The sequence below is a fragment of the Chenopodium album genome, chromosome 25, assembly GCF_948465745.1.
Source record: "Chenopodium album chromosome 25, dcCheAlbu1.1, whole genome shotgun sequence".
Classification (NCBI taxonomy): Eukaryota; Viridiplantae; Streptophyta; class Magnoliopsida; order Caryophyllales; family Amaranthaceae; genus Chenopodium; species Chenopodium album.
Window position 1 is genome coordinate 26324986 of NC_137858.1, and position 144179 is coordinate 26469164.

A 144179-nucleotide genomic window follows, 5' to 3' on the forward strand; every position below is an offset into this window, starting at 1 on the left:
TGTCGCGCCACGTCAGATCGATATTGCCACAACGCGGCAATTTTGTTGTTGCGCGGCAATTCCAATTTTTTACTCGTTTTTAAAATTATCATAACTTTTGATCCGTAACTCGAAATAGGCATATAATATATAATTGGAAAGATTATCAAGTCTTATTTCTAACCCAATTAGAATCAGGTCAAAATCATTTGTAGATTTTAAGATATTACCGTTTTAGTGAAAGGGTGTCGGTTTTGGGCCGATTTTAGTGTTTTGCTCATATCTTCTTCGTTTTAAATCGGAATTGGGCTTATGATATATTGTTGGAAAGCTTATTGAAATTCCTATCCAACAAATAATAATTGGATCAAAATTATAAGGCCATGATATCAGGTTCTCTCGGTTTTGTGATGTGGATACGAAAAGTGGGAAATAGGTTATGGTTTAGGGAAATGGACTAACAATTGGATTGGTTTATGACATGTATTAAATGGGATATGGATTTAAGAACTCCAAAGGTTAAATACTCAACCCGACCAATAATGGCGGTAAAAGGTTGTTCATCATCGGGTTTGGTGACAAGGTAATAATTGCGTCGTCAAACAACTACTCCTAAGTCAAATACAATTTATAACACTCGACTCAACCTAATACGAGTATAGGGCAAGTAGAGGGGTCGAACCACAGAGAGAAATGCATAAACACCGCATTCATTACTTAGAGTCTAAGTTATCTCGAAACAAGAAATGTGAATAACTAGGAGATCAAACTAAGAACGAAATGGATTAAAATCAATATAACTAAGCACCAAGGGAAATGGGTAGATGTAGATGCCGCTTGATCATGCAATAACACAGAAGCAAATCAATGGTAAACTAAACATGCATGCATATCGAATTAAGGCCCAATCTAACCGCCTTCCGGAGTTAATCGGTTTCTCCTAACATAGCCTCTATGTTTCCACATTAGAACCATATATTAGAAGGTGCAATCAAAGAACTATCGATAGTAATGAATCTCAACTAAGTCAACTTCCGTTCCTTGTTAGCAAAGATTCACCTTTAATCAACTAACAATGTGCACTTGCAAGAAGATCAAAGAATATCAAGCATGCAAAGACTTTAATCACCATTAACATAACCCCAACATTATAAGCATGAACAATTAGCAACTACACCATCCCCATACCCTTGGCTAGGAGACTACTCACAAATCATATTGAAGACAATATCAATCATCAAATCAATAAGCCTCAACATGATCAATAAGCAAAGAAGGAAAATCAAAGCAAATAAACAAAATCAAAAATAAAGGTAAAGAGAAAGAGTAAGAGATTGCTCATTAATTGAAGATGAAGGTCTACAAAGGACTGAACAAACTCCTTCTTCAAAATCCAAGTTCATCAATGAAGAAACCACACTTTCTCTCTCTACCAATGAAGACTAATAGTGTTTCTCTCTCAAGATTAAGCTAAAAATGTTAATAAGATAGATGATAATACAAACTTAAAATAGGAGGCTATATATATGCATCATAAAAGACGGAAATAAAACACCTAGGAGAGCCCTCTAGCGAGCAGTCGCGCCCTCTCCAGCCTGGGTACGGGGTTGCTTAACCCAGCAACCCGAACCCGCGGCTCTGCTCCCGCGACCGCGGCCAAAGAAAAGAGATGTCCTCTCCTGCTGAGGAGAGGCCGCGACAGATCATCAGGGGAAGTCAGCCTCGAAGAGCTGTGGGCGCGGCACTGCCCGCGGCTCCAGGTGCCTCGCACGCGGGCCACAGAGGAGAGCCCTCTCCCGAGGTGCGGCGTGGCATCTACAGAAAGTTTGAGTTGCTTGCATTTTTAGGAACCCGCGCCCACGACTCTGTTCTTTGCTATAGTGCCTTCCTTGTGCACCAAATTTCCTCTCCATGGTTCGTCATGCATCCAAGGGTTCATCTAAAAGGGCCAAAAACCTACAAAACAACGGAGAGATGTTAGAAAAACCGACAAAAAGGGAAAAAGAAAGGAAACACGAGAAAAGAAAAGAAAAAGCAAAACTAAGGTAAAAACGCTTAAAGAGGCTCAAACAAGTGCAAATGAGGGGAGAATCCTTAGAGAAAAGGGATGGAAAAGTGGCATAAATTCCACTTATCAAATCCCCCACACTTGCCTCTTGCTTGTCCTCAAGCAAGGAAAACTAAAACAAAGAACAAACACAACAAACATGACATGACAAGTATTTAAGAAAACCAATCAAACCTCAAGGTAGGAAATACTCTAATTGGACTCAAATGTAGAGACATGCATCAAAGAATACTTACCTTTCTCAATTCAAGAGGGAAAACACATTCCAAGATGCTTATGGTTGCAGGAGACAAACCTAAGCTAAGCATAGAGAACTAATGATTTCATCCTCTGCCCTAGCCCCAACCAAGACGGTCCACGTTCTCTCCACTAGTTTCCATTCATCCCCTAGTTAGCTCCTCATGATTCCTCGAGCGGAAAAGATATTTCTATGTGGAACAATGAGTTTATCCCGACATCTCGACTATGCACACTCTCTCCATAGGGTTGAAATCCATCTCCCTCCACCGTTCTTTGACCGCGCTCCTCCAAGTCCAAGGGTCTTAACTCAGGTTGTAATGTCATGGCTAGGGGTTAAGGTTGGGAATCAATTTGAAAATTTTGGCGGCAAATCCTAAGTGAAGCAAAAGAGTGGCCATCTCTCAAGAACAACCTAGGAATTGAACCTAAATTCAAATTACAACCTTCAATACAAATTTCACAACATTACTTCATTTCTCTCATCATCTTTTTTTCATTTCTTTCACTTTTTTTTTTCTTCTTTTTTTTTTCTTTTTTTTTTCAATTTTTTTCTTGTGGTTTTCATACGTTGCATCCTTCTTCAAAAACTTTTTGCATATATTTTCTTTCATGAACAACTTTCAAAATCTCACTTGAACCAATATTCACAACTTTCTTGCCCCAAAACCAACACTCTCAAACTCGAACCTCAGATCACAAGCCAATGCTTCACTAACTACAAGGGTTGGTAGAACATAGGCCTACAGGTTTGTAATATGGCTAGATTAAGAAAGGGGAATAAGGCCCAAATTGGTTAGCAACTGGGTGGATGTAAAAATGAAAACCAAATTTGTAACAAAACACAAAGAAAACAAAGAAAAATGAGAAGAAATGTCCTCTTCTTCCTTTAAAGTTGTTTGGTCACGATCTCGGGAGCTAGATACCAACACAAAGATTAAGACATGCATAGTTAAGGATCCAAGACGCCGCTCACAAGAATGATGAAGGCTAGAACAAATGACGCTCACTCGGGATAAGAAACAAGCAAATACCAACCAAGGGAATCTTATCCACTATAGAAAGCAACACCATCTTACCACTTTCCCGAGAACTAGGGGTTCAAACGTCCTCAAGAGTTCTAAACCGGGCTACCTTAGCTTATAATGTGTCTAATTCAACCCTAAGCACTCTCAAACCGTGTAAACCCTCATCAACTAAAAAGGTAAGCATTCGAAGACATGTCATCAAAAAGGCACACAAATCCTCAAATCCAAATGAATGAGCAAATCCACATCAAAAATATTTCAACTTGTCATAGTCATGTTTGTTACACAAAAGGGAATAAAAAAACACACAAGAAAGAGGAAGAAATTAAAAAGGTTCATAATCGAGGCATGTAAATCAAATAAGTCTCAATCGTCATACAAGTGATCGTTGATAACAACATCAACGATCCCAGGTTCCTTAGAACAAAAATCAATCAACCTCAAACCATTCAACTCTTCCTAAACTAAACCTAAACTAAGCACTCAAAGAAAAAAAAAAGGAAAGAGGGGAAAGGAAAGATCTCACCCAAATGTCTCTTAAAGAAAGATAGAGCAACCAAACCATTTACCAAGGCTCGAAAGCTTCAAAAGTTGCTTCCATCGGTCTTCAAAGATACAAAAGAGAGAGAAAAGAAAACAAAAGCAAACACTAGACAAAGAAAAAGAGTTAGTGGAACGGGGAAGAAAAACAAAAAGCTACAAACTTGGCCCATGGAAAAAACTAACTACCAAAACCATCATTAAGAACATCATCATCATCATCTCATCATCATTATCATCATCATCAAAAGCAATACCACACAACAACAAACTAGAACCATAAAGAAGCTAGACAACCCGACGCTTAACAACAAAATTACCCAACAAAAGCTTTTCAAACCTTCCCACGAGTCCTTGATGCCTTCCCCCACACTGACTCGAAACTACTCCCTTTTGATTCAAACACCCCCCCATACTAAATAAGAGCATCGTTCTTGATGCTTCACATGCAAATGAAAAGACAAGGGAGGGACCAAAAGGGGGGGAAACATGCATACCAAAGGGGAACTAGTGGCCACTAGGGCCGGCACCATCATCCCTAGAGGGGTGGGAGGGGGCCCATAAGGGTCCCATCCTTTGGTATAACCGGGGGGAAACCCGTAGTGACCTTTGAAAAGGTCAAGCTGGGATGGGGTCAACTAGTCAAAGGGCTCGGGTTGCACACAAGGTGCGGGGTGATCGGGGTGAACATAGTGGTAGCCAGGGTCACCTCTATAATCACTCCCACCTGAGACTCGGTAATCATAATGACCGGACTCGTCGGGGAAGTTATGCCTAGGCACTTCGGGGTTTTCAACACCCTGTCAAAAGGGGTACGTAGGGAGGCTGTCACCATTCCATGAAGCCACGAGCCCTTGTTGGGCCGGTGTGTATGGATAGTTGACCGGAGGGGTGACCTCTTCCCTACGCACACTCAAGTCATATAAGGCGTTTGTTTGAAAAGAATTGTTTTGGTAAGAAGCGTACATACCTTGCATGCAAAGTTGCATGTTCTCCATTTGAGCTCTCATGCTCGCCATATCTTGTTAGAAGTCGGGTTGTTGTTGATGTTGTTGTTGTTGTGGCCTTCTTCTTCTCCCTTGTTGTTGTTGTTGTTGAAGTTGTTGTTGTTGTTGTTGCTCCGCTACCTCATCCTCCTCTTCTCCTTTCATTCCTATCACATCATCCTTCTCAAACACCTCCTCCAAATCCACTTGCACATTGTTGGGGAGGACACCCAAGTCCTTCCTCACCCACCAAGGGTGTTGAACTCCCTCTCTTGTATGGGAGGTGTACTCCGGCCTCGGGAGGAAGCAACGGTGTTGGCGAGATACAAGGAGACTCTAAACTCCCTCAACCCCTTTGATACCCCGGATGAATTGCATTATCTTGAGTTGTTTCTCATCAAGCAAAATATCACTCCCATCCTCTTTCCCTACTATGGTGCATGACCTCAACTTCTCCTCATGGCCACACTTTATGGCCAACCTAGTCACCATAGCTCCACAATGGATCTCCCCATTCTTGTTTCCTAAGACAATGGCTTCGATACATTGAGTAAAGATGAACCCCAAGTTAACTCTATGACCCAAATCCGGCCTTGATGCAAGCCAAAGGATCCTAATTTCCTCCAAAGTTATCTTCCCCAAGTCTTGCTTGTTGAAGATCATGTATCCAAGTATACGGTGTAGCAACCTCAAGGCGGGGTGCATGATTTCACTGGCCAAAGAATACTTTGCATCAAAGTTGTTGTTTCGGGAGATATGCTTCCACCAACGGCAGGGGTTATAGTCCGGTAGTTGGGCATATTCGGGTAAGAGGATGTCGGCATTGGGGTTGAGGTCAAGGCATTCATTGAATTTGTGGAGGGGCATTGTTTCTTCTTGTTAAAGAGTTGTAAGGAAACGAAGATGTTATTGTTCCCCGAGGTATGTTTCTCAAAAGAGGCGAGAAACTTTAGGGTGGGTTCGCGGTAAGTGTTGTGTGGCTTTGCGGCGAAATCAGTTAACCCAAGGTTGTTGAAAAAGAACCAACATTGTTCGTCAATGCCAAGCTTGGTTGTTATGGTTTGATTGTAGTGTTTGGTGGGAAGGAGTTTTCGTGGTTAGAGGGCATCGAAGTTGGCTTTGTGGTTTCGATTAGAGAATTTTGTTGGAGGCAGAGGTGGTGGGGGTTCCACATTTTGAGGTGGTTGTGAAGATGAACCTCGTGGCTCCTTTCCACTATTCCTCTTCTTTGAGCTAGTTCCAACCTCCATTTTTTTTCTTTTTCTCTTTTTTTTTTCTTCAAGAAAACAACACCAATACCTTACTCCAAATCAACTAGTAGCTTCAAGCACCAATCAACCACCACAAGAACAACCAAGCAACCACCACAAGCAAATATACTTCACAAGGCAACACTAATTAACCAAGAACACAACAATAATTCCAACAAACAACGCACAAAACAACTCAACCAAAAATTAGAACAAAACTAACAACAAAATTCACCAAATCACTACATGAACAATTTACCAACAAAAATCACAAAAAAGTTGTCATAAAATTCATTCAAAATTGCAAAATAGTTCAATAAAAACTAGAAAGGAAGGGATTATACCAACAATGAAGCAAGGAATCACCTCCAACTAGCCCCCAAGAACTTTGAACTCCAAGATGCTTGAAGGAGCAACAATGGTAGAAAATCAAATTTTTTTTTTAAGATTTTTGATGGTGGAAAATGAAAATTGTTGATGAATTTGATGTTTTGAGAAGGAAATTTGTGAGATTTGGGATGAATTTGATGGATTTTGTAGTAGTTAGGGTTGGGGTTTTGGGGTTTTTAGAGAGAGAGTGAGAAGATGTCGAAAATAAAGTGAGAAGTGCACGGCTGCTGCTGCCTTTCGAAGAAAAAGGGGTCGAAAACCCAGCGGGCCGCGCCCGCGGGTCTTAAAGGGGCCGCACCCGCGGGTCTGTAAGCCGCGCCCGCAGGGTCTCGAGCCGCGCCTTCTCCAGGGGCGCGGCTAGGCATCTACCGAGGGGGGGGAGTTCCACTTCTCCTCCTTGAGCCGCGCCCTCTCCTCCTTTAGCCGCGCCCGCGGGTTCCTGGAGAGGGCTCTCCTTGGGCGCGGCTTCACACCTTCTTGTAAATATTGAATTTCTTTTCTCATTCCTCTCTTAGCCCAAACTTAGCTCAATAAACATCATCATATGACCTCCATAACCCAACCATACATGCACCATTGGGCAAGTACCTACAAATATATAGCAAACAAAAGGCGAAACAACCAAAACTGCCAAAAATAAGAAAAATAGAGAAGAAAAGAGTGTAGAATCCAGGTTGCCTCCCGGAAGCGCTTTTGGTTAACGTCATTAGCTTGACGTTCCTTGAGTTGATCAAGGAGGGTCAAATTGACGATGCACATCAAGTAGAGTCACAGAAATCGGTTCATCACTTGGAAATCCTTCATAATAGGGCTTGAGACGACAACTGTTGATTTTGAAAGGAGAGTGGTCGTCTTGGGAGATTTCGTAGGCTCCATATGGGAACACTTCCATGATAATGTACGGCCCACTCCACCTTGATCGGAGTTTGCCCGGAAAGTGTTTCAATCGCGAGTTGAAGAGGAGCACCTTTTGCCCCTTGACAAAATCTTTCTTGATGATTTGGGCATCGTGTCAAGCTTTGGTTCTCGCTTTGTACATACTTGCACTCTCGTAGGCATTCATCCTCAACTCCTCTAACTCGTGCAAATCTAAAATCCTTCGCTCTCCCGCACTATGGAGATCCAAGTTGACTTGCTTGATTGCCCAATGAGCACGATGCTCCATTTCCACAGGCAAATGACAATTCTTTCCATAGACGAGCTTGTAGGGGGTGGTCCCTATCGGAGTCTTAAAGGCGGTCCTATAAGCCCATAGAGAATCAATGAGTTTGGAGGACCAATCTTTTCTCGTCCTAGCAACCGTCTTCTCCAAAATCACCTTAAGCTCTCTATTGGTGATCTCCGCTTGACCACTCGTTTGAGGGTGGTAAGCAAGCCCTCGCTTGTGAGACACCCCATACTTATCAAGAAGTCGAATGAAGGTGTGGTGCTTGAAATGCGACCCCCCATCACTAATTATTGCTCTTGGAACACCAAATCTTCGGAAGATCACTTTCTTGAAAAGATTGACCACCACCTTAGAGTCATTCATTGGAGTGGCTACGGCCTCCGCCCACTTGGACACGTAGTCAACGACAACCAAAATATACTTGTTCCCATGTGAAGAAATAAAAGGGCCCATGAAGTCTATAGCCCACACATCAAAAACTTTGACAAGGGGTGAACTAGGTCATTGGACTAATCCTCCCTAAGCCAAACAAAATTTATAAACACTCAACTAACCTAAATACAAGTATAGAGGTAAGTCAAGGGTTGAACCCAAAGGAACGGTAATGTCTAAGTGCTTTCAATTATATGCCTAAGCTAGGTCGAAGTCTAAGGATAGGAGAAGACACTAACAACTACTAAGAGTAAGAAACCAAACAAATAAAGTGCTAGGGATTAGGATCCGCAAATAATAGAAACAAACATAGCAAATTGGGATAGGAAAGTCGACTAAGTCAAGCAATGTAAGGGAAGATCAATCATGCAACCAAAAGAGCATATCAAGCTATTCTCCTAGAGGTCTAACTAGTGTCAACTACGATAAACTCTAGCTAGGAAACATCACAAGACACCTCAATCATGTAAATGCAAGCCACAAATTAATGGTCCGTATCAATGTGAAATTACAATGCAATCTAGTGCAATAATCAAAGTTAGCTACTCTTTAATTAATCACACACATGCACATGATCATCAACCAAATTTAATCACATCATCAACTCCATCAATTTTCCCTAATTTACATCAATCCATTACATCATATAAGCTTCACCATATCCCTAACCAAACAACTACTCTAACAACATCATCAAATCAACAAACAACTAAAGAAATCAACAATCAACAATCTAAGAAGAACAATTACACTAATCAAATATCAATCATCAAATTCCAATCAAAATCAAACAATCCAAACATGAATACTAAACAAAACAATAAATGAGATAGAGTTTAGAAATGCACATTGATAATAGAGAAGATCTCCAATACAATTGTCACCATTGAATCTTCAATCTCTCAATCACCATTGAAATTCCTCACTTTCTCTCTCTAAATTCTACTCCTAAAACTAACCCTAAATCTAGAGAGAGAAGCTCTCAACTAAGCTAAGAATATGATCAAAATGTAATATGAAACTTGCTTGCAAAAATCGGGTTCCAAAAGATGTATATAGAGGTGCGAAATCACCAAAAACCGAGCGTAAAGAACCCACGGAGGCGCGCCCGGGCAGCAGGGGAGGTGCGCCCGCACCACCCTGGTGCGCGGCCGCACCTAGCTGGGTTCCTTCGATTTCTCGTGGCTTCATGCGTTCGCTATGGATGAATGACTTATGATGGTGATGAACACTAGGAGTGGTAGTAGCTAAGGCTTTAGATTGGTGGGTACACCACCCTTTAGTGGTAGCACCGCATGCGAGCGCAAGAGCCAAGACTTGGAACTTCCACTTCCTTGCATCTTGAGCTTCCCGAATGCCATGAGCTTGTTCCAAAAGCTTCCTCCACCTTAGTGGATCACCAAAATCAAGACCCGAACCTCGTACAATACCTACAGCCACGAAAAGAAAGCAAATATAGGAGAAAAGGCTAGAAAACAAACGAAATACACGAAAACTACAAAATAAGAGAGGAAAGGTAAAACTAAGCAACAAAGCATAAAACTAAGCATTTATTAAGCATGAAATCCATAAAGGAAGGAGAAAACAACCTAAATGCTCATCAAATGGGTGCCATAAATGACACCCATCAAACTTCAAGCTTAAGGATGGGGTTTTGCGGCATTTTATCCCTTCTAGAAATATTCCCCATCCGTTGACATCTATCACAAGTCTTGACAAATATCCAAGCATCCTTAAATAGTGAAGGCTAAAAGAGCATAGATTGAAGAACCCTTGAGGCGGTCTTTTGAGCACTCATATGACCACCACAAGGAGAAGAGTGGCACATATGGAGAACACTTTGAACCTCGTCGTTGGGGACACATCTCCTCAACAAACCATCGACCCCTCTTTTCAACAATATTAGATCATCCCAAATGTATCTCTTTTCCTCATGCTTGAGCTTTCGACGTTGTTGTGAAGTGAAATCCGGAGGTATGGCACCACAAGCCAAATAATTCACAATATCCGCATACCATGGCGCCGACTTCACCTCAAGAACATATAGCACATCATCCCTTAGAGCATCCTCTATTAGCAAACCATCATCCTTGAACCTTGCACCGCCCAACCTTGAAAGGTGATCCGCCACCACATTCTCGGCCCCCTTCTTGTCTCTCATCTCATAGTCAAAGTCTTGGAGAACTAAAATCCATCTCAACAACCTCGGTTTAGCTTCCTTCTTTCCTATCAAATATTAGAGAGCCGAGTGGTCGGTATACACAATTTTCCTTGAACCAATGAGGTAAGTTCTAAACTTCTCAAATGAGTAAATAACCGCTAGGAACTCCTTCTCGGTAGTAGTGTAGTTTCGTTGGGCATCATTGAGAGTTTTAGACAAATAATGTATGACATGAAGTTTTCCATCTTTTCGTTGCCCAAGAATCGAACCAATAGCCTCGTCTCTTGCATCGCACATGTGCTCAAATGGAAGAGACCAATCCGGACCTTGGACAATAGGGGCGGTGTAAAGGGCTTCTTTCAACCTATAAAAAGACTCTTGACAAGCATCATCAAATACAAACTCTTTATCTTGTTGCAATAGGGATGTGAGAGGCTTAGCAATCAATGAAAAATCTTTAATAAAACGCCGATAGAACCCGGCATGGCCAAGAAAGGATCTCACTTCCCTCACGTTGGTGGGGGGAGGGAGTTTCTCAATGACCTCTACCTTGGCTCTATCTACCTCAATGCCGGCATGGGAAATTTTGTGCCCAAGAATAATCCCACTTTCTACCATAAAATGGCACTTTTCCCGATTCAACACGAGGTTAGCCCTCTCACATCTCTCTAAGCAACGATATAAATTAGGTAGACAATCTTCATAGGTGGCTCCTCCAACGGAGAAGTCGTCCATGAAGACCTCTATCTCATCCTCAATCATATCACTAAAAATGGACATCATGTAACGTTGGAATGTTGCGGGAGCATTACAAAGCCCGAAAGGCATCTTACGATACGTATAAGTACCGTAGGGGCTGTAGGAATTTATAGGTACTACGGAGCGGAAATAACATATATGAATCATATTCAATAAAGTACCTAATCTAAGGATCGCATGCATAACACACAAGACACATAATCATACCTTTGAAGCGTGAATTCCACGAAGCTATTCGACAGGCAAATCAGGGAGAGAATAGAGCCCCAAGTGTTGCTCCTCTACTTAGTCCACGAGATTCAAACGAGCCGTCCACCAATACTAGATTGGTCGAGTGATAGAGGAAAACCGCGATCACCACCTTTTCGGACAACCGACCACCGCACGAACCACCACCACCACGAGACACCACTGTGCGCCGGGAGGAGGAGAGTGACGTGAGAGAGGGGAGTATGAGAAAGGTTGGTTTCGTGTTTGCTAATTCGGGTTTGATCTAAAATGATCAGTGAATTTCATACATGCAAACCTAGGCACCTAGTCTATTTATAATCTCATTATAATTAGACTAGGGCACGAAGTCCAATAGCCTCTTAAAGACCCATATGGCCGGCCACCTAGAGTTATGAGGCCCATGATGGGCCTCGTCCTCTAATGCTCGATTTGGCCTTTTGTGTGACCTTATAGGATCCGTCCAATTGGGCTTTGGCCTATTTTACTAGTCCAAAGATCGTAAGTACCTCTAGCTATGGAAAAACGACGACCCAAATATCCGGACTTGATTATCTCCATAATTTGATCCAATTATATATCTAGTTATTGCACACGACGAAGACATAACTCCTTCAATCTCCCACTTGTCTGAGACAAGGGTGCAATATTCAAATTCCTTAAGTCAATGTATATGTCGATTTGATAATATGATTGCATCACATGTCGAGATCATATTAATCTACAAATTATTTCTTGAAATCTGAGTTAGAATTACAAAACCAAATGATTACTAAGTAATGCATTTGAACGCGGCCACGTATTTTCTGAATTCTCCCTCTTCAAGCGGCCATGACACATTTCCTAATTTAATAGGTAGACTCTATCCAATCTTGTGGCAACAAGCCTCCCACTCAACTTCTGAAATGACCGGGAAACACCCTTTATAATCTCCAGTTACGGGCAGACGTTTGAGTGTACCACAGCCATAACATCCATTGAATGAAATCAATGTTCCACTCATGTCAAAGGAATCCACTAATATATACGGAAGCTCTATACTTGAACTTCAAAGTAGGTCAATAGTTCGATCATGCATCATTCATGCATATCCAAGTGATTGACCGAGCATCACTATGCCCCTATAACCCATGAAACTGCGCTATCCAATCAATCTTACATGCTAGTCCATTCATTGAAATCATTTATGTCCACTTTAATGATCTCGAACTAGGAACTTAAATAATATATGAATTTTGTTCACCTGTGGGGTTTCATTCAAAAGGTCATCAACCTAGTGAGCCCATCAATTCATAATTATTTTGGACATTTTATTTAATTTCAAAACCATAATTAAATAAGAGAAATAACAATTTCTATTTTAAACATAATTCTGCAAATTGATGTATTTTCTTATGTAATATGTTTTCACAAACATACACAACTTAAATGTACATAATTTGCTTCAATCCAACACTTTAATATGACTTTCATACCTTTGTCTATGGAAGGGGTTTAATGATTTCTCACTCATAATAAAATTAAACTTTGCAGAACTTGACCTCCCGCTGGTCAATGATCTCATAACTGAGGTGATATCTCATATCCTTTCGTTTGGATTTGTGATGTGGCACTGGCTCCTTTGTTCTTGGGCAAAGGTGACCGTTTAGTCACATGACATTTTAATCCGAACTTCCTCTAAAACTATCCGACTATAGCTTAATACACATATTCTGACATTGAGCATGCAATAGTGCTCTGCTTTGAAGTTTTCAAGCTCACTGTACTTCTCCATACTGACAAAATTGTGCATCTAGATCAAAATCTAGAGTCATCTTGCCTGTTTGGAAAAACTTGCATTTGTAAAACCTTTTGACAACTTGTTTATCTTTAATACCATAAACTAGAAAAATTCCTTTAGCGCTTCTCAAGTACTCAAGGATTTGTTCTTGGTAACTTTCCGTATGCTTATTCTGTATTTACTTGAAACTTGCTACACATGCACAAGTCATATGTAACAACTTGCTTTGTACATTTCATGGCACATGTAATGGCCCCTTTTGCAAAAGCATAAGGTACATTACCTTTACAACTCAACTCTACTAGCTTTTAAGGCACTGAGTTTTACTGAGTGTAAAACCATGAGACATGGGAAGAGATCTTCTCTTAGAATCTTGCATCTTGAACTTGTCAAGAACCTTATCAACATAAGTCTCTTGATTAGGTCCAGTCATTCTTCAAGATTCACTTTGTGGATTTTGATTCCCAATATGTACTCAACATCTCCTAAGTCTCCCATATATAAACAATCTTTCTAACCATTGCTTGACTTATTCAAGCATTGATATATCATTTCATATGAAATGTATGTCAACTACATACTAGACTAAGAAGACCAATTGCTCCCACTGAACTTCTTGTCTCTACAAGATTCCTTTTCATTCTTCCAAGGTTATCAAACTGTTTGATTTCCTAATGAATGTTCCAACTCCCTGATGCTTGCTTCAATCCATAAATGAATTTCTGAAGTTTGCAAAACTTTCTAGGAATTTCTGGATTTCATTGCCATCCATCAAGAACATTTCATGAAGGTGATTTTGATCTCCATAACTAGAAATAATCCGAATAGGCTTACATGACTAATAGGTTTGACCCTATTTGTAAGACTATCATGGACTAGCACATCTTTACAGACATGGAGTCCATTCTGGATTTCTTGGCTTTAAGCCACTTCATGAGTTGGCACTTGTTCAAAGCTTGCTTGTAGGTATGGATTCCAACCATTCCAATAGGAAAATTTTAGAATCCACCTTTTACTAGAATTCCAACAAACTGGTTGTTTTAATCCAAAGTAACCTACGATAGGTATGAGCGACAATAGAATTATTCTCTTCAACTCTTTGAAGCCTTTCATTCTAGTAGGACGATAGAAGTCTCGCTACTTGAATTAGCTTGCTTCGACACATGTTTTATCAAATTAGCTGATTTCATGCGCATTCGTCTCTAATGTAGTGTTATCTACATCCCTTTGTTGCTCGTCTCGAATCTCATCGAGATCTAACTTTACTCCCACTTGGCTTTGTAGGAAGACATTTCTTTCTATAAAGACACTATCGCGAACAACAAACATTTTGTTTCTACCCGATTGTAGGAATAATACCTCATTTAGGGTTTATTATGTCATCTTTGTAAACATTTTACATAGATTTCATACTCCCTCAATCCTGTTTAGAAAAGATTACTTTGGAACATTTTCAGTCTATAACTCTTATGACATCTTTTCTACTGCTTTGGTTAAGTTTCTGTTTAGTATATTCGCAATTGTTGTTGTTCTATGCATATCCTCAAAACGATATTTGTAAATCATTAAATCTTAGATCGAACCATGGCAAGCAAAGTTTGATTCCTGTTTTATACATACATTTTAATTGTAATGTTCCTGGATTGTGAACTAATTCAACAATTCCTTTAGATGATCTTTTGTTTTGAGTTAAATATTTATCACAACAATCATATTGTAGTGGTAAATTGTTTATCTCAAACTTGATTTTACATTTCAGTTTGGAATTTTGAACATTTCAATGATTCCAGCTTTTATTTCATTAAGTAATTATCGTTATATTTACTTAAATCGTTAATAAGAGCAATGAAATAGTTAAATCCTTTTGCTAAATCTCATATGTTTGTGTTCCAAAAGGTCATTTTAGCTCTTTTACCCTTTCAACTAAAAGGTAACTTGGTCATTTTACCTTGTCAAGCATGACTTCTAATTCTTAAGTGATTGATAATCATATAAGAGTAAGAGTCCATCCATAACTTTGGATGTGCAAATAGTTTATGTGACCTAACCTTACTTTGTTTATAAGTAAGTTTACTTTGAATCATCTAAATTTACTTTTGTGATCTACTTATATCAATGTCATAAATAAAATTAACTCATATCTAGCAAAAATGAAAACAATTTATTACCTTTGGTCATGGATCAACATTTGTCCAAGCCAAGTAAAACCAAATCAGTATTCAAAACAAGAAAACCGAAATATTGTCTCATCAAAAACTGGAAATAGTTCTAAATGTCATGATAAACTAATCAGAAAATAAAACTATGAAGCTATCTCTGGCCACTCAAAACTTCTAGTGCACCTTCAAGCTCCATATCCATGCTAGCTTCACTTGTTTGCAGTTCCTGCACAACATCATAATGTTAAGCTCTGCAGCTTGGTATCACATACCTTAGTGAAAGTTAAAATGTTTATAACATAATACCTGAGGTTGATGCTCCATTCTTCTTCTTAAGGAAATCAAGGTATTTCTGGCAATTGCGTTTCCAATGCCCCTTCTTCTTGCAGTAAAAGCATTCACTCTCACTTGCAGCTTTGGGTTTTGGGTTCGTCTTAGGCTTTTCAGGAGCCTTGGCAACTTGCTTGCCCTTGCTCTTGGCACTAGCCTTTTGCCCCTTCTTCTTGAACCCCTTTCCCTTTTGAATCATAAGAACTTCCTTCTTGAGTTCCTTAGGGATTTGTTTCTCAGCACTAACCAGCATTGCATGCAATTGATTCATAGTCTTTGCATTCGCAATCATGTTAAAGTTCATGATAAACTGGTTGAAACTTTCTGGAAGTGAGTGGAGAATGATGTCTGTTGCCAAATCATCACTAATTAGGTACCCCAGTTTTTCCATACTTTGAATTAGGCCGATCATTTTGAAAACATGATCATGAACTGTGGCACCCTTCTCCATCCTACAATCCAGAATCTCACGATGAAGCTCATACCTTTCAACTCTAGCTTGTTTCTTAAACAAAGCTTTGAGCTCTTCCATGATTGAGTAGGCATCCTGGTCCTCAAAACGCTTTTGAAGACTAGGTTCCATGGTAGCAATCATTAAGCAAGTGATAGGCATAGCTCTATCATGAGCTTCCTTGTGCTTCTTGAGCTCTGCCGCAGTTGGATTTTCTGGCAGAGGTCCTGGTAATGGGGTATCAATGACATCCTCCTTACCTTCAGATTTCAGAACAAGCCTTAGCATTCTTTCCCAGTTGGAAAAGTTTTCCCCTGTCAACCTATCCTTCTCAAGGAATGGTCGCAAATTGTAAACGTTGCTGTCATTGTTATTACGGCTACCCATCTATGTCAAAATAAGGCAAAGTTTAATAATTATGTTTAAATAAATTAAAGTACCACAAAAACACATTCATTTGGTAACTTTAAAACACTTTATTCAATAATTAAATGATCCCAATTGAATTTTAAGTGATTCCAAGACCCTTTATTCGTGCAATAATTAACCGGACTTTGGCCCTGCCATCAACCATTACATTTTCAAGGTGAGTAAACTCTTTAATGATTATAACTCTTGTAACTCTTGGTTGAATAATTAACCATCACATGTTTAATTATTACCCTTAGCTTCAAGGTTCTAAACTTTATCTTTAGGTAACCTTGTTGAGTATAACCAATTAAAAGTGTAGAATTTGTCCTACCCCCACTCCCCAATGAAAAATATGATGCCCAGCTTTGGCATGACCCATCATAAATGTCAAAGGTTTCATCGGGTTTTGAATTGGAAAAGCTGCCTCAATATTACTGGGATCTAGATTTATTATGTTGTGATTATTTAGTGAACTCTAGTGCATCATCAATCAACATAAATAAACCTAAACATGCATAATCAACTAATGCAATAAAATAAACATGACGTAGTATGGCCCCTTAGTCCTAAGAAAACTAGAAATGAAAAATGCTCCCACTTGAATCATCATGGATCTTCATCTACCTTGCTCCTTTGGGCCTTCACTTCATGGGCTTCTTTTGGGCTAACACCATTTAAACAACTATTCTATTTACATTAAATAAAAGTTATAAAATACTTAACGGTACGCAGACCGTATTTAGATTACAAAAATACATCACGATACGCAGTTCGTATTTAAGAATCTATGGGCCATACTAGTCTATATATAGCAACATAATATCATATATTAGAAAAGTGCCATATAATAAATCACTCAACATGCTTGTCTAAACTACAACATCGAATGTTCATAATAAAGTCAACGCATTTCCTAAAATATCTTTTATTTTAATCATAATTAGATAATATCATATATTATTCATGACGATTCATAAAATATCATATATTTAATTTAGTCATGAGATAGAATCAAATCATATTTTAATCTAGAAAGATAAATCATATTTAATCTTCCATGATTATCCTAACTAATTTAGGAGATTCTATCCTAATTACTAGCCAATCAAATAATTTTAAAATCAATTACATCCTAATCTAATTATGGGATAATCACATTATTTAAATCAATTATTATCCTTTTGGAATACGCTCAGAATATCCTAATCAATCTTATCCATAATTAGCCACTTTAATTTAGGATAATTACCAATTTAACAACTTAAATATGGATAATATCAAATATAACAACTTTTGAATATTTGATTTTATCCTAAAAATAAAAGATTTTATCCAAATAAAACCAACTTTATCTTTTAAAATAAAATATCATATTTTGAAAATATTTTAACTTATCCAAAATAAAACCGATTTTATCCCAAAATAATTCGTAATTATCCTGAAATAATTTTTCAAAAACAAATTTTTTTTTTTTTTTTGAAAATACCGCAACCACCAACGCCGGCCATCGTGGTTGGCTAGCCGAAGCTAGCCACGGTGGCTGGCTGCCGTGACAGCAGCCACTTCCACAAGGGCAGCAGCGTGGCAGCTTCTACTGCCGGGCTGCAGGCCACCGTGCGTGGCCAGCCGAGGCTAACCACGGTGGCTGGCTGCCTTGCAGCAGCCACTGCCGCGCAAGGCAGCAACACCCCCGAGCTGGAAGCCGCGGTAGCAGCCGTGCAACGGTTGCACGCTGCTGCCCACAGCCACCATAGACCGCCGCCCTCCCTTCCCCTCCCTCTTGGACCGCCACCTGGTCGGCAGCCGCCGTGGCTGCGCCACCTAGCCGCGGTTGCCGACCTTAAATAATTTTTTTTTTGTGTTTTAATTTAATTAAAATAGCACTTATCCTAATTAAATTAAATTAGTCCATAAGATTAAAATTAAATCACATTCAACTCTAAAATTAGGGTTCATCATAAAATTAATCCCAATTTAATTCTAACTTTTAAAATTAAATATATGATCATACATAAAACATTTTTATGCATAAATCAATTCAATTAAAATTATGAAACATAAAACAATTCGAATTAAATCTAAATCAAGCACAAAAATCATATTTTAGGGCTATAAATTTCGAAATTATTCGAAAATTAAGGTTAGGGGTTCAAAAAATTCGAACATATTAGGGCTTAATTCGATCCTCTTCATGGCTATTTGAGCATAATTAAATCGCATTTAATCGATTCCAAAAGTTTAATCACATTAAATATAATAATCGAACCATAATTAAATTAATTTCTCCCTCTTAATTGATTATAAAATTAACGTGGACATCAAATAATCGTATTATTATGATCTAGCGCATTCATGCAAGAGGCTAACTGATACCACTGTAGGAATTTATAGGTACTACGCAACGGAAATAACATATATGAATCATATTCAATAAAGTACCTAATCCAAGGATCGCATGCATAACACACAAGACACATAATCATACCTTTGAAGTGTGAATTCCACGAAGCTATTCGACAGGCAAATCAGGGAGAGAATAGAGCCCCAAGTGTTGCTCCTCTACTTAGTCCACGAGATTCGAACGAGCCGTCCACCAATACTAGATTGGTCGAGTGATTGAGGAAAACCGCGATCACCACCTTTTCGGACAACCGACCACCGCACGAACCACCACCACCACGAGACACCACCGTGCGCCGGGAGGAGGAGAGTGACGTGAGATAGGGGAGTATGAGAGGGGTTGGTTTCGTGTTTTCTAATTCGGGTTTGATCTAAAATGATCAGTGAATTTCATACATGCAAACCTAGGCACCTAGTCTATTTATAATCTCATTATAATTAGACTAGGGCACGAAGCCCAATAGCCTCTTAAAGCCCCATATGGCCGGCCACCTAGAGTGATAAGGCCCATGATGGGCCTCGTCCTCTAATGCTCGATCTAGCCCCTTTGTGTGACCTTATAGGATCCGTCCAATTGGGCTTTGGCCTATTTTACTAGTCCAAAGATCGTAAGTACCTCTAGCTATGGCAAAACGACGACCCAAATGTCCGGACTTGATTATCTCCATAATTTGATCCAATTATATATCTAGTAATTGCACACGACGAAGACATAACTCCTTCAGGGCATGTGAAAAGCGTCTTCTCTTGATCCTTGGGGTCAATCGGGATTTGGAAGAATCCCAAATAACCATCAAGGAAACAATAAGAGGAATGCTTTGTAAGCCTTTCCAACATTTGATCAATGAACGGTAGTGGAAAATGTTCTTTATATGTACTTGTGTTAAGTTGGCGATAGTCAATACACATGCGCCAACCGGTGACAAGCCTAATGGGAACTAGTTGATCATGATCATTTTTCACTATCGTCATGCCCCCTTTCTTAGGCACAACCTGTATGGGAGATACCCAATCACTATGAGCAATTGGGTATATGATTCCCGCATCAAGAAGCTTAGCCACTTCCTTCCGCACAACCTCTTGCATGGAAGGGTTAAGCTTCCTTTGCCTTTGTCTAACGGGTTTGTTATCTCCCTCTAGATCAATTTTGTGCATTCATAAAGAAGGGCTTATACCTTTGATATCATCAATGGTATAACCCAAAGCTTTCTTGTGTTTTCTCAAAACATTGATCAAGAGGGAGGTTTGCTCCTCTGTTAGGTTAGAATTGACAATCACGGGAAAGATTCATCGGAACCAAGAAATGCATACCTCAAGCCCAAAGGTAGAGGTTTCAAGTCTACCTTTGGTGCTCCCTTACCGTTGGGGCTTTCTTCTCTTTCTTCAACTTGAAAGAGATCATGGATGTAAAAAGCCTCTTCCTCCATGCTTGCATCCTTGCACTTACTCTTGCTTTCCTCAAGCAAATCCTTATAAAATTATATGTCTTCCTTGTGAGTACCTATCTTGGATTAATTTAACAACACACTATCAAGAGGATCATTAGTAGCATGTAAGTGAGAGCAAGAAAATTCATTAAGCACGGTATCAAGAATATCTACTCTAAAACATTCATCACTTGAGGGGGGTTGTTGCATGACATTATTCAAATCAAATTCAATGGAATCATTGTCAATTTTCAAGGATATCTTACCCTCCTTTACATCGATGATAGCTCTTGAAGTAGCTGGAAATGGCCTACCCAAAATTATAGGAATCCTCTCATCCTCATCCATCTCTAGCACATAGAAATCCACGGGGAATGTGAACTTTCCTACCCTAAGGGGAATGTCCTCAACCTTACCCATGGGGAACTTAATGGAACAGTCCGCTAGTTGGAGAGTAATGTTAGTGGGGGAAAGGGTTCCTACACTAAGATTTTAGTAGACGGAATAGGGCATGAGACTCACACTTGCTCCTAAATTGCACAAAGCCTTATCAAATTCAATGTCATTAACAGAACAAGGGATGGAAAAACTACCCGGATCCTTCAATTTGGTAGGGAGTTTGTTGGAAAGAATTGCACTACAATTGGCGGTCAAGATCACTGTTTCACACTCCCTTCTCCCACTCAAGAGGTCTTTCAAAAACTTGGAGTAATGGGGCATTTGTTTCATGGCATCAACAAAAGGAAGGGAAACATGCAAATTCTTAATCACGTCCAAAAACTTCCCAAATTGGGCATCAAGCTTAGCTCTCACAAATCGTTGTGGAAAAGGTAGTCTCTCCTCTCTAGGTTAGAGATTTAGGGGCAAGGGGGTGGCTTCTTTCTCCTTTAGCACATCAACATCTTTCTCCTTCTCAACACTCAAAGGTTCATTGGTTCTCTCATCCCCTCTTTCTAACTCTACCTCCTCTTGGGGTTCCTCCTCAACCAAAGGGTCACTCCCTACTACCTTCCCACTTCTTGCTGTCACGGCATACAAAAGTTATGGGTTGACTCCTTAGCTTGGGATAGTAGAAGAAGAAGAAGATGAATTAGATGCAAGTTGAGCAATTTGGGTTTCAAGCATTTTCATATGAGCATTGGTTCGCTTTTTATCCTCCTCATGCATTTTCATTAGAGCATCTAGCTTAGCCATCACGGGATCATTCAGAGGGGCTTCAAGTTGAAGAGGTTGTTGAGGTGGAGGAAGTTGGGGTTGATGGAAACCCGGAAGCCTATTGGTTAGGGCATAATTAGAAACATATTGACCCCTATTGCCTCCGGTGCCTTGGTTGGGAACATTGCTTTGTTGATTGTTTCCCATGTTACCTTGATCACCAAAATTTTGATTTTGATGGTCATGGTATCGGGAATTAGGTTGTTGGTTTTGATTACCATTTCCCCTTTGGTTAGAGTAGCCTCTTCCATTGAAATTGGAAGGGCCTCCCCCACCATGGTATTGGTTATCATAACCACCACCACTTTGGTTCCAACCACGGTTTCCACCTTGATTCCAATTCCCCATTTGATTGGAGTTTGGCCTCAAGTTCCCTACATTCCCCATTCTATGAGCAAAATTCATAGCATTAACATATTCCACATTATCATCATGTTCATGGGGAGGGGGTTGAACATCACAAGCATATACACAATGAGAGGTATCATGATCATAGGTTTCACAATTAGAGCAAAACATGCATCCTTGAGGCATTTTATTATAAGAAGAGGGGGAAGAAGTGGTCATACCATTGCCTCCCTTGGTTGAAGGGGAGGTATTAACATGAGGGTTGCACTTTTCTTTCATCAATTCGTCCATTTACTTGGCCATCTTGGAGATTTGGGTAGAGAGGTAGTTGATTGCGTTGGCTTGATCCAATGCATCGACACCCTTATTAGAAGTAACTTCCCTTTCTCCTTCGTACCAATCGTCATAATTCTTTACGGCCTCCTCTATAATACACTCCACTTCCTCTCCTTTGTTCATGATCGGATCGCTGGCCGCGGCGTCTAGGCTTGTTCTCCCTTGAGGTGTGAGACCTCCATAGAAAGTGTGAATGAGTTGATACTTAGGTATCCCATGGTGTGGGAATTAACGTTGAAGCTCCTTGTATCGGTCCCATGCCTAACTTAGAGTCTACCACTCTTTTGACGAAAACCTTGGATCAAAGACCGAGCCTCGGCGGTCTTCCTATGGTTGTAAAATCTCCTCAAGAAAGCCGTAGTAACTTGATCCCATGTTGTGAGAGAGTTAGGGGGCACCTCCTTCTCTAGCCATTCTAGACCTCTCCCAATTAGAGAAAATGGAAACATTTTAAGGCGAATATATTCTTGAGTCACTCCATTGGCTTTGATTGTGTCACAATATTTCTCAAACTCTTTCAAATGTTCATGAGGCCTCTCAAACTTTCCACCCGAGAATTGTTTCCTCTCTATCAAAGCAATCAAATTGGGCTTGATTTCGAAATTGTTGGCTTGAGTGGTAGGAGTTAGGATCCCACTTTGTGCTCTAAAGGCTTTGGGAGCCCCAAGACGACTCAAAGGTGTATTCTCTCCCATTTTAGAACCTTCTTCACTTTCAGACTTAAAGGTCGAGAAAGGATTGATTTCCGGGCTTGATGGTGAATTAGGACTATCTAACTCTTCACTTGAGGGTGAAAATGGTGGAGTATCTTCCAATTCTCTTACTCCTTTCGTCGGGGTGTGAGAATTTCTACTCCTTGCTCTCGCTTCTCTTCAAAGTAGGGACAAAGATCTCTCTAGCTCCTGATCGATGGGAATCAAAGACCTTCAGCGGGTTCGTCCTTTGTTCATACAACAAAGCTAAGGAGAACGTAAGCACTGACAAGTAACAAAAAGTAGTAATACTAACAGATAAGAAGTGAGATAGACTCAAATAAAGTAATGAAATAGCAATGAAAGCCGTCTCCCCGGCAACGGCGCCAATTTGACAAGGTAATAATTGCGTCGTCAAACAACTACTCCTAAGTCAAATACAATTTATAACACTCGACTCAACCTATTACGAGTATAGGGAAAGTAGAGGGGTCGAACCACAGGGAGAAATGCATAAACACCGCATTCATTACTTAGAGTCTAAGCTATCTCGAAACAAGAAATGTGAATAACTAGGTGATCAAACTAAGAACGAAATGGATTAAAATCAATATAACTAAGCACCAAGGGAAATGGGTAGATGTAGATGCCGCTTGATCATGCAATAACACAAAAGCAAATCAATGGTAAACTAAACATGCATGAATATCGAAGTAAGGCCCAATCTAACCGCCTTCCAGGGTTAATCAGTTTCTCCTAACATAGCCTCTATGTTTCCACATTAGAACCATATATTAGAAGGTGCAATCAAAGAACTATTAATAGTAATGAATCTCAACTAAGTCAGCTTCCGTTCCTTGTTAGCAAAGATTCACCTTTAATCAACTAACAATGTGCACTTGCAAGAAGATCAAAGAATATCAAGCTTGCAAAGACTTTAATCACCATTAACATAACCCCAACATTATAAGCATGAACAATTAGCAACTACACCATCCCCACACCCTTGGCTAGGAGACTACTCACAAATCATATTGAAGACAATATCAATCATCAAATCAATAAGCCTCAATATGATCAATAAGCAAAGAAGGAAAATTAAAGCAAATAAACAAAATCAAAAATAAAGGTAAAGAGAAAGAGTAAGAGATTGCTCATTAATTGAAGATGAAGGTCTACAAAGGATTGAACAAACTCCTTCTTCAAAATCCAAGTTCATCAATGAAGAAACCACACTTTCTCTCTCTACCAATGAAGACTAATAGTGTTTCTCTCTCTAGATTAAGCTAAAAATGTTAATAAGATAGATGATAATACAAACTTGAAATAGGAGGCTATATATATGCATCATAAAAGACGGAAATAAAACACCTATGAGAGCCCTCTAGCACGCCGCCGCGCCCTCCCCAGCCTGGGTACGGGGTTGCTTAACCTAGCAACCCGCGCTCGCGGCTCTGCTCCCGTGCCAGCGGCCAAAGAAAAGAGATGTCCTCTCCTGCAGAGGAGAGGCCGCGGCAGATCATCAGGGGAAGTTAGCCTCAAAGAGCTGCGACAGCGGCTCCAGGTGCCGCGCCCGCGGACCACAGAGGAAAGCCCTCTCCCGAGGCGCGGCGCAGCATCTACTGAAAGTTTGAGCTGCTTGCATCTTTAGGAACCCGCGCCCGCGGCCTAAAGCTCCGCGCCCGCGGCTATGTTCTTTACTATAGTGCCTTCCTTGAGCACAAAATTTCCTCTCCATGGTTCGTCATGCATCAAAGGGTTCATCCAAAAGGGCCAAAAACCTATAAAACAACGGAGAGACGCTAGAAAAACCGACAAAAAGGGAAAAAGAAAGGAAACACGAGAAAAGAAAGAAAAAGGCAAAACTAAGGTAAAAACGCTTAAAGAGGCTCAAACAAGTGCAAATGAGGGGAGAATCCTTAGAGAAAAAGGATGAAAAATTGGCATAAATGCCACTCATTATTTGGTTTTGGGGAGACATTTTTAGGAATCTACACATAGGAATGTGAATTAAGTTTGTAATTTCTTATTGCCACTTTGATTATTTATCTCTAATTGCTAAACTAATGAGGGATCTAAGTTTAGAAGTTTGCGTTGTATTCCTAATTGCATGGGGTTGGTCTTACATGTAGTCTTTACTATCTCTTATCTTTATTTGCTCCTAATATGCTTGTTTACCATTGTTGAGTGGAACCTGTTTCAGGGATTTTGTGATTTCCTAAAGGGGGGTATGGATTCCCTCGGGAGACAGATCTGGAACACTACACTCGTACGGTCTGAAAACTTGCAAATAACGGATCTCCGGTTTAGCAGAGATTCGCCTCCGACGATCAAGTTAGTGATCGGAAAACGGAATATTAGAGAGAGAAAGTAGAGAGAAGTGAGAGCATATTTTTGGGAATTGTGCGTTTTCCTTTTCCGTCATGAAATGATGGGGTATTTTATAGGGAAGTGGGAGTTCATGATCCTAGGGCTTCATAACCTAGGAAGATCAGCTGCCCTATACGTGGTTGACACGTGTATTAGGGCTTCCTTCATGCTAGGCATGTTTCCTTAATGGGCTTTGAGCCCTTCATTTTCTGATATCTCTCTCTAAGCCACGTGTTATGCTTATATTGGCCTATATTAGCTGAGTAGGAGGCCACGTGTCAGCTTATAATTGGGCCATTTGTTGGCTCATATTTGTTTGTTAAAGAGGGTAAAAATACCCTTAAATAGAATCCATTCCCTAGTGCTTTCAATTACTTGATTTAGAAACAATAGCTTGTTTGTCTAATTGATGAATCCCAATCAACCAAAGTCTTCGAACTAGCGGTAATAGAGAATTTAAGTGGGGACCCGCAGAAAAAGAGGCTTTCGAAGGAATTAAGGAGCATTTGACCAAGCTCTCAACCATGATCAGCCCGAAGCTGAGTGAAAAGCTACAGCTGTACATCTCCGGATCAATCCAAACAATCGTATCCGTCCTCCTAGTGGAAAGGCAAAAGCAGCAGAGGCTAATATACTTTGTGAGCCATTTCCTGACCGAGGCCAAGCAAAGATACCCACTAGTGGAGAAATTGGCCTTTGCCGTGGTGACAACAGCAAGGAAGCTGAAACCTTACTTCGACGCGCACACAATTCAAATCCTCACAAATCACCCATTGGAAAAGGCATTGCAAAAAATGGATGCTTCTGGTAAACTCCTAAAATGGGCCATTTAGCTCTCTGAGTATGAGTTTGAGGTGAAGCCTAGGGCAGCCATCAAAGCGCAAGCCTTAGCAGACTTCATTGTAGAAGCCTCTTACGAGGAGAAAGAAGATGACATTGGAATCAGGAATGTGGAAGTGGATGGATCATCAGCCCAAATAGGAAGCGGAGCAGGAATCATAATAACATCTCCAGAGGGAAATGTATTTGAGTATGCCATTAAGTTCAAATTCAAGGCATCAAACAACGAGGCAGAGTACAAGGCAGCTTTAGCAGGCCTGCGTATGAGCATCGCAGCTGGGGCCAAGAAAGTCCATCTGCAGACTGACTCTCAGCTTGTCGCCAATCAGCTGAGGGGGGAATATAAGACTAGGGAATCCACAATGCTGAAATATGTGACCAAGGTAAAGGATTTGGCAGCTCAGCTAGTACACTTCCAGATAGACTTGGTCCTTAGAGCGGGAGAAGGAGCAGGTGAACTGCATCGGGCAGCAACGAGCATGGTTCACAGACATACTAACGTAAAAAATTCATGGCTCGATGCCGGACGATGAGGTGCAAGCTAAGAAAGTTAAGAAGTACGCCAACTGGTACGTGGTAATGAATGGGGAGCTCAACAAGAAGGGCTTCTCAAAACCACTGCTAAGGTGCATCCCAGAGTGGGATCAGGAAAGAATTATCGAAGAAGCACATTCAGGATTATGCGCCAACCACATCGGTGGAAAGGCCTTGGGAGTAGAAGTAATCAAAAGGGGTGCATACTGGCCAACTCTAACGCAAGATGCAGTGGCATATGTGAAAAAGTGTGACAAGTGTCAAAAATACTCCCCAATTATAAACCAGCCAACAAATGATCTGACCCCAATCCTCAGCCCGATCCCGTTCGCTCATTGGGGAATGGACATATTAGGACCCTTCACCACTGGGTCAGCAGGCAGGAAGTACCTCATAGTGGCAGTAGACTATTTTACCAAGTAGATAAAGGCCGAGCCTACTAAGTATAAAAAGGCATTCTAAGTGAGGACATTCATATGGAAAAACATTATCACAAGGTTCGGGGTGTCGCAGTGCATAGTCTTTGACCACGGGTGCCAGTTTGACTATGACACCATCAAGGATTACCTGGAGGAAATGGCACCAAGTATGCAAATGCCTTAGTCTGTCACCCGTAGAGTAATGGTCAAGCTGAAGCAGCAAACAAGCTGATCCAAACAGCCCTGCAGAGGAAGCTGGAAAAGCACAATGGCTTATGGGCTGACCTAGTCCCAGAGGTGTTATGGGCAAATAAAACCACCGAGAAAGAATCTACTGGGAATAGCCCTTTCACTCTAGCCTACAGGGCTGATGCAGTCGTCCTAGTGGAAGTGCTTTTTCCCAGCCTGAGGATACAACACTATGAGCAGCAAGGAAATGAAAAGCGCATGCTGGAAGAGCTAGACTTCCTGCCGGAAGTAAGGCTAAAAGCAGCTCTCAAGCTGGCAATGCAGAAGAGCAGGATTTCCAAAGCCTTCAACAAAAGAGTCAGGCACCGAGAGCTCCTGCCAGGAGACTTAGTCCTTAGAAGGACAGCAGCAGTGGGAAGAGGAAACCAGCATAGAAAGTTGTCAGCCAATTGGGAAGGCCCCGTCATCATTCACGAGAAGGTAGGACCTGACGCGTTCCTCCTTACATATCAAGAAGGTCGGGTCTTAAGGAATAGTTGCAATGTTGATATGTTAAAGAAATATTTTGTTTAAAAAGGCAGGAAGTTAAGTAGACCTTGAGACAATTAATTCGATTTTGAAAAAGCTTTGTTTAGTTCATATTATGTCAATTAAGACATTTAAGCCATTTTTATTCAATGAAATACGAGCCTCTACGTGAGGAGTATATTGCATAAACTTGTTTAAATATGTTATGCTTTAGCATCATGCACTAACATCCAGAAGAAAAAAAAAAATCATGCAAGTGCTGAAAGCAGAAAGCACCCTAACATGGCACAGCAAAACAACAATTAGACGACAAAGAGTATCCCTCCCTTAAAGTTCACCTTACCTGCTGAAAGTAAAACAGGGCACCACCTCGGGGACACCTAAGGGGGAGGCCTGACACGTTCAACTTGAGCAGGGAAGGGCAATAAAAATGACGAAAGATGAGCTGCGCGGGCAACAGTAAGGTCCTCTTAGTGCCACCTAGCTCACCTTTTTGAGGGGGAGAGGAGGAGATAGGCAAATGATGAGCCCTTAGAAAGAGAAGTAAGAGGCATAAACTAATAAGTCGCAGCATAAACAAGCTGAACGACACAAACAAGTCACAGTGAAATAAGCTGAATGACATAAAATGAGCAACCAAAAGCTGATTGACACGGATAAGTCTCAGCAGAGCAGACTGAATAACGCCAAACAGGCAGCAATTGAAGATACAAATCAATATGTAAGCAAGTCTCTACAAAAATTAAGTAGGGTACATAATGCACAAGTATACAGCGCAAATAGGGCAGAAAGAGCAAAAGCTCACCGAAGTTCCTACTAAATACAGTAGAGAACAAGAAAATAAGAAAGCCCTCAGCAACCAAATCAGGAAAACAGGGAGGCCCAACCTACGAGGCTTCACTGAGCACAACAAAGGGGTTGCTGTGCTAAGCTCTAGGTACTACTACACCTTAGCCCAACAGCAGGTCCAGACAAGCGCGTAGGCTATAAAATAATCAACGGACGAAATAGTAGAAAGATCACCAAATACATACAACACAAAGCTGAACCCCTTCCTACCAAGGCAGAGTAAACATTCAGCAGGTAAAGTTATAATATCTGTAAAGCTAAACCCCTGCCCACCAAGGCAGAGTAAACATTCAGCACAGGTTGTTAATAAAACATAAATTCAAGTCAAGCTGGACAGGCCCAGCAGTGAAAAGATAAAGTTTTATGAGAAGACACAGTAAAAACATAATCTTTGGCAGCTATATACCCCAAAGATAGTAATAAAAACTACCTAGTTACCATATATTTGGGTGAGGGAAACTCAGAGGAACAACTGGAGTAGGAAGGTGACAGTCACCAAAACCTTTATTGCCCACCAACCAGGGTCTCCACTCCAATAGCCGCAGCAACGTCAGGGCACAAGGGAACCTCCAAGTTCAACACGGCATAATCAGGAACCTTGCAATTGATGACACGGGGGAGGGGATAGGAGCACTGCCCTCAGTAGGACGAGTACTGCCTGACCTAGACGCAACAGTAGGAGTCGCGGCAGTACCCGTGCTGCTCGCAGGAGGGGGACAATCAAAGGGCATAACCATTTGCAAAGGAATAGGGGAAGAAGGATGAGAAGTAGGGGGAGTGTGCGCAGGGCGCTTACCTAGAGGAGATGATCGAGAAGGGGAATCTGACTTAGTGGCTACTTGAGGCTCACTTATATTCTAACTGTCAGAAGCGTCTAACATTATGAAATCTACAAATACAAAAAGCTCACGAAGAAGAAGGAGAAAACGGGGCACCGAAAATTGAAAATCAGTTTATGAAACAAGGGCAATGGGAAAGTAAAGAGAAAGAATTAAGAGTACATATACAACAACATAAAGGGCGAAATTGGACAATGGTAATTGAAAAGAACCAAATGACGCAACTTTATGAAGGATAATGCAAAAAGAAGCAAAATTGGGTAAGTACATACAACAAAAGGTACAAAGTTAGTACCTTTTGAACAAAAGTTGCAGAAGCAACAGAGAATAATGACAATGGCGATCCGAGAAATCGAACAGGGGGCGAAATTTCGAACTGTAACCAAAAAAGAAGAGCAATTTAGTGAAGGGAAAAGACAAAGAAAAGAAAAGTGAACATAACAAGAAATTGAAGCAAGAACAAAAGTAAAGAAAGCAAGAACTTACCACAACAATGGAGGAAAAACGCGCGTCTGAAGCAGGAAATGAAGAGGAAAAAAATTTTAAATGAAAAAAGGGAGATAGGGAAGAAGAAAAATGAAGAAGGTAAAAGTAAATAAAAAAGATACACTGAATTAATTACGGAGTAAATAGGCGGTTGGGCATGAAGTAAAGCCAAACCCCCATGTCACTTCAGTAAAATCAAAACTGACGGCTCGGATGATTGACACGTGTCCCACTCATGCAAACACTGTTCCAACCTAAAAATAAAACGCAGTTCAGCAGGAGTAATCGAAATTCCTCTTCGCAAAATCGTCATTTCTCAGACTTTAGCAGGAGTGATCGAAATTTCTCTTCGCAAAATCGTTATTTTTCAGACTTTAGCGGGAGTGATCGAAATTCCTCTTCTCAACATTGTCATTTATCAGACTTCAGCGGGAGTGATCGAAATTCCTCTTCGCAAAAACGTCATTTCTCAGACTTCAACGAGATTGATCAAAATTCCTCTTCGCAAAATCGTCATTTCTCATACTTCAGCGGGAGTGATCGAAATTCGTCTTTGCAAAATCGTCATTTCTCAGACTTCAGCGGGAGTGATCGAAATTCCTCTTCGCAAAATCGTCATTTCTCAAACTTCAGCGAGAGTGATCAAAATCTCTCCCTGCAGTCTTGGTAAGCCACGACCAGATGTGCACTCAGCAGGCAGAAACAGAGCCATCATAAAAACCCAATAGTACGACCGCATCATCACCAAGATTACAACCTGACCTTCCAAGTCTCCGGATCGCATCACCAACCTAAAGACTTGAGGGGCTAGGAGTGTGCAAGTTAATTTGGCCAGACGGCCCGTCGAGCCACGACCGATAAAGCTACATGCTCAGAATAGCTGGCATGAATGACCTCATACCATCTCTTGAGGGGCTAGATGGAGGGGATAGCTCCTGCTGAGCTATTCCTTCCAGCTGGGCTCAGTTAGGAAGACTCCACCATGTAAATAAGAGTCGGCATGAGTGACCTCATACCACCTCTTGAGGGGCTAGTTGTATAGGATAGCACCCGCTGAACTATCGCCCAACTCCCAGGATGCGCACTCATTGCCGAGAGAACAACTAAGAAGGGCTAACCAGCCCGATGAAGTCAGCTTGCAGAGCTAACCAGGATGAACTCTACACAAAGGAGATCGTACACCTATAAATAGAGGACAAGGTACAACGGAAAAGAGGTTAGACACGCAAGTTACTACACTCTCTACATCTCTCTAAGTACACTTTCTCTCTCTAAACACTCTCTAACTTAGGCATCAGAGGGGGGTTCGTCTAGCTACCCCAGAGGGCAGTTTACGTGTGTTGCCTTGTGTAGGTTGTCAACGAGACCCAACTCACCCAGTAGAACCCTTGGATCCATACTTGGAACAGTCATATTGAGGAAATGAGAAACATGCCATTTTTTTTTACAAAGCAAACAAAAATCAAATAAAAGAAAAGTATATACAAATACCTAGACTCAAGCAATCAAAAACACTCAAACATAGACACCGTTACCCGACAACGGCACCATTTTAATGAGGGAAAAGACTAGGTCGTTGACTAATCCTCCCTGAGCCAAATAAAATTTATAATCACTTAACAAACCTAAATACAAGTATAGAGGTAAGTCAAGGGTCGAACCACTAGGAACGATTATGCTCAAGTGTTCTCGATCAATGCCTAAGCTAGGTCAAAGTCTAAGGATAAAAGGTATACACTAACCAACTACCAAAACGAAGAACCAAAATAAATAAAGTACTAGGGAATGGGGATCAACGAGTAATCATGACAATTGTAGCAACTCGGGAACAACATACAACTCAATGGTTGCAAAGACTAATGGTAAGAGCAATCAAAAGAGCTCGTCAAGCTATCTCCTAGAGGTCTAGCTAGCGCCAACTACTAGAGACTCTAGCTAGGAACGTCACTAACCAAGCTCAATCGACAATTGCAATTCCTAACTCAATGGTCCGTATCATTAGAAACTACAATACAATCTAGCATAATTCTCAAGGCCTAATCGAATTACACACATGAAAACTTACATTAATCACTTTAATCTCAACAATTAATCAACATAATCCCCAAATTACGCACAATTAATCATACATACAAGTTTCACCCTATCCCTAGAAAAACAACTACTCTAACATCATCATCTAATCAACTAACAACTAAGAAAATCAAAATTCAATAATATATGAAGAACAATTGCACTAATCAAAGATGAAATCATCAAAATCAAATCAAACAAACATGAATATTAAGCAAAGTAATAAAATGAGATAGAGTTAGAAATGGTCATTGATAATAGAGAAGATCTTCAACACAATTGTCACCATTGAATCTTCAATCTCTCAATCACCATTGAAATTCCTCACTTTCTCTCTCTAAAATCTACTCTTAAACTAACCCTAAAACTAGAGAGAGAAACTCTCAACTAAGCTAAAATTATGATCAAAAATATGAATTAAACTTGCTTCTAATTCCGGGTTACAAATAGGAATTTATAGGAGGCGCGAACCAAAGACGAGCAAAACAAAGACCAGGGGAGGCGCGCCTGCGCTAGCAGGTGGCGCGCCCACTCCCGTGGGTTGCGCGCTTCCCTAGGTTTCTTCGGTTCATCTCGCGGCTTCGTGCGTTTGCTAAGGGCTTCGAATGAGCGCGCAATATGTTGATGATGAACACTAAGAGTGGCAACTCTAAAAGCACTTGATAGTTGGTTCAACACCACTCCTTCATGAGAGCACGACTTGAGAGCGTAAGAGCTAGAACTTGGAGATCCCACTTTCTTGCACCTTGAGCTTTCCCAATGCTACGAGCTTGCTCCAAAAGCATCTTCCACCTTATAAAACCATCAACATCAAGACCCGAATCTCGTACAATACCTACAACCATGAAATGAGAGCAAATAAAAGAGAAAAGACTAGAAAAACCATCAAAATGCACAAAACCACAAAATAAGAAAGGAAAGGTAAAACAAAGAGGAAAAGCATAAAACTAAGCATTTATTAAGAAGCAAACCTATGAAAAGGAGGTAAAAGCAACCTAAATACTCATCAAATTGGTTCCATTTATGACACCAATCAATCACCAACGTTATCCCATTATCATTAACAAAATCAATCCAGCCACCTTGTGAGACAGTCATCCAACCATCTCTGTCCTCTTCGTGTGCCATAGTAGCTTCCCAAATTCTAGAATGACCATGCACTTTCAAATCAACCCCTTTGGAACCATCGTATAAGATGTACTTAAATTCATCAGGAACACGCTGTAGATTAACACACATTAGCAAAATACCACCCCAATATATTAAATCAGCAGCAAGAAAACAAATTCAAAATAGCAATTAGTCTCACCAAACCACATAACTACAACAACTCTCTTAACAAACATAACAGAAGTAACGAATCAAAAATTATATATCTATACCAGCCTATCTTCATGATGATCCTCATAACGGATAGTAAACGTCATTGCATAATTAGCCATTCAATTTTCTAAACAAATTACTAAGATACATGCCTACACTAAGCTTATAATCACAGTTCAATTGCTGATTATTAATTGATATCAAACACTGCTATATATAGAAGAAAACTATTGCAAGAAATTTATATCATCTTGAATGCAATAAAATATAACTTTGACAAGAAAAGACTTGAACAAGATTCTGTTTTCAGAAACTGATAGATACAAAACTTAATTTTAATATTCTTTTCCAATAGTCATAACAACCATTATGACAAGTCAAGTAGGTTCAAAAGAGGCATAATGATCTACACAAATACCACATTAACTTATATTCCTCTTCATACACTATTGTTACCTTCCAATATAGCAACCATTTTTATTGAACATCTTCATTCATGAATATAATCTAATATGTATACATATCACAAAACAACAAACAATGTCACTACTTATTAATCTAAAATATACCACGCAAAACTATAAGTATAATAACAACTGTCAGTTTCTCAAAACTTTGCTGTTAGTTAGTCTTTAAACTTCTTTAAACGATGAACACTAGCCATTCATGGTCATTACATATATTTTAGACAATATGCTCACATAAAATAAGCACTAATTATACTTCATTCGTCCTCACTTTATTTTATTAATAAATATCGTACAAATGCTAAAGTAATACAGTAAGATATACATACAGTATTCCTTCTAAAACAACAAAATAGAGATTTACTTACAAATTCTTGTTCTATATTCAATGACATTTGTGATAATAGGTAAATCAAGTTAAGACATATAAATCATGCATCACTTAAAATTTGTTACAATAATTCCTGTTATATATCTAAGTCTATAGTACGTGTTGAAAACTATGCAATAATAATTATATAAATTGTTGACTTATTTGGACACATACTAATATATGATTTAAAAATATGCATACAAGAGAAAACAAATTGAAACATAATTAAATTAAAAATGACTAAATTTTTCATGGTCATTCAAATGATTTAAATTACATACCACTATAAACTAAATAAAAAAAATTAATATCCAACATAAATATGTTTATTTGATACTTAACTATTGACATCCTAATTAGCTTCTACAACGTGGTGCGCGCGCATCGCGTGTAGAAAAACTAGTTTCTTGAAACAATGAAGCAACTTCAGATCACTTTTCAATTCCTTCCAAGCCATTGACTTTCTCGGCACATGAGTCCAATGATAACACAAGAAGATGACAAAGTAGCAAAATCTCTACATTATCATTTTAAATAGTGAATAGCCCGGACGTTGTCCAGGTTGCTACTTTTGTACTTGTGCAACTGCTAATTTTTAAAGGCATTTAATACTTTGTATGTATTTTTCATACTTTTAGTATAATATTAATTTATTGTGTACAAGATTAGAGCATAAGTGACTATGGGTGTTCGCGGTGCGATTTGGATCCTAAACCGCACCAAATCGCAAAATTACGGTTTGTATTTTTTTCAAATCGCACCAACCCGAACTTCTAAAAACACCGCACCAAACCGCTCCGAAAAATGCAATTTGGTGCGGTGGGGTTTGCGGTTTAACAATAATTTATTAATTGTTTTTTTTCTAACACAAAACATTTATTTAATTGTGTAATTTTTAATTTATAATTCAAATATTAAACTCCTTTCTTAACCTTTAATTAACTACTAGTCAAAGATTAGCTCATATATTTTAGTTCATTTATATTTTTTATAATAAAAATATAGTATAGAAACTACAAACCGTATTAAAGTGCAGTTTGCAGTGCAGTTTGGTCTAAATATTTTTGGAAACCGCAAACCGCAGTTTGATCATTTTCAAAAACTGTACCGCAATTTTCAAACCGCACTCTGTACAACCCTATAAATGACAATTAGCCTAGATGGTCAAACAATGATCATACTTCTAAAAGGTTGAGTGTTTGAACCTTCTCATCCATATTGTTTTTTTAAAAAAAAAAAAAAATTAGTTGAAACAACATAGAGTATTGTTGCTTGCATGGGTGACAGGCTAAAGTTGTATCACCTAATCAAAAGTAATTCCTAAAACCATTAACTAAAATAGATAGGGAAGTAGGGTCGAATCTACAGGGTTCTTTTATTTCTAATAAATTATTATAATCTAAAAAGTAGGAGGAAATCAATGAATAAAAGACCTAGGGCATAGGTTCGCCAATAAAAAATATTCCAGAGTAAAACATAATAATCAATCATCAATGTATAATTAATCAGATCATAAAGGGCTTTCGCTACGTATTACAATCACAGAATTAATATACCGATATTAAATCTCATCTCTCGAATCTCGACTTAACCATTTATAAATTAACCTGTCTATTGAAACTAAGCCTAAACATCAATTCTTATATCTCGAATCTCGAATCAATATTGCTAAACTCATACATAAAAGACCAGTGCTAATCTAGTTGCAGAGCATTAAATCAATCAATAGGAAATTAATCTAGCATTGACAATTAACAATATTAAATTACCCCTTCATATTATTTATGGATCCCCACAAACCCTAGAAAGAAAACTACTCATACATAACTAATATAAACTAATCAAAGCAAATAAACAAGATATGATTAAAATCAAGAATAACGAAAGCAATAATAAAACAATAAAATTAAACTAAAGTTAACACAAGATAAAACATAACAAAAGTAAAAGAACGAAAATCGGAATTGAGAAAACAACGTAAGTGGAAATAGCAAAACCAAAACAAAGTCTGACAAAAATTGGAAAAGTAATCTCAGAACCTAGTAAAACTAAAACTAAAAAGCTATTGTCAAAACTAACTAATGAAAAGCTAATAACTAAAAAGCTGCGGAAAGACTAGCTAAAATTAAAACAATAAAACTCTAAAAAAAAATCTAACCTCCCCAAGTCAGCCTCCTAATAGGCTTTTTATACTACATATCTAACCCACAAAAAAAAACGGAGTAACCGACAAACTATTCAGCAACAAACTCGCCCGTTCGGGCCAGGCCTTGCCCGATCGGGCCCGGTCAACTGAAGTTAGGCTGCTTTGCTTCTCCTTGGACTTGGGCTTTCTTGACTTGAGTCCAAGTTCTCTATAATGCTTGGTCCATTAATCCATAATAATAACATAGACCACTCTCTTCTCTAATCGAGCCCCTATTCACCGAACTAAATTTAATTAGCTCGACCTTAGGCTTAAAATATACGGTCATACAATACGCTATGTCTCTAATATCTTCGTAGTGGTTTAATAAGCTTGGGAATTATTATAATTCTGCAAATTCCTACAAACTAATATCAACTCTACAAAAACACTAGAAAATATATATTAGTAATAAAAATAGCTCCGTAGAGCTCAAATAAGCACAAATATGACCGTGGGACGGGGAATAACATATATAAAAAATAGACTCATCAGTGGGTGATGTGGCATATTGAGGAATGGTGATGTGGCATATTGAGGAATTGAGTGGGTGATATGGCATATTGAGGAATTGAGTGGGTGACGAAGGACGAGGAAGTAAAAAGTACATGGAAGAGAGAGAAAGGAGGAGAGAGATAGGTAAGTGAGATCATTTTTTGATATACCACTGAAAACTTATATAATATCATTGTTTATTTAGTGATACTATTTCTACCTATAGTTAGTACCACTGAATGCATATATAGTACCACTGCATACATATATTGTACCACTTAATGTTCAATGGTACTCTTTGATCATCCAATGGTAGTATTAACCACCAAGTGGTACTACTTTAAATTCATAATATGCATTTACGTGTAATTACACCTTTGACCCTTGTCTGCATTTCTCTATGCATAACGAAACTCCATTAGGACAAGCTCGACGTGAGACTGGTGTATAGAGCAATTGAGTATGTGATGTGGCGTAATGAGGAATCTACGTGGCACATAGATGTTGTTAGGAACGCTTTTTAACTTAGCATATACTCCATCTGTCCCTTAATTTTTGCTCCACTTTCCTATTTGGGGTGTTCCTTTTAATTTGCTCCATTCCATTCCATTCATAGCTATAGGGACCACTATTTTCCTCTCACAAAAAATGTTTTGGACCCACCATTATTCTCTCTCATCAACTTTGCACAACTAAAAATTAATAAAGTGATCGAATGTATACCTATGGGGTAAAAATATGGGGACGGAGGGAGTCACAATTAACTTAATAGTAATGAGGTGATTCACCATAGTAGAAAAATAAGAGAGTGACTTGTAATAGTGACTCGAGATAGTGAAATGTGATATGAATGAGAAAATTATTTGTAATTGGAACTTTACAAGGGGCCGTTTGGTTCATTAGGAAAATGTAAATTCCCATTAAATTCCAATTTGTGGGAAATAAATTCCATCATCAAAATCATGGGAATTTAACAAATTTAATTTGTTTGATTGAAAATGGAGGAAGTAAATTTCTGTGGGAATTCCAACTTACCAAGGGGAGGGGGGGGGGGGGGGTAAGGTAAGTGAATTCCATGTTTTGTGGGAAGTCAAAATTCCCATGAATTCTCATTGCCCCCATTTTCACTTTTTTGTGTCAACGAAACAAAAAGGCGAAAATGAAATCATGGAAATTTTGACTTGCCACAAAATATTTTGCCAACCAAACAAGACCTAAGTTACCTCCACCAATGTAGATGCCCTAGAACAAATATTAATTATATTGTAAAAGTTGTGCATTATCATGTGTACTATTTAAATTATTACGATTATTATGAAATAAATAGAATATTTTTTTTTTTCGTATGATCTAATTTATTCTAAAATAAGTAAAATTAATCTAAACTAAACATAGCCTAAAATTTTTAGAAGAAATAGATTAGAGAATTCCAGAAAGAGTACTAAATGTAAGAACCATGTGCAAATTGTTGTGGTTCATTCCTTTTTACGGACCACAATTGATAATTACATGTGCAAATTGTTGTGTTTATGTATTCCTTTCAAATCATTGTCCTCATCCAAAGTTCCAATATAAATGAAAGTAGAAAGGACATTTGATTCACAAAATTCATAACACGTATAAGAATTATTGTTCATCTGTGACTATTGTTGCCATTTACGAGACGAACTGAGTCAATCTAAAGTGATTGCAGTTGTTACGTCGTGTACTTTTGGGCCATCCCCGATATTTGGCTTTTTTTAAAAAAAAAATTTTTGAAAGAGATATTTGGCTTCTTGATCACGTACTCCCGATATTTTTTTTCCTTCTAATTGAACGTTTAGACTTTTTGTGCTATCTATTACTTTTACTAGTGTTGTGATTTTATATGCTCATTTAACAATAATTAAATCTAGGGAAATTCTCAATGGTAGCCTCATGTTTTTGCTTTTTCTCAATGGTAGCCAACTTATTTTTCGATTCTCAATGGTAGCACTCAACTTTTTAAAAGTTGCAACCGCAACCTTATTAACTAAAAAAGGCTAAATAATTGTTAAATGTAACTAGAGTTAAAGCATTTAACCATGTTTCTTAAAATAAAAAACAAAAAAAAAAAAAAAAAAATTTAACCATTGTAGACACCTAAAAATGTCTCCCCAAAACCAAACCCGATGATGAACAACCTTTCACCGCCATTATTGGTCGGGTTGAGTATTTAACCTTGGAGTGCTTAAATCCATATTCCCAATACATTTCATAAACCAACCCAATTCCTAACCCATTTTTCCAAACCATAACTTATTTTTCTCTTTTCGTGTCCTTTAAAATCATTCATTTCGTGTCCTTTTTATAAAAACGTTTAGACCACTTTATTTTGGTCCATAATCTGGGTCCAATTGTTAAATGGTTGGATGGGGTTGAAAAGATCTTTCCAACGATATATTATAAGCCCAAATCCGAGTTATAACAAATAAGTTATGGCCAAAATACTAAACTTAGTCCAAACCGAACTTAAGCCCACCTTACATACGACCCAATGATCATGTGGAGGGTCCAAAGGATTTAATATCATTCCTAAGCCAATTAGGATTAATTGGAAGATTGTATAAGCTTCTAAAAGATCTTAATTATCCTTTTTCAAAAGATAAGATAAAAGAGTTTGAAATTGAATAAAACTTCTCTTTTTGAAAGTCCTAATTCTATTCGAATTGAAACACGTTCAAAGATTGTCAGATATTATTTTCGTGCTTCATAGTTTTTATCTAATTCTTATATGGTTTGATAGCTCTTGAAATTATCTTTCCAATGCTATATTATAATATTAATTCCGAGATATAACGAAAAAGATATAAAAGAAATACAAAACTCTATCCAAAACTGACACCGTCCCACTATTTCGGCCATATATTTTATTCTACAAAATATTTTAATCTGATTCTAATTGGGTTAGAAATTATACTTCAAGAGCTTTCCAACGATATCTTATTCATCTTATTCCGATTTCTGGATCAAAATATATGATAAAAACAAAAACCGTAAAAACTGCTGTTCGTTTATCGCAAGAGTTTTATCCGATTCGAATTCTTATCTTTTCTTGATTCGACCCCTCTTTTTTCCTTATAAATAGAGGTCATATCTCCCCTTTTTCAATCATCAACAAGCTTGATCACCAAATCATTCTCTCTTCCTCTCTTCTACACCAAAAATTATTCTCTCTCCCTACACTAAAAATCATTCTCTTGCTCTAGCCTAAATTCTAGCCACCCTATTCTCTCATTTTATATTCCTTAAGCACTCTAAGGAGTCCATACTTAACCCGAGGTTCCATCCTTAAACCAAGGCGTGAAAGGTACAAATAACTGAGGGTTTGGACCAAATCAACTCTACTTTTATTTAATTTAATTATTTCGATTTGATTTATTTTTATTGAAGTTACTAACAATTTATTCATGATGTAGCAATTTAAAGGAACGCGCGGAATGTGAGTAATTAATTAATTTATTACTTATTATTATTTTATATTGCTAATATCATGATTATTATTATTATTTGATTTGACTAACGTTATTATTGTTATATTGCTTCCAATATTCATGTTTATTCTATTATTATTTTTTATCACCATATTGCATGTTAAAGGGAATATGTAATTGAATCACGCCTAATAAGATAATTTGGACAACCGGTTTAGGTTCCTTTTTAATCTTGTTGTTTAATCCAGTTATCACTAATATTTTAGAATTATATGTTGCATTAATATTCAACCAATTTAGCTTAATAATAGTTTGGAGCAAATTGAATATTTGTTTGTATGCCTTTGAGATCACAGGAATACTTTCAATATAAGAATCGAGTAGAGGCCAATACGGGCGAATGTGACTCCATGACTCACTTCGTACCATCATCCCCAATCCTCCTTTCGTGGTTCCGAACCATATGGAGTTAGTAATCTCATGGATTATGAATGGGGTGTAACCTTCACGGGTCAATCGTTGTTGCCTTTCGTTGTCCCTTTTCGTGGTTGCCTTAAATGATCTGTGAACGGTTTACAAGTTCCTTAGAAACTTATTGGCGGCTCCCTACTTTCCTTGTCCCTAATCGTGTCCCTAATCGTTATGTCAATTCCCACTTCCTATGAGTGCAAAGCATATTCACCACTGTGCTTTACGTAGGCGCACTTCGAGCAACGCTTACAACCATGTTTAATTTTTTTTCTCACTCCTTTCCTTCATGGCTGTCACGATCTGATCCCCCAAATACCCACCATCCCAGCCACACTTTCCCCCTCCTTCTCACTGTATCTCCTTTGAGGAGATGGCCATGGCAGCCACATGCCACACCCAGACAATTCTCTTCCTCCAAACCCCTTTCTACCATAGGAAACTCACCAACAGACCCATTTCCATCCTTCAACTTCGAGATCTGCAACCCCATTTCTAAGGTTAGCTATACACCGCCGCTCGCCCGCCACAAAATCTTCGGCAACTTCGAGATCAACGAACCCGTTTCTCGCTCACTCCTTCCCTTCATGGCTGCCAGCCTGCCACCCATCATTTCCCCAATCATGAGCATCGACGGGCTCAACCCCCTTCCCTCTTCACCCACAACAAGTCGCGCCCTCAATTATTTTGAAAATGAAAAAGGATTGTGAATTCAAATTTGGATGAGGAAGAGAAAAATGTTGTTCAATTTCTCGAATTTAAGGCTCTCTCCCAAGTTTTTGATCAATTTTTAGGGAAATAGGAGGGACAGTTCAGGTTTTGGGGATGGGGGTGGAAGGGATGGGTGGGGTCTCGAGGTAGTGGTTGTTGTGGTGTTGGGACAGAATTTCTGGTGAGGGTTGGCCAGGCGCTAGCGGGCTAGGTTTGGCCAGTCACCGGCATACGGTAGTGGAGGGGGAGACGGTGGTGTGAGGAGGAGTGGTTTTTATTATTATTATTATATATTTTTTTAAAATGTTAACCTTGGTTTATAATAAAGTTAGTTTATCAGAAATTTAATGGAAAAACATGATTAAGGTTACGGTTGCAACTTTTAAATAGTTGGAGGTTACCATTGAGAATCCAAAAAAAAAGTTGGCTACCATTGAGAAAAAGCAAAAACATGAGGCTACCATTGAGAATTTCCCTTAAATATATCAAGATAAAAATAACTTTTCCCTTCCTTTTCTTTTCTTTATTAATGACATATTAAATAATAGATTCCTCACTTTTTCCTTTATTTACTAAATATCAAATCAAATATTAGATGATATAACTAGTATAGTACCCGTTCAATTGCACGGTATAATAATAAGTTTATTGCACGATTTGACATAAAGTAGAGAGGGAAAATGTCTAATCGTTGCAAATAATATGTAACGGAGGTAGTATTAAAGATGGTTATTGGGTAGGGTATCCCAATGATAATAGGCTCAGGGCAAGCTTAAAGAGCTTAATAGACATGTCTTTAACGGATAGAGCTCTTATTGAGTATGGTCAATATAAGGCCAAAATGTTTTTCCTTTTTCATTTTTTTTTTGAACGGGAAGAGTAATATCATTAATTAATAGCCATACGACATCTACAATAATGATAAAGATCTGTAAACCACATATTTAGAGAAAATATCATATCTTTTACAATCAAAATCATAACTAATTTGCATATTTGGCATAGCTCATACTCCACCGCTTCAGACTTGACGCGAGCAATGATTTTCGATGTCTTTGCATCTTTCCAAGTTGAGACCTTCGCAATCTGCGCTGATGTTTTGATCGACCGGTTGATGACAAATCCTAGACCCATAGGAATTCAAATCACCTTCCCAATTATTATAAGAACCCTAAAAATAAAATTTTTCATCCATGGATGAGAATCAAAATCCCAGAAAATTGAGGAACACCTAGAAAATTGGGACAGACAAAGCAAATAACTAAAACAAAACAAACAAACCAAAACGTAAAACAAAGCAAATAACTAAATTGAATTAAAGAAAAAGGGTCGGAAATAAGTCTAATTTCCAACGAAATTAGACTATTTCCGGCCTAAACTTCCAAGAAAACTAAAACAAATTAAATAATGTAAAAGTATATACTTAATAATGACTTTGTTTAATATATATTTTTTTAATTGATATTTTATTGGATCGTCCATTATGACCCACTATTAATCTGCGACCTGCATTGGCCCGACCTGCTATTAACTTAATAAAATGTGACCCTTTTTGACCCGACCCGCAATCGACCCACACTGACCCTAACCCGACCCGCCAAATAACCAGGTCTAGTTTATATGTATAATTTTCTTGTCAAAGCAATTTCTTAATAATGATGAAGTGGAAATAAAAAGTTACGCTCTAACTTATATAACGCCTAGAAATATCATAGCATGATTTAATGCTATAATATACATAATTATTGTAATATTATTTTACTTATTAAATTATTTATAGGCAGGTGTAAAATTATAAGTCCCGCATATCACCCGTCATAGTGGGAGCGGGTATGGGTCCAACTTTGACGGGTAAATAGGCGTGTATGGGTACAAAAGTCATACCCACCGTGGGTAGTGAATAAACGGTGAATTTGATGTCATATCCGCCTATTACCCGCCTATTCGCTAGTTACCCGCCTACCTACCCAAGCAACCTGTTGTCAACTTAAAACTACCACTAATTTTTTACTTAATTCTTTTTGTATTTGTAACAATGAAGGACTGCTTTACAAATTGACTACTTATTTATATAATATATTATTAAAGTATGTATTTACAACAATTTAAAAATAGCATAATGACATGTTGTTCTATAGGAAATTTTTCAAACAAATTTTGTTAGGTTAGCGGATAATAGATGGGTAATGGATATCAAAATTTTACCCATTGCAGGTGCCAGGTAGGTCACATGGTAAAAAAAATTTGACAGATGCGGATACAGGGGTTGGGGTACCCGCACAACCCAATTGTCATCCCTACTATTGGGTAAATATTTTAATAGTATTTGTTTTAAACTATCTCTGTACTTTTTTTTTTTTTGTTATATTCACTTACGTTTGTGATGAAATCTCCAACGTTAATATTTCACCAAATATTTTAAACATGTATGAATGTATGTAAATATGTAAATTTGATATTGTGATCTCTGGATAATACTGAGTATATATTGAAATGATTATAGTAAGCTTGTACATGAAAATTTTATTTGTATATCAATAGCAAACGATGGCCATATTTTTTAGTTTGACCCCATAAATAAAACGATGGCCATAAGTGTACAAGTTTATATTATACTTCGTATTATCTTTTTCATTAATATCTAAATTGGAAAAAAATTATATATGATCAATAATCATTATTCTAGTATATATATTCTAATATCAAAATTGTATTCAAGTTATAATAATTAACTTTTTTGTGTAATGATATTTAATTTAGACAAATTTATTTGATATGATGGTTTTTTATTTTAATGAACTATTATGTACATATATATACAAGTTAAACTATTAGACAACAATTGTATCACATTAGATGAATAAAAGTTATATTTTTTTGTCAATATATTCTATAAGATCAATTTACTGTATAATACTATCGTGATTATTGATAACTTTAGACCAAAAAACCTTTGAAGGAAAAAAAAATGTATGTGGAGAAGGAAAATATTTTAAATGTTAGGAAATAATTAGCTAGATTTGGTATCTTTTTTTTTTTTTTTTTTTTATTAAGGGAAAGATTTGGTATCTATTATCATACTCTACACATATAAATTATTCTTTATCAATATTTTTGAGATAATCAATTTGATTATGCAAATATTTTGTTAGCTAATGTTATTTTATATTATCTTTTCTCACTATTTTGTCAAAGATATTATTTTATCAGATATATTTCATTCTTTATTATATATAGTGGAAATATATTGTGAAATTTTCTACTTTAAAGGTTAATGAAAATATTTCAATATTATTTTAGTATATATATAAACTGATATGTTTTTATAGTGTGTGTAATATTTAAAGGAAAAAGAAGATCTTAGATTATAAAGTGAATGATTGCTTTAATTAAGATAACGGAAAAGGACGGTAAAATTTTGCTTGGGAAAGTGACACGTAGAGCTAGGTTTTTGAGTGCCCTCTGTTTTAGTATAGTTATAGACTAATGTTCGGCCCGGGTGTTGCTCTGGGTATTACTTTGAGTATTTTTATCATTAATATTATTAAAGAGCTTGAAAGAATTTTTTTATTTTCTAAAATTATAATATTATAATAACAATAACAAATAGTTTTGAATAATTTTTGCTTTTATTTCTAATATGTATTTATATATTTATGTGGATAGATAAAACTACATTAGCTTATAGCTTGGATTGTAATAAGTTGGTCTTCATTCAATGAGGTCTTGTATTCAAACCTTATTGTATACATTTTTTGTTAACCATGACATGAAATAAAAATATGCTAGAAGTACACGTGGCATATCAAATGATGATGTGGCATTATGCTAGTGCAAGAATGAAATACACGTGGCACATTGACACTTTTAGAAACGCTTTTTAATATATAACTAGTGTGTAGCTCGGGCGATGCTCCGGGTTATATTTTTAACACTAGTAATGAATAGATAGGTTAATGCTTTATTATTTATTTATTCAATAATTGTTTATAATTTATAATAGTTTCCCATTAAACCTTTGATTAAATTATTTATGAAACAACTATTGACTAATTATACAAACATGTTCTTGTAAAAAAATTTATAAAGACATGTCCTTTGTATATAATTTATAAAATGATGATAATAAAGACATACAGGTAATTAATATCAAAATAATTAAATAACTAAAATTTATAACGATAGCTAATTTTTCTTACATGTATGTATTATCTCGATGATCCTAATTAGCAAATAATAGGATCGATTCTTTTTTTTTTAGGAATTGCAGTTATTAAATGTTCGGATCTCCAACCAATCCATATACTTATATATTTATATTTATTAGTCGAGTATTGAAAACATGATTAATATATGGATGAGATGATAAGATATCTAATGCATATTTTTGTGGTTGTGAGTTCGAATCTCATGATAAACATTTTTATTAGATAATGCTCATAGTTGAAAGATGACATGGCGAGGGTGCCACGTGGCACATAAACGTTTTTAGGACCGCTTTTTAATATATAAGTATAGACTAGATGAAAGCCCGTGCGATGCACGGTTCTAGTAAAAATATTTTACAATTTAAGATTTTGTATATTTATGAAGACCATTTATTAGATGTTTTGATAAAATTTCTAATATCATAAGATAATTTTTTTTTTTTTTAATTTTAACACTTAAGTTATCTTTCGTGGTTTTATTTATTTTATGTGGCACTTGAATTTAAAATCACAAACCTAGCTTATTCATTAATTTTGCTTAGGTGACAATTTAAATTTTGCTTATGACATCTTTTTTTTTTATTGGTAAAAATAAGTCCTTTGCATATGCGTTTGTTTTATTTTCACGTTTTGTTCCAAAACGTTAGTCTCATTTAGAATCTTTTAACCATTAAAAAATAGGAGGCATCTTCTAAATTTTTCTCTCTCTATATAATGACAAACATAGTCATATGAGATTTAGTTTATTATTTTATTTCGATAAGTACATTTATTAATATCTAGTTTTTATAATATTTACTAGGATTAAAGATATTTGCGATCAGAGATTTGCATCAAGAAATGTAAAAAAGATAATTATTAGTTTTTTAAATAATTTAAAATTTAATTATTCACTATTCGCTTGCAAAATTCTTAAATTTTATTCATCACTTTTCCTTCGCTGGTGAGTTTAATTTTAAATTAAATTATTAACCTAATTTTTCATTGGTCAAAATAATACCTTTTTCTTATGTGGCATGCCGAATGCTCTCAAAAAATGCATAGTACTTTATTTATATACTTGTTTTGTGCCCGGGAGATGCCCAGGTGGTTGATAAAATTTAGGATATTTTTTTAGATTGAATGTTAAATACGGCCATATAATCCCTTCTGTAGGATATCTAGACATACTGAAATGAAATTATATTTTATTTAATTGAGACTATTTTTACCGGACTAAAAGTATTTTACCGAAACTAAAATTATTTTTCCTAATTAAAACTGTTTTTCACTGATTCTCTATTATTTTTTTAAATAAATTAAATATATCATAAATGGATCTTATTTTAAAGAACTTTTTAAAATGAATGTTATAATGGAAATATTACCGAGTTATAAAATATTTATTAAAAGTGATAATTAAGTTTGTATATATGAAATATAGAAGTATATCAATAATAAAACTTTGTACAAAATTTTTATCTTTAAAAATTTATCCAAACTTCGCTTACTTAGCATCATACGTGTTACAACAATATCTATTTGTTGCCTGTATGGCGTGACACCTGGCGAAAAACTGGAATGTTAAGTGTTGTTGTCTCGTGGTCTGGCTGAGAGACCAGCTTTATAGATTATTGATGGTATGATATGATATGATATGATATATATATATATATATATATATATATATATATATATATATATATATATATATATATATATATATATATATATATACATTTTAAATTGGGTGGTTTTTTACAACCTTTTTTTAAAGAAAATTGATTTTACACAAAAACAATATTTAAAAGATGGTTTTTGACAAATTTTCCTATTCCTTATTGTTTATTTAGGATTTTCCTCAAAAAAAAAAATAATAATAAATTTGCGTATTTAGGATTTTCCCTATAAATTTTTATTTAGGATTCGTGTCACCCCTATATTAATGAGATTTTAAAAAAATAAAGTTAATTAGAGAATACCAAATCTTACATAATACTTGTATTTCTTTAGTTCCCAAAAGATTGCCTCAAACTCCAATTCATCACTTTTTTAGGAAACAAGGAAAGATTTTTGCATAGGGTTGGGCATAACTATTAATGAGAAGAGATATATAGAAAGTAATAAGCAGAGTAGCATGCAATTGAGCAAAAAAATATCATGCATGGAACTGATCATTAATATATGTTGTAATTTATGATTAAATTTTCTTGTAATTAAATTTGTTGTTCCTATTATCATTTCGTACATATTAATATTTTGAATTCAAAAGATTATATAAAAAATCACATAGCTTAGGGCCTGTTCTCTTACGTTGAAATTCAGTTCAGTTCAGTTCAGTTCAGTTCAGCTGAGTTCAGTTCAGTTCAGTTCAGTTCAGCTCAATTCAGTTCAGTTCAGTTCAGCTCCTAATTTCCTTCTCTTATAAAATATTCATTTCAGTTCAGTTCAGTTCAGCTGAGTTCAGTTCAGTTCAGCTGAGTTCAGTTCAGCTGAGTTCAGTCAATGAGAACAGGCCCTTAGTGGTAAAACACTTAGTTTTAAAATTAGAGGTTGTGATTTCAAATCTTGTGGTGAACATTTTTCTTTTATTATAAGTGAATGACATATAATAAAGACAAATGGATGGAAGAGCCACGTGGCGTAGTGAGGGGAGCTTACGTGACACGTGGACATTGTTTGAAACGCCTTTTAATATTAGTATAGACTAGTCTTTTGGCCCATACAATGTACGGGCTTATTTTAAGGATATTTTTCCAGCCGATGATATTGTTCTCTTTGCATATGTATCTATTGAAAGATTTTCAAACAAACCCACCTTATTGAAAGATTTTCACATATATGCATATGTACACCTTTTTCTTGAAGATTTGTATCAAGAGTTTTCCAAAACCATAGTGATGCCAAACGAACCCTAAATTATTTATTTTGTTAAAAGATTTTCAAACCTTTAATTGAAGCAAATATCAGATTAATTGAAGCTTAAACCAAATAACAGATTAATAAGCCAAAGAACTTTACCTATGAGAACCACCTTCAATTTGCATCAACCTTACTACAAAAGCATACAACAATTTCCGAATTTTGTTAACAGGGGATTTTAAGTAACAATAACTCATCTGTGTTTATATTTTATTCCAATTGAACTAAAAATTAAATTAAAACATAAAATGTAAAAAAAAAATATGATAAAGAAAGAAAAAGATAATAGTCACTCACCAAATCTGCATGCAAATGTGACGGAGGTGGAGCTATGTTAATTATAGGTAATATTGCGTTGAGTGAGGTTAGTGAATTGTGAATAAATACAAAAAAAGTCAAAAACTCATTATCATCATTATTATCGGCGGACTTTTTAACCGATAAGTCGATTAAAGAAATTAATTTGTGGGAATTGAAGAGGGGATCGGAGATGAAGATAAAGAGTGTGTGGGATCAATTATTGTAAGTTTGCTGATGAAGGTGAAGAGGCCATGGATGGTGGATTTACTATTAAAATATATAGTAATATACATATAAATATGTAATAATTAATATATAATTACTACGTATGTAGAGTTATAAACAATTAATTATAAATTATAAAATTTTAATTAAATAATTACATTTCCTTAGAATTATTAAGATAATAGTACACATATGGCACATAGATTAAAATTGTGAACATGTGACACATTGGATTGGAATAGTGAACACTTGGCTATTCAACGCAACTTCTAAGCCTCTAGCTACTAGAGACAATGAAAGCTCTAGTAAGGGCGTAATAGACATTACCCACTATGTCATGACATTACATACATGGATATGGTAGTAAGGGTATTATTGGAATGTGAAATAATTTTAAAAAAAGAAATGAAGAAATAGGTGAGAGAAACTAAAGGCATGGTTTTGGGTCTGAAGGTCCAAAAACAAGAGAGAGAAAGTGTCTTTCTTCCCGGCGCAGGTCTTTCATCTCCAAATTTCATGACCGTGGAGGAGTATGATGGAGGATGCAGAGACGATCAGCGTTAAGCGTGCACTGAATTTTGTAAGTTGTTCATTATCGAACAATTAGTAGTATCGTTGTTGAATGTTGTTCATTGTTATGCAAATTAATATGAAAATGGTAAATGTAGTTGATTTATGTGTAATGTATGTTCTAGAATTGTTTATATTTTCGATATTTATGTGTTGTTGTTGTATGGAAATGGTTTTGTTGTTTAAATTATGTCATTGTTGATGCGGAAATTGGAAATGCAAATGAATATAGGAATGGGCCACTAACTTTTTTGGAGAATATTGGTTTCAAATTTTCCCGATTAAAATTGTGTTGGTGAAGAAGGTTGTGTCGCATGTTCTACATGGGTGTGAATTTGGAATGTGTTTTTTTGGTTTGTATTAATTATATGTTTTTTGATATATGTTTATGTTATTAGTGTAGTTGGTATCAAAGCAGTGATCGTTGGTATATATTTTATTTTGTTGATGTAGAACAATGATGTTGGGGTTAATTTAGATGGGGATAGTAATTGTTGTGTTGATGATAATGATGATGATGAGGTTATTGTTGATGAGGGTGATGTGTTTGAGGATATAGATGTGGAGGATGATGAGGATGAGGTTGAGGATGATGTTGAGGATGATGATTGTGTGGTCATCGGAGTTAAAGAAAGGTCGAATGTGGCAGAGGGACATGATGAGGTAGTGAAGAATCGTGGTGCAGAAAATTCTGGAGAAAATGCTAGAGAAAATACTAGTGGTGTGAAGGTAGTTGATGCGCCTTATGTGGGAATGGTTTTTTGTTCCTAGGAGGAAGTCAATCAGTACTACAGGACCTATGGCAAACAACAAGGATTTGGTGTTGTATGCGTAGGAGGCCGAAAGCCCTTAAAAACTGGGGAAGCGAGAACTGTCCGGAATTATGTGTGGAAGTGTGAGTGTTATGGGTTGACACACTATAGGAGAGTTGTTAATGGGAAAAGGGTAGTTGTGAATGTAGAGCCTTTGGTGAAAAAGAAGTCTAAAAAGTGCAACTGCCCTATTTTTTTGTATGCAGCTATGAATGAATTAGGTGAATGGGTAGTGATGAAGGTTGTAAATGAGCACAAGGGGCACAGTCCGAAACCTAGTGACTCTAATCATATTTCTATGTTTAAAAAAGAAAAAAAATTACAAAGACGGTTGAGGCAAGAATTGATAATGATTATGGGGCAGGATCTACCATTTCTCAAATTTATAATAACTTAGCTCACCAAAGAAATGGGTACGAGAATATGGGATTTTGTAAAAAGATATGTATAGCATTGTTAATAGAAAGACAAGGCTAAAGTTAAGGTACGGAGATGCTATGGCAATGTTGGAATATTTCCATAAGATGACTGAAGATAATCAAATTTTTTTCCATATGCATCGAGTAGATGGAGCTGGGAGGTTGAAGGACGTAATGTGGGTTGATGCTCGTAGTAGGGTTGCATATGAGTATTTTGGGGATGTGGTATGCTTTGATTCAACGTATATGACAAATAAGTATCGCATGACTTTTTCAAATTTTGTAAGAGTAAATCATCATGGACAAAGTGTGTTGTTGGGATGTGCTTTGTTGTCTCACGAAGATGCGGAGACGTTACTTTAATTTAGTTGTTTAAAACATGGCTTGCGTGTATGGGAGGCAAAGCCCCGGCTGCCATCATGACCGATCAGGACCAAGTTATGAGGAAGGCTATTACAGAAGTATTTCCAAGGCCGGGTACCTACCACCGTTGGTGCATGTGGCACATAATGCAAAAGTTTGGACATAAGCTTGGTGCATTGTCGAAGTATAAAGAAATAAAGGTGGTCCTTAAACACGCTATTTATAATAGTTTGATAGGGGGCAGTTTGTGGAATCTTGGCTTGCTGCTCTCTTAACAAATCTTTCACTTACAACCACACATAACAAATCCCAATTATATTTAGTCACACTAATTGCTAACTACACCAGGACATTACCTGATTCTACCATGAAGAAGACCAATTACCTCAATTATACACATCCTTAACACACATTTCTACACAAACAATATACTAGTTGTACCAATCACTACCATCAACATATATACCAACTACAGTGTAATTTATCCCAACTTATAGATGATCGTGGAACATTCTTTACAATAATTAACTAACCACATTTTACAAAACCTAATTCAAACTCTTACATTTTCAAATATCCCAACCCAATAAAACAACCGCTTATACTCATCAATTAACACCATATTATAGGGTTTAGAAGAAAATATAACACCACAAGATCAATGAAATTGAAATTGAAATTCTGGGGTACAAAACACTTATAAACAACATTCATCAACAAATTCTTCGTTTTAAACAATAATTAAGCACCATATCGTATAATTTCCTAATTACAAGCATGGAGGACCAGCAAATCCCACGTGTTTCCCACTAAATCACAAACCAATGAACAGAATTCAACACCATTTAACAAATTCTAGGGTTTTATCGTACTTAATCAACAATTCACGCAATAACTTGTGGGTTTTAAAACTCAATTCAAGACCGCCATTGTTGCGAAAACACAATAACTAGACAACATCCATACCAAATGAAAAAAAAACTAGGGTTCCAATGTTGCGAAAAACAAACCTGATTCTGCTACGCAAGACCGACGACTACTTTGCAACACCACCGACGAATTTCGCTCCACTGTCGTTAGCAACCCCTGATGACTTCTGAGTAATCTCGTAAACCCTTAGAGGAGAGAGAGAAAGAGAGAGAGAGAGAGAGAGAGAGAGAGAGAGAGAGAGAGAGAGAGAGACTAGAAGAGAGAGTGTGTGGAGTTTGAAATGCAGTCAATGTGGAGTTTCAAAAGTCGCAACTACCAACTGTACCGCTCACGTGCCCCTTCAACACAAAGCTTCTGCAACAAGCCTTACATTAATTTACTTTCATGCCCTTACTAAATGGATGATGTTGCGGCATGTTATGTCCTAAAATATTGCCTATTTATAACTTTAGCCTTACTAGAGATTTCCCTGTCTCTAGTAGCTAGAGGCTGAGAAGTTCTCGCAATTCAATTAGAAAAGATAGTATAGGATGGAGACATGTGTGCATCTTGGTTTGAGTTTTTAAATACTAAGTATAGATAATAAATATAATAATATAATAATAAGTATAGAAAAATAGATTTCTTTCCTTTCTCATCTGTTTCTTTCTTTTCCCTTCCATTCCTTTCCCTTTCTTTCCTTTATTGATATTGAACCAAACAAAGTCTGACAGAAAAGAATTTCACCTGTTTACAAAAATTCTACCCCACAACCTACAAGATCATAAGATGTAAACAAGTCTTTCTACTGATAGTTCTTACATTGAAAGTAAACTTACTATGATAGCATTAAGTCCTTTGTTGGTCCCTTCAAAAAAAAAAAAGTCCTTTGTTGGTGGAGCGAATTGGATGATTGGGTTGAATCTCGTCGCCTCTTCTCCTCACTCTCCTTTACCTAATAATATATGAACCTTGAGTAATCAAAGCTTATCTGACTTAGGCAGGCCGGGTTGTGGTTGCTCTATGCGACTAGTGATTTGAACATGTTTGGTTTGTGTATTTTTTTTTTATTTTTGTTGAAAAGAGATTCGGTTAAATCATTATCGTTGTCGAATGTTTGGTTAAAAGATTTGGTAACAATTACCTTTACCTAATGGTAAGGAGTTCCACCCATTTGTTATCACTCTATATGACTAAAACCTTAGGTAACATATACTATTACCCTCTAACAAATACTCATACCCTCCTCAAATACAAAGAGATTCCTTTCCACAGTAGAACCAAACATTCGGTAATAGTTACATGATTCTTTCCCCCCTCTTATTTGTTTCTTTCCACTTCGTTTCCATATATTGTTCTAATCAAACGCTCTCTTAAACGGTAGTTTCTACCTTTTTAGAGTCTGGGAAAGGAGCTGGGAAAAATCTATATTTGTATGATTTAATTAAAAGCTTAGTAGTATTATATTTAAGCAAATTTGCAAATTAAAATAAATTATTACCCGATCAGATCAAATCGAGAAAATCATGATATATTTACATTTTGAATATGATTTATGGCCGATATAAGTGTGACCCTAAAATAATGGTAAACCAAAATAAATTCTTTTTTATTTTCTTGACAATCAAAATAAATTCTAAGCGGATAACTAAATCCCAATTAGCATATTTAAATCTGAATTAGGGTATGTTCACTTCAGCTTAATTTCAGTTCAGTTCATTTCCTAATTTTCTTCTCTAAATTAATAGTATAGAAATTGGTCAATTAGTTTTATCTAATCATGTATAACGTATCAGGATCAAACCATAACCTCTTTATTCTATTTAAGACCCGTCACTTAATTTTGTTCATTGTCTTAAATGAATTTTTATTTTCTATTTTTTATTTTTATTATTTTTATTTTTTTTAGAGAGCCACAAGGGCAAGGGCGGAGGTGAGAATCGATCCTAAGATCTCTTGAAACTGGGAGGGAAGCTCTAACCACTTGAGCTCCCTCACTCTCTCTTAAACGAAATTGTAAAATACGAGTTTGCAACACACAAAAAAATAAATTCTAAATTATGATACGTGCTTCCTAAAACGTTACGTTCTTGTGGCCTGGTTTGCTTTCATCCGAGAATTTGACTATAAATATGGACAGCAACCTGATTTTTTAATATGCTAAAAAAGTACTAAACCAAAAAAGAAAAAAAAAGGTAAGGATCAAGAGCATTGAAAGAGACCATGGGAGGAGAGACGGTTTGTGTGACTGGAGCCAGCGGGTTCATAGGCTCGTGGCTAGTTCAGCTCCTACTTAACCGCGGCTACACCGTTCATGCAACTGTCCAAGATCTTGGTAACACTCTCTTTGATTATTTTCCTTCCATACATCAACACTTCAACAGTTTTACAAAAAAAAAAAAAAAAACAGTTTTACAAATTACAATTAAACTACATATTCCTTGATCTATTGATTATTGTGATGATGGACAAAGTAATATGGAGTACAAAGTATATGAATTATGATTAATGAGGAAGGGTATTGAGTAAAAACGTATTGTTTACCTTTTTACCAAAAAAAAAAAATAAATAAATAAAAATTATGTAAAAATATACGTATTATTTCAAAAAAAAATTTACTTGATTAGTTGCGTACTTTTGTATTATTTTCATATTATACTCAGACCATTTTATGTGATTTTACGGCTAAACATTTTTAAAAAAGTTTACCACCATTGAATTCATACTTGTATATGATTATGATGACATGAATAAAATTACTAAATTATAGATCAACGATATCTTATTCTGCCAATTCAATAGTCAAGTTGGAGTTGGTAGAGTAAGCTAAAAAAATTGACAACTAAAAACACTATAAAGGTAGGCCGGATTTCCTAAAAACTACCAAAATAACCAAAGTATCAAAATATTTTAGTTTTAAATAAGTTGAGAACAATTTTCATTGCATAAAAATTGTACTCCGCACTCCATTGCTTTAGTCCAAAAAAAAAAAAAAAAAAAAAGGGTACTCTAGTTGTTTCGAACTAATCACATATATAATAGGTTTGACTTAAAATCAAATAACAGGATTGTATGACATAAAGTAAAATTAGAGGTGGCATAATACATACAAGTATATCCAAATTTTGGTCTTTATATGACTTTAAATGAATGAAAGGATTATTAAAATGATAGCAAATCATTGTAAAAAGCTAAGTATATTGCAATTAAAGTAAAACAATTTTGTAAAAAATAAAAGCGTTGCAATTAATATATAACGTTTGCTTTCGATAGATGACAAGAAGGAAACAGAGCATCTATTAGCACTTGAAGGAGCAAATGAAAAAAATCTAAAGCTATTTCAAATGGATCTACTTGATTATGAGTCGATTGTTGCAGCTGTGAAGGGCACTGCTGGCGTATTTCACCTGGCATCTCCAAATGTTATTGGTCAAGTTAAGGATCCTGAGGTATTAATTAAGTGACCTGCTTTCTCTACACAAATGCATAACAATGTACATTAGAGTCTTCTTCTGAATTTTGGTTTGATTTTGATTTTTAACGCTATTCATTAATCTTACTCGTATTTCTTTTATATATAACTATCAATAATCAATAGGAAAAATTGATGTCAATAATCCCACCTTTTGACCGTCGAAGATTAATAATCCCACTTTTGATATCAACCCACTCAAAAATAGTCCCGGATGACCAGTAAGCGGTTGAAGAGGTAATTTTTTTTTTATTAAGTTTATTTTACACGTATCACAATTTGATTTGTCCAAATATTAAAAAAAATAAAAAAAAAACACCTAAGCTACACCACAGCCACCACCATCCCCACCACCAACCAAACCACATCAGAACCACCACCCCACTACCCAGACCCATAACCACCGCCACCACTAGCTAGACCCAAAACCACCGTACCGCCATCCACCCCAGCCAACCCAACCCTAAAACCACCTTCAAAACTTCAAAAAACAACCCACCAGCTACCCCGCAACCGTCGTCACCACGCCGCTCTGGCCAGCCATCCCCAACCCAACTCCAACCTTCCCTGTCCACCATTCCCGGCGCGCCGATCTTACCTGTCCCCCCATTCCTACCGCGCCTTCCTCCCCAGCCCTCAATTCAGGTAAAAAAACCCACCAAACCCAAAACCACCTTCCGATTCAATAATCGAAAACCCACCAAATCGAAGCCGGGGAAAAGGGAGGGAGGCCGAGATCGGGACAGAGGAAAGGAAGGGCTCGGGATTGAGGCGGAAAATTGTTTTTCAAGGCTTGTGGGATGGTTGGATTTCGAGGGTTTCGTGGCGGTGGAAGGGAGGTTGGTGGTTCGGGGGAGGCGGAGAGGGGCGTTGGCACTAGGGGAATCGATTTGGGTGGTCGGCGTTGTGGGGCAGGGGACATCGGCGGCTATGAAGGCGGTTGCAGGAGGCGGGGAGGGTGCCTAGGGCTGGGCAGTTGGTTGGTGGTGGGTGGTAGGTGGTTTTTTTTTTTTTTTTTTTAATAAAATATCTAACTTTTTTTAAAAAAATTATTTTTATTTTATTTTTATTTTTTGACCAATCATAGGTCGCCACGTGTCAAGTAACTTGTTATAACATGTTACTTGACCGGTTGAGACTATTTTAAGTGAATTGATTTCAAAGATGGGATTATTATAAAGAATGCCAAAGGTGGGATTATTAATTTTCGACGCTCAAAAGGTGGGATAATTCCCATCAATTTTTCCTTATCAATAACATAATACTAAAAGCGAATCTGACATGACATTCGTCATATTTTGATTAAAGAATTTCTCCCCAATTTCATTTTTTTTTTATATTTTAAATCTTCATGTATATTATATTGTCTAACTTTCAATTTGGCAACTATACTATATTTTATATGCATTCAATGAAAATATTTTAACATATCTTTTAAATATTTATTAATAAACAAACATATACTACGTATATAAAATAACATTATTATAATAATGTACTAAACCCATACTCTGTATCATTCTACATCGTATTTTTTTCTTTGAAAGTTTTTTTGCTCCAACCAAAATTAACACTTTATCTTTTATTATATATTTGTTGATTTATTTATAATAGTAACACAATAGTTCAATATATAACTACAACTAAACAAAAACCTTGATTATTGATAATAGTAACACAATAGTTCAATAACACTTGTGCCAGTCAAAGTATGCTATACAATATCATGCCAGTCAAAACATGTCTATAAAATAGGGGCATATGCGTATATAAGTGCATTATATAAAATCCTATAATCATGGAATTTGCGCTTTTTTTTTAAAAAAATGTTTAATGATCAATACAAGTAACTTTAGCTATCGATATAACATACAATTCAAGTTAGTTTTTCTGAAAAGAAATTCAAGTATTTGTTTCGATTAAAAGTATTGGTTATTTATTTATTTATTTTTTTTATTTATAAAATAATGTTAAATCCGTGCGTTGCACAGGACTTAAACTAGTACATGTCTAAAGTGGAATTTACATATAAAGTTGCAATGAGGATAAAGTTACTTAAATGAGAAAAGGAGGTTACTCTCGTAAATAAGTGGAATTATTCTTTCATTTTGTAAAACAAAAGAATAGGGGTTACTCAAATGAACAAATGGAGTTACTTATTTCTAAGTTACTTGATTTCACTCGTATAATGAATTTAGGTTACTTTTATGGGAAACATGGTGTTACTATTATGAAAAAATAATGTTACTCATACATATAAACAAAGATTACCCTTATAAATCAATGTGACCACACTGTGTGGCTAGCTACATACAAGACTTGCCCTCGAATAAAGTAAATGTTGTATGATTTGAGAAATGTTGACAAAATTGGAAGTTCTCTTAATTGTAAAATTTGGATTTTTACACTAATCATATATTTTCTTTTGACTTTCGTTTTGTAATTTATATGTAATGAAAAACATAGTCATGTGTTGTTTAAATAAAACATATCTAGTCATGCGTGAGATCTAGTTGGATACATTGCCGATATCAATTTTTTAATTATCAATTTTATAAATATATAATAAAAGATATTAATAGTCAAAGTATGGACAAGTTTAAAATAAAAAAAGTGGTACAATTAACTAAAACAGAAAAAGTATAATTTTGAAAAATGTTGGAAAAATTAAGATCACACAATGAATGTGTGGAACATTTTAGTCCAATAATGCTAGATTCTTTTAAATAACTTGGACAGTGGACAATGACAGTTCATATAGCCTCTTTTTTCGTTTTAATACTTCATATCTTTTAGTTCGTGTTATACAATGATCCAATCTTTTAAAGAATGGTTTTAGTAAGGTCAAAATAACTAATCATGCATATAAAGTTCTTTAATTTTTTTTATTTTTTTTTTGTATCCCTTGATTTATTATTAGGTTAGCTCCGTACCTTGCATGCATGATTTAAATACACTGTAGTTTTTTGAATTGTTGCAAAAAAATAGTACAAGTAGTAATTATTTGTTAGTCAATAAATGTTTTTTCATAAACTCGTGATTTTTTTAAAGAACTATCTACCTAATCTTGAAACAAGAGAGGAAAAAATTAGGGCAAAAAGAATGATGCCATATATAATTTAGGTAGAAAGAAAAAATTTATAACCATGAAATGCGCTGCATTCATCAATGTAAAAATTGTTATATACACTCGGGTGTAAGGTGCACCCAAGTGTATTATGCTCATTTGATATTTTTTTTTCTGCTTTTTTTAAATTCTAAAATGAGCAAAATTATATCTACCGAGTAAAACAAACACCTTTGGGTTCACCTACTTCTATTCGCACCCGCAAGCTAGGTTGCACAGAAACGAAAAACGGAAACGGAAACTAGGAAACGGGGAAACGAAATTATTAAATTATGAGAAACGGGGAAACGAAAATATTAAAGTAAATAAAGATGTTTACTTCATATCAGAATATAATACCAATTGATTAAGGACCAAACTATTTCTTTTTTCTAATTCAATGTCCCCACCTTCATTCATCTTCCTCTTCTTCTCAAGCAATAAGAATATATATGCAAAAATTCCATTGAGACGACGTTGACTTCTCTTTCTAGATTCTCTAGAGCATCTCTCTAAAATTTTTAGGCCATTCTTTAGTCTTTCATGATAAGTGTTTAACTTTTCCTCCTTTTGATCTGCTTTTAACATGATCCATGATCAATTCTTTTTCCTTAATGCAAGGAAAATGGGACCTGTGTTTAGACCAACCAAAGAAGAAGAGTTGAAAGCTTTAAATGACAAAAGCATTATTGTGGTAGGGAAGTTCAAGGATTGGAGAGGGAAGACTTTCACAGAGGAGGAGATTCAAAGTTGGATATACTCATATTGGAGATTCAAAGGGCTGATTATTGTAGAAAAAGTAGATGGTCTCTTCCTCTTGAAGTTCACTAGAGAGGATGATTGTAATGCACTCCTGAGATATGGCCATGGAAACTATAAAGGGGCTTTGATTATCTTCAAGAGGTGCCTGATTGGTCACGCCTTAAGGTCAATGAACTTCGATGCTGCGTATTTATGGGTTCGTGTTGAGGGGTTACCTATTCACTATAGTACTATCTCCATTGCCAGCAGAGTTCTTTCCAGAATAGGTCGAGTGCTCTGTTTCGATGGTGAGTCTCTGAATCCTCCGGTAAGGGAAGCATTTAGAGCTAAGGTTTGGCTTAGCCTGAACAGACCCCTAATCCCAGGCTTCTACTTTGAGTTTGAACAAGGTAGTTTCGAATGGGTTGATATCCGATATGAAGGAGTGTTTGTGCTCTGTAAAACTTGCGGAAGAATAGGACATAAAGAGAAGTATTGTAAGCTCTGTCCTTAGAGAAGGAGTAGGGAGCTGCAAGCGGCGATGTATGCAGCGTGTGATAGCTTTGGTGAAATTAGAGTTGACCCAACTTATCTACCTCTCTACACGAATAAAATCTTTGGGTTAAAACGTGTTGAAAGGAACAGAACTTCAAAGCTGAACTTAATTGAGATTAAAACTTCAAGAGAAAGCAGGGGTGAAATGGAGTCTGAAGTGAACTGGTCACCCGAGTCTTCGAAGGAATCAGGAGCAGATAGTCCAGTAGATGTTGAATCTTCGGGGAAGAGTGCAGAGGATGATGATGGCAGTTCGAGCTCATCCAATATGAAGGGAGCGGAGGGTGAGGATGATGGTGAAGGTGAGGGCGAAGATGATGATAGTGATGGTGATGAGGACGGCAATGGAGGGGGTAATGAAGAGGGGAAGGATGGAGTTGGGGGGAAAAAGACAAAAACGGTGGTGGTGAAAGTGGGGGTGGTGGAAGTACAGGTAATAATAGTGGTAATAATAGGGAGCAAAATGGAAATAAGAGGAGAAGGGATGATGATGACGGTGGCGGTGAACGAAGAACATTGTTTGAGAGAAGGGGAATCAAAGTTTCATACATAATTTGCTAAAAGAGAAAACCAGTGGGCGGCGCGTGGGATGCACATACTGCTGAGGAGGGTGTCAGAGTGGGAAAGAAATTGAAGATGTCAGAAAGACCCGATAACCCGACTAGCTCGACTTCGTCTGGTTAGTGAAATAAGACGGGTTCTTTGAGTAGAAAACGAATTAGAGGAGACATGGGAGTTAATGGTGTTTCTGGGGGGAACAATAATATGGTTGATGCCTGCAAAAGGAGAAAGAGAGTTATTGAGTCTGAAAGAGAATTTATTGGGGGGCAGCTATAGGCTACTATCCTTTCTGTAAGAATAGATATCCAAGTTTTAAGGGAGTTTTGGAGAGGTACGGGTATTTATTTAATCCATTTTGTGCTGTATTTCTGTTGGTGGATCTGAATCATTCTCATTCTTATTCTTTCTGGACCCCCACTTCACTCCAGTTTTTATTTGATAACCCTTTTATATATCCCCTGGTACCAACATACCTGAATACTTTCAGTACAAACCATATCTTTCTTACTATAAAAAGTGCTGACTTTCCCCATTTGGATGCACTTTTTTTTTTATATTAATCTGGTCCCCTCTTTTTACTCACTTGTCTTTTTCAATTGGCTACTTGTGTTTCACGCATATCTAACCACCACACTTTTCATACGCCTTTTTTTGTGCACAATCATAGATAATTACCAATCCGTTGCGGATATTTTGTTGCATGATGACTCGTCTTTGGAGTTCTTTTTTGTGGCCTCCTCTCCATCAGTATTTGAAGAGAATGAAAAGGATTAAAGTGAGAAGCACATTTCTCTAGGCTTGGAGGAGTTTAAGACTTTAACTCCACCCAGCCCAAATATTACAACCTGGGGACCTGAACCGGACTCTCCGATCTTGAGTTTCACCTAAGCTTTGTTAGATCTTGGTCTTTCGAGCAGTGACAGTGGGGGTGAAGCCCAAGAGGTAGCTCCGGATCCGCCAAGCCCAGAGTTGGGCCAAGGTGGTTTGGGTGGAAAAGGCCATTTTGAATCGTGTGACGAGCTAGGTAAGGTTATTGAGCCTTTTATGTTTGGTGAAAGTGAATTGGGCCCAAATACTTCTCTAAAGCCCAAAACAAATTCCTTACCTGTGCCTATTGATATTTCTGGTAGTCCAAAAAAACCCTGGCTAAACTTCAATCTCTTTGTTGAGGAATTACCAAACCCGCCGAACTCCCTGGTTTCACCCGCGGATTCATACCACCCGAGTTCACCACCCACCCAGCCACTGTCGGACCTGGTGCTAGCCCAGATGAAGCGAAATAAGAATGTGGTTTTGGAGCCGGCCCATCCTGATCCAAGGGACGACTCTAGGAGGGAAATTATAAATCAAGCCCGACTAGACAAGGGAAAGGGGATTTTGATTGAACATGAAAGCCCAATCTAGCCCAAGCCTGCGTTCCGTGTGAGTTTCAGCCCAGAGATAGTTGAAATTAGCTCAGATTCAGAGGATTGCGTGGGAACCTTCGATTTGAATGAGGTTCCAAGACTGATTGAAGAGGAGATTGCCTTAGTTTCTAAGGAGAATGGGCGGAAGAGAAAGAAGGCAGCAATGTAAGGACAGGCAAGGGAGTCAAATTGGGCTTATCTGATGGGGATAGTATCGATTCATCGGAGGACTTGTTGGAAGGAGACATCAGAAAAAAGAGGATTTTCAAAGGACGAAATGCGAGTGAAGGCAAAGGGTGGAAGTTCCAGTTACCAAGGGGAAGTCGTTGCTTCTGTGGGTGTGTTAAGGGCTTGGTGGCTAGCCCAAAAGAGCCATAAGAGGATAAATGAGACTTTGGAGTTGGAATTTCAGAGGGCTAGGCAACAAAAACGACTCTGTAATTCCTTATATTAGTAGTATGTGTAATAAGCTTAAGTTAGATGTATGCTTTCTTTCAGAAACTAAATGAAGTACTAGTAGTTTAAGTCCAGTATTTGCTAGGATTGGATATAATGAACATTTTGGAATCGACGCCTCGGGGGAGGCTTCGGGGGGGGGGGGGGTTGATTTTATGTTGGTCTTGTAAATTAGTAGTGGTAGCTTCTTCTCCTAGCACTATTTGTTGTAAAGTGCAGGATGAACTTAACAATATAATATATGTATCGTTTGTTTATGGTTCGCCTTATTTTGATCAAAGATCGGATGTGTGGGAAGCTTTAGACGCTTTCCTTAGTTCATATGTGGGGCTACACGTTGTGATGGGTGATTTCAACCAAGTGGAACTAAGTAGTCAGAAACGAGGAAGGAGTAGGATAATCAAGGGGGCACTTGAATTCACTAATTGGAGACTTAGTCATGGTCTACTAGACATCCCTCATAAAGGAGTAGACTACACCTGGACAAACAATAGAGTAGGGGAGGAGAATTTCATGGAAAGACTTAATAGAGCATACTTCAATGTGGCATTCAGGGATCAGCTTCCTGAAGCACAATTGTGGAATTACCCTATCTTCATCTCCGATCATGGGCCAATTCTTCTAGATTCGCAGCCTGGGAAAATTGAAAGGAAAAACAGACCGTATAGGGTTGAGGCGTGGGCTTTGAACTTCTGGGAGGTGAGGCAAGCAATAGCGGATTCGTGGAGGAGTAAAGTGGGTGGCTCAAGAATGTATTCATTGCAGCAAAAGATCAAGAACGTCAGGAGTAGGGTGAAAAAGTGGTGTTTAGATTATAGGGATTTGCACAGAATTAATTGGGAGCGCATCCATGCCTCGCTGAATGACTCACAAATGCTGGAAGCGACGGAGGAGAATATTGAGCAGGAAAAGGAGTTGAGGAGAAATCTTGAGAGGGAAGTGGAGATAAAGAATTTGTTTTGGAAACAACGCGCCAAGAGTAGGTGTGATTGTATAGGGGATAGGACAACGTCTTTGTCTTTAGAGCGGTTAAGGGAAGGAAAGTAAGGAATGAAGTACGAGCGATACAAGTAAATGAAAATGACTAGAGTTGGGATCCTGGGATTATCAAGAAAGAATTTGTCAAGTTCTTTAGAGCAATCTATTGTGCAGATACTGATCAGGAGCTCGACTCAGGTGCAGGGGATCTACAGCACGAGCTTAATCAAGATGGGGAATGGTTCCAACACATGCCGCGACTCTCTGAAACACACATCTCTCTCCTGAATGCAGATTTCACAATTGAAGAAGTGCGAAGAGCGGTGTTTGACATGAAGCCGTTAAAAGCACCAGGACCTGACGGATGCCCCCCAATTGTATTCCAGAAAGGTTGGGACAAAATGGGAAGTGAAATTTTTGAAGCCGTGCTGAGTTTCTTTAACGGGGGATACATTTTGAAGGAATGGATTAAGACCTTCATTTGTCTGATCCCGAAGGAGGAAAATGCAAACAGGGTAGATTTGTTCAGGCTTATCGGGCTCTGTAACACAATCTACAAGGTGATCTTTAAGTGCTTGGTGAACAGATTGAAACCAATCTTGGGAAGTATAATTGGTGAGTTCTAGAATGCGTTTGTTCCAGGAAGGCTGATGGCGGACAGTGCAATCTTGGGACATGAGCTGATTCAGTATGTAAAGAGGAGGAGGGAAAGAGATGGAGTATATGCAGGGGTCATGAAAGTGGACCTAAACAAAGCGTATGACAGAGTGAAGTGGGACTTCATTAATAGGATTCTCTGGCAAATGGCCTTCCCAGAAAGATGGATTCAATGGATTAATCAATGGATAACCACTGTTAGATACTCAGTTGTAGTTAATGAAGAGTAGATAGAATGGTTTTCACCAAGGGCAGGTCTTCGGCAAGGAGACCCGTTGTCTCCATACCTATTTATCCTATGTATGGAAGTCCTATCAAGAAGATTGGCATGGCTCCAAGAGAAAGGAAAGATTGTGGGAATTAGAGCAACAAGGAGAAGCCCGGAAATTTCACATTTATTTTTTGCTGATGACGCTCTGCTGTTCTTCAGGCCAAGTCTAAACGTCTGTAAGGAACTGCGACAAGCACTGGATAATTTTTGCAGGATCTCAGGAGAAGTAGTGAGTTCAAGGAAGTCTTTTGTTATGTTCACCCCGAAAACCCCCTCAACTTTTGTAAGGATTTTCAGAAAGACTTTGGGAACGACAAGCAAAACTAAGTTTGGAAAGCACTTAGGCTGTCCGATGGAGGTGGATGGGAGGAGTCTGTCACAATTCAGCTGGATAGTGGAGAAGATTTCCCAAAAGATGTTGTCCTGGAAATTTAGCGCCTTGTCACAGGCCGGGAGATTGATCTTAATCAATTCTATCCTGGTGGCCATGGCTTCGCATATTCTTGCTCTCTATTTGCTGCCGAAAAGTATCTTGAGAAAATTAAACTCTGTGTGCTTAAGGTTCTTTTGGGCAGGGGTGAAGGACAAGAAACCCATTTATTGGATTAAGAGGGAAATCCTAGAAAGGCATAATGCAAAAGGGGGCCTGGGACTACGGAATGTCCAGACTTTAAATCAGGCATTAGTTGCAAAGCAGGCATGGAGGATCCATAATCAAAGAGACTTGTTAGTAAGCAGATTTTTGATTGGAAAATATGGTCATTCTCCAATTGAGAAAGCGACCAGGGGTAAAGAACCGCAGAGATGCACATGGATGGTTCGAGGAATGATCAAGGCAACAAGTCAAATGAAAGGTGCTTTCCGGTACAGAGTAGGAGATGGAAACAGTGTGCGAATTGAAGATGACAGGTGGACAGCTTTAGGGCTGGTCAGGGTGAATTCCAGCATCCCTGCAGAGGATAGAAATAGATATAGAGTGGTAAAGGATCTACTTAATGACAGAGGGGAGTGGAAGATCAGGGAGATCTAGAACTTGTTTACTTTCAATGATGCAAGGAAAATCCTTAATGTGGACCCGAGAGCTGGAAAGAAGGATGAAATTCTATGGGGAGAGACGGAAAATGGGGAGTACACAGTAAAGTCGGGGTACAATTGGTTGAGGGGGGGGGGGGGGGTCAAGTGCAGATAACAGGTGCAGATTCTGGAAAGAATATTGGAAATTGGACATAGCGCCCTCCCGGCTAATGCTCGGCTGGAGAATTATGAATGGCGCTTGTAGCAGTAAGGCCGAACTCATTAGGCGGGGACTGAATGTGAGCCCGGCATGCGTTTATGTAATGAGGAGCTGGGAACTACGGGGCACTTGTTAGAGATTGTCGGATAACCAAAAGGGTTTGGTCAAGTGGGCAATTAGGGATTAGGATTAAGGAGGAAGATCAGGATATCAGAATTTTGTTGCGTAATTTCCTGTGGTATGCCATGAGGATAAAGTCAAAGAATCCTATCCTCGCTGGTTCACTTTTAGCTGTGATCTGGAGTCTTTGGAATCATAAGAATGAAATCATCTTCAGAGGGGATGTCTGTTCACCTAATCAGATAATGAGATTATGCAGCTTGAATGTTGCTAAAGTGTGTAGGGATTAGGAAAAGAAGAAGGAGGGAAATCATGTACAGCTTGGTTTTGAGCTTAACGAGTTAAACTACTGGCAAAGGGGGACGCATGATTCAAGACTAGTAGTCATAGTGATAGTGGATGGAGCATGGAAGAAAACTGGTGGTAAACGGGATGAAGCAGCAGTTGGATGGGTAATAGAGAAGGATGGATGGGTTTTAAGTAAAGGGAGTAAGCGAGTGTTGGGTTCCTCTACACTACACTGTGAGCTATTAGCAATGAGGGAAGGGATTATTGAAGCCAGTGCAAGATTTAATCAGATCGAGGTCAAGACTGATAGCAAGTTAGCTGTTTAGGTAATCGGAAACCCGAAGACAAGCCCGAAGGATTTGAAGACACTAGTGGAAGATATCCTTTCGTTGACTGAGAATTTTTCTTATTTTTGTTGTTGTTATGTTTCGCGTAGTGGAGTCTCGAAAGCCCATGACTTAGCCGTTAAAGCTAGAAGGGGGACTAAAGAGACCTTTTTACTGTTTGTTTACCAGCTGTTAAAAAAAAAAGAATATATATGAAGAGTTGCAGACAATTCAAGATCATCAGTTGCGAATAAAAACTAAAATTGTTCATCATAACAAGACAAGTAGTTTAGGCTTTTCCTCTAACTCTTAATCTTCTACATACGGCCATACAAGAGTCACACAGATGAATGATGACGGTAATTTGTAAGATTATTTCCTTTCTTTCTCAAATTAAAACAAAAATAAACCCCAAATCACCAAGGTTTAATTGCTTTTTTAAAGGGGAAACACTTTTATATACCCCTAATTAAGTTTCCCCAAGGGATCCAAACTTTCAAATGGTGTGAGACGTTTTGCAAACTCGCCAAGAAACTTTCAAATGCGTTTCGAAACGTGTTTCGAAACGTTTCAGAAACGATGTGTCAATTAATTTTGACGTTTCGTGCATCAGAGCCCGCAAGTATATAAAAGGTTCTCCCATCAATGATACTAGAGTGTACCCGTGCAAAATGCATAGGATATATATTACATTAGAAAGATACTGTAATATAAGAAAAAAATACATTTAGAATACGAAAGTTGATTTTAATGGTGTAACTTAGACCCTATTCTTTTGAGTTGTTGTGTTCTATTGTGGACTTGTGTTCTAGTCTGCTCTGTTGAACTCTGCTTAGCTCTGCTCTACTAAATATTAATAATTTGTTGACACTTGTTTTTCCCTACTAACTGCTCTGCTGAAATCTGATGTTCAGAAGCTTATAAGAAGCGTGCTTCACATTTTTTTTGTTTTGATGATTGAGAAGTTGAAGTTGTTTAGAGTGCAGTCCCTAAAAAATGCATATAATTAAAGGGTTGGTGATTTTGAGTGTTATGGTGAATTTTTGATATAGGAACTTATACACGTTGTCGGTGGCCACACAATGTCACCAACTATTATGAGGTTTACTCTGACAAAGCTATAGAGGTTATAGTGTCACAAAGATTACTCGATTAGTGTCACAGGGGTTATTCCATCAGTCCTTTAGGAGTTAATTTGATCTTTTGCAAGCAATTATTTGGTGAGGCCAGTCACGCAAAAAACGTGCTGCACAATTTTCGTTTTGATTATTAGAGAAGTTGAAGTTGTTTATAGAGTAGTCCTTAAAAAACATATAATTGAAGGGTTGGGAATTTTGAGTGCTATGGTGAATTTTTTTTATAAAGGAACAGTATACCCGTGCTGATACATGACATTTTTTTTAGGACTGCTAATACATGACATATTAAATACTATGTACAAAAAAAGATAACACAAAGTGAATTGTTAGTAGTAGTCCCTTGAAAAAAAAGAAACAAAAAAAAAAAAAAAAGAAAATAGTAGGATGGGTAGTTATTGATTTTTGTATTTTAAAATTTAAAAAATAAATAAATGATGTAGTGGGGTGGGTAGTTATTATTAAAAAAATAAAAAATAATAAAAATAAATAAAAAAATAAAAATAAATAAATAAAAAAAAAAACTGAATGCATGAGAGTTGAGGATTGAGGTTTTGGAGAAATCTCATTCATTTACTCTACACTTATAATATAGATTAGAGTGTACCCGTGCAAAAAGCACGAAATATATAAGAAAAAATATATTTAATATACGGAAAGTTGATTTTGATGTTGTAACTTATACTTGAGTTGCAATGGTCGGTTTTGGACTGGTTGGCTCTGTTGAACCCTGCTTAGCTCTGTTCTGCTCTGCTTTACTAAGTATTAATAATCTGTTGACACTTGTTCTGCCCTACTGATACCTGCTCTACTCTGCTGAAATATGGTATTCTCTGCTTTGTTTAGAAGCTCAAAAAACAGGGTCTTACTCTTTTATGTCGGGCTACGCAATGTAGCAATCTATTATGGGGTTTACTTTGTCAAAGTTATAGAGGTACAGTTCAGTGTTATAGGGGTTACTAGGTAAGTGTCATATGAGTTAGTGTCAAGCTCTAGGAGTTACACACTTTGTTCTGTTGCAAGTAGTTATTCAGTGAGGCTCGTTTGCGCAAAAATGTGTTGTACCAATTTTTTTTTTAATGATTAGAGAAGTGGAAATTGTTTGGAGGGTAGTCCCTTAAAAAATGCATATATATAATTGAAGGTACAATTGTATAAAAGATTTGTTTTACAACATCAAATCAACTTCACATATTTGAAATATTTAACCATAGCTAATGCACGGGTTATAACTAATGCTAATTTTTTTAAAAGGTTATATGTATGTAGTTTTTAGGCGAACAAAAAATAGGTAAGCTAAAAGCCAAATAATTATAATAATAATTTTAAATTAAGGTATGATCTCGCAAAAGAAAATATATATATATATATATATATAAAAGCATGACCTATTTTAGTAATTGTTAATATATATGTTATATGACTAAACAGAAAGAGCTGCTTGAACCAGCAATAAACGGAACAAAGAATGTTATAACGGCAGCCAAGGAAGTTGGAGTTCAACGAGTAGTGGTCACTTCCTCAATTTCTTCTATTGTGCCTAGTCCTAATTGGCCAGCTGATGTTCCCAAATCTGAAGAATGCTGGACTGATGAGGACTATTGTAGAAAGAATGAGGTAAGGTTTTATTTATTTATTTATTATTACTCAAATTAATTTCATCATTACACTGTCAATTGTTTGATAAAAATATAGATTAGTGATATAATAATTTAAATTTCAAGTTATACTCCTTTGAGTACTTTCATTATAATTCAGGAATTAAATTGAAGAATATTAGTGATTATTACTTTAGAAGTTTAGATTGAAAAATAATTACAAGTATCATTTTTGGTTATTCTTATTAGTCTTGTATAAAGATATACTCCATATACAATATCCCTAGTATGTTATGATAAATTGACTCTATTTATGATGACATGGTAACATAAAGACCTAGTTATTGGTAATCAAAAAGTTTTGAAGTAGTTTATTACAAAATCTTATACAAAAGGTGATTAATTTTGGCCCGGCCCGCTAGCCTAACTAGATCCGGCCCGAAAATTGGACGGGTTTGGGCAATCCTATAAACATTTTTTTAGTTAAAAGATGAATCCGACCCAAAAAAGCCCAAAAAGTCCGCTTTGGCCCGACAAGCCTGCTACTTTTTGTGAGTTTGGGCACGTGGGATCATGTTAAGGCCCGGTCCGACTCGAATTTTTTTTTCACCTCTTTATTTGTAGCTATCCAAATTATAGAATAGAAAAATTAAATTTAAATTTAAAAAAATCAACCAAAGACCTTTTTTATTTCAAACCCACATACCTTTTTACTCCATATCTCTATATATCATAATTCTCTTTAATTTTACACCCACTCTATTTTTTTTTAAAAAAAAGTTCTTAAAATAAGAGTCAGTAATATTTATATCAAACTTTTGGGAATAGAGAGAATATAAACTTAAAAATTTAACCGGATGTGATTCGAGTATTTGACATACGGAGATTTTTGATATATAGATAAATTATTGGTAATGATGTCATATCTTATTGTTGCATATTTTGTAGATATGGTATCCACTTTCAAAAACATGGGCTGAGAAAGCAGCTTGGGAAGTAGCCGAAGAGAAAGGGGTGGATGTGGTTGTTATAAATCCTGCAACTGTGTTAGGCCCTATTCTTCCACCAGTCATAAATTCAAGTGTGGGCGCCATATTGGGTCTCCTTCAAGGTAAGTAGTTAATTGCTCTAGTTTTAGATCCAAACTTTATTTCTAATAATCGTTTTAACTTTTGTTTATCACATCTAATTTTGTATGGAATTATTTTATTTGAATTTATATAAAAGTGTGGAAGCCCTGCTAATCTCCTAAATAAACAAAATTTATTTATCAAGTGATAAAATCACAAATAAATTAACAATTTTGTCCAGCATGACAATTTTGTAAATAAATCAACAATTGAAATACTAGCTCGTATGTAAAATAAAAATGTTGATTTATTTACATTTTGGTCAATTGATAAGTATCAAGGAAATAAACTTGTATTTTGTGTCTAAAATTTTATGAACTTGTTTCTATCTAAGATTTTTATTTAAGCCCTTATTTATGTGGATTTATTTTTGTAAATGTTAATTTTTCATGTTTATAGGGAGATATCCCCTTAGGAAAACTCTAAGAGTGAGGTATAATTCAAGTGGTTAGAGCTTACCTTCCGATTTCAGGAGAACTTGGGATCGATTCTCATCACCTGTCTTTTTTGGCTCCCTGAGCACCAAAAAACCTTAGGAAAACTCACAAGCATCAATTTATAAATGTCTTATTATTGATATACATATTTGATTGATTTTGTTGCAGGAAGCACCGAAACATATAAAGAGTTTTTTATAGGTTGCGCCCATGTAAAAGATGTAGCCATGGCACATATATTGGTGTATGAGGTCAAATCTGCGAAAGGAAGGCACTTGTGCTGCAAAGATATTATTCATTTTAGTGACTTAGCCGCTAAGGTTGCCGAGCTTTACCCTCAATACAATGTCCCCATGTACGTATCATATATATATATATATATTTTTTTTTTTTTTTTTTTTTTTTTTTTGACAAAAGAGCTATCAAATAAAAGGAAAAAAAAAACCAAACAACAACTGTCAAACCTAAAAAACTAAAACTGAAAATACAACAACTGACGACGTCGGGCACAACCAGCCAACCAGTGAGCATGAGTAACCCACAAACGAGGAACTTTTTGCAACTGACAAACCAAAAGAGACTGAACTGAAGCACACAACTCCTGAATAAGCCACCAAGCAGAAATTTCCATTGAACCAGAAGGAGGAAGAAGAGTAAGGAGGGCAGCACAATCTGTATAAACCCGGATTTTCAAAAAGCCTTTACGAATAGCAAACTCCAAACCCCAAATACAAGCCTGAAGCTCAGACTGCAACGCTGAACTTTCCATAAAAGCCCGACAACCACCTCCTAGGACCTCAGAAGAATGAAGATCACGGACTATCCAGCCTGCTCCCGCCCTGTAAGTAGAACAATCCCATGCCCCGTCTACAATCAAACAAACCGTTGGAGAAATAGAAGGTAACCCCCGCAGACACAACCACTTGACATCCTGCCTAGCCTCCAAACTAACCAAACGAGAAGACCTCGCAAACCTCTTCCAATCTAGAGCCTGCATATTACGAAGGACCCAATCTGACGCCATACCTACAGTTGACCTAGGCGACCAAACAGCTTTCCTAAACCTCAATTGATTACGAGAAATCCAAATCGCCCAAAGGAGAGCAAATAACGAAGCAATGCCGCCCTTCCAATTTCCTGATGACGAAAAAAGAGAAATTGTACTCGAGAACCAAATACTAAACGAAGGGAACTGCATAAGATCCCATTGGATGCCCAACGCTCCAGACAGCCAAAGACTACAGATAACAGGACAATCTCTGAATGTATGAGACACAGATTCCACATCCACGTGACAAAATGCACAAACTGGATCAACAGGGAGGCCTCGAGAATTGAGAATAGTCGCTAAAGGAAGAGCGTCGTGAAGCAATTTCCATCCAAATATTTTCCACCGAGGAAGAATTGGTAAAGCCCAAAACTACCTCCACCACGCTTGAGAGATTTGAGATGGATTACCAAACATGAACCTAGGCTCAAAAAAGGAGAGCATAAGTAGATTTTGTAGTAAAAATACCATCCCTAGTAAACTTCCAGTAAACAAAATCATCCATTAAACGCACAGGTCGATCCAACGAAAGAATTCTAGCAGCAGAGCTAGAATCAAACAACATGTGAATAATAGTAGCATCCCACGCGCAAGAACGCGGATCAAGTAAAGAAGACACAAGAGTCGGTTTAACCGACTCGGACGGAAGATCCTTAAAATGAACTGGTCCCCCCGGAACCCAAGAATCCTCCAAAATACGAACACGAGAACCTGAACCAACCTTCCAACACAGCCCCTTCGACAACAATGACATCCCCGAAATAAGACCCCTACAACCCCAAGAGGGACGAGAAGCCGAGAATGAACCAGTAGAACAAAGAGCCGGATACTTCGCGGACAGAAGTCGAGAAACCAATAACTGAGGGCACTGATAAGTCGCCAACTCTGCTTCGCCAACAGGGCAGAGTTAAAAGGGGCACCCAATCCCCCTAAACCCTTCGGAAGATGGAGCAACGACGAAGACCAAAGAGCTAATCCTCTATTAGAAGAAGAAGAAGATTTCCACCAAAACCTGGCTAACAATTTATCCATTCTAGAACATATAGAATCAGGAATTTTGAAAACAGACAAGATGTGATTAAAGGAGGCAATGAGCACTGAGTTGATAATAACAAGCTTAGCCGCCGGCGAAAGCCGGAGAGATGTAAAGGCCTGTAGACGTTTGGCCACCTTATCCAATAGGAAACCAAACTCAGAGCATTTACTACGACCTAAATCAACAGGAAGCCCCAAATAAGAACCCAATCTAGATTCTGATCGCATTTTCAAACAACCAGACAGATAAGCTCGGTAATCCTCAGGAGTATTAGGACTAAACTTGACAAACGACTTTTGCAAATTAAGCATTTGACCTGAAATATCACAAAAAGCAGAAAGTACATTCAACACTTGTTCACAAGCTGGAGGGGAGACTTGGAAAAATAGCAAGGAGTCATCTGCAAAGAACAAGTGTGAAATGGAAGGAGCCCCCCTAGCAATTTTAATTCCCTGAAGAATGCCTTCTGATTCTGCCTTGCGTAGCATAGCCGAAAGAACCTCCATGCACAGAACAAACAGGTATGGAGAAAGCGGATCTCCTTAACGTAGACCACGTTGAGGACGGAAACCCACTGTAGGTGACCCATTAACCAACACCTGATATGAGACTGTAGATACACACTGCATAATCAGATGAATCTAGTAGGGAGAAAACCCAAAAACTTGAAGAACCCTACCCAAAAAGTCCCACTCAACTCTATCATATGCTTTATTCATATCTAGTTTCAGGGCCGCATAAAAATGTTTCCTGGCTTTGGAAGCATTCATAAATGAAAGAATCTCATGCACCATTAAGCAGTTATCAGACATTAACCTACCAGGAACAAAGGCATTTTGAAAATCCGAAACTATGTCTGGTAATATCCAACGTAGATGGCGAGCAAGACACTTAGCTATGCATTTATAAAGAACATTACAGAGTCTTATCGGTCTAAATTGAGAAACAAGTTCGGGGTGATCTACTTTAGGAAGCAAAACTAAGAATGTCCGATTCCAGTCTTTAAGCAAATAGCCATGAGCAAAAAAGAACTGGATAACATTCACCACCTGATCACCCACCTCACTCCAATAGGTCTTTAAAAAGGCTGAAGTAAAACCATCAGGACCTGGAGACTTATCATCAGCAATACTAAACATCGCCTGCCTAATATCATCAGACGAAAAGGGGATTAGCAGGGACTGACGATGTCTATCAGACAAAGAAGGGAGGTGAAGGGAATCCCAAGGGAACTGAGAAACAAGAGGACGATCCAAATTCCTACTGTATAAGGACTTGTAAAAATTGAGAACCAAAGAACGAATCTCCCCCTCAGCCGAAACCCAGGAACCATCATTATCCTTAAGCCCTAGAATAGTGTTCTTCCGATGTCTGGCCTGAGCTGCGGAAAAGAGCAACCTAGAATGCTCATCACCATACGCATCCCACTTCACTTTTGCTCGTTGCCTCCAAAAAAGAAAAGCCGCCTCAGCCTCCTTTATTTTCTCCATCCTAAAAGTACTAAACAAACAACGACTATTCCGTGAATCAAGATTAAAAGAAGCATTAGCAACATCCGCAACCAAAGCTTTCCAATCAATTCCCCACGCCTTTTTATGAGAAACACACCAAGCTAGAAGACGGTGACGAAGAACACTAAGTCTTCTTGATAAGGAAAACATAAGAGACCCAGGGATATGTTCAGCAAAAGTAGTCCGAACCATAGCAACAACATCCACAGAGTGTAGGCACCAGTTTTCAATTCTATAAGGACGCTTTTGTCTACCAGAAGGCAAAGAGTCACATAAAATAATTGCCGCATGATCAGAAAACAAAATGGGCTGGTGATGAACTGAGGTAGCCGGCCAATCCTGAACCCAATGGGAAGTAGCATAAGCCTTATCTAATCTCTCAAAAGTGGGGTCCATGACCGTTCTCCCATTGGTCCAAGTGAAAGATGGTCCAGAAAACGGAATATCAAGTAACCCATTGTCCAATTTCCACTGTATAAAATCCTGACGGCCGGGAATATCCAAAGTACCTCCAACCTTATCCGATAAATATTCAACCTGGTTAAAATCGCCAACTAACACAACATTCGGGTAAGAAGCTAATATATCTGAAATTTCCGACCACACTGTCATACGATCAGAAACTTGAGGCGCACCATACAGAAATAGGACATATTTTATAACAAAATTCTCCACAACTCGACACAATATTATATGCGAAGAAACCAAGAGAGGGTCAATCAAAACTGGGGCAAACCACAACACACAAAGTCCACCACTAAGACCTGCCGAGTCTATACCTACAAAACATGAACACGATAAGGAAGATAACTTATACATTACAGAATTTACTGACACCATAGTTTCAGCCAAAAATATAATATCGACACCACAAGAGTGGACTAAGGACGCAATGTAAGGAACTTTAGGGGAGTCCGCTTGACCCAAACCCTTGCAGTTCCATGCCATAATCTTCATCTATCACCTGGTGGCCTTGAACGGGTGGCCACTGAGCCCTCAGAAAATGAACCAGACTGAGACACTTGATGTGGAAAAGAAATGCCAATTCCTTTACATTTCTTAAACGGGAGCCAGGATAAACTACTGATAGCGACAGTTTCCGAACCTGTTTTTCCAAAACCGAACTGAAAATCCATAGCAGATCCCAAAGCCGATCTCTTCTTAGAACAAACTGAAATCACCCCCTCTAACGGCGAAGAGTGTCGCACTGTCTTTTTCATTTAAACTGGCAAAGAACTAAATAAATATGGCCGTTTAAGCGGGTAGAATCTCTTTTTGAACCTCGAGGGTCGAGGAGATTGAGCAGATTGGGTAGTAGTATTGGTGGGTGATGGTGGAGAAGAGTCACGACAAAGTTGGTTTTTTCCTGGGATGTGTAAGGGATGCTTGTGGGTTGAGAGATTGGGTTGGTTTGGTGTTTGACATGATTCATTTGAAGTAAGGTCTAAGTGTGTTGTTATTTCTGATTGTAATTTCCTCTTTTTCACGGGTGAGAAAGATAGAGTAGTAAACTCACGGGGTCTTTTGAGGGGTTGAGTGCTCTGGGGTTGGGGTGGGCCAATGTTTTTGGAAAAACTCCTGAGATTCACTATAGTTGTTCTATATTTTTTAATTCTCTTCAGGCCAATATTCAAATTTGAGAGATTACGGGAATGTAAAAAAACAGGCTCACACAACCCGTTCTTACCAACAACAAAAGGAGTAGGGCTATAATAGTTCAAAGAGCAAGCATTCTTCTTATGGCCAACTCTATTACAGTTAGAGCACAGTATAAACATATTCTCGTATATGAAATTAATCCACTTAAACTCAGAATGTCCAAGGTCCAAGTAAAAGCCGGATATTAATGGTTCCAAAACACGAATGTGAAGTTTTACTCTAACCACGCATTTAATTGATCCAGGAACGGGTTCATCGGAACACATAATGTTTCCAGCCATAGTAAGCATTGGATTAACAACATTAATCTCACATAAGTTCAAAGGTAACTCATCAAGATGAATCCAAATAGCAGCCTCGTCAAAAATCACATCTCTGATTGACTTACCCTGAGTCCAAGGAGTAAAGATTAAGAGAGCCGCTTGGTACGCCACGGAACCTTGTTGTAGCATAGCATCTCGATCACGAACGTCCTCACAATGAAATAAGAAAATACTATCGAATTTTTGGACTTTAATTTCCCCAAATGTATACCACTGGCTGGAAACCCACTTTTGGATTCGAGTCTCGGAAAACTTTCTATAGTCTATGAACTTGCCCAATACCAGATGATTGAGGAAGCAAGGATTACAGCTTGAGGATGAGCTTCGCCGGCTCATATGTGAACATTTATGGACTGTCATCTTAAACGAAACAGGGGAAATTGAAATAGGGGAATTTATTGTGATGTAGGGTCACCGGAAAAACAAGGAATTGAAGAATTAAAGTGGTTTTTTTGTCAACTTTAATCTGAACCTAGCTTTTGTAATTAGAATTTGAGACTTGTGGAATCATAGAGGAATAGAGAAGCGGTGGAAGACGGTGGAAAGTTGGGGTTTTGGGGATAAGGCTCTAGTATTCTAGAGAGAGAAGGTCTCTTTTTAGAGAGAAGTATACAAATTTTTATCTACATTTTACGTATCATATATTCATATGTTCCTTTTTCTTCTCTTCAACTCTCTACTTAAAATATGGCTACTAGAATGGAAATATGGAATGCCAAGGAAAGGAGAGGCTAGATAGAAGGTGGCTAAAAGTAGTAGGAACTTACCAATTACCATATAAACATTGGCAAATCTAGAATTTTTATCAAGTGGCCATGGAAAATATATATGATTAAGGGCCTGTTCTCATTGACTGAACTGAGCTGAACTGAACTGAATTAAACTGAATATTTCATAAGAGAAGGAAATTAGGAGCTGAACTGAATAGAAAATAATCGTATGAGAACATACCCTAATTAGTTTCTATCGAGACAAATTAGTCTTTAAAAATTGGATAAATCCAAAATTTAAATAGAAGAAAATCTTTAATTTTGATATTCAGGGATCCCACTTAACACAATGTGGATCTGCCACTGCATTTTAAACCAAGCTTACTTCCGCACCAAATTACTCTTTGTTGTTCTGCATCAATTGATACATACTAGTATATCTACTTCTAAAACACATTTTTTTTTATTGTTGATGTTGTTGAAAACCAAAACTTCACCTTGATCAGTTGAAAGTTTCACTCCCTTTGTTTCCTCTTACTAGGTTCCCAAAAGACACACAGCCTGGATTGCTTAGGAAAGAAAATGCAGGGAAAAAGCTTATGGATTTGGGATTAGAATTTACACCTCTAGACCAGATCGTCAAAGATTGTGTTGAGAGTCTGAAGAGTAGAGGATATCTGACTTGATCCTGGTTCAAGGAAGCTCTACTACCATTGTTTGTGTGTGAACAAGATGAATAGTAATGAAAATGATGTAAGATTGAGGCCCTCCTAGTCATTGTAATATATAAAGTTTATGTAAATTGTGAGAAGCTCCAACTTTGTTTATGCTTGCTTTAGGTAGTGAGAACTTCAGTAATAATGCAAAGTTGAGGCGCCTCATTAGTTAAGTCATATTTGCTCAATTGAACTATGTAGTTTAGTGGATTTAAAAACTTATGTTAAATAATTATATGAACATTTTTACTCTCTTGATAAAGGGTATGATATATTATTAAGACCAAAGCAACTAAAGTGATCCTTAGTGTTTTGGGTGTTTTTAGTCCATCGGGAGAAATACAACTCGAAGACTGGTCTGGTGGCGCCTGTACCTGCAAAACAACGGAGATTCCGGGTGGTAGGAGCTCCACCTCCGACGATCTAGTTAGAATGCGTAGGAGAATGTGAAAAGGTGCAGAAAGTAAAGTGAGATCCTCTCGGATTCTGAGATCAGGTGTTTTCTCTGATGTGAGAGAATGTAAGGTTGTAATAAATGATTGAACGTCCCCCAGAAAAGGAGGAAATCTTCCTATTTATAGGGTCATTGTAGAATGTGCCCTCTCTTAGGTCACTCTGACCTAGATTTGGTGGGCTGTGCCGTTTTACGACTTTCTCGGGAATAGGGCCTTGAAGGCCCCAATTTTAGCTGATATCTAAGACACACACGTGTCAGCTAGTGAGTGGCCTACATGGGACTTGTCCAGACTTGACATGCGTCTCTCTCCGATTTGGCCACGTGTCTAGGGTATTTTTACCCTAAACATTTTCCCCTCACAGGGGTGACGTGGCAGGCCACGTAGTGCCTGCAACACACGCCTCCCTGTGAGTGGTGAACAATAAAAATAAATGTTCACCTTCTGGGGTGTGACAACATCCCCCCGTTAAAACCCTCTCTATATAAATAGGGATTTACCCCTCTCTTTCTCCTTACTTAACCGACTTGTTTGCAATTCTTAGAGAGAGAAAGAGAGAGATTCCTATAAAGAGACTTTGCCCCCACCCGTTGCTGATTTTTCGAGTTTTCGTCTACGTTATAGGGTAACACAACTGGTCACCGTCTAAGGCTGATTTCAGATTTTCAGAGTTTAGCTAAAGGTAACCGCCTCTACCCTCTTCACGATTTTATGCTTTTTCCATTTGTGTATATAGACTTCCAAATTAAAAATGGACTCTTCATCGACACACACGGCACTGCCTAGGTCATTCAGCCGATCTCTTGGTACGGCTGAGTCTCGAACTGAGGGTTCCTTATCTGGATATTTAGGCCTGCTTTGCTCATCCTCGAATTCCTCCATCTTTTTGCCTATGTAGGACACAATGGCTAGGGTCAAGCAAACGGCTACAAAGCCAAAGAAGCGGCATGCTTAGGAAGTGCCCGCCAATGAAGTTACTCCGGATGGGAAGTACGAGGGATTAGAGGAGCAAGCAGGTTCTCCTCCGGGTGGCGCCCCTTCCGCTCCAAGTGATTGAAAATCAAGTTAGGCGGCGAGGAAGATGCCTCTTCCCAAGGCTTAGATGAAGAGTCAGGCGGTGAAGAGGCCGTCGAACGATCCAGGTCAGAAGCGTCGGGCTTTTGATCAAGAAGATGTTGCGCTGACGATTAACAACCGCCTAGGGGGCTAGCCATGCCAGAACCTTTATAGATGGGCATGCTCCCTAGGGACATTTCTACCTTGGAGGGTAGCTTTCAAGCTTTTAAAGATGCACACCCTATAGGGGAAGGTTGGCAAATAGAGGTTCCGCCTGTGGAGGCGACGATAGCCTAGAAGGATGACATTGAATGTCAAAAACTGTTTCGGCTGATATGAGGCCGTGATTAGAGCCGGTCTTCACTTCATGGATTAATATCCTAAGTTACATCGTCACTTGTGAGTTTGGCAACTCACCCCAAATTCATGGATTAATATCCCAAGTTATATCGTTGCCTGCGAGTTTCAAAACATAGAGCTAAGTTTTGAAGCTTTTTCTCACGTGCACTATATAAGCCGTGTGTCAGGCGGGTATGGGGCATGGTGCACTCTGACCACCCATCCGCAATATTTGATGCCATTGGACAAACCATCCAAGTGGACCAGCTGGAAGGAGAAGTTCTACTTGATCTCCTTGTCCAGGTTGGGACACAACCGGTTTCTGCGCCAGTATAATAAGGAGCCGGCCTTGCTTGGGAAGAAATGCGCCCTCCCTCGCATCACGTCTAGGGCTTGATAACAAATAATGAAGCCCAAGTTTTTTGAAACCACAACTGAGCCCTTGGATGATGGGACTCAAATAATTGTACCCAAGAACTGGGTACCCCATCCGGACTTCCTGAAGGATTAGGCGTTACTTTCCGCCTGTGGTCTTAGCACTATGTTTTCAAAGGTTAGTGTAGAAACCCATTTGTGTCTCCCCAAAACCAAACCTAGTGATGAATACCTTTTGCGTCGAACCATAATCAAATGAGGTGAAAGTGTGAAAAGTCAAGTGTTGCGGTTTGTTTTTATTAAAATTCTTTCGTTCTGTTTTCGAAAACAAGTCTATTTTATGAAAATAGGCAACCCAGTTTAGTTTGGTCCATGATAATGGTCTAATAATAGTGTAGTTGGATGGGGCTTGCAAAGAGCTTTCCAACGATATATTATAAGCCCAATTCCGATGAATAATGTTGAAGTTATGGCCAAAATACTAAACTGGGTCCGGTTTGATCCTTACATGCAGCCCTATGATCTAGAGGAAAGCCCAATTATCTAGAGGAGGGCCCAATGTTAATTATTATTCCTAAATTTACTAGTGTAGGGAATATTTCAAGCATTATGATAACCCCAAACTTGAACCCCACTGTGATCATACACTAAAGTACGGTGGCGTTCCAAAGGGAAAGAAAAAGAGCAAAAAGAGTCGCCAAAAAGTTTTAGGAACTTGTAAACCCAAAAGACAATCCAAAAGGACCATCAACTACTCCATAAGGTCTTGAACCAAACAGGGTCCGGGGATGAGGGTACGAATCCAATCTACAAAAGAAAGGACCCACCCTATAAAATAGGCCTCTACTTTGTTCTGCTCGTATTCATGTGCGCTTTTCGAATAACATACAAACATTATATTGAACCTACCCTGTTTATCTATGTTGGTTGAAATTAATGCACAAATAAGACTATTATTGGCGATCACTTGAATTAAAATCAAATTAGCCTAAACCAAATTATTAATTATCTTATTAAGCGTGATTTCAAGTACAAATTCCCTTTAAACAAGCATAAAAGGTGTGATCAAGCAATAACAATAAAATATATCAAGCAACATAATAATAAATCAATAACAATAATGATGATAATAACATGATAAGGCATAATAAAGCTCAATAATAATAGCAAGATCCTAGGCATGATACTAACAAGATTAATAACAAATCCTAGCATGTCACTAAGCAATAAAGATCAAAGCTTTAAACCTAACATGGTACTAACATGATATTAGAAAGAGTAAAGGCATCCTAAACATGATACTAGAAAGCATAAAATAACATCATAACATGATACTAGGAATCGTAAAACATCCTAACATGATACTAGGAATATTAAACAATAATAAGCATGCTTTCTACATTGAAAGAGAGTAATAAGATTACATACTTTGAAGCCTCGTACCTCTTTCTAATAACAAAATACACAAGTTAGTAAACTTCAATGAAAATAATAAAGAATTATTAAAGAATTAAAGAATTAAATTAAATAAAGTTTTGACTAGTTTTGGACCAAACCCTCAGAAATTATCAACCCTTGCACGTCTAGCGCGAAGGTAACTTCGAACTTGGCTAAGAGATTCTAAGTCTTGTGAATGCGGAATATTGTGTTTTGTAAAAAAGGTAGTTTAGAAAGAGAGAGAAAAATAAGAATTAAGTAATTCTTGATGAGAGTTGATAGAGAGAATTGATGATGAGAGTTGATGAAAGTTGATGAGAATTTATTGGGAGAATTGATGATTAAAAACAGAGGTTCGAGACCCTATTTATAAGGAAACAGTCCGGAAAATCATAGAATTTGATAAGGAATAAAACTCCACTCTGTCGCTAACAAACCGACCTTGTCGCCAGAAATTTATCCTGTCGCCAGGCGACAGAGTCTGTCGCGAGGCGACAAAACTGTCATTTGGCGACAGAGACAGTTTTTGCGGATTTTGTTTTTATCATATCTTTTGATCTAGAATTCCAAATAAGTCATATAATATGTCGTTGGAAAGCTCTTGAAGTCTACTTTCAAATTCAATTGGAATCAGATTAAAATCTTTTGTAGATAAAAAGATCTGGACGAAATAGTGGAAGGGTGTCAGCTTTGTATAGAGTTTCGTATATCTTTAATATCTTTTTCGTTATAGCTCGGAATTAATATTATAATATATCATTGGAAAGATAATTTCAAGATCTATCCAATCATATAAAATTTGGATGAAATATATGAGGCACGAAAATAATATCTGACTATCTTTGAACATCTTTAAATCCGAATAGAATTAGGAAAGTTTTAAAGAAGGAAAGTTTTATTTAAATTCAAATTCCTTGATCTTATCTTTTCAAAAAAGGATAATTAAGATATTTTAGAAACTTATAGAAGATTCTAATCAATCCTAATTAGTTTAGGAATAGGATTAAACCTTTGGACCCTCCTCATGATCATTGGGTCGTAGGTAAAATCCGGTTTGGGCCCAGTTTAGTATTTTGGCCATAACTTCCTCATTATTCATCGGAATTGGGCTTATAATATATCGTTGGAAAGATCTTTTCAAGCCCCATCCAACTACACCATTATTGGACCCTTATCATGGACCAAAATAAACTGAAATGGACGTTTTTATAAAATAGAATTGGTTTTCGAAAACAGAAAGAAGGATTTTAATAAAAACTAACCGCATCACTTGCCTTTTCACACATTCACCTTATTCGATTATGGTTCGACGCGAAAGGTATTCATCACTGGGTTTGGTTTTGGGGAGACACAATTTGGTGTCTACAACTAGGATTAATTATAATCTTCTAGAATTCTCTAGAAGGTTCTTTTAAATCCTAATATAGTTAGAATTAATAATTATATTTTGATGAGTTTTATTTGGAATTAAATATTATATTTTTAGAAATATGATTTTAGCTTCTGTACGGATTCCATAGATCAAATTTGATTAAAAATTAGACTCCGCGTGGAAATTGTGTGAAAACCAGGCTGTCGCCAAACGACGGGCCTGTGTCGCCACGCGACAGACCCTGTCGCTAAGCTACAGAGTGATTTTGCGGCGACATCTTGTAGTTTTATTCCTTATCAAATTCTACCTATTTTCGGACTATTTTTTTATTATAAATAGGGTCCTGAACCTCCGTTTTTATTCATTCACAATCACCTAATTCTCTCTATTCTCTCTTGAGCAATTTATGCTTTCTTTCTCTTTCTAAACTAGCTTTTTACAAACACAATTCCGGATACACAAAATCTGAAAACACCTAGCCAAGTTCGAAGTTGCCTTCGCCCTAGACGTGAAAGGTTTATACTTTTCTGAGGGTTTGGTCCCAAATCCAGTCTAAACTTTACAACTCTTTCTTTTGATTATTTAATTTAACTAGTCGTTGGAGCAAGCGCTACGCGCGTGCCCCCCCGACGCTAAGATATGTAAGTTTCGTGATTGTGATCATGTTTCGTAGTTTGGGGTGTTATTAACATGCTGATTAGGGGAGCTTAATTTAATGTTTTGTAAAAAAAAATTGATGTATTGTTAATGTTAACTAGCCTTCTGGCCCGTGCAATGCACGGGTTATTCATATAAAATTGTATTGAGAGATCAGTGAAGAAATATCAGTTTGTCATTATAGGATATAATATGTAATCGGAAACATGATTAAAGAAATTAAAATTATGGAACTTTAATCGAAAAAGAGGCTTAAATAGAAGGTGGAAGGGCTAAAATTAAAGAGAGAATAGGAAAAGGTTGAATTAAAGGGGAGAGATGAAGATGAAGAGATGAAGTGTATATGAAAGATTAAGTATAAGCTTAATGAAAGAATTAAAAAAAATGGTGCAATAAAAAATTAATAGTGTAAGATGACATGTGGCACTATGGTTAGAGAAGTGTAATAGAATGGATGAGGACATGTGTCTTTCTTAGTTTCTTGGTTATAGTTTTTAAATACTAAGTATAGATTAAGTGTGATTATCTTGGATATCCGATTTTTCGAACCAAATATCCATAATTTTTGGATTAATCATCGAATTTTCAGAGTTTATAACAATATTAATTCTTGATATAAGTTTATTATGATTTAATTAATAAGTTTATAATAATTCTAAGTTATATTCGCGTAATTAATTTTTATCTTCAAATTTGTTTCCTCACTACCATAAATAGGATGTTCTTGTGTTTTTGGAAAGAGCGATAATGGCTTAAAACAATAATTTAAGTTGAATTCTAGTTTGGTTGATTGATTAAATAGTATTTAAGAGTACTGTTGTGTATGTATAAACATGAAATGCATGATAATGTGTTTTCTTTCTCATATAAGTACTTAATGGCTTTTAAGAGTACTAATTAATAATTTCTTTCTCTTGCTCTCTCTCTCTCTCTCTCACATACATTTATCTCCTTTCTGACTTTATCTTCCTGGTTTTTTTTTTTTTTTTTTTTTTTTTTTTTTTTTTTTTTTTTTATATTTTAAATGGCTTTGAAAGTATAGGTTCACTTGCTCAAATTTCACTCATCTCTTCCTTCATTGGCCCAAAGTCTTTCTCTCTCTCTCTTTCTTCTATTATAATCCTTCTTGTCCTTATTCCATTTGAAAAAATAGTCTTTTAAAACTATAAGGTGTATTTTGTCGCCGCCTCCCCCCCCCCCAAAAAAAAAAAAAATCTATATTTCTTTCTATCTCTCCTGAGCCCTTTATGTCTCTCATCTTCTCTTTATCACCCTTCTTTCAGACCCTCTCTCTCTCCCATCCCTCTCTTGAGTCTTGGCCCTCATTTTCTCAATATCTCACTCACTTTTTCCCAACCTCTCTTTCTTATACTATCTCTCTATTTTCCTGAATCTTCTTTCCTATCTCTTGCTCTTCTCTCCCAGCCCTTCTTTATCTATCCCCTAACATGCCTTTTACTCTTAGCTTCTGGCCTGCCTTTTTTCTTTCTCTAATATTTTACCTTTTCTCTCTTTCATATCATCTTTCTCTTTTAGCCCCTCTCCCCCCTCCTCTCGCGACCTTGCCTTCTCTCTCTTTCCTAACACCTTCATCTCTCAACCTCCCTCTCTCTTTCTCTCTCTTTCGACATTGCCTTTTCTATCTATCTATTCATTCTTTCTGTTTCTCTTGACCTCTTTTCTCTCCCAACTTTTTTCTCTATCTCACTTCCATTTCTTTTCATTCCTGGCTCCCTATATTTTTTCTTTTTACCCCTCTCTTCCTTTCCCATCCCCCCCCCCCTTTTTTTTTTCTCCCTATCCTCCTATATCTTCTTCTCTATATATCTCTCTTTCTTTCCTATCCCACTCCTTCTTCCCCTTCCTATCTCTTACCCTCTATCTTTCTAAAGTTATCTATAACTATGATTGTATTAACATTAAAAAAAGCATTTACTCATAAATGTAACACGATTTTTAATCATAATGTTGAAAAGTTTATTCTAAAGGTGATTTAAATCAGTTGGATGCTTAATCGTCACAAAAATCACGCTGTTTAATTAATATTCCCTTTGTCCCCTAAATGATAGTCTGTTATGGGTAAATGATATTCCCTGCCATTAGCTTCCTCGATATTTCAATCATCTTTTGTAATTTTGACTATTTTAAAAAGTAATGTCATCTCCTTATTCCTTAATTCCCATAACTCGTCTCTCTCTCTTTTCTTTTTGCTCCTTTTAAATGGACTCATAACTTATAGGTCACTCTCTCTCCCTCCCTCTTCTCTCTCTCTCTCTTTCCCCTTTTCAATGGGTTATTTTTTGGTCTTTTAACCTCTATCCTCTCATCTACAGTTCTACGTTCTTATTGGTAATTTGGGTATCCCTTACTCCTACCCTAAATTTTGTATAAGTTTTCAACTCCTTATTCTACTTGTAATTGAGAAAAAGTAACAACTGTGCAACTACATGCTTTCATCAAACACCCAATCGGTTTATAATTGCCCCAAGGAAAAGTAAACGAATACCGAGATAACTTGTAAGAACTCTTATACATCAATAAGAAGCCGAAAGTAGTACAATGACCCTTGATTATGATACTCTTCTACATAATGTTCTCAGCATACACACGTTGACATTCATCCAACAAAACAATGAACAATTAAAAAAAATTTAAGTTACATGGTTTGTATGGTTATTTAGCTTGTTTTTTTGCTGCTTTTATTTAAGTTATTGGTGCAATTCACCTGTTGCTATATAGAAAAATGTGTTCGCACATAATAAAATTGAAAATGTATACATAACGTGATATTTAACATTCATACAAATGGAAGAACAAAGCCACTAATTATGATTATTCTTAAATTCTCAAAATATCCATTTGAGTAACATCAAATGCAAGAAACTATTCAAGGACATTTTAAAGCTATCTTAAACTAAAACACTGAAATGGATTACCTACTTATCTTCACCAAAAAAAAAAGCAAAACATTTTAAAAAATAACATTCTGGCAAAAATTATCCAGTACCCATAATTTATTATTAAAACCAAACAAAACCAATCAATTGTTTCCATTAGCAGATACCCCAGACCTTGACCTTCTTTTGATGAGCTGAAAAATACAAACATAACACATTGATTATTAATCCTGTCACTGGAAGGGGAGCAGGAATGAGACACAGTCACACAGATCACATACACAATATATCACACTTACATGCAAGTAAACATACGCACTCTTCTAGTTTTACGAGCAGGTTGATTGAATAAAGTCTTGACATAGTTTGTTAGTTCTTCTAGAAACGGGCATTAGGCACACACAACATTATTATGCCTTACCATGGCTTACCTGCATAAACAATCAACGGCTCACTAAACCCAAAAAAATTAAAAAAATCTAAGCAAACTTTATGCATGCATCTGCAAAACCACCCAGCTACATTACAATAAATTCAGCATACAATATGTTTATAAGGCATAGCAACAGATTTCAGTCAAAATAAAAATACAACAGTACCTTACACATTCATATATCAACCAAAATAGACAAATATAACAACATTCAATATCATGTCCTTAATAGAGCACCACTAAAGATGCAACACAATTGAATAGCAAATAAGGCAAAGCTAAATTAGCTATATTCCATTGAGAATACAAAGACTATGACTCATCTCTAACATTCTTTCTTCTAAATTCTTTAAAAGGGTACATATAGTTAAGGAAAGATGCTAAATTTGAATCAAATTCATTAAGCAGCATCAACTAAACATAAACAACATATATGGTCACACTCAAATAGCATCAACCAGGTCACCCTCACACCTGCCCCCATCACTAAAAATGCAAAATTTCCAAATTGGACATTCCAGCATTGGTTGCGGTAGTGCCTTTCCATACATATAATATCACTCATCAATCAATACAATTCACTAACCTAGAAAGACACAACCACTTATACCATAAAGAACCCAATATCCCTAGGACAATTGGATATAAGTACTAATAGTGTGATGAAATTAACACCACTTATTAGTATTTTGTTGCAATAAATTTAAGAAACAAATTTAGGAAACTGAAGAAACCAAGAAGAGAAGAAAGTCTATCTCTGACATCAAAACAAATGGTATCCCTCCCATTCCTACTGGGTAGATCTGTAGTAATCATGAAAACGAGTATATGTCACAATGATTGTGTATTTGGGTTAGATCAGTTTTGAAGTTATAATACTCCGTAAGTTAACATCAGGTCATGTGATTTTTAAATGATTAAGTTTAGTTTGTAGGTTGAATAATATGACACATTCAAGTAGTTTAAGTTCTCTAATACTCTATTGAATGATGTGTATTACTTTGATTTGATCTGCTTTATGACTATATCAAATTTCGTTCCCCTAAGTCTTCGTAAAATAGACTCACAACCTTTTTCATGACCAACCTTCACTCGCATTCAGCTTCCTATTCCTTCATAAAAATTATTGAGACATTAAATTAAATATCACAATTTTATAGTAAGGTATATTCTAAAAATGCATCCATGAAACAATTTATAAGAAATCATGTGCCACTTAGCTCCTAATTATTTGCCCTCTAAAGAAAAATACATCAATACACGAGAATGGACTCAATGATCCACAATGGAGGCTATATTAATAAACTAAATAAATTACAATGTAATTAAACAGATTTACCAAATTACTTCACAAAAGAATAATGTTATCTATTAAACTATGATCATTTTGGATTAAATTGCATAACTAAATTCATTTTTTGTATCTTCCTTAAACTATGAGCCTTGTTGCTGTTGTCTTTGTTGTGCAGCTGCCACTTCATTATCTTGTTTCTCTCTTTTTGCTAATTTAATTTAAAGTTGATGTTGCTCATACAAAATTTGAGCCTTTTATTATCAATATACTTACCTATCACGATAAAACCACAACTCAGGTAGCAAGCCTAATATAGTGCAAACAAATGATGAAAATGTTTTCCACCAAATGCTTAGTATGTGCTTTATCCCTTTCGTTTGTTTCTATAGTCTACACCCATTTCTAAAAATTTAATTCATGAAAAATAAATTGTCCTTATTTAATCTCCAAACCAAGTGTGATTGTATGACTTATCTAGGATTGAAGTAACATTACATCTAACCTCATTTTGCCTATCTTTCTAATTAAGACAAGAAAAATTCAAATAATGCTAAAATAACAGAAGATTCAACTAAGAAATGTTGTTGAAGACAAAGCAGCAATTAACAATTTCTAGCATTACTGATATTTTGGAATTGTAAATTATATTAAAGATATATGGTTAACCTCTAACTCAAGATCAGGACCATCAGGTTGCATCCCAGGATGACCAGAAACTAACAAGCTAGCTTTGCTGATTTGATCTTTGAAAAACCTCAAATTTCTTGACATCTCTGCACATCACTTCACCTATAGCAGAAGCGCGAAATCTATGTTAGTCAATCATAGGGTATGAATCTCAGCCTCTCAAGGCATGCATATAGCAGACATATCAAGAAAATTTTAGGAAACTAACACTGATATGAGGATAGTCCTTATTCTATTTTTTTTTTTTTTAAAAAAAAAGAAGATAGTCCTTATTCTATAAGATAATTACACAAATACATTAAATAAAATTGAAATAAAATATTTTCTTTTTTACTCTAGGATTAGATTTCTTAATCAAATACACATCACAATCGTTAAAATATGGGGTTCTTTTTGCTATAGGCTTAGCCAGTGAAAATTTGGGATGGTCGTCTCAGCACTATAACCTTTTTTTTTTTTGGAAACAATCTCAGCACTATACCTTGTTATCCTATTCATCTTTTCTTCAAAATAGGAAATAAATAAGTAAATATGATAAAGGAGTTTCATAAAACAAGGGTATATAAACATACTATGTAACACCTAGCCACAATTGGTAATTAGCATAGTGGGGATGACAAATTTGTATTCATTTTCAACTATCAATGCCTAGAATAAGCTTAAAAGGAAATGTCTCCCTAAGTAGACAGCTCCTTAGTCCTTACTTCTTGCATCTTTTCATAAGCTTAGCCGCTTGAGCATTACTTAAAAGAAGCCTTCTAAAGTACATAGGCAAAAACAGAAAAGCTGCCTAGGCATTAAAAAGGTACCTGATTCACAAATGTTCTCTGAAAAGGGCTCTTATCAGCGTTAAGCTGCACAGTAGGAAACAAATTAACATTAATCCAACAACCACAACTCTATAAAGAATGATCAATACATTGGATCTCAAAAACATTGATTAGCCAGACAATCGTCTAGGCGGGAATCACAATTATTAGAATTAGGTTCCCGGTAACATTACTATTTTGCATAAAAGCAAGAAGTCCCTCACTCACTGAGTTCAAGATACTTATGGAGTTTGGAGTTCAGAAAGCATTTGAGCGGAATGCTTGAGAACTTCTCTGAGATTATCTTCGATCTTCTCAATCTCCTCGATCTCCTCCTCTTTTCCCCTGAAACTCAACAAAGCAGGGCGAGCAAGCGAGAACTACAACTCAGTTGTATCAGGGCTAGCTGACAGATTTGAGCAACTGTGCATAAAGGATTTAAAAGCCATTTGCATGCAACCTATACAAAATCCTACAAATATAATCAAATATATTCAACCTTTAACATTTCACTTATTCATTGACATATGTATTCCTTTTTTCTAGAACAATACCCCAATTATCTCAGCAGAACAAAAGGTAATAAATTAAATAGCAAATTTTCAACCAAATTTAAAATAGGTCACTAATTATCAATACTATTGAATGTAAGTCAGAAATCTAAAATAACACAAGCATCACTAACTCCATCCTATTACAACTATAAAATTAGTCATAATCACAACAAAATTAATAATCAACGATACAAATACAAACAACCCATAATCCACAAATCTGTATAAACATCATAAAAAACTAAACCCTTCAATACTTACTACGCAAATACTTTAATTATTGGTAATTAAACAGACTTTCCTCTTTTTATGGAAGTAAAGTAATATGGGCATAGATAGACAGTTCGATACAAAAGCTATACCCTATATTGTCAAATTGATATTAGATGATTATAAGAAGGATACAGATCTTATCAAGAAGCTGCTTCTACGGAGTAGGAAATTGACACTCAGCAAAAAAACCCAGAAAATCCAATTGTGGAAAAAATCAGAAATAAACAACAATTAAATCAGTCTACATTCAAACAAAAGGAAAAATCTAATCAAAGAGCTAAATATTGAACCAATTAGAACACGAAAGTGAAAGGAAACAAAATTATACTTAGAGATCAGAGATAACGACATTGGAGAATCAACAAATTACCTCTCAAGCTGCTTCAATACAGAGGGAAGTTCACAAGTTACTACAGTGGATTTAACAAAAGAACACGTAATAATAAACAAAATTCCAAACCGAATTAAACAATAATGATGCAAATAAACCCTAATTTAAGCATTACCCAAAACTCTTTAACAACAAAATACTTCATTAATGTGTAATATAACCACTCAAAACTCTCACCAATTCACTTGCCAATTTACTAAAAACAGTTCAAATTTCACGGTTCAAATTTCTCAATCAATCAAAGTAAAATTCCATCAATTCCACAAAATACAAACAAACATCAATAACATTATATAAATTTTCTAAAAATTAAATTTAAAAAACCTTGCAATATATTCAATAATACCTCAATATATTCACCTCAAACTCAAGTCCACCAAACCTTGCTCCATCTTCTCCTTCTGCCTATTTTAGAGAGAAAATAGAGAAACAGGGGACGAGGAAAAAAAAAGAAAAACAGTCAACATTCATATATAAAAGGTAAAATCTAATTGAAGAGAAGAGATTAAATTGGATCAATTAGAACAAGAAAAAGAAAAGAGAGATAATTATACCTGAAGATTGGAAACTCATCCTCCACAACCGTAAGTCCGTAATCAATAATCTTGTCTCAATTATAGCAAATAAACTTAAATTAGCATCATCCAAACACCCTAGTAGACCTACAAACATTATCTTTATCACATTATACTACTACTTTGAGTACCCTCACAAAATTGGAGAAAACCCATAACAACTAAATTTTAAACTATAAAATACACTAATTATTACAACAATTCAAAACTAAAATTGCATAGACACTTTTGCAACATCAATCATAAATCTTATCATATAATTACAAATTATATCACATAGCTCACTTAACAATAATTTCTATAACATTCAAAACCATAGAGTTTTCCTCTTGAATCCATCAGAATAGACATTCCCAGCTTTGGATTTTTTCCAACCAGATTTAGGATTTTCAGCCGCATCTAAGCTCCTGGGAAATACATCACATGAATTATCCTCTACACCGAAATTTTTCCGAGTTGATTTTAAACCGACATCCTGATGTAAGTTCCTTTTCTCATGAATTATCCTCCACAAACTTTGCTTCCCAAAACTGCTGTAAACCTTCCAAAAATGAAACATAATCTTCATCAGCTTTATTATCTTGAGCAGGAACAAAGGATTCACCCCTCCGTCTTTTTTTATTACAAGCGTTCGTTTCCATGTCTAATAAAAGATCTGATCCTTCAAATATAGCCATATCCATGGCTAAATCCTGCCTCCTTTCTCCTCCCTTTATTTGTCACCCTCCTATTACAAACCAAAGGATTACAAAGCTATATAATCCTCGAAAACCAACAAGTTTCCAATTTCCCTATAATGACCAATCGACCATGAATAACAAGCATCTACTTCATAATACAAAAACTATAAACATATAGATATAACATAAGATAAAAATCAAAACAAAACAGAAGATAACAAAACAAACAATAAGACGTCCCGGTCATTCTAATACTGACTCTAGGACACAGTTACATAATCCTCGAAAATAACAGCTATTCAGCTTCCCTCACAATGGCCAATTGACCACAATTCACAAGCATATATATCCACAAACACAAACAAACCACAAAACACATCAACAAATCTAAAACAACACCGAATGAACCGGGGTAAAAACCAGAACCGAACCAAAATCGAAATAAGCTGTATCATCCTCAAAAACAAACCAATATTGATTCAAAACCCCGGCAATTGACCACAATTCACAGGCACACACATACACAGAAACACGGACCATAAAATTCATAATAAAAACAAACCCTATAATTCCGGGTCGCAAAAAATAAAGGGTATCATTCAATTACTTGCAAAATGCAAAATTTAATACAAATTCACACAACTCAACATCTTGAAGAAAATATAAGCAAGATTAAACCTTTATAATACCCAATTGGTATAAAATTCAACAATGTACATAACCAATTCATGTAATTAAGAAGAAAGTGCATAAATTTCAATTTCACAAACAATCTTTTATTTAAAACAACAAAAAAAAGGCAAATTAAATTCAACTACTTACAAATTAGGTGATATAATGAGCTAACCTTGAAATTGAGGAGGATCGGAAATCGGCGGCGTTGCCGGCGGTAGAAGTGGTGTCACCGGAGAGAGTTCCAATAATTAACCAAGCTACAGTGCTACGCCGATCCACTCAAAACTAGCCAACTATGACATTAATAACATCAAAACCAGCAATTAACAAAATACAATAAAATCAACAGATACCCAAACCATAAACTATATACACTAATCATAAATTAGTAGAAGTATTGAACAAAAAAAAAATCCAGGGAAATGGGTCGTACCTTATTGGATCTAGGTTGGAGAAAACTGATATAAAAATTGATTCATAGTATAATTGATTCAGAATACCACCTCCACCACGAAACCTGGTAACAAAGAAGAAGTCATTAGATCATACCACATTAATTCAGCTTGTCACGCATCAATTTTCACATTATTCCATTGGCTTAATTTGCATAACTTAATTCCCATAGCTCAATTCCCAAATCACAACCTTCTATTAAATCGAATTCCACCAGAAATGATCCTGTATAATTTTTTTTTTTAAAAAAAACTGAATTACAAATGGGGTTTTTGTTATTTTAGTTGGTAGTTTAATATTAAGAAAGGAGTAGAATTATACCTGAAGATCGGAGAAACGACATCAAGAATCATCTTCCACAAGCTCCCATAACCATCGTCGAAGGGATGATTGGTGGTTTTGAGCTCATCGCCATTGTTGTTGAAGGAAGACATATTTTCTCTCTTTAGCTTTCTCTCTCCTTATTTCCATAAAAACTCTGAGCTTTTTTCTAAGATGAGAAGAAAGAGAGCTGAGGGAGTAGGCAAGGGAAGTCGGTGAGAAAGCAGTCAATTAGTCAAACCACTCAAGCATCAACCAATTAGAATAAAGGGCAATTCCGGAATTCCATTTAATTCGGAGGTGTTAGTGTAATAACTCCACAAGTTACTGTTACTAACTTCCTATTATAGTTTATTAACGCGTGTATTTTGTTATTAGAAAGAGGTACGAGGCTTCGAAGTTAGTAATTAGTTTACTCCCTATTTTAATTTCAATGTAGAAAGCATGCTTATATTGTTTTAATATTCCTAGTATCATGTTAGGATGTTTTAATTGCTTTCTAGTTTCATGTTTAGGGTGCCTTTTACTATTTTCTAATAGCATGTTAGTATCATGTTAGGTTAAAAGCTTTGATCTTTAATGTTTAGTGACATGCTAGGATTTGTTATTAATCTTGTTAGTATCATGCCTAGGATCTTCCTATTATATTCAAGCTTTATTGATTTTGATTATTATTATGATTATTGTTATTTTGTTGTTTGATATTATTTATTATTGTTATTGCTTGATCACGCCTTTTATGCATGTTTAAAGGGAATTTGTACTTGAAATCACGCTTAATATGATAATTAATAATTTTGATTTAGGTTAATATGATTTTAATTCAAGTGATCGCCAATAACAGATTTATTTGTGCATTAATATTCAATCAACATAGATTAAATAGGTTTAGGATTAACCTAATGTTTGAATGTTATAGTCAAAAGCGCACATGAATACGAGTAGAATAAAGTAGAGGCCTATTTTATAGGGCGAGTTCCTTCTTTTGTACATTGGATTCGTACCCTCCTCATCCCCGAACCCTATTTGGCTTAAGACCTTATGGAGTTGACGATCTCATGGATCGTTAAGGGGTGTAACCTTCACCTCGTGAACGGTTTACAAGTTCCTAAAACTTGTTGGCGACTCTTTTGCTCTCTTTTCTTTCTCTTTGGACACCACCATACTTTAGTGCATGATCATAGTGGGGTTCAAGCTTGGGGTTATAATGCTTGAAATATTCCCTACAGTTAGATTTACTACACATCTGGCAATTTGCCGCCTCTATTGATGCACTGACCGTTTTATTATTTTATTGAACTAACTGTTCTCTTGTTATTTGCAGAAGAAGCATTAAGCATGGTGGATGCCAACAAGACGCCTGACATGCTTTCTCCATTCCATGCTCCATCACAAAAATGTTCAAACAACCAGGGAATGAACTGACAAAAACTCCGCTAAGACATCGAAGAAGGATTTTTCCCAATCAGTTTCCTCTGCCAAGGCGGATCCAAATCAACCCACAATCGGTGGTAAAGGACCGGCTGTGCTAAAGGCTCTGAGTGAAAGATCTGAGCGCGCTGGGAAATTGCCGGACGCCTCCCCAGCGTCGAAGAGTGGCATGCCACTCAATGCTGCAGGCGGCAATGTAGCGGCTGAGGGGTGAGAAACCTCTGAGCATAAAGCCCTAGGTAAGACTAATCACATTAAACTTTCTTGGCCGCTTGACTTTATGCGAGTCAAGACTCGAGTCAGCCCCTCTAGAGGTTCGATCAACAGCCGGCAAAAAATGAATACCGCCTATGCTGCCTTCTCACCAAGTACTTATTGCGGTGAAGATGCTACCTCATATCCGCCTGATGTTCAGGCGTTTATGTTATACCCCGTATTTTCATACGTATTTTCCTAATTAATTAATTAGGAATTATTCTATAAAAGGGTATTTTAGTAAATATATAATTTGGAGCCAAATTGATAATTGAATTTTGGTGCTAAAAGCATTTTGAAATTTAATTATTATTTTGGATAAGATTTATTATCCATTTATCTTATCTTAAAAACCGGATTATTTACATATATATTTCGGATATTTTAATTAAGCAAAAAAAAAAAAAATATTTTTATTAATTAATTATTATGGCCGAAATTACCTAATAACTAGCTAGAATTTTCGGATTTTCCATGCATGGAAAATCTGATTTTTCTTGGTTAATTATTAATTAATAATTGGTATTTAATTAATTATTTATTCTATATTATTTATACACTTATTTTATTCCTTAAATACCGAGGAAAATCTTCTTAAATATATCTAGAGGAATCCGAAAATTTAAGCTGTGGTAAGCTCAATATTTTCGGCCCTCATGAATTATTTTGGGGGAATTTATTTGGTAAAATTGTATTTTTTATTATCTCTTGAAATCTCTTATTTTCCTTAATTCTAATTCTCCATCTTTTTAATATATAATCATCATACTTTCTTGCCATTCATTCTTCTTAATTATTCCCCAAGTAATTCTAATTTCCTTAATATTTTTCAAAACATACATACCTTCCATATTTAATTATATACAATCACCTAAATATTGGAACTTTCCTTATTTCTTTTATTTACATCTCCAAGTAATCCCATAGACCCTACTTGCCATAATTTTTCCCTCATTCTCTTTCCATAATTCTTGCATGAGCTAGACTATAAATACCCCTTCATACCTCTCACATTCTTCACACCAATTCTCTTCTTTTCTTCTCCTCTATTTTACAAAAATCATCTCGTTTATCTTTGAAGCCAATTTTCGGGAACTTCTTGTCAGGTTTTGGGTATTGACGTTTCACAGAAAATTATTCCTCTCAAAAAATCCTTGAGCTTAGGCTCAAGAATCAACCAATTCTGCCTATTCTTTCCAACGCAAATCCAATTCTTCTCTTTTCATGGATTTCTTATCTTTTCTTCTTCTCTTCACTTATTCAATTATTATTATTATTATTATGGGAGATTTATAAAAATTATTATGAGTAGTTTTAATTTTATAAAATCATATTTTTAATGATGTTTATGAGAAAATAATTTAAAAGGTTCATGTAAATATAGTTGGGATTTTTAATTATTTGTTAACCTTATATTGATTAAGGTTATATTTATTTGTAGGGTGTGTTCCATCAAGATTCTTGAGGTTCCTTTTGTGTGATTTTGCTAAGCACGGATCAAGGTACGTTAGGTGGCTAGATACCTTTGAAAGTGATTGGTTTGAATAACATGTTTTATATGATTTGATTGGTGATTGAATTAAATTGATTTGAATTATGATTTTTGAAATAAATTATGTTTGGAGGTATTGAAAAAAGTATTTCGAATGATTGATTTTTAAATCATATTTTGAATGGTTTGAATTACTTATCGTGTTTAAATAAAGGACTTAATTTTCACTAGTACAAAATTAACCTAAAGGAACACTTGTTGGTAACACTTTTTACTTTGTCAATTTGCTTAATATAAAGGTAAGACTTATTGTAGGGAATATTTCAAGCGCTATAACCCCTAGCGTGAACCCCACTGTGATCATACACTAAAGTATGGTGGCATCAAAAGGGAAGGAAAAGAGAGCAAAAGAGCCGCCAACAAGTTTTAGGAACTTGTAAACCAATCACGAGGTGAACGTTTCACCCCTTAACGATCCATGAGATCGTCAACTCCATAAGGTCTTGAACCAAATAGGGTTCGGGGATGAGGGTACGAATCCAATCTACAAAAGAAAGGACCCGCCCTATAAAATAGGCCTCCACTTTATTCTACTCGTATTCATGTGCGTTTTTTTTTACTAACATGCAAACATTAGATTAACCCTAAACCTGTTTATCTATGTTGGTTGAATATTAATGCACAAATATAGCTACTATTGGCAATCACTTGAATTAAAATCATATTAGCCTAAACCAAATTATTGATTATCTTATTAAGCGTGATTTCAAGTACAAATTCCCTTTAACATGCATAAAAGGCGTGATCAAGCAATAACAATAAATATAAAATATCAAGCAACATAATAATAATCAAAATAATAATCATAACATAATCATAATCATGATAAGACATAATAAAACTTAATAATAATAGCAAGACCCTAGGCATAGTACTAACAAGATTAATAACAAATCCTAGCATGTCACTAAACATCAAAGATCAAAGCTTTAAACCTAACATGGTACTAACATGATATTAGAAATAAGTAAAAGACAACCTAAACATGATTCTGGAAAGCAATAAATAACATCCTAACATGATACTAGGAATTAAAACAATATAAGCATGCTTTCTACAAGAATAAAGCAATGAGATTACATACTTTGATGCCTCGTACCTCTTTCTAATAATACACGCGTAGGGATGGCAACGGTTCGGATCTGGACCGAGTCCGGATGGACTCGGATCCAGATCCGTTTTTCAACCTTGGATCCAGATCCGCCCCGGATCCGTCGGGTCTGGAAAATGAAGACCCGGATCCAGATCCGATGGATCCAACGGATCTGGGTCCAGATCCGGGTCCAAAACGGGTCCTACATATTTTGCCTATTTTTTTGAAACAAATATAATAAAAAACGGATTTTAAACAAAAACAAAACTGAAATACTACTATCTTACTTTAAAAACAAAATACAAAGAAAGAGAACAAGAGAAGGGAGCACAAGACAAAGACCAACAACAGTAACATAAAATACTACAGTAGTATGTACTACCTACTTGTTAATCCTCGCATGTGTTCCATTCACCAAGAAGGAAGATACCACCCTCATTGTTAGAATTAGTGCTAAAATAAAAACATAAAATTCGAACAAAATCTACTTCACATATCAGCAACAAAGCACGAGATTTACTAAAGATACCACCCTATTGTTAGATGTGACTTGTGAGTTTGTGACCATAACAAATTTCAGTTTTTTATTTTATTTTTACATAATGAATTTATAAAACGGATCCACGGATCCGGGTCCGGGTCCATGAGTTAGACCCGGATCCAAATCCGTTTTTTCAGCAGGACCCAGATCCGACCCGGATCCGTCGGGTCCAAAATGTGAGGACCCAGATCCGTGAAAAACGGATCTGGATCCACGGATCCGGGTCGAGTCTAGATCCACTGCCATCCCTATACACGCGTTAGTAAACTTCAAGAAAAATAATAATCAAAGAATTAAATCAAAGAAGTATTAGAGAATCAAATTAAATAAAGTTTAAACTAGTTTTGGGACCAAACCCTCAGAAATTATCAACCTTGCACGTCTAGGGCGAAGGCAACTTCGAACTTGGCTAGATGTTTCTAAGTCTTGTGTATGCGGTATTGTGTTTAAAGGGGTTGGTTTAAAAAGAGAGAGAGAGGATAAGCTATATTGCTCAAGAGAGAGAATAGAGAGAATTGATGAAGAATTGATGCCTCAAAACAGAGTTTTGAGGACCCTATTTATAAGAAAAATAGTCCGGAAATTGACAGAGTTTGATAAGGAATAAAACTACACGTTGTCGCCAGATTTACACTATGTCACCAGGTTACAGGGTTTGTCGCCAGGCGATTGACTTGTCGTTTGGCGACAGCCTGGCTTTTACGCGCTTTCCACGCGGAATCCGATCTTTAACCAAATTTGATCTACGGAATCCGTACAGAAGCTAAAAACGTATAATAAAAAATAATAATATAATAATAAAATAATAATATTTTATTCCAAATAAAAATCCATCTTAAAATAATTATTAATCCTACTCTTTTAGAATTTAAAAGAACCTTCTAGAAAATTATAATTAATCCTAATAATTTTAGGAATAATAATTAGCATTGGACCCTCCTCTAGATCATTGGGCGGTATATAAATGATGAATCGGGCCCAGCTTAGTATTTTGGCCATAACTTCCTCAATATTCATCGAAATTGGGCTTATATATATTGTTGGAAAGGTCTTTTCGAACCCCATCCAATTACACTGTTATTGGACCCTTATCATGGACCAAACTAAACTAGATTGGCTATTTTTAATAAAATAAGGTTGTTTTCAAAAGCAGAGAGAAGAGAATTTTTAATAAAACTAAACCGCAACACTTGGCTTTCCACACTTTCACCTCGTTCGATTATAGTTCGACATGAAAGACATTCATCACTGGGTTTGGTGTTGGGGAGACACAAATGGGTGTCTACAGAAGCCCCCACTTTGACTGAGTTTGGAGAAACTTAGGTTTCGTAAACAAAAGTCAAAGTACCGATAGGGACGGAGAATGATTTAGAACGTTCTGCAATCCTAAATCATTCTTATAACGCCGATATCTACAAACTAGCGTTAGTTAAACAGATAAAAGAGTTAAGAAACGCGTATCTTGCACCGTCGAGCACACGTCTCTAGAGTAACCGATTTGTTGTTGCATTTTTGTTGTTTGTGACAACCTCCACAGTATCTCGTGAACCCCATCGTTGAAGGTAACATTACGTCGCTATCTTCAACATCCTTGGTGAAAATCCTCCACAGTATCTCGGGAACATCGTCGAAAATGACTGCACGTCATCATTCTCAGGGTTGTGGCAGCACGTCGCCACGGCAGTACGTCGCCGCTATAGACAATCTCTTCTTTTTTCTCAAGGGATCGTTGAAGGTGACCATATCTCGTCATCTTCAGCATTTGTGACATTATCTTGCCACGGAAATATCTCACCATTATAGACAATTTCCTCTCTACGTTGGGACTTCGTCAAAGATCATTTTACGTATTGATCTTTAATATTGCTCTTGTACCAATATGTCGGTGCTTCCACTGCTTTGTGAACCATTACGTCGGTGCTTCTATCGCTTATGAACCATTATTTTGGTGCCTTTGCTATGAGCCAATATATAGGCGCTTAAGCTAAGTGAGACGATCTTTTATCAGGTCGATCACTTAATGTGATTGTAATCGAGCCGACTACTAAATCATGTCAAATTACCTAGAAGGGCTAACTGGCGTACCAAGGAACCAAAACTGCTGCACAAGGTCCACATAACCATAACATGGAGCCCTGTACTCTGTCGCCACTCCAGCGCTTGCCAGAAACATCTGTCGCCGCGCTTCGTGCCTGTCGCCGGGCAACAGAGTCTGTCGCCTCGCGACAAATCTGTCATTTGGCGACAGAATCAGGTTTTAAAACACCCGTCTTCTATCTTTCTCATTTTCGTTCTGCTGCTCTGCTTGTTCGTATTTCTCAAAAACTTCAAAACACTCGTTCTTGCTTAATTCTCACCCGAATTTGCTCAAACTTGTTGCAAATCGAAGCTTTTCTCATCTATTTTCTCGATCTATGTAAGTTTTGCTCAAAATCAACTTGGTTTTTGCTAAATTTCTCATTCTTGCTCGCGACTTTTTGAAAAATCCGAACATGTTCATGCTCAATTTACTTTGTTGAATTTTATGCCTTGAATTCATTTGATTATTCTTGTATATTGCCTTGGGAGTATTTTGAGACTTCTTTGACTCAATTTGGTGAAGAATTGAGCGATTTGCCATTGTTGGACCTCTTTAGGTCGTGAAGAACAATGTGACTTGTTCTTTGCGTTTTTGCCGTCTTTTCTTGTACAATTTGTCACAATATTTACTATATTATTGCAAGAAATTGTTTGTTTGCTCGAAAATGCTAATTATGCCTAGATTGAATTTTTGCTCTGATTGAGTACTACGTACTCTGTTTTTTTGCGAACATAGTATCATGCGGCTAGGCGAACCTTAGGTACTATAGAGCCTTAAAATTAATTATTTTTACATAATTTAGCATGGCTAGACGACGTGGTTCTGGTTCTCGATCGAGGGACCCGCGCCGGGAGGATGAGCTGGCTAGCGAGAGCGAGGATGCTCCGTCTACGTCCAGACTAGGACCTCTTCCAGAGTGGGATGAGCGCACTCTGTTCTTTGCCCCCGTGCATCATTTGTCGGAGGGAGTCCGACGAGGTCTCGAGAGTGGGAGGACCTGTAGTCACGACTCGGGCAACTCCACCATTGGCACGCTCTACGATCCCTTCATCAGTAGAGATGAGGGATTACGGCAGCTTTGGGAGTCATGTGGGTTGACTCCTCTTCTTCGGGCCACCCGGGCCATATTTTCTTTCGATGGGGGTAACCTCGTTGGCCGGGCTTTGGTGGAGTTCTTTTGGGATACCACTAACACCTTCCACTTTCCCTGGGGTGAGATGACGGTCACTCCAGCCGACTTTAGTCTCATCACGGGGCTAGAGTTTCAGTCTGCTCCTCTGCCATTCGACAACGATATCATGGTCCATTCACCGATCGTTTTGGAGTTATTGGGTCCTATTGCTGTTCGGGCCCGAGCTGAGGCTAAGTCGGGATAGCTGAGTTCCCGATGTATCCGCCACAGCACACTAGTTGCGACTTTCGAGGATGATGCGACCACTCGTGAGCAGCGAGTGCACATTTTTGTGCTTATTTTGCTGTTAGGGACCTTTTACCCCGACAAGGGTAGTAAAGTGCTTCTTTACTACCTGTCCGCTGTTCGCGACCTTCACTTGGTCGGACACATGACTGGGCCAGCCTGGCCAATGCGGACTTCTTGCTGGGTTTACGACGTTCTTGCCGTCACAGGGCCTTGTCTGTAAAGGTCGCTCTTTCCAGCTTTTAAAGGTCGTGGAGGTATATTTCTTTCTTCTTTTGAAATTTAACTCTAGACTTAGTGCAGGCTCTTACTGATTTTTGTTATCTTATGTAGATCTGGTTCTACGAGTATTTTTCCTCACTCGCGCCTGCGAGACCTTCAACTCGCGAGCTCCTTGTTGCTGCCAGTTGGGGAGGTTGCCGCGGTCCAGCTGAGGCTGTACGTCTTTGGGAGGTGATCCTGTCGGTACGTTCTTGTGAACACTGCTTCTTAATTATCATCTTTTGGTTAGCATTTATCTCACATAGATTTTTTGTAGGAGCCTAGTCCGGTCTACCGACCTTGGGCCAACTTTGCGGTACCTGTGCTAGCTGCACAGTACACTGCTGAGCGTCGGTATTTTCTGGGAACATAACACGTAGTGTTCTACCTAGGAGAGAGGGTATTCATTCAGCATTTCTCAGAGGTTTTTGTCGTTCTTGCCCCTCCGCCTCGGCACATGTTCTATGAGGCGCTACTGCGAGACCGGGCGAGTGGATCGTCTCGAGGTACTCCCTGGAAGTCCTACGTTGTCCTCGAGAAGAGCTACGAGGATGACCTGCTGCCATTGCTAGCGTCGGCTCCTGTCCTTTCTGAGGAGGCAGCGGTATGCTTTTTACTTTATTTTATTTGCTTTCTACTAGGTAGCCCCCAAGTGATTTCTAATCATTTGTCTTTACCCTTATCAGGCCGGTCCTATACGCTATCAGGGCATGTACTGGTCGATTGAGGAGCTTGTTTAGGGGATTTTTACCCTAGACACTTAGACCAATGAGGGGCTGCCACGTGTTAGAGGCTGGCAGGTCACCTCTGACCTATCCCCAGCTGACACGTGGCCTCCCTTGATATGTTCCCAGAATTGCGGCCTTAAGAGGCCCAATTCCCCAAAACGCATTGATTGCGGCGCAGCCCACCTGCCCTAGGTCAGATGACCTAGGGGAGGGCACTTTTCCCCATGACCCTATAAATAGGGAGATATTCCCCCATTTTGGGGGCATTCACAATCATTTATTACACCCTACTTTCTCTCTCATCAGAGAACTCCTGAGCTTGGAATCCAAGCAGATCCCTACCTTAAATTCCGCACTTTTTACTCTCCTTCAAGTTACTAACTTGAGCGTTTGAGGTGGAGAACCACCCAACCGGTGTCTTCGTTGATTTTGCAGGTACAGAGCCAGCAGGACCAGTCTTCGAGCTGTAACTCTCCCAAGGGACAAAAACACCCGAAACATTTGGCGCCGTCTGTGGGGAGAGTACCTCAAGATGGTTTAAAATTCTGTACCAACTCTTAACTCTACTTCTCTACGTCCGGTTACTCAGGCGGGTAACCAAGAGGACTTACAACCGATTATTCAACCGGAAGGCTTTGAAATCCCTCAACCTCCGCCTTAGCCTCAGCCAGAGGTATTCACTGAGGAGGAGGAAGAAGAAGACAATGATGTGGAGACCTACATAACCAAAGATGGCTCCCTCATCTCTAAATCCATTCGTTCGAAAGATCAATTGGAGCGAAATCTAGACCAGGCGGGTCCAAGCAGGCGGCCCACTGGGAGGTCAGACGGGGAAACCAGGAAGACCAGAGGAGAGGCTCCAGTCACCTGGAATGAGCTCATGAAATTCATGAACTCCTTCAAGGGTGATATTAAGGAGATGATCAACAACAAGGCTAGCTCTAGTAAGAGTCCGCCGGCTAAAAAGACTCCCAATGATGGGAAGAAGAAGAAGCCGGTCAAGGACAGGCAGCCAACTCCTCATCCAAAGGAGAAGGCAGCCGCCAAACTTGACTGGTCCAAGATTCTGATGCCCTAGAGGCAGCCCCGGCAACCCCAGCCGGAGGCCAAAAAGGCGTCTACCTTCGATGCTAGACATGTCATCAATCGAAGGAGACAGCAACAGTTTGAGTCAGCTTCTACCTCAAGCTTTCCAGACAGCTTCAAGGAAGCTTCTGCAAGGAACTCCATGTCCTTGCATGAGAGTCGGACAGGAGGTAAATCTGTCAACACCGAACCTCAACTGATGATAGGGTCTATGCCATAGGCACCCCAGGCGCAGTATGGGCAATATGGCCTCCAGTTTATGCAGCCACCCCCATTCGGAGGTCAGGCGGCATATACCAATGTCCAGCCACTGGACTGGTAGCTGCGGCTGATGAGGCTAGGCGAACAGCCGTCTGCCTTTGCAGCCAATATAACCGAGGCGGTCCAGTCGGCCAAGGTTAAAAATGTTTTGGTTGGTGCTTATGATGGCACCACCCACCCAGAAGACCACCTGATGGCATATACCAACCTAATGTGTTTACAAGGTTGGGACGATGCCACCTGGTGTCGATGTTTCCCGGCTACATTGAAGGGCATTGCCCAACAATGGTTTGGCAACTTGCCAGCCGGGTCTATTGATTGCTTCAAGAAGCTAGCCTTCTTGTTTGCCACCAACTTCTCAATGAACATCCCTGCTAAGAAAACAAGTTTAGACTTGAGCACCATTAAGCAGGGAGAGAGAGAAGGGCTACGCTCATATGTCAGGCGGTTAAACCTGGTCAGGATTTAGATCCAGGGGCTGTTTGACGAGGTAGCATTTACAGACTTCTTCAAGGGTCTGAGAGACGGGTCGACTTTTTAGTTTGACCTTGTCAGAAAAGGGGCATTTACCCTACAGGCGGCGCTGAGGTAGGCGGAAAGCTATATTCAAGCAACCGACGTCTGTACGCCTGGTAGCCAGTCGGACTCCAAAAAGTCTAACAAGCAAAAAGAGAGCTGGTCTGCTCGGCCGACAAAGAAAAAAGAAGAGAGCAAGAAAAGAAAAGAAGTCTGGGCGGTTAGTGATTCTGAGCAGCCGTCCCAGAAAAAGAAAAAAGAGTTTAAACCGTACGTTCCCCGGTACGAGTTTAACAAAGACTGTAACTCCATCCTCATGGAGGTGAAGGACCGGCTGTCTATTGAGAAGCCAAATCTAATGAAAAGTTCCCTCCAATCACGCATTAAGAATAAGTACTGTTAGTTCCATGAGGAAGTTGGCCATGACATCAACGACTGCTTCAGTCTACAACGGACGTTGGACTGCCTGGCTGACAAAGGGCTTCTAAAGTCCTACATTTATAAGTTCCCAACCGGGGCAAAAAAGAAAAACAAGGGTCAGCCCTCCAAGGCTACCCCCCAGCCTGCTAGTAGCTCGGATACCGACTAAGATCCGGTCTACACCATAGCAGGCGGATTCTCTTGTGGTGGCCCTACCATCCGGGGCACAAAAAGCCATTTTCGAAAGATGGATAAGGATGATGATGAGCAGGCGTCTGCCAGCTCCACTTTTCCGGATGTCCTCTTTACTGATGTAGGGAATATTTCAAGCATTATGATCCTAAACTTGAACCCCACTGTGATCATACACTAAAGTACGGTGGCGTTCCAAAGGGAAGGAAAAGAGAGCAAAAGAGTCGCCAACAAGTTTTAGGAACTTGTAAACCCAAAAGACAATCCGAAAGGACCATCAACTCCATCAGGTCTTGAACCAAACAGGGTCCGGGGATGAGGGTACGAATCCAATCTACAAAAGAAAGGACCCGCCCTATAAAATAGGCCTCTACTTTGTTCTGCTCGTATTCATGCGTGATTTTCGAATAACATGCAAACATCATATTGAACCTAACCTGTTTATCTATGTTGGTTGAATATTAATGCACAAATAATTCTATTATTGGCGATCACTTGAGTTAAAATCACATTAGCCTAAACCAAATTAATAATTATCTTATTAAGCGTGATTTCAAGTACAAATTCCCTTTAACAAGCATAAAAGGTGTGATCAAGCAATAACAATAAAAAATAAATCAAGCAACATAATAATAAACAATGTAATAATAATGACGATGATAATAACATGATAAGGCATAATAAAGCTTTATAATAATAGCAAGATCCTAGGCATGATACTAACAAGATTAATAACAAATCCTAGCATGTCACTAAACAATAAAGATCAAAGCTTTAAACCTAACATGGTACTAACATGATAGCATGATATTAGAAAAGAGTAAAGGCACCCTAAACATGACACTAGAAAGCATTAAAAGCATCCTAACATGATACTAGGAATATTAAACATCCTAACATGATACTAGGAATTATAAAACAATAATACGCATGCAATCTACATTGTTAATAGAATAGGGAGTAAGCTAATCTACTTACTTTGAAGCCTCGTACCTCTTTCTAATAACAAAATACACAAGTTAGTAAACTTCAATGAAAATAAATAAAGAATAATTAAAGAATTAAATTAAAATCAAATTAAATAAAGTTTTGACTAGTTTTGGACCAAACCCTCAAAAATTATCAAACCTTGCACGTCTAGGGCGAAGGCAACTTCGAACTTGGCTACGTGTCTCTAAGTCTTGTGAATGCGGAATTGTGTTTGAAAGGTTGGTTTAGAAAGAGAGAGAGAAAGAATAAGCTATATTGCTTAGAGAGAGAATAGAGAGAATTAATGATGAGAGTTGATAAAGAGAATTGATGAGAGTTGATGATTGTGAAAACAAAGATTCAGACCCTATTTATAAGGAAAATAGTCCGGAAAAATATAGAATTTGATAAGGAATAAAACTACACGCTGTCGCCAGGAATCGACTCTATCGCGAGGCGACAGGGTCTGTCGCGCGGCGACAGCCTTGTCGTTTGGCGACAACCTATATTAGCGCGTTTTCTTCACACGGAATCCGATCTTTAATCAACTTGATCTACGGAATCCGTACATAAGATAAAATACGTATTTTTAAGATAATAAAATAATGTTTTACTCCAAATAAAAGTCTATTTTAAGATAATTATTAAATCTAATAATATTAGAATTAAAAAGAATTTTCTAGAAACTTCTAGAAAATTATAATTAATCCTAATAATTAACATTGGGCCCTCCTCTAGATCATTGGGCCGTATTTAAATAATTAACCGGTCCTAGTTTAGTATTTTGGCCATAACTTCCGCAATTTTCATCGGAATTGGGCTTATAATATATCGTTGGAAAGGTCTTTTTGAGTCTCATCCAACTACACTATTATTGGACCTTAATTATGGACCAAACTAAACTGGTTTTGCTATTTTCAAACAAATAGAGTTATTTTTAAAAACAGAGAAAAGAGAATTTTAAAGAAACTAAACCGCAACACTTGACTTTCAACCATTTTCACCTAATTCGATAATGGTTCGACGTGAAAGGCATTCATCACTGGGTTTGGTTTTGGGGAGACACAAATGGGTGGCTACAGAAGCCCCCCACTTTGACTGAGTTTGAAGAAACTTTTGTTTCGAAAAAACGAGAGTCAAAGTATCGATATGGACGGAGAATGATTCGAAACGTTCGGAAATTCCAAATCATTCTTATAACGCCGATACCTGCAAACTAATCATTAGTTAAAACAGATAAAAGAGTTAAGAAACGCGTATCTTGCACCGTCGAGCACACATCTCTGAACGTAACCATTTTTGTTGCTGCATTATTTGTTGTTTGTGACAACCTCCACAGTACCTCGTGAATGCCATCATTGAAGGTAACATTACGTCATCATCTTCATTATTCTGGTGACAATCCTCCACAGTATTTCGGGAACATCGTCGAAAATAAATGTATGTCGTCATCTTCTAGGTTGTGGCAGTATGTCGCCACGGCAGTGCATCGCCGCTATAGATAATCTCTTCTTTACCTTGAGGGACCGTCGAAGGTGACCTTACTTCGCCATCTTCAAAATTTGTGACATTACCTCGCCACGGCCGTACTTCGCCACTAGACAACTCCTCTCTATGTTGGGATATCGTCAAAGAATCATTCTACTTACTGACTCTTAATATATTACTGTTACATTTTTATGTTTGTGCCAATACTTCGGTGCTTTTGTCTTTGTAAACCATTACTTCGGTGCTTCTATTGAACCATTATTTCGGTGCTTCGTTATGAGCCAATACTTAGGCGCTTTAAGCTAAGTGAGACGATCTTTCATCAAGTCGTTCACTTAATGCATCTGCAATCAAGCTGACTAAATCATGTCAATTTGCTTAAAGGGGCTAACTGGCGTACCAAGGAACCCGATATTGCTGAGCCAGATCTATATGTCCACATCATGAAGCCACATGACCTATCGCTGCACCAGCGCAAGCCAAAAGTGCCTGCCGCCGCGATATTGTTCCGAACATTCAATTTGGTCGTTTCCTTACAACCAAATCGGCTCAAATCTTTTGCAAATTAAGGCTCTTCATCTCCATATTATTTTGCTCAAACTTCTCTCATCTTGGAAAAGTTTCATACATCTATATTCGCGGTTTTTCAAAAAAATCCGTAAATATTCTTGCTCGCTGGAATGTACCTGCATCTATATTTCAGACTATAGGACTTTGCTCATCTTTTATTATCTTAGGGTTGACCTAAGGTGTAATACCCCGTATTTTTTTTAAGTCGTTTAATAATTATTAAATATAGATTTTTCGATATATTTTATCGTACAAAATATTTATATGATCATTTTATAATGATTTAATTATACGAGCCAAGTCAAAAAAATTTGTCGTACCCAAATCAAATTTTCAACCACATATACCTTGCACCCGATTCAAACGACAAAGTATCAAATTAATTTTTTTATATACTCAAGTCTAATTCATATTTTTAGTGTACTAGTACTACACAAAAGTACTACACAAAAGCATATGTCAACCTTAGCTAGCATCCTTCTTCAATGATACCTTCTCATCTTTCTCCTCATGATACGTAAGTATCATTTCTTCCATTCACCATAGCACCTTCATGGAAGCTCCTCCTCCATAACTTCACCTTTTACCACCTCCCTTCCTCCAAGGGTCAAAAATAAGGTGAAACACCATTACAATTACCTCAACACCATTACAATTACCTCAATCCTCCTCCGATCATATGTGGCCTCATGATAATCATTCACCAAAAATGAGTTTCAACCAGAATTTCCAATCCAAATTGCCTATAAATAGTTGAAGTTTTATGCTTAATTTCATCCCAAATCAGTAAAGAAACTCCAAATTCTTTCCCCACCTATTCATCCACCCGAGTCGTGCCGCACCACCACCCCAACCAGCCTTGCGGGCTACTGCACGCACCACCTCCTCCTTCCTCCCTTGCTATTCCGTTGGTACTCCTACATCAACCAAGAAACCAAGTTGGTCTTTGCTTGTTCCTTGATAAATTAACAAAGAGTAAGACTTTCATTTTTGAACTATTAGTATTACAATTGGATTACTACTACTTGTGATATCTAGTTATCTACTACTACTACTTACTATACGTATACTACTTTTTCTACTACTGCTACTACTACTACTACTATTATTGTTGTTGTTGTTGTTTTGTTGTTGTTGTTGTTATTATGATTATTACTATTATGACTACTACTACCTACGTATAATATCACTACTACCACTATGTACTACTCATATTGTATACTCCAACCCACTACAATCATTATCATTATTACCTTGATTGATTATTAAAGATTGATTTATAAAGTAACTATTAAATTATAAACGGATTAAATTAATCAATTGTTCATGCACAACTAGTAAGTCGGTATTTTAGTCCTTGTGTATATGGGTTGAAAATTATTTGATTGGAACTATTGATTGTTATAGGAGGAATTTCGGGTTCGAAATTAGGAGCTCCGTAATTGTGTGCAAAGATCGAGGTACGTACACGTGGCTAGATCTTTTATAAAGTGGCTTTTATATGCAACGTGATTTACATGTTAAGCGATTTTTGAACCATGTTTAAATGATTGTGAAATATATTTTGGTGAAGCATGTTTTAATCGTTTAATCTCAAATGTTTAAATATTTTATATGGTTGATTATAAACTTGTATTGATATTCAAGAAGGAAGTTTTATTAATTTTTTTTTAACCATTATTCGTAACGGACATTTTATCTGCCCGTTACGAATAATATTGGCCATCCGTAACGGCCGCATACGTAACGGACGCTGCCCGTTACGGATGGGCCCTTTTTGCCCGTTACGGATGATGTTTTTTCCACTAGTGTTTGTTTCTGATTTTGGCAGACCTACGTGGGGTAGGAGCAACTATTAAAATTTTCTCTTCAACTTCTTGAAGATTTTCGCAAGAATTAGATTCAAGTGGGACGATCTGGATTCTCGCTAGTTGAATTAGCTTGCTTCGACACATGATTTGTCGAATAAGTCGACTCATGCGCCCTCGCCTCTGATGGGGTGTTATCTACATCCATTTTTTGCTCGTCTCGAATTTCTTTGAGAACTACTTTACTCACACTTGGCGTTTTAGAAAGGAATTCCTTTTCTAAAAAGACACCATCGCGAGCAACAAACACTTTGTTATCTTTGCGATTGTAGAAGTAACACCCTTTTGTTTCTTTGGGATAACCCACGAAGAAACATTTGTCTGATTTAGGGTGTAGCTTATCTCCTTGTAATTTTTTTACATAGGCTTCGCATCCCCAAATCTTGAGAAAAGACAACTTTGGAGCTCTTCCATTCCATATCTCATATGAAGTCTTTTCAACTGCTTTGGACGGGCTTCTATATAGTACTTTCGCAGCTGCTTCTAATGCATATCCGTCCCCATAATGATATGTGAAGATCAGTAAAGCTCATTATGGATCAAACCATGTCCAGAAAGGTTCAATTCCTCCTTTATGACACACCATTTAACTGTGGTGTTCTAAGAGGAGTTAATTTTGAAAGTATTCCACAATCCCTCAGATGATCATCAAATTCTTTAATCAAATATTCACCACCACGATTAGATCACAATGTTTTAATTGTTTTCCCAAGTTGATTTTGTACTTCGTTCTGGAATACTTTGAACTTTTCAAAGGCTTTCGACTTAGCTTGTTCCTTATTAAGTAAATGTAATCAAATCTACTTAAATCATCAATGAAGATAGTGAAGTAACTAAATCCACCTCTGGCTTTTGAACTCATTGGTCCACACACATCTATATGTATGAGTCCCAAAAGGTCACTAGCTCTTTCACCTGTACCTATAAAGGTTGACTTAGTCATTTTACCGAGCAAACATGACTCTCAATTTTCAAATGATTCATAATCAAATGAGAAAAGGAGTCCATCCTTTTGTAATTTTTGGATGCGCTTTTGGTTAATATGACCTAGCCTACAGTGCCATAGGGATGTTGGGTTTGAACCATATGTTCATTGCTTTTTATGATCTATGTTGTAAACATAGGTTGTATAATCTAATACATATAAACCATTAACCAATTTAGCACAAGCATATAACATATTTTCCTTTAAAATAAAAGAACATTTGTCTTAAATTCCAAAAGTAAATACTTCAGTATCTAAAACTAGAACTGAAATAATGGTTTTAGTAATCGTAGGAACATAATAACAGTTATTAAGCACCAAAACGAGTCCACATGGGAGCTTGAGTTCATAGCTTTCAATAGCAAGTGCAGCAACAATTGTTCTATTTCCTACTCAAAGCATCATCTCCCCTTTTACTAGCCTCTTACTCTTAAGCCCTGCAATTGATTAACAATGTGAGCACCACAATCGGTATCGAATACCCATGTGGAAGAGGAAGTAAGGTAAATTTCTACAACAAAAACATTAGGTAACTCCTTACTATCAGTTTTCACTGGTGTATCATGGGGACACCATGGTATGTGGCAAGACTATCTACCGCAATAGAAGCATTCACTTCCTCCCTTCTTCAAGTACTCGTCAGTATGGTTGATCAACAGGTTGACGACTAGTGTCATTGTTGAGCCTTCATCATTATGAATGAGCTTGACTAGATCAAATCCATCATGGAGTGAGAATAGTATAGTATCATACTACAAGAAAACTAGTTTTTGACAACGGCAAAAGTCGTTGCTAAATAGGGATTGTCGTTGCAAAAAAGCAAAAATAACTTTTGCAACGACAATTTTCGTTGCAAGGTCGTTGCGGGTATTGGCGTAAAAAAAAATCGGAGCAACAACTTTTTGTCGTTGCTAAACATATGTTTTTCACAACGACTACTGCCGTTGCTATAACTTTGTCGTTGCCATAAATTGTTTTATTACTCATATGGAATATATTTTTTTCAACGCCCATTGTCGTTGTCAAAGCTTTATTTTGCAATGATAATTGTTGTTGCAAGAAAAGAATTAGATTTAGCTACGATAAAAGTCGTTGCAAAAAATCATTTATATTTAATAAAAAAAAAGAAAAATAAAATTAATTAACAAACATATATATAAAAACTTAAATATTTTGATTAACAATTAGTATACCATTATAATTTCATTCCAAAAGAAATTAATTTCTATTGTTCAATGCTAGGATTAGTATTAATTGCAACATTTAACAACTTCATCATCAGCCCCAACAACATTTACAATGCTTGCCGTCAAAAAAAAAAAACCCAACATTTACAATAGCAACACAACAATAGATCCACTAGGATGAAAACCACAGGAGTATCTTCCTTAAAATTGTCAAGAGTAAACATAAGAAAACCTGTTAAAAACCACAAAGAAAGACACTTTTGAATCTTAGAGACAATAGATTATTTTTCTGGATTTGAGTCAAATTGAGCTACCTAAATAATTTTAAACACTTTAAGAGCATCGTACCTGCCTTCCGCACGTTTAGATTACGAGCTCGAAGGAATATTTCTCCACATCAAGTCATCTACTACCTGGCATGACATGCACATCAGAAACATTTGTCAATTTTGTGGAGCACATTGTTTGTTTTTGGAGAGGATAAAGTCACAAATGGCAAATAATAGACGAAAGTCAGTCTTGGCTCTTGAGTAATACTAAGATTACATTATTCTGTGATCTTCCTACATCAAGTACTGACTATCAAGAATCCCCACTAGGATGCTAATTCCTCTCACATGATTTATTTAAAATGTATAATCAGATGGAAAGAGCACTCTATAAGCTTTAGTATTGCAAAGATTCAGCGTATACAATCAAGGAAATAAAATAAGCAAGCAAATAGATAAAAATTAATTAAACCAGAAGGGTAATATGTTATAATAATCTCGATCAAAAGAACTCAATATCCTACGAATGCAAAATGAGAGAAAAGCTGGAATAGCATAAGAGAAAAATGATAAACAAAGCAAAAAAAAAAAAAAAAATTCAGGACTCTGATCCCACGCTTATATAATATCAGAGAATCTAATTGATATGGAAGATCCAAATCCATCAATGAAGTTATTGTTGGGAAATTTAAACTAATTTTTCAATGCGACAGCAACACATACTCAAAAAAATATAAACACAAAATAAATGTTCCATACCTCTGTCATTTATGCCAAAGTAATCACTGAGATCAGAGGAAGAGCCAAGCAGTAAAAACCATAGGGAGAGCCGAGCAGTTGAACATTCTTTTCTGTTACATAAGCACAAGACTCTAAATTCCGCAATATTTTGCACAAGACTGAATTCTGCAATATTTTGCACAAGCCTACAATTGCTTCTATTGCGTGAAGTGATCAATTTTGAAGTTGTAATGGCCTGTCACAAGTTCTAAACCATGTAAAAAATCTGAAAAGTATAATTAGGTGACATCCTTTCTACATATAATACTCAGATTTTAGATCACTTTCAATCACACCGAGAGTACCACTTCCTATTCTAAGTCCAAAAAGAGAAGTTGTAATTTGTAAAGCCTGTAATAGATAAAAAAGAAAAGGAGCGAAAAAAGGCATGGGTCCTGGTAGATGGGAAATCTATTCAATTCTAACAGAAACTCAGAAATCTTCACCAGACATGCAGATAAAAATTAACAAAAGCTAACTAACTCCCACAAAATTCATTACAAAAGTTGAACCCAGTCTCAGATATTTATGTAATTACAAAACTTAGGTACTTTGGATTATTAATCAAAACAGCCCAAATCAAAAGCATGCAAAACTAATAATATTTCAATCCTTCATAGTGATAATCTGAAATGAAATTGTTATGAGCAATACAAAATTTCTCCAACAGAAAAACATTATTATAAACTAACATTTCAAGTCCTAGTAACTTTACCCTACTAGGGTATAGAGAATGAGAGAAATAAGGTCCAAATCCAAGCTGTACATTCAATAATTTGCTTAAATCTACAATAGTTTTTCAGATTGATGGAACAAACAACTTGATTGAAGGATTCAAGTAAAATACATACATTGGATTCATTTAGAGCAGCTAAGTTTGCATAACTTACCTAACTAGTTTAGAGCATAGAAATTTAACATAATCTTAATTTGGCTTGGTTAATATAAGAATACTTTGGGAATTACTATCCCACTTTAGATATATCTGAAAAAGGATAAAACAATCATTCAATTGAGACAAAGATTAGTTAAATATAGATGGATACAATTCTTTGAAAATTTTCCTTAGCCACTTAAATATTTTAGCACAAGACCACCTGAGTACCAACTTCATTTTAAGAACTTAATTAATTTCACGCATACCAATACCCCTCTTGTTTCAAGTCCATACAAGAGCATGTTCCCTCTTTGTAATTGTCAAGCTCCAACTAAGCTAGTAACCTGCCAAATTAACATATTTTTGTTGCAATCTTATCAATTCTAATGTAAACCAATTCAACCTTTAAAAGGCAAACTGCAAAACAGATAAAGATAATGACCGAAAATTCCACAACTACAATGAAATTTGAGCAAAACCAAATAATATTTCACAATACCAAACGTGAATTCGAGCCATGAGAAACTAAACTCAGTTAATATTATGGTTTTATGCTCTAGCTTTTCACCTGAATTGAGCCAATGTATAGTAGTAAAAGAACTTTTTTGTACTCAAAATTAAAGTCTTGCAAAAATTGTATTGTTTGGAACAACAAATCGTGTTTCTCTTTAATTAAATTTAATGAAACATATACCATTAATATCATTATTATTATGAACTAAAAGCATAAAAATCAGGTACTAGCGAGTAACAATTGTAAATTCACAATTCACAACATTTAAGTGGCAAACTGCTTCAATAATCAATCTAACAAAGAAGAACACTAAATTGGAAAAAACTGACGATTAACATTATTTTTTAAAATTAAATGACATTTGATAAATTAAAAAGGAGATCTTACTTCAAAAGGTACTTCCATGGCGTAGAGAAGCTCAGAAATTGTTGAGGTCGATCTGTTGAGAAAGCTAAACCACCCCATTCGCAGAACCCTAAAATCCAAACAAAGTCTCCAAAACAGTATAATTACAATGAAATGAGAGAGCACGAAAGAAGAAATTAGAAACGAGGAAAACTCCAAAAATAAATTAGGGAAAAAAACTTGAAATATTCCTTTACATAAATCCAAAACCCAAAATAAATTGTTCCCACTTAACAATATCAATTTCCAATTGAGTGTGGAATTGATATTAGATTATCCATCTTAAAAGAACCCTACCTTGATTACACAAAAAAATAATTTAACCAACGATAAACCCTAAATGTGAAATTGATAATCGATGATGAAAATAAAAAAACAAACGTACCTTAGAAGTTGCTGCAGCACTTGGAAGCCTCTTTAATGGAGGATTCTAAATTTCTAAGTACCCACTTCAAGTGGGGAGTAGGGATGGCAACAGGTCGCATCTGGACCGGGTCTGGATGGACCCGGATCCAGATCCGTTTTTGTACCTAGGATCCAGATCCGACCCGGATCCGTCGGGTCTGGAAAATGAAGACCCGGATCCAGATTCGACGGGTCCAACGGATCCGGGTCCAAAATGGTTCCACTATATTTTGCCTAATTTTTTGCAATAAATTAATATTTGGGTCAAAAAATGCATTTAAAACTTCCGTCGGGGGTTATTAAGTTCAACCTAAATTTTAGTTATACAACAAATCTAAAAACACAAAGGTACCAACTTATACATTTATATTTTGAAATAAAAATTATAATAACGATAAAAGTACGATTTTAGTAATAGCTAGTGAATTTGATATGAGGCATCCAAAATTCATATCTTGAAAGGGCTTTATCAATACTAACATTGTCAACATATTTAATAATGAAACAAACAATTTTTGTTTTTTTCAAAAAAAACGGGTAAACGGATCTGGATCCGGGTCTGGCCTCCAGACCCGGATCCAGATCCGTTTTTTTAGCAGGACCCGGATCCGACCCGGATCCGTCGGGTCCAAAATTAGAAGACCCAGATCCGTGAAAAACGGATCTGGATCCACGGATCCGGGCCGGGTCCAGACCCACTGCCATCCCATAGGAGAAGGGGAGAAAAAAGGGGGAAAAAAGAACGAGAGAAATTCCCTCAAAAAAAAAAAAAAAAAAGAGAACGAGAGAAATAGCAGGGGTACTCCGTAACTTTGACTGTTTGACTTAATAGTCAATATGTTTCGCAACGACAAATGTTGTTGTAGTATAGATCGTAATTTTTTTGCAACGATAAGGGTCGTTGTGAATAATATTTGATAACATGCGCAATAATTAATGTCGTTAAAAATATAAAGGTTTTTCACAACGAAACTTCTTGTTGCAAAAAATTGTTTTAAAATTTTCAAATACCCGCGTTATGAATTTGGTGGAGGGAAATGAAATATTATTTTTAACGACATTGTCGTTACAGAATACATTATTTGCGACAATAAAAATTTCGTTGCTAAAATTTTGTTACTATAAATGAGTTTTCTTGTAGTATTCATCATTGAACGACCTCCCTAAGATATCCATCTGATTGAGTAATCCAATCAGTTCCTTGACGTGGGTCGTAACTAACTGACCAGGGATGAGTTTCTTAGCCATTATCTTACAATGAATATTGTAAGTCTCAAACCTAACACTGACAGTCAAGGAGTAGTAAATCTAAGGGATCGAATTAACGACCTCCTTAACATTTTGGTCATTGATGCCTCCACTTCCTAATGCCCAATGCCACCTCGACAGATGGCACAAAGACATTCATGCAGTTTGGTCAACTCATAATAATCCTTGAACCTTCTTTTCAAAAAAGTTGGAATAGATTCTAATATGAGATATCTGATTTTCTCTACATCCGAAACATCTTTCGCATGCCTATCAGGAGTGGGACCCAATGTAAACTTGCTCTCAATGGGTATGTATAACCGAGCTTCGAGCTTGTGGCTCTTGAGAACATTTCTCAACTCATTTTCCCATTCCCTGAAGTTTCTGAGATTCAGCCTTGTTTCCAGTTTAGTTGGTAAAATTGTTGTCGTTAAAGCTACTCGTCTACAAAATAAAAAATGAGGCAAAGTTCAATAATTATGTTTAATAAATTTAAAGCACCTTATGCGTATTAAATAGGTAACTTTAAAACATTTTATTCAATTTTAATTGATCCCAATTGAATTAAATGATTCCAAGACCCTTTATTTGTGTAATAGTTGACCGGAATGAGGCCCTACCAACAAGAATTACATTTTCAAGGTGAGTAAACTACTCTTGTAATTCTTGGTTGAATAATTATCCATCACATGTTTAATTATTACCCTTTGCTTCAAGGTTCTAAACTCTTTAGATAACCTTGTTGAGTATAACCAATTAAATATGTAGAACGTGATCAACTCCAAATTTCCCAAGATAACAAGTGACACTCTGCTGAGGCCAACCCATCACTCACGATCGAAGGATTGCTGGGTATCTAATTGGAAAAACAACCTCAATAATACTGGGACCTAGATTTATTATGTTGTGATTATTTAGTGAACTCTAGCGCATCATCACAAACATCAATATAATCTAACATGCATAATCTACTAATGCAGAAATAGAAGATTACATAGTATGGCCCCTTAATCCTAAGAAAACTAATAAAGCAAAAGGTCCTACTTATCCATCTTGCTTCTTTGGGCCTTTACTCCATTGGCTTCTTAGATCAACTACAACCTTTAATACTATTATTCTATCTAATACTTACAAAAAATAAAATAAATTACAAAATATACCATACCGTACTTAGATTACAAAAATATTTCACGATGCGCAGATCATATTTATTAGAATCTATATACTAGTCTATATATAGCAATAAATAACATCATATATTATAAAATGCCATATAATAAATCACTCATCATGCTTTCCTAAACTAAACATCGAATGTTCACAATTAAGCAAACATGGTGTAAGGAAGGTGTTCCCATCGTAGGGAATCCTTAACCTTAGATGCCCATGGCCCTTCAAAAGCCTAGGAATTTACACTTGTTAGGGTGTATTAGGATTTGAATTCCTGACTATTTGGGAGACCTTGAATTAGAATTGATTCTATCATCACACTTTTTTATAAGGAACAAGTAGGAGTCGCCAATGAGTTTTAGGAAAACCCATAAACCTCGTTCATGCCTTTCTCCCAAATAGAGTTCAAGGTATATTTAGCATGAATCATAAGTTTACCCATGCCCAAATTGGTCTACATAAACCAGAAATGAGTTCGGGATCAAGGGTACTAAAATAACGTTCCCTTTAGAGGGGAATTGCTATTCTAGCCCTAGTGCGGCCTCTACTAGCTCTTCCTTTTTCGCACACATCAATTCACGTAGGAATTAAATTGCATGGTCGTTATTCTTTATTTAATAATATTCGTGAAAAGAACAAGAAATAAACAATATTCGCCTTGGCTTAAGTGATCAACCAACAATTATTTAATTCAATTCTAATCTTATTTAACGCAAGATACTATGTGGAATTGATTAATTAATACTTTTAAGGTGATCAAGCAACACTAATTAATTAGTTAAAGTTCTTTTAAACAACAAAATAAATATAATTTATCTAAGTGCTCGGGAATTTACCACTTCTCTTTGCTAGATCTCCGCTTAGAACACTTATGGACTCCTTTTTGTTCAGGAACCTCCACCGTAGTAACAAAATATCAAAGGGGTGAGTGTTTAGGACAGTACAAGAGGGGTTAGTTAGCACAAGTTCACAAGTATTCTGCCAGTGTTTAGGGTAATTTTCTGTGTATTTTAAGCCTCGGATTAAGTATCTATTTATAGGGAATGAGTGGGTTTAGGGTTTCGAGCATTATGCCGCAGCAGGTGTCGCACGCAACTAGATGAGTTGCGCGCAGCATCCCAGCGTAAGAGAATAGCAGCGCAACTAGTTATCATGCGCGCGTCTTTATGGTTAGATTCAATATTCCAATTTTTCGAAATTCTGAATCTCTCGCAAGCGCAACTCTAACAGTTGCGCTGACTGTCGCGCGCAACCTAATCATCCCAGCGCGACTCTTTGAGTTTTGCGCGGCATTTTTTGCGGCAGCGTTTATTTTGACCTAGGCGCTTCTAAATTCGTCTTTATTAGGTTTTAAGCATGAGCTTAAGCCTAAATATGATCGGATTTAGTTAATTGGACCTTGTTTGGCCTTGTTCTTTGGTTTGGGCTAGTCTTTTATGTTTTGTGGCTCAACCAGTTATCCATAAGCATTCTTTACTTCAATCTAACACGACGATGGTTTTATTTATTGTCATTGCGCTTCCTGTCGGGACAGGAGGCCAAAAGTAGATGTCTATAGTTAACCCACACTTTGGTCGAGTCTAGAATAGACGATGATCAAAGTAGTCAAGGAAATAAATCCGAGACTCATTCTGCGAAGTTCTCCAAGGATAGATAATCTTTCTGTAATGTTTAGGGATGTCGAAACGATCCTTGGTTCGCTAAGTGTTTGAAACAAGTAGCTATTAAGGCTAGAAAAAGTTTTTCCTAGTCTTAACACGCTAAAGAATCTAGATTGAACCTTTGCAATTGTAGAACACTTTTACAAGAAAAGGTGTTCTGGGTGATATCAAGTCATGAGAAGAGATCGGTTTTAAAAGGATAAAAGGGGATGATTTCCTCTCAAGCGTGTCATCGTTGGTATAAACTCCCTCGATATGTCACTGTAACTTTAGCCTGACTTTAATAAAGTAAAAAGATGAAAAAGATGTTTTCGGCATCCGAGGCTAAACGGTCCGGTATTTGAGCTGGATGTCCACAAGATAGAAATACATGTCCCAGGACTGGAGGCACATATCCAAATCCAGTGAGAGAGAAGAAAGTCAACAACTTCCTCAGTAGTTTTGTCCACAAGATGAGTACACGTGTCTCAGGACTAGAGGCACGTGACTACATAGGCGCGACATTGTCTCGTCGCTTCTTTATACAATGGGTGGACGGACACCCTAACTGTCCGGCAACCTAGTAAGCTCACTAACTACCGTATTTGCTTCCAATCAAGAAGTGTCTGTTCCTGATGGTTCGGCGTGCCTGCCGACTTGTGAGCTAACGCCTAAAGTAATCCTCTACCTTTCAGTTCCGAGAGCTTGGGCTGAAGTGAAATTTTACGCAACACCTACGCCGTTGGTCGGGTCTAAATCTAACGCAAGTGTACAGGTCAATTACAGCAAATATAGGGTGAGCAAGGTATCGTATCCACAAAGAGGTTTACTCAAGTACCAAATTAAGAAACTAGAATATTATTTAGAAGATAAAAATATGAGAAAAGTACCACTAAAACTATAAACGAAATGATTAAAGTTGCAAACAAGTATGAGAAATAGTTCTAGGTTTCGGCTTTCACCAATTACTCTCTATAATGAAATTAAACTAATTGCAGGGTTGAACATATATAATGTAACAATGATCGAATTACCAATAGTATGTAATCTCCTCTTCCAAGGTAGAAAACGCATATTTAAATCAACATTATGTCTACTTCCGTGATCAGAACAATTGAAATAAACTCATTAAGAATAGGAATTCAAAAAGACCACCCCAAGTATATAACTATTCCTAAAATTATACTACTTGACGTTTGATAATCCCACGAACTAGTATTGAAATTTCACTTCCGCTAATAATCCAATACCTTAAACATACAATCAATTGGCCAGATTAAAAGTACGAATTAATAACAAGATTATCAAATTGCATCATATAAATCAAACCCAAACAATATAATTCAATTCATTGATAGATTATAATGGACTACATCCTGTTTCGGGGTTTTATGTGTCCCTCGGGAGAGTTACAACACTAAGACTGGATGCTCACTTGGATGCCTGTACCTGCAAAACAACGGAGCACCGAATGGTCGGTGGTCTGCCTCCAAGCCTATGTTAGTAAAGGTCCGAAGAGTAAACGTGCGGAATGAAAAAGGTTATCTGCTCGGATTCCGAGCTCGGGTGTACTGTTCTCCTGAGAGTGACAGTTCAGACAATGATTGGTATTCAATCACTAAATATTCCTAGAAAAGTATGCTCGTAAAGAATTTTCGTCCTCATAAATGAGGGGAATGTTCCCTATTTATAAGGTCCTAGAACAGTGTGCCCTCGCTAGGGTTTCGTGCCCTAGGGAAGGACACGCAGCTTTTTGCAGGACTTTGGGATTTGGGCCTGAAAGCCGCCAATCCCAGGGTCCTTTATTTGCCTGCCACGTGCGTCCCCTGGAAGGTCCAAAGTGGCGCCCCTTCCAGTGACACGTGGCGGACTCTGATTGGGCCAACTGGCTAGGGTAATTTTACCCAAATCATTTGCCCCTCACAGGTGGCACGCGCTTGCCATGTGTCGCTTGTGACCGGTGTCAGCGTTCAAGTGGACAGATTTCAAAAAGTTACTACGGAGGGAAAAAATTAGGGTTTTACCCCCCTATAAATAGTAAGTTTTCACCCCCCCTTAGATTCACACCTTTGCGAATCTTTGGAGAATCTTGGACTTTTTGACGCAAAGAATCTCAAAATTCCTTAAGTTGTTTTGACTTTACAAGCATCCGACACTCGGCCAACTGTCCGACTGTTTCTCAGCCTACCAAGCGTCTCTCAACCTTCTTCTAAGGTAACACCTGTTCTCTTTTTCTTTTCACTTCTTCTTTGTTTTTGAAAAATGGTTTCCCAATCGCATGCGGCACGGCATAGGATAGTGATCAGCCGGTCATCGGGGACGGCTGAATCTAGAACTAGCAGTGCCGGATGCTTGGCCAAAGATCCTGCTTTGCGAACTTCTCCGAATCCGACCGTGTCCGTATCTGTGCAGGACACTATGGCTAGAACAAAAAGAACAGCAAGACAATATAACTCCGATGGATCTTTCTACCATTCGAATGGGTCGACTGTTTATTCAGACGGCTCAGTAAGGGCGCCTATAAGCGAGGTGTCAGAGCACCTTGACAGCCCTTCCTATCTTCCTCCGACCCCCACCTATTACCATTCGCCCACATCTAGTGGAACTCCCAGTGATGGAATCGTGGGGGAGGCGGATGAACAATATCAACCCGGGCCTTCTGGACAGGCGCCGGAAGAGAGTCTGGGGGAGGACCCTGCTGGCACCAGTCGGCAGTCCCCCAGCTCTGATTAGAGCTCTGATGACGAGTCGGCCTCGTCATCTTCTTCAGAAAATGCCTCCGTAACTTCGGAGGAGGCAAGAACCAAAATAGATTTTGCCAGGGAGTCCCTGGCAGTGGATAAGGGGGATAGCTGGGCCGAGCCGAGCGCTTCCAGGCGTTCGGAGAAAGCCCCCTACTATCATCATGTTCCGCCCAGCAGGCGGAGCTCCATGGAATCCGGCCTTGCCAATTTTAGGCGCAAGGTCGTTTTAGGCCATGGCTATTCTTTGTCGGTCCCCAAAAAGGACGACTCCATTACTTGGCCGAGCCTGGCCAGCTACCAGGACAAAGCATTCGGCTGCTATGAAGCAGCCTTCAGGGCAGGCCTTCGCTTCCCTCTCCATCCGGCCGTGGAGAGGATCTTCGATGGATACAAAATGGGTATTTGGCAACTTGTGCCCAACTCTTGGATAAAATCCATGGGTACGTTGCCGCCTGTGAGATGCTGCAGGTGGAGGCGAGCTTTGAAGCGTTCGCCCACATGCATTATCTAAGCAGGGCGCCTGCTAGAGGAGGTGAGGGCTGGTACACCTTGACCACTTGAAGGGGTACATGATGGCTGTTGGCAAAGAGAACAAGTGGAAAGATTGGAGGACTAAGTTTTACATAGTCCATTCTGCCGACAGCCGCTTGAACCAAAAGTATAGCAGGTGGAGTAAGAATCCACCTCTCCTAGCAGGCAGGAGTGCGTTACCGTCTCTTCCTAGACGGGCACGGGAGGAAATCATGGACAAGGGGTTGTTTACCGTGTCCGTGTGGACGAATGATGAGGGGGACAAGGAGGTCACCCCTCAATGCTATCTCCCCTTGTACAAATGGTTCGAAGAGGGAGTGTTTTTAGCCGCCTGTGGGCTAAGCTCTGAAATGCTGAGAGGTAGTCGGCCGTCTGTTTGATATGCCATTTTACTTTGCTTTCCAATACTTGTTTGATGGTGCTAACACTTGTTCTTTTTTGCAGACAAGGCAATGGAAAAGCTTTCGGCCTCAAGGAAGCCGGCTGTATCTGCTGCTCGATACAGATCAAACGTCCTCAACAAGGCTGAGGCAACCACTCACACCAAGGTGGGGGACGAGCAGAAACCTGTCGACACCCCCAAGGTAGGAACTTGTTATTCTTAGTATTTCTGACTAATGCTGAATTTGTCCGAATGATTTCTGACTTGTTTTTAACTTTTGTGTTGATGTAGGGTACCCCTACCAAATCTCCTTCAAAACCATCCGACCCTAAAATCCAAAAGACTAGGGCAGGTGATGTGAGCGCATCCGGCAAAGGCGGTCGGAAGCACATAGCTCGGAAACCAAAGAGAGGCCCAGGCGCCTCTTCTCTCGAAGCTGAAAAGGAGATCAGCAAACCGGATGTCCAGAGGACATCGAAGGGTGGCTTCAAGCAACCCACCACTGCTGTCGGCTCAGCAGGAGAGAAGAGAAACATGGGGAATGAGGAGGAGGCACATGACGAGGGTAAGAACCATTCGCCTCTTTGTCCATCCATTTAGATAAAACTTGTAATATTTTTCTAACTCTCTTTCCTTTTCAGTTCCTGTGCAGAGGCCGACTGTAATCTAGATGGCCAAGTCCATGCTGAGGGTGATTGATCCCGATGACAGGGCATCTGTTAGAGGAGTCGGCACCCTTGACTTGGATGGCATCCTGAGGAAGCTCTGCGATGTATGAATTTCAACTTAAGAAACTTTTCTCTTTCTCTATTTTTTTTTCCTCAAGTCTTTATCCGTCTGGTTTTAACCATTCGGCTCTTTTTGCAGGCCATGCGGCGCATCCACGGGCTCAGGCAACCCCTCAAGGACAAATCCAAAGAGGTAACAACCGCTAATGCTCGAGCCGAGTTCGCCTTGGATCGAGCTCAATTTGATATTGCTTAGAATGAGCTTCTGACGCTTGATATGATGTATTCCCAGGCGGAAGCCAATCTGCAAGTGAAGAAGGACCTGGATTCGGCCCGCCTGCACATCACTTCCCTTAAGAATGAAGTCAAAAGTCTTAAGGAGAAGCTTGAGCCTCTTCAAGAGGCCAAGGAGGAGGCCGAGAGAGCCAAGTAGAGGGTGGGCCGCCTGGAGCAGCGCCTCACAAACCAGGAGCATCAGCTGAAGAGCAAGTTTGAGTCCGTAGCTGAACAAGAGAGAGAAGCTCTTGTTAAGCAGATGCTGAGTGACTATGATGCCATCATGCGGGCTACTTGGGAGGCTGTGCAGCCGGACTCGGACTATCAGATTTGGAAATCCGAGTTTGATGAGGCCAGCAAAGCATTCGACGGTCGCCTTCTTGAAGAGGCTGAGAATGCGGCTAAGGCTGCTGGTGAGGCCGAGGAAGGCTCTGGGTCCGACTCTTCTGGGGAGTCGTCCTCCAGTGGGGAGGAAGGAGATCAGGCGGAGGAAGGAGAGAAAAATGATGAAGAGCAGCCGGAGGACAACAGGGCGGCTGCCAATGAAGAGACCCTCCCCTGATCAATTAAGCTTAAAGTTCTTTTTGCGGCCGAATGGCCATGTATTTGCTTTTCTGGCCTGTGTGCCGAGTATCCATGTATCTTTACCGACCGAGGGGTCGGGTAATCTGACAATTTCTCTGGCTTTGCCAGCAAACAATATTTAACCAGTTGTCTGATGGCGATTGGTCTTTTTAATTGAAATCCTTCGGCCATTTGGCTGGAGTTATTCATATTGTTGTCCTTTTAATTTTTTCATTGCATTTTTGGCTAAGTATTATAACCTGTATATCATGCGAACGTTTTTGCCCCTGGACGGATGTCGAGTGGTTTCGGTTGATTGGATTGATTGACTTAGAAATTACTGATACTTAGAAGAGTATGCATGATTTCTAAGTCAATCAATCACTATGGTGATTGCCCCAAATCACGCGACAGACGGCCATCCAGAATTGGCAAATAAAAGTTTTCATTCGGCCATTGGCTCGAACAAAACTCAAATTTCTAATTTAGCAAATTTGCTAAGGTGAAAAAACCTCCGCCTATTTTGCCCCATGAGCTAAAAACAGGCGTATCCGGCCATATGCCTCTTCGAGATAAGATGTTAAGTTTATAACTTAGCCAATTTTCTTTAAAAAGAATTGTCTGCCTGTCTTGCCCCAAGAGCAAGGAACAGGCGTCATCCGGCCAAAAGCCTCATTAGGTGCTAAGTAGTTAACTTAACTCGTATATTAACGAGGATGTTCCGCCTGCTTTGCCCCAGAGAAAAAACAGGCGTATCCGGCTGAATGCCGCATTAGCCTCTACTTATGAAACAGTGACCATTTTCAAACTGTGCTAGAACAGTTAGAAAATTCAGGCCTTTTAGATTTCACTTTCGATTAAAACAAACGACTGCGAATGTTGTCTTAGCGTTCGGTAGGGGCGCTTGTTATATTCGTAGAGCAATGTGCCACCCAAAAGGGAGATGCTTCTCCTCGACGAATTCGCCCGAATGGACGTCGCCGGTTATCTGACTTATGTTGGAGCAGACGGTCATACTCATGTTGGAGCAGACTATGACCATTCGGTCTCTTTTTGTTTATTAATATCCGGCCATGGGCCTCATCATGATTTTATCTGGCCTTAAGGCCTCGTAAATGATTAAGTAAATATTCGTTAAGTGTTGATATAAACTTAACGGATTTCGTAGGAACAAATGTTTTAAAACAGTCGGCTCCTTCAGAAAGATTGGTGCGTCTGTTGTTGGGACAGACGCTTTCCAAATGCATTAGCCGTCTGTATTTTGTACAGGCGACACTAAGAAACTTAAATAAATAAAACAAAGACAAGTTGGGAAATGAAGGCATATTCTCATTAACAAAATTTGAGGTATTTACATTCGTACTTAGAAGTAGTACTTTTTCAAGTTGTCTACATTCCAAGTTCAGGGCAACTGCCTGCCGTCTGGGTCTACCAGGCGGTAGGTGCCGTCTCTTACTTCCTCATAGATTCGGTAGGGGCCTTCCTAATTTGGGGTTAGCTTTCCCTGCTCAATCGCCCTACCGACTGCCTCCATTTTCCGTAGCACAAAGTCCCCCACTTTGAGAGGACGCTTGTGTACTCTTTTGTTATACGCCCGAGTCATTCTCAGACGACATATCTCATGGCGCAAGGCAGCATTACCCCTGCGCTCTGGAAGTGAGTCCAATGCTAGACGCATGGCCTCTCAGTTCGCCTCTTCATCATACAGCATGATTCGAAGAGTCGGCTCATAGTGCTCAATGGGCAGGATAGTTTCTGCACCATACACCATAAGGAATGGGGTTTCTCCAGTTGCCCCTTTAGCAGTCGTTCTGATGGACCAGAGGACGTGTGGTAATTCATCCGCCCAAAGGCCACCAGCCCGTTCAATTTTCTTTTTAATCCCGTCTAAGATTAACTTGTTGAAGGCTTCGACCTGGCCGTTTTCTTGAGGCCGGCCGATTGATGCAAAGAAGCTTGCGACCCCTTGGTCTCCCAGCCAAGTCTAGAGTTGAGGCGTCTTGAATTGAGGACCATTGTCAAAAACCATAGATATGGGCACCCCGAAACGAGTGATTATGTTCCTCCAGATGAAGGAAATGACATCTTTTGTCTTGATGTTTTTGACCGCCTCCGCCTCTACCCACTTGGTAAAGTAATCCACAGCCACCAGTATGTAGCGCTTGCCGCCTGGTGCTGCTGTGTATGGCCTCAGAATGTCCATGCCCCATTTGGCAAAGGGTATTGGGCTGTGGATGGTCGTTAGGTCTGTAGCCGGACGATGGATGAGCTTGCCAAATTTTTGGCACTTGTCACATTTTTTCACCATTTCCATTGCATCCGACTCCAGAGTCGGCCAGAAGTAAAGCCGCCTGGCCTTGGAAGCGAGGGATCTGCCACCTATATGGGAGGCGCAGAATCCCGAATGCAACTCTTCAAGGACTTCCTTACCCTTCTCAGGGGTAACACACTTCAACATGGGTTTCAGAAAACCAGCTCTGAAGAGTTCTCCTTGTCGCAACTCGAAGTTAGCCGCTCGTTTTTTCATAACACCCACCTCCTGTGGTGAGTCAGGGAGCGTGCCGTCTGCAAGATAGGCCCGGATGTTGTCCATCCAGGTTGAGCTTGGGTCCAGAATTCCAATGGGGTCTTCCTCAGATATGCTTCTTTTTTCCATGACCTCCCTGAAGACTGACCGAGGCGTTTCACAAGAGGCGGATGATGCCAGCTTGGACAGAGCATCCGCCTGATTGTTTGAAGACCTGGGCACTTCACTTAGATTGAATTCTTCAAGTGTCCCAACTTCATCCTTGACCGCCTGCAAGTATTTAATCATGGCCGGATGAGTGACCTCGTACATCCCATTGACTTGGAGTACGACCAGTTATGAATCAGAGCAGGCGTCAATTTTCTTTGCCCCTGCTGCCTTACAGTACCGAATGCCGGAAAGCAGGGCTTCATACTCGGCCTCATTATTAGAGACCTGGAACTTGAAATGTAGTGCATACTCATATTTGTCTCCTTCGGGAGACTGACAGATAATTCCTATACCACAGCCATTCGCAGTGGAGCTCCCGTCCACATACACTTTCCAAACCTGACTAGTATTATCCGGAGCAACCGGCCTTGTCATTTCCACAATAAAGTCGGCGAATGCTTGCCCCTTTATTGTTTTCCTTGGTTCGTAAGTGATTTCCAATCCTTGCATTTCAATCGCCCATTTGAGCATTCGTCCTGAAGACTCCAAGGTTGTAAGTGGTCGCTTGATAGGTTAGTCAGTGTAGACCACTACCGCATGCGCCAAGAAATATGGTTTTGACGTGGGGAAAACTAGGTCGTTGGGCTAATCTTCCCTAAGCCAAACAAAATTTATAAACACTCAACAAACTTAAATACAAGTATAGAGGTAAGTCAAGGGTCGAACCCAAAGGAACGGTAATGCCTAAGTGCTTTCAATTATATGCCTAAGCTAGGTCGAAGACAAGAGAAAAAAGGTGACTCTAACAACTACTAAAACGAAGAAACCAAACAAATATAAGATCTAGGGATTATGATTCACTTATAATAGCAATGAACAATGCAAATTGGAATGGAAAGTCGACTAAGTCAAGCAATGTGAGGGTAGATCAAACATGCAACCAAAAGAGCATGTCAAGCTATTCTCCTAGAGGTCTAACTAGCGTCAACTACGATAAACTCTAGCTAGGAAACATCACAAGACACCTCAATCGTGTAAATGTAAGCCACAAATCAATGGTCCGTATCAATGTGAACTTACAATGCAATCTAGTGCAATAATCAAAGTTAGCTACTCTCTAATTAATCACACACATGCACATGATCAATCAACCAAGTTTAATCACATCATCAACTCCATCAATTATCCCCAATTTACATCAATTCATTACATCATAAGCTTCACCAAATCCCTAACCAAACAACTACTCAAACATGATCATCAATTCAACTAACAACTAAGGAAATAAACAATCAACAATCTAAGAAGAACAAATCCACTAATCAAAGATCAAATATCAATATAAAACCAAACAAACATGAATATCCAATATCAATCATCAAATTCCAATCAAAATCAACAATCCAAACAATGAATATTAAACAAAGCAATAAATGAGATAGAGTTAGAAATGCTCTTTGATAATAGAGTAGATCTCCAATACAATTGTCACATTTGGATCTTCAATATCTCAATCACCATTGAAATTCCTCACTTTCTCTCTCTAAAATCTACTCCTAAAATTAACCCTAAAAACTAGAGAGGGAAGCTCTCAACTAAGCTAGAAAATGATCTAATTCTAATACTACTTCTTCTTCTCTCTACCCAAAAATGGGTATTTATAAAATACAAGGATAAGAGAAATAAAAGAGAAAAGATAATAATAGAAAAAGGAAAAGAAAAGAAAAGAAAAATAAAATAAGAAAAGAAAATAGAAAAGAAAATTAAAGGAATTAAAAAGGAAAATAAAATTAAAGAAATAAAAAGGAAAGGGAATCGGCTTGCTGCTCAAACTCATCAAAGGGAATTATCCCATGCTTCTCTTCTCACGCAGCATATCACAGCCGTTCATCAAGATCAATCAACGGCCCAAGATTAAAGCTTCCAAGCCACGCACAAAACAGACCCAGCTACGTGCGGCCGCACCTGCTGAGGTTCGAATTGAAGGCGGTGCTGCAGCGGCGATTTGTTGCTAGGGGTAATGTGCGATGCTGCTCGGAGTTGTTTTGAGGGAGTTGCGTGAGGTGGCTGGTGGCGCAATTGCAGATTGCAGCAATTAGAGTTGTTGCGGGGTGAGGGAGGTGTTTGCTGTGGCTGTGGTTAATTGAGGGAGGAAAGGTGGTTTGCGTGGTGGCAATTGTGCTGCGAATTGGAGGTGTAATTGCGGTGGGTGTTGCGCTGGTGGTTGTTGCGTTTGCTGGAGTTAATTGCGGTTGTTGGTGGAAATTGCGTGAGGGAGTTGTGGCTGGAAAACAGGGGAAGGCAGGGGAAGTCTGCTGCTGCGTGAAGTGCGGGAACAGGGGAAGCTAGGAAGAAGTTCCTGGTAGCTTTCAACACCATCACCATCGTCACCATGATGGTGATGAAGGTTCAACTATGCAGTAGCTAGAACCAATTTGGACTTGAACCAACACCTACAAAACACACATAAAACCGAGAAATAAAACAAAGTGAAATAAAACTAAAACCGACAAATAAAAGTAAAAGAAATAAAATGAAAATGAAAATAATAAAGGAAGGAAAAATAATAAGATGAAAATAAAATAAAGTAAAGGAAATGAAATGAAAATAAAATCAAATAAACTAAAATAAAATAAAACTAAATCTATAAAATCTAAAATAAAGAAAAAACAACTAAAATAACGAAAATAAAAGAAATAAAGGAGAAAATACTAGAAAACCATAGAAAGGTAGAAAAGAGAGAGAAAGCATAAAACCGAGCATTTATTGAGCAAGAAAGCTATGAAAAGAGGATAAAAAGGACCTAAATGCTCATCAAATGTGTGTCATTTATGACACACATCAAATACCCCCAAGCTTACCTTTTGCTCGTCCTCGAGCAAAACAAAACCAAGGGAGTGAAACTGACGAGCTTATTAAAACAAATTAAACAAGAGATGAGATGAGAATATACACTAACTCATTGTCGTAGGAATCACGGTTGCTTTTAGCTACAACAAGCCATTTAAACCCCAAAGTCGCCTATGAGGACGAGTGAGGTCTCGTAAGGGTATCCTAAGAGTTTGACCCATAACTCTCATAATAATACAAACAAGGCAAAGCATGAAAAATAAAACAAAATACAAGAAAAGCAAACAAATGTTCATGAAAAAACTTTTTGCAAATGTACAAGCACAAGTGGATGCAAATCTTTCTAAACAAGTAAAGGAGTGCACGTTCCAAGTTACCCAAGGTTGATTGAAACATAAATATGCTAAGCATAGGAACTAGCTTTCACAATCTACTTTCATCCCAAACGATCTTACCGCGTTCTTCCTAATAGCTTCAAATCGACCTCAAATGAGCATCCCAATGATTCCACGAAGGAACCGGAAAAAGAGAATTTTTAAGCTACTCGACATCTTGACTTTTGCATCCCCTCTCCCTATTCCTAAAACTCACATTCCTCTCCACCGATGAGTGACTCAACCATTTAGGTCAAAAGGTCTTTCCCAAAGGCTGTAACGTAAGGCAATAAGGGTGAAGGTAGGTTAAAAATTTGAAATTTGGTGGTTTTCCTAAAAGTGAAGCAAAGAACGGGCCCTTTCTTAGAATCACAATCAAGTAGTCACCAAAAAAAAACAAACTAACACCCCCAAGCTTATTTAAAGCTATAGACCACAGACATATACACAAAAAGCGTGAGAACGCTTCCCCCCAAGCTTAAATGGAGCATTGTCCTCAATGCTCAAAAAGGGAGAAAACTCACATCAAAATATTTTTGAATTTTTTCATTTTTCACTTTTTTTTTCTTTATTATTTATAGTGCTTTGTCCTCGCCTCTTTTAACTTTAGACGACTTTTTCGATTTTTGCACTTTTTTGTCCATGCCTTTTATAATATAGGACGGCTTTTACTCATACTCATTTTCCATTATTCACAAGGAAGAAATCATACAATCTTGCTATCATAAGAACCAAACATTCCAACTTCTCCACCACAAACTTCATCAAGTGTGATCAATTGCTTCACAAAAACCAAGAAAAGAAAGAAAATGAAACAAAAGGCCAAAGATCTAAAGATGTGGCTTGAAAAGATGGTATAAGGCTCAAATGGTTGCAAGAAGGCAAATGTAAACCCAAAAATAAAGATGAAACAAACTAGCCTAAAAATGAAAAATACCACCCCGAAAAAGGTGCCTTTGTCCTCCCTAAACGGTTCGGTCTCGGATTCAAGATCTATGAGTCAAGTGTCAAGATTAGGTTTGCAAGAAGTCAAGGATCCATGCCTCTCATACAAGTATAGGTAGAAGGCTTGAAAAACATAGAACTCACATGGTTGTAGCAAAAACTCACTATTGGTGTCAAATCGACTATAGGAAGCAACTACCAAACATGCCACAAACAAGTAGAATCCGGCTTCATGTTCCCACTAGTTCTAACCAACTACCTTAGCATGCTTTATCCTAGAATCAACCAAGCGTACTCTCAAACCGTGCACACCATTACCATTTAAGAAGAAAAGCATTCAATTATACAAGTCCAAATGTTATTATGTCCAAAGCAAGAACAAAACGAAACACATTGCAAATTTGCCTTGATAGAAACAAAAATCTTTTTGGAGTTTTTCAAAATATAAGAAACATGGAAAAGCATATACAAAGGTGCATAACAAATAAGGATCAACATCCCACCAAACATGATAGAATACCCTCCCCCAAGCTTGAATGAGACAATACACTCAAACATAAATCATATAATCCATGGGAGGGGAAAACAAGGAGATTAATCCAACAAACCAACATATGTCCAACAAGTCTCCAACCAATAGAGAAAGAGCAAGGAAAGATATTACCGGATTTGAGGTGGGTGTAAATACCCTCAAATGACCCAATTTTAACCTTTCAAAGCTAATATCTCAAGAATTGAACCTTGTTTCCATGTGCTAGTAAAAGTAGGGGTCAACCTTCCTTGATTCTTGATCCAAATCGAAGCACCAAAGTATATCAAGTCATGTACCTAGCAAAAGGCACACAAAAATTTCCATGAGAGAAAAATCTATTCTAAAAAGAAAAGGAAAAATCTAATCTAAAACACGGGTTACTTCCCGAGAAAGGCTTGCTTAAGGTCCAAGCTTGACCGCTCTAGTAAAATAATAATTCAACGCACGCAAGAGCTTGTCAAATGCACTACTACACATTTCATATGATAGAAGGTATGCAAATGACGGAAGAAAAACGTGCAACAAGATCATTGCACGCAAGTGAGAAGGGAGGTGCCAAAAGAAAGAAGAAGAAGGATCAAAAGGAAAAACAAGAAAATAAGAAGAAGAAGGAGGAAAAGAAAAAGAAAAAGGCAAATCTTCCTCACTAGAATATTTTTGGGTGGCAACATCACCCTCTTCCTCAATTTGAGACAAATGACCCATATGCAAATCCTCATAGACAAAAGGGTCCCCAATGGGCTTACCAACAAAGGACGGGAGAAAAATAGGGCAATAGGGGATGTGGTCAAACTTTTGAGAGAGAGGGGTATGAGAAATAGGTAAAGGGTTCGCGACAACCTCAACACAAGGTCTCACATCGCCAATGAAGGCATGAAAATCAATCATAGAATCCTCAAAAGAAGAACACTCATGATCACCATCTCCCTCAAACATCCAACTCCCAAGAGGAACCACATAATCTCCTCCACTACCTTCATGAACAATAGCTCCCTCAACTTCCTTAAAGCCTAAAGTCTCAAAACCATGCATGAGTGGAGGCAAATATAACTCAAAATCATCTCTCTCCCATGAAGCTTTCTCAATCAACTTGCTTAAAAGGTTATGGCTATTTCTTATGCACTCAATAAACACATTTGACATAACCTCAAACGAGTCCAAATACTCATGGATAGAAGAGTCACATTCATACACTTGAGATTCATTACAAAGGGTGGGAGGGTTGGGATTTTCAAATTCAACACTCTCTTCTCTCTCAACTCCTTCATCATCACTCATATGCTCACCAAAGGTATCCTCACACACTCTTGGTCGCTCAAAATCACCATCATCATCCTCAACACACACATCGGATTTGTTATTTTCACACACAAGCATCAAAGATGACAATTGGCTTTCTAGCTCTTCATTTCTCCTTCTTCCCTCCTCAAGACGCTCCTCACTCTTTTTCATCATCTCCAATTGACTTCTCAAACAATTAAGAGTAGACTCCATTTTAGGCCCAAGATCATTACTAAGCTCAACATGCCTAATTCGAGTTTCCAAGGTAGCAATAAGAGATTCAAAGGATGTAGGAGATTGAGGCTCAACAAAAGAAGAAGAAGTACAACCAAGATTGGAGGAATCAACATTGAAATCATGAGCATGTACATCACATTGGGGGGTGGGGGCAAGATCAAGAACATGAGATTCATCATCAAGGGAACGAAGCACATCACAAGAAGGCATGGTAAATAATGAAGAATATTGAAACACACCATTAGCATCAACTTGAGCATGTACTTCATCATCATGACCAAAAGGGGAAATAGAGTTGAAATCATGTGTTCTAGGTTCACTAATGGGATCATGTGACAAATCATGGGAAATCATGCTAACATTAGAAGAATCAAGACATTGCACATCAATATTAGGAACATGATTATCCCTATTTTAGGCATCCCTAGCAAACCAAACATAAAAATCCCAAGCATCATCAATTGACAATGCTCTAAATTCACCATTGTGCATGCATTCAACTTCATCCCTAGTTTGCTCATTCAAACCAAAATAACAAATCTCACAAGCCTCCCAAAGGCTACTACAATTACAATCAAGAAATCCCTCTAGTCTATTAAAATATTCACAAAAAGGCTCATTGTCAAATTGAGGAAATGAGAGACATGCCATTTTTTTACAATGCAAACAAAAGAAATCAAATAAAAGAAAATTATAAACAAAGACCTAGACTCAAGCAATTAAAAACACTCAAACATAGACACCGTTCCCCGGCAACGGCGCCATTTTGACGTGGGGAAAACTAGGTCGTTGGGCTAATCTTCACTAAGCCAAACAAAATTTATAAATTCTCAATAAACCTAAATACAAGTATAGAGGTAAGTCAAGGGTCGAACCCAAAGGAACGGTAATGCCTAAGTGCTTCCAATTATATGCCTAAGCTAGGTCAAAGACAAGAGATAAAAGGTGACTCTAACAACTACTAAAACGAAGAAACCAAACAAATATAAGAGCTAGGGATTAGGATTCACATATAATAGGAATGAACAATGCAAATTGGAATGGAAAGTCGACTAAGTCAAGCAATGTGTGGGTAGATCAAACATGCAACCAAAAGAGCATGTCAAGCTATTCTCCTAGAGGTCTAACTAGCGTCAACTACGATAAAATCTAGCTAGGAAACATCACAAGACACCTCAATCGTGTAAATGTAAGCCACAAATCAATGGTTCGTATCAATGCATGTGAACTTACAATGCAATCTAGTGCAATAATCAAAGTTAGCTACTCTCTAATTAATCACACACATGCACATGATCAATCAACCAAGTTTAATCACATCATCAACTCCATCAATTATCCCCAATTTACATCAATTCATTACATCATAAGCTTCACCAAATCCCTAACCAAACAACTACTCAAACATGATCATCAATTCAACTAACAACTAAGGAAATCAACAATCAACAATCTAAGAAGAACAAATCCACTAATCAAAGATCAAATATCAATATAAAACCAAACAAACATGAATATCCAATATCAATCATCAAATCATCAAATTCCAATCAAAATCAACAATCCAAACAATGAATATTAAACAAAGCAATAAATGAGATTGAGTTAGAAATGCTCTTTGATAGTAGAGTAGATCTTCAATACAATTGTCACATTTGGATCTTCAATCTCTCAATCACCATTAAAATTCCTCACTTTCTCTTTCTAAAATCTACTCCAAAATTAACCCTAAAAACTAGAGAGAGAAGCTCTCAACTAAGCTAGAAAATGATCTAATTCTAATACTACTTCTTCTTCTCTCTACCCAAAAATGGGTATTTATAAAATACAAGGATAAGTGAAATAAAAGAGAAAATAAAATAATAGAAAAAGGAAAAGAAAAGAAAATAAAAATAAAATAAGAAAAGAAAATTAAAGGAATTAAAAAGGAAAATAAAATTAAAGAAATAAAAAGGAAAGGGAATCGGCTTGCTGCTCAAACTCATCAAAGGGAATTATCCCATGCTTCTCTTCTCACGCAGCATATCACAGCCGTTCATCAAGATCAATCAACGGCCCAAGATTAAAGCTTCCAAGCCACGCAAAAAACAGACCCAGCTACGTGCGGCCGCAAGGGCTGCGAGTGCGGCCGCACCTGCTGAGGTTCGAATTGAAGGCAGTGCTGCAGCGGCGATTTGTTACTAGGGGTAATGTGCGGTGCTGCTCGGAGTTGCTTTGAGGGAGTTGCGTGAGGTGGCTGGTGGCGCAATTGCTGATTGCAGCAATTACAGTTGTTGCGGGGTGAGGGAGGTGTTTGCTGTGGCTGTGGTTAATTGAGGGAGGAAAGGTGGTTTGCGTGGTGGCAATTGTGGTGCGAATTGGAGGTGTAATTGCGGTGGGTGTTGCGCTGGAGGTTGTTGCGGTTGCTGGAGTTAATTGCGGTTGTTGGTGGAAATTGCGTGAGGGAGTTGTGGCTGGAAAACAGGGGAAGGCAGGGGAAGTCTGCTGTTGCGTGAAGTGAGGGAACAGGGAAGCTAGGAAGAAGTTCCTGGAAGCTTTCAACACCATCACCATCATCACCATGATGGTGATGAAGGTTCAACTATGCAGTAGCTAGAACCAATTTGGACTTGAACCAACACCTACAAAACACACATAAAACCGAGAAATAAAACAAAGTGAAATAAAACTAAAACCGACAAATAAAAGTAAAAGAAATAAAATGAAAATGAAAATAATAAAGGAAGGAAAAATAATAAGATGAAAATAAAATAAAGTAAAGGAAATGAAAATAAAATCAAATAAAATAAAATAAAATAAAACTAAATCTATAAAATCTAAAATAATGAGAAAACAACTAAAATAACGAAAATAAAAGAAATAAAGGAGAAAATACTAGAAAACCATAGAAAGGTAGAAAAGAGAGAGAAAGCATAAAACCGAGCATTTATTGAGCAAGAAAGCTGTGAAAAGAGGATAAAAAGGACCTAAATGCTCATCAAATGTGTGCCATTTATGACACACATCAAATACCCCCAAGCTTACCTTTTGCTCGTCCTCGAGCAAAACAAAACCAAGGGAGTGAAAATGACGAGATTATTAAAACAAACTAAACAAGAGACGAGATGAGAATATACACTAACTCACTGTCGTAGGAATCACGGTTGCTTTTAGCTACAACAAGCCATTTAAACCCCAAAGTCGCCTATGAGGACGAGTGAGGTCTCGTAAGGGTATCCTAAGAGTTTGACCCGTAACTCTCATAATAATACAAACAAGGCAAAGCATGAAAAAGAAAACAAAATACAAGAAAATGAAACAAATGTTCATGAAAAAACTTTTTGCAAATGTACAAGCACAAGTGGATTCAAATCTTTCTAAACAAGTAAAGGAGTGCACGTTCCAAGATACCCAAGGTTGATTAAAACATAAATATGCTAAGCATAGGAACTAGCTTTCACAATCCACTTTCATCCCAAACGATCTTACTGCGTTCTTCCTAATAGCTTCAAATCGACCTCAAATGAGCATCCCAATGATTCCACGAAGAAACCGGAAAAAGAGAATTTTTAGGCTACTCGACATCTTGACTTTTGCATCCCCTCTCCCTATTCCTAAAACTCACATTCCTCTCCACCGATGAGTGACTCAACCATTTAGGTCAAAAGGTCTTTCCCAAAGGTTGTAACGTAAGGCAATAAGGGTGAAGGTAGGCTAAAAATTTGAAATTTGGTGGTTTTCCTAAAAGTGAAGCAAAGAACGGGCCCTTTCTTAGAATCACAATCAAGTAGTCACCAAACAAAAACAAACTAACACCCCCAAGCTTATTTAAAGCTATAGACCACAGACATATACACAAAAAGCGTGAGAACGCTTCCCCCCAAGCTTAAATGGAGCATTGTCCTCAATTCTCAAAAAGGGAGAAAACTCACATCAAAATATTTTTGAATTTTTTCATTTTTCACTTTTTTTTTCTTTATTATTTATAATGCTTTGTCCTCGCCTCTTTTAACTTTAGACGGCTTTTTCGATTTTTGCACTTATTTGTCCATGCCTTTTATAATATAGGACGGCTTTTACTCATACTCATTTTCCATTATTCACAAGGAAGAAATCATACAATCTTGCTATCATAAGAACCAAACATTCCAACTTCTCCACCACAAACTCCATCAAGTGTGATCAATTGCTTCACAAAAACCAAAAAAAGAAAGAAAATGAAACAAAAGGCCAAAGATCTAAAGATGTGGCTTGAAAAGAAGGTATAAGGCACAAATGGTTGCAAGAAGGCAAATGTAAACCCAAAAATAAAGATGAAACAAACTAGCCTAAAAATGAAAAATACCACCCCGAAAAAGGTGCCTTTGTCCTCCCTAAACGGTTCGGTCTCGGATTCAAGATCTATGAGTCAAGTTTCAAGATTAGGTTTGCAAGAAGTCAAGGATCCATGCCGCTCATACAAGTATAATTAGAAGGCTTGAAAAACATAGAACTCACATGGTTGTAGCAAAAACTCACTATTGGTGTCAAATCGACTATAGGAAGCAACTACCAAACATGCCACAAACAAGTAGAATCCGGCTTCATGTTCCCACTAGTTCTAACCAACTACCTTAGCATGCTTTATCCTAGAATCAACCAAGCGTACTCTCAAACCGTGCACACCATTACCGTTTAAGAAGAAAAGCATTCAATTATACAAGTCCAAATGTTATTATGTCCAAAGCAAGAACAAAACGAAACACATTGCAAATTTGCCTTGATAGAAACAAAAATCTTTTTGGAGTTTTTCAAAATATAAAAAACATGGAAAAGCATATACAAAGGTGCATAACAAATAAGGATCAACATCCCACCAAACATGATAGAATACCCTCCCCCAAGCTTGAATGAGACAATACACTCAAACATAAATCATATAATCCATGGGAGGGGAAAACAAGGAGATTAATCCAACAAACCAACATATGTCCAACAAGTCTCCAACCAATAGAGAAAGAGCAAGGAAAGATATTACCGGATTTGAGGTGGGTGTAAATACCCGCAAATGACCCAATTTTAACCTTTCAAAGCTAATATCTCAAGAATTGAACCTTGTTTCCATGTGCTAGTAAAAGTAGGGGTCAACCTTCCTTGATTCTTGATCCAAATCGAAGCACCAAAGTATATCAAGTCATGTACCTAGCAAAAGGCACACAAAAATTTCCATGAGAGAAAAATCTATTCTAAAAAGAAAAGGAAAAATCTAATCTAAAACACGGGTTACTTCCCGAGAAAGGCTTGCTTAAGGTCCAAGCTTGACCGCTCTAGTAAAATAATAATTCAACGCACGCAAGAGCTTGTCAAATGCACTACTACACATTTCATATGATAGAAGGTATGCAAATGACGGAAGAAAAACGTGCAACAAGATCATTGCACGCAAGTGAGAAGGGAGGTGCCAAAAGAAAGAAGAAGAAGGATCAAAAGGAAAAACAAGAAAATAAGAAGAAGGGGGAAAAGAAAAAGAAAAAGGCAAATCCTCCTCACTAGAATATTTTTGGGTGGCAACATCACCCTCTTCCTCAATTTGAGACAAATGACCCACATGCAAATCCTCATAGACAAAAGGGTCCCCAATGGGCTTACCAACAAAGGAAGGGAGAAAAATAGGGCAATAGGGGATGTGGTCAAACTTTTGAGAGAGAGGGGTATGAGAAATAGGTAAAGGGTTCGTGACTCCCTCAACACAAGGTCTCACATCGCCAATGAGGGCATGAAAATCAATCATAGAATCCTCAAAAGAAGAACACTCATGATCACCATCTCCCTCAAACATCCAACTCCCAAGAGGAACCACATAATCTCCTCCACTACCTTCATGGACAATAGCTCCCTCAACTTCCTTAAAGCCTAAAGTCTCAAAACCATGCATGAGTGGAGGCAAATATAACTCAAAATCATCTCTCTCCCATGAATCTTTCTCAATCAACTTGCTTAAAAGGCTATGGCTATTTCTTATGCACTCAATAAACACATTTGACATAACCTCAAATGAGTCCAAATACTCATGGATAGAAGAGTCACATTCATACACTTGAGATTCATTACAAAGGGTGGGAGGGTTGGGATTTTCAAATTCAACACTCTCTTCTCTCTCAACTCCTTCACCATCACTCATATGCTCACCAAAGGTATCCTCACACACTCTTGGTTGCTCAAAATCAACATCATCATCCTCAACACACACATCGGATTTGGTATTTTCACACACAAGCATCAAAGATGACAATTGGCTTTCTAGCTCTTCATTTCTCCTTCTTCCCTCCTCAAGACGCTCCTCACTCTTTTTCATCATCTCCAATTGACTTCTCAAACAATTAAGAGTAGACTCCATTTTAGGCCCAAGATCATTACTAAGCTCAACATGCCTAATTCGAGTTTCCAAGGTAGCAATAAGAGATTCAAAGGATGTAGGAGATTGAGGCTCAACAAAAGAAGAAGAAGTACAACCAAGATTGGAGGAATCAACATTGAAATCATGAGCATGTACATCACATTGGGGGGTGGGGGCAAGATCAAGAACATGAGATTCATCATCAAGGGAACGAAGCACATCACAAGAAGGCATGGTAAATAATGAAGAATATTGAAACACACCATTAGCATCAACTTGAGCATGTACTTCATCATCATGAACAAAAGGGGAAATAGAGTTGAAATCATGTGTTCTAGGTTCACTAATGGGATCATGTGACAAATCATGGGAAATCATGCTAACATTAGAAGAATCAAGACATTGCACATCAATATTAGAAACATGATTATCCCTATTATAGGCATCCCTAGCAAACCAAACATAAAAATCCCAAGCATCATCAATTGACAATGCTCTAAATTCACCATTGTGCATGCATTCAACTTCATCCCTAGTTTGCTCATTCAAACCAAAATAACAAATCTCACAAGCCTCCTAAACGCTACTACAATTACAATCAAGAAATCCCTCTGGTCTATTAAAATATTCACAAAAAGGCTAATTGTCAAATTGAGGAAATGAGAGACATGCCATTTTTTTACAATGCGAACAAAAGAAATCAAAAAGAAAATTATAAACAAAGACCTAGACTCAAGCAATTAAAAACACTCAAACATAGACACCGTTCCCCGGCAACGGCGCCATTTTGACGTAGGGAAAACTAGGTCGTTGGGAAATACAAGTATAGAGGTAAGTCAAGGGTCGAACCCAAAGGAACAGTAATGCCTAAGTGCTTTCAATTATATGCCTAAGCTAGGTCGAAGACAAGAGATAAAAGGTGACTCTAACAACTACTAAAATGAAGAAACCAAACAAATATAAGAGCTAGGGATTAGGATTCACTTATAATAGCAATGAACAATGCAAATTGGAATGGAAAGTCGACTAAGTCAAGCAATGTGAGGGTAGATCAAACATGCAACCAAAAAAGCATGTCAAGCTATTCTCCTAGAGGTCTAACTAGCGTCAACTACGATAAACTCTAGCTAGGAAACATCACAAGACACCTCAATCGTGTAAATGTAAGCCACAAATCAATGGTCCGTATCAATGTGAACTTACAATGCAATCTAGTGCAATAATCAAAGTTAGCTACTCTCTAATTAATCACACACATGCACATGATCAATCAACCAAGTTTAATCACATCATCAACTCCATCAATTATCCCCAATTTACATCAATTCATTACATCATAAGCTTCACCAAATCCCTAACCAAACAACTACTCAAACATGATCATCAATTCAACTAACAACTAAGGAAATAAACAATCAACAATCTAAGAAGAACAAATCCACTAATCAAAGATCAAATATCAATATAAAACCAAACAAACATGAATATCCAATATCAATCATCAAATCATCAAATTCCAATCAAAATCAACAATCCAAACAATGAATATTAAACAAAGCAATAAATGAGATTGAGTTAGAAATGCTCTTAGATAATAGAGTAGATCTTCAATACAATTGTCACATTTGGATCTTCAATCTCTCAATCACCATTAAAATTCCTCACTTTCTCTCTCTAATATCTACTCCTAAAATTAACCCTAAAAACTAGAGAGAGAAGCTCTCAACTAAGCTAGAAAATGATCTAATTCTAATACTACTTCTTCTTCTCTCTACCCAAAAATGGGTATTTATAAAATACAAGGATAAGAGAAATAAAAGAGAAAAGAAAATAATAGAAAAAGGAAAAGAAAAGAAAAGAAAAATAAAATAAGAAAAGAAAATAGAAAAGAAAATTAAAGGAATTAAAAAGGAAAATAAAATTAAAGAAATAAAAAGGAAAGGGAATCGGCTTGCTGCTCAAACTCATCAAAGGGAATTATCCCATGCTTCTCTTCTCACGCAGCATATCACAGCCGTTCATCAAGATCAATCAACGGCCCAAGATTAAACCTTCCAAGCCACGCACAAAACAGACCCAGCTACGTGCGGCCACAAGGGCTGCGAGTGCGGCTGCACCTGCTGAGGTTCGAATTGAAGGCGGTGCTGCAGCGGCGATTTGTTGCTAGGGGTAATGTGCGGTGCTGCTCGAAGTTGCTTTGAGGGAGTTGCGTGAGGTGGCTGGTGGCGCAATTGCAGATTGCAGCAATTAGAGTTGTTGCGGGGTAAGGGAGGTGTTTGCTGTGGCTGTGGTTAATTGAGGGAGGAAAGGTGGTTTGCGTGGTGGCAATTGTGGTGCGAATTGGAGGTGTAATTGCGGTGGGTGTTGCGCTGGTGGTTGTTGCGGTTGCTGGAGTTAATTGCGGTTGTTGGTGGAAATTGCGTGAGGGAGTTGTGGCTGGAAAACAGGGGAAGGCAGGGGAAGTCTGCTGCTGCGTGAAGTGCGGGAACAGGGGAAGCTAGGAAGAAGTTCCTGGCAGCTTTCAACACCATCACCATCATCCCCATGATGGTGACGAAGGTTCAACTATACAGTAGCTAGAACCAATTTGGACTTGAACCAACACCTACAAAACACACATAAAACCGAGAAATAAAACAAAGTGAAATAAAACTAAAACCGAGAAATAAAAGTAAAAGAAATAAAATGAAAATGAAAATAATAAAGGAAGGAAAAATAATAAAATGAAAATAAAATAAAGTAAAGGAAATGAAATGAAAATAAAATCAAATAAACTAAAATAAAATAAAACTAAATCTATAAAATCTAAAATAAAGAGAAAATAACTAAGATAACGAAAATAAAAGAAATAAAGGAGAAAATACTAGAAAACCATAGAAAGGTAGAAAAGAGAGAGAAAGCATAAAACCGAGCATTTATTGAGCAAGAAAGATATGAAAAGAGGATAAAAAGGACCTAAATGCTCATCAAATGTGTGCCATTTATGACACACATCAGGTTTCAACTTTTTGATAGCCATGTAAAGAGCGAGACCAAATTTTTCAACCATGGGGTACCGAAGCTCAGCGTTCCTAAGAACATGGCTGATGAAATAGACCAAGATCTGGGTGCCGTCTCTTTCAGCTAAGAGAACGGCGCTGAGGGCATGATCGGAGATGGCCAAGTACATGAAGAGCTTCTCTTTGGGCAGAGGGCTAACAAGCCTCGGCAAAGAGTGCAGATGAGTTTTTAACTTTTGAAAGGTCGCCTCTGCATCATCTCCCCATTCAAAATTGGTCTTCTTCCTGATTGCCTGGAAGAAGTAGAGACACTTGTCGCCTGACCGACTGAGGAATCTCCCTAGGGCCGCCAGACAACCTGTTAGCTTTTGTACTTCTTTCACAGTACGGGGCGACTGCATGTCGATGACTGCCTGTATTTTCTTAGGGTTGGCCTCTATTCCCCTTTGGTCAATCAGGAACCGAGAAACTTCCCAGACTCAACACCAAAGACACACTTTTTTGGATTTAGCATGACCTTGTGCCGCCTGAGTGTGGCGAATGTTTCTCGGTGATCAGCAAGGTGATCCGCTTGTTGTTCGAATTTGACTATCATGTCATTAATGTATGCTTCTACATTCCTCCCAATTTGATTAATGAAGACTGTATTAATCATTCGCTGGAAAGTAGCAGGCGCATTCTTCAAACCAAACGGCATCATAGTATAACAGAACAACCCCTGATCAGTGACGAATGCCGTCTTTTCTTGATCTTTTTTCCACAGGGGATCTGATGGAAGCCAGAATAGGCGTCCATAAAACTCATCAGGGCATGTCCGGCTATTGAATCGACCAGACTGTCGATCTTTAGCAATGGATAACTATTGTTTTGGGTGTTTTTGTCCCTTGGGAGAGTTACAATTCGAAGACTGGTCCTGCTGACTCTGTACCTGCAAAAACAACGGAGACACCAGTTGGATGGTGCTGCGCCTCCGATGCTCAAGTTAGTAACTTGAAGGAGAATAAAAAGTGCGAAAATTTAGGTGGGGATCTGCTTGGATTCCAAGCTCAGGTGTTCTATGATGAGAGAGAAAGTAGGATGTAATAAATGATAGTAATTTTCTGAATGTCCCCCATTTTAGGGGAATATCTCCCTATTTATAGGGTCATTGGGAAAAGTGCCCCTCCCTAGGTCATTTTAACCTAGGACTGATGGGCTGCGCCGCC

At 37.7% G+C, this 144179-nt stretch overlaps 1 protein-coding gene and 2 long non-coding RNA genes across 16 annotated transcripts; 1 reads left to right on the top strand and 2 right to left on the bottom strand.

The window, feature by feature from the left end:
• The first annotated feature begins 54163 nt into the window (after positions 1-54163).
• LOC145615559 (cinnamoyl-CoA reductase 1-like) lies at positions 54164-77784 on the top strand. 2 transcript variants are annotated; one of them, XM_081670632.1, is made up of 6 exons: positions 54164-54418; positions 55357-55532; positions 68822-69007; positions 69937-70099; positions 70724-70875; positions 77384-77784. In XM_081670632.1, exons 1-6 carry the CDS (start codon positions 54307-54309, stop codon positions 77414-77416), a joined length of 822 nt encoding a protein of 273 aa, XP_081526758.1. In that variant the 5' UTR covers positions 54164-54306; the 3' UTR covers positions 77417-77784. The 2 variants fall into 2 exon arrangements, with proteins under 2 accessions (XP_081526758.1, XP_081526757.1); XM_081670631.1 differs by having other exon boundaries at positions 54171-54418; positions 70724-70910; positions 77384-77781.
• An 8271-nt stretch (positions 77785-86055) lies between these two features.
• LOC145613401 (uncharacterized) lies at positions 86056-93497 on the bottom strand. Of its 10 annotated transcripts, none has more exons than XR_014106945.1 (10): positions 93292-93497; positions 92951-93034; positions 92690-92810; positions 91142-91889; positions 90934-90992; positions 89598-89714; positions 89370-89414; positions 88540-88662; positions 86446-86577; positions 86056-86340 (listed from the first exon to the last, which is right to left on the bottom strand). It is a non-coding gene; the product is annotated as an uncharacterized LOC145613401 (long non-coding RNA). The 10 variants fall into 10 exon arrangements; XR_014106944.1 differs by having other exon boundaries at positions 89598-89841; XR_014106940.1 differs by adding an exon at positions 93163-93195 and having other exon boundaries at positions 89598-90992; positions 91142-91191.
• An 18500-nt stretch (positions 93498-111997) lies between these two features.
• On the bottom strand, positions 111998-115459 carry LOC145615061 (uncharacterized). 4 transcript variants are annotated; one of them, XR_014107213.1, is made up of 5 exons: positions 115422-115459; positions 115019-115106; positions 113220-114461; positions 112540-112604; positions 111998-112423 (listed from the first exon to the last, which is right to left on the bottom strand). It is a non-coding gene; the product is annotated as an uncharacterized LOC145615061 (long non-coding RNA). The 4 variants fall into 4 exon arrangements; XR_014107215.1 differs by lacking the exon at positions 115422-115459 and having other exon boundaries at positions 113220-113436; positions 114384-114461; positions 115019-115399; XR_014107214.1 differs by lacking the exon at positions 115422-115459 and adding an exon at positions 115334-115394.
• Positions 115460-144179: the final 28720 nt, after the last annotated feature.

Bases quoted from the DNA above. Each gene is read 5' to 3' on its own strand.
- LOC145615559 (XM_081670631.1), top strand. From the start codon at position 54,307: ATGGGAGGAGAGACGGTTTGTGTGACTGGAGCCAGCGGGTTCATAGGC. The intron at 54,419-55,356 runs GTAACACTCTCT...TGCTTTCGATAG, and splicing joins TGCAACTGTCCAAGATCTTG to ATGACAAGAAGGAAACAGAG. The intron at 70,911-77,383 runs GTACGTATCATA...TCCTCTTACTAG, and splicing joins CCTCAATACAATGTCCCCAT to GTTCCCAAAAGACACACAGC.